At 45.2% G+C, this 115,623-nt stretch overlaps 1 protein-coding gene across 1 annotated transcript; it reads left to right on the top strand.

Annotated features, from left to right (window-relative positions):
* Positions 1 to 21,203: 21,203 nt before the first annotated feature.
* IGSF11 (immunoglobulin superfamily member 11) lies at positions 21,204 to 105,753 on the top strand. Its single transcript, XM_015876114.2, has 7 exons — positions 21,204 to 21,352; positions 97,533 to 97,696; positions 98,510 to 98,717; positions 99,522 to 99,677; positions 100,638 to 100,760; positions 100,983 to 101,133; positions 101,789 to 105,753. Exons 1-7 carry the CDS (start codon positions 21,274 to 21,276, stop codon positions 102,237 to 102,239), a joined length of 1,332 nt encoding a protein of 443 aa, XP_015731600.1. The 5' UTR covers positions 21,204 to 21,273; the 3' UTR covers positions 102,240 to 105,753.
* Positions 105,754 to 115,623: the final 9,870 nt, after the last annotated feature.

A 115,623-nucleotide genomic window follows, 5' to 3' on the forward strand; every position in this document is an offset into this window, starting at 1 on the left:
CAGCTGTTTGCTCACCAGCCAGGTGAATGTCAGCTCCACAGCTGCCGTCCCCCACCACTGGGACCCTGACTTAACAGCCGCTACAAAACAAACTCATCAGATATATTCCTCCATGCAGACAGCAATGCAAGCCGCAGGTTCCACTGGGTACAGCTGTATCTTTCTGGTCCTGGCACTGTCTTCACAGTTGGAAAGTGCTACCAAGCATCTGAATGTCTACAGGCTGGACAGCTGAGAGAGTACGAGAAGTCTAAGCCATGGAGATAAATACCAAACATTGACTCTGAGCTTTCATTGTAGTTCTTCATGCTAAAACTGAACCATGGTAACAGTTGATAGGAATAGCTTTGCTTTCCCAAACTGACTTTCTTATGCCAAGGTCTGTCCTCTTCTTGAAAATGTTGCTTCCCCAGTTGCTTAGCTTGAATCTGATGTACTTCCTGGCTGGGGAAGGAAGCACAGGAAGACTCTCAGGGTGGCATATCTCCTGAAGCACCTCTTTGTAGAGTTGCAAATACCAGTCCTCCACCTCGCTGCTTCTGTTTTTCTTCCTTGTCCCCAGTGAGTGTTATCACAGCTGATGTGCCATCTGTACAGAACAGACTGCTGGCTCTTTCCCTCACCCCACACCCTCTGCAGAGGCAAGGGGCTGGCAACTGGCTGCGACAGACATGCAAAAGGACAAGGTGAACGTCACAGGCAGCACCAAGAAAATCCAGCCAAAACCCTGTTCCATATGGGGAAAGTGTGCTTTCAGCTGTTTGTCCTTCAGGGAAAGCCGTCTCTGAAACTGCTGCTACCCTGGCTCTGATGCTAGGCAAACTCAGTCCCATCAGAGATGGTGAAAATGGGGGAAGCAGCAGGTAACAGCGTCACACTGGTACAAGGAATCTCGTGATGCTTTTACTCCCCATGATTATGCTCTTAATGGCCAAGCAGGGTGGAGTGTAATGAGCAAAGGTAGATGAGAAAAGGAAAACAGCTGAGACAAATAATGTTTAAATGTGATGGCTCATTAAACAAAAGCTCTCTGCTATGTTTCTTTCCTCCGTATAAACAAAAGGGACAATGGCCATAAGTGAGAGGCAACCCACTGACAATGGGAAGGATTTATAGAAGGGAATACACTTGATTTAGCAGATGCAGCACCAGTGAGCAGAGAGATACTTTGCATCAAGTAACTCAAATAAGGAGTTTTGCAATGCTTTTGTATGAGGCTGAGGGCTCTTTATTTATTTATTTTCATCTTAATCTTTGGGGCTTCCCGCTGTTTGAATATCAAGGAGCAGTCCTGTTTTTCCCACACATTTGAAGCCCTGCTGTCTCCAGGAGATGTTTGGGAATGCAGAAGTAAAGGCAGCATGGGCTGTGGATCTCACAGTAATGCATTTGTGATCCTGTCCTGGCTTACTTATGCCTGCTCATAGGGCTCTGAACCTGACCAGCTCCTGATGTGTCTTGTGAGCTGTAGACCTTAAGAGACTGAGAGGTTATCCTAAACAATCTCCTTCCAAAAGGCACAGGCTGCTTTACCAGTATCCATCCTGTACATCTTGTTCTCAAAGCATCAAAGCGACAAAGGCTTCGTACCTCTGTGCAGCTCTTCCAATGTTTCATTGACATTGCCCAGCTTGTCAGTGTATTGTCCTATAAAGCCAGGATAGGGAGGACAAACTGTTTCCTCCCTCTTTGTCGAAGCCTTTGTATTGATTTTGTAAGACTGCCTTTCAGCATTCCATTGACATGAAAGAAAAGGTCTCCGTGGTGTTCATCTGTCTTAGAAAGCAAATGGCTGCTCAGCATTTGAATAAATCACATCACTGAGGTGATCTACCTGAAAAAGAAGATGCCATATTGAAGTTTCTGTTTTGTTGTTTATGTGAATCCTACAGGCAGAAAATGCTCATCAGACAAAATTCCTGATCCCTGAGGAATTGCTACCAGTAAGTTCTTGAGCTGGGAAGCTGGCCCAGCAACCCAGCAGGAAAGGGAGGAAGGGCTCTGGACTTCTTTGCCAACTCAGAGTTTGTCAGAAATGAGAAAGAGCACATGGTTTCTTCTGATATTACGACATCTTAGGTGGCAACAGAAAAATATCTTGACTGCTCTTTTCTTTTTGACCATATTCTTCCGCCTGAGAACCCTAGTTTACTCAGAAATTATATTGCTCAGGACTAATTTACCCACTTGGCTGCTGTAGGAAGTATGTTGCCAGCTTTCTCCATAAGAATAAGTCTTAGGAGCAAACCCAGAAATATTAGATTTAAACAGTCTATTCTATGTCTGTTTCTAAGAAACTAAACAGATTCTAGAATTCCCACTGAAATGGGAGTGCACAGCAGCAGTGGTATAGGCCCTTTTGTCTCTTGTGTTGTGCACATGACTGTGCTGACATCGTAAACCACAGTAAAACAACCAACTCTGTTCTAATTGCTGCAACAGAAGGTCCTCTGTCTCCCAAACATCATTTGATCCAAGTGGGATTGAACTGACTTGAAAGCAGCTTTCATCAACACCCTCTCTGTTCCAAGTGAGGAGCTTGCACCACTGGAATTGCCTATTTGCAAAGCTCGTGGGAAGTCAGCAAGCAAAATACAGCATTTGTATGGAAAGGGTTTATTGGTTAAGAGGTGGCAACTCTGTGGACAGGAGAAATACTGCTGAGATGGTTAATTTGCAGCGGGGAGTTTAAACATCCAGTTCTCACTCCTGTAGTGAGTGCCCAGATGACGTGAACCAGAGAAATTAAAGTCTCTCTGATTATGATGTTACAAAGCAACCTGAGACTGCAAAACAATAACCTACATATTTGATATCCTTGGCTGTTTCTGCACACTCACTCTTGAGCTGCAAACCTCACCTTGGTGTGCACCCCGTCCATCAATAACAGCAAGCTCCTATAGAAAGAGGTTACCAAAATGTGATCTCTGTTTCTCTGGGAACATCAGCTGGGTATTTAAGAACAGCCCTTCCACTTCGTTTCACACCAGCAGAATGGATAAATTACCTGGAAAACAAGTCATGAGCTGGAATCTCTTCTGAATGATGTATTCACAAAATATTCAGTCCCGGAATGTTAGTATGTGCTAAGTATATGCAAATATGGACTTCTCTTAAATCTTGCACCCACCTTGCTTATCTTATGACACTTCACAGTTTTGCTGTGATGCATTTCCTAGATCCTCCTTAGTTCTTTCCAGATGGTCTATCTCCAGTTTCACATCTACAGATGACCATATTTTCTTCATGCAGCTGTTGAAAGCAACGACTGCTGTGACTGATCCAAAACGTCTCCCCATGGACAACTCCAGGGGGCTCCTGATGACAAACAGCATTTTGGTGCTCATTCACGTTCTGCTGACATTTAAACCCACCAAGAGTGACCAGAACAAATGGGACCTGACTGTCTTCATAAATTTCCTCGAGTGCCTTGTGGGAAGCAGAACGTGTTCTTGCCAACGACCTCTGAGACTGCAGTACAAAAATAACCCAGCACACTTAAAAAGCAACAAGAAGGGAAGGATGCATTTTATGTCAATTCAGTCAAAAAGTCCTCAGAATTAGTTGCCTGAAGTGTTTGGGAAAGCTGACAGAGTATAATAGTGCAGAGACTATTTTCTTGCTTCTCAGCAAACACAGCATTAATCGTCTGGGCTTAATATAGCCTTCCACATGCCAACTGGGTGCAAAATTATGGCTAGTATTAGAAAACCACTTACCATGTGGACAGGCTTAAAGCGCAATAAGCTGTGGGGTGTAGATGCAGATGGAGTGTGCCTAAGGATGTACTGTGACCTTGAGAATTGTATGCCATGTCTTGGGAGATATAGTGCCTCTTTATTATGGACCCTGACAGAGATGGAGTCCTTCATAAGTGGTGGGGCATGGAGGGACTTGGCTTTGGAGTCAGGCTTGAACTTTGGGATCTGAGTGTATCTAGAGATTTACTGGAATTTGTTTTATATGCCGTCATATCTGTATGATTAATGTATAAACCAATATACATCAGGATTATTCCACGGAAGGGAATCCACAGCTCTAGGTGTTTACAACAACATCACATATAGAAATAACACAGATCTGTAAGCATCCTTTATGCTTTTCTATACCCAGCCTCGTTTGGTTATTTGCCTTCTGCCAAATAGCTACATTAATTTTGATAGAAATGGAGCAGAAATATGGCTGAGTATCTCATCTGAAACTTTGTCTTAGCTTTTGAAGGATGCATATTACAAATAAGGTCAAAGCCTTTAACACCCTGTATCGTAACATCTGTACAACACATCTTAGAGGCTGTTATTCCAGTATTACTACCTAGAAATGTGCGCTCAGTCGTTCACTGCTTATGTAACACTCTTTTTTTCTGTACATGAATTACATCTCCATCTTGTTGTCTCTCCATAGATTTTTTTGAAAGTCATTAATGATCAATTTTGTCTAATGAGTTACAGGTTTTGCAGCATATTCCGTGTCATTCTTGCTGTAGTTGGTCTCCTTCGTTATGCAGAGATCTCTCTCTGTGTTCTCTGACGAGAGGATTAATTTGAAGAGCATGGTGATAAATATACTGTTGGTGAAGTCTTTTGGACAAATGTGAATCTTTGCTAAAATTAGAATACATTCAGCCTATCATTTCCATAGTTCTCCAGATACTGACATACAGTGACAAGCAGAAGACTGTGATTCACCGATCAGGATTTTCAATAGTCACCCACCACCAGTATTTAGGTGATAATGTCTGTACTGGATGTTATGACATGTCTATCCTTCCTACCTATATTGCAGGTTACTGAGCACAGGGACCCGCTGAGTGGACAGAGAGGAGCCAGTCCCCAGATAAGCAGGGCTGGAAATCTGGCCAGCAGCAATGGGCACAGCTGGGCCTTTGTGAGAGTCAGGACAGTCCTGGGTTACTGTATGTCTTAGTGTCCCTGTTCTCTGAAATACAAGGCTGTAGAAAACTGTGGCTTAGCTCAGCTCCTCAGGGAGGAGTGGAGCACTGCTGAGTGGCTCCTTTATCTTCTCTTATTCTATCTATCAGCACCTTCAGCTGCTGTTTTTCACCACTTCCTTCACCTTTATATCTATTGACTGGAATGATCTTATAGACCAATCAATTTTGCTAGATCTACCAATTGCTTTTTTTTTTTTTTTTTTTTTTTAAAGCAAACAACCTTCATATTTTGATGTTCCATTTGAGCTCTTTCCTTTCTGCAGTGATCTGGCTTTAAAAAAAAAACCACAAAAACGAGAAGCCGGAGTAATAATACACAGTGCAGCTGCACAATATGGATGCACTGTAAATACATATTTCTCCATATATATGAACATCTCCTCCTCTGTGCTTTCCTGTGGGACTTGTAGCTTGTAAGACTCCAGATGCCACAAGCCTGGAATAGAACTTCCTATATGGAGAACAGACTTTGACACTTAAACATTGCCCAGAATTCAGCATTGTTTTTTCTGCAGTGTGTCTTGGGCGTGCAAGCAAGTACAAATTCTCTTCTGTTTGATGCACTGGCAAAGAAGTCTCTTTGTTCTACCACAGACAGGCACTTACTTGCCAAAAGGATGTTGCTCATGTTTCAGCGTTAAGACCTTGCTGTGGCATGACATATCTGTCTTGAAAAGCTCAGAAATATTTGGCTTAAAAGCCAAGTGAGAGGAATGTATTTCCTCTGTTTTGAACCCACAGACAACATATGTAGTTGCACGTGTCTTAGATTTCTGTCTTGCTGTCTGTGCTTGGTGCTGGAGTGCTTCACTGGGGCTCCTTGAAGGAGCAAGCCATGGGCTGGGGTGGGTGCAAGATGCAGAGGAGAGACCAGAAACCCTGGGAGGAACAAGAAGAAAAGGAAAAGGTGGATGGTGTTGTGTGAGTTGTGCCTCTCCACAGGAGACAAGGGGAGCATCATGGTTCAGTGGATCTTGGAAAAGGAGATTAGCAGTGTTGAGCCAGGGCACCGATAATCTTGCAGAGTTTGTAGCTGTGGGAAGGAGGGGGGTTGTTTTTGAATGGTTGGATCTTGAAAACACCCAAATTTACACCCAAAAGCACTGAAGATCTTGTCAGGGCCAGGTGTACTCAGTCCATATTCAGCACAAACCTATTAGCATTTATCAGCAGCTTACTTGCATCACAGATGGAAACAAACTACACTATACTGCACTTGTAAGAGAGAAGCTAGAATATATTTATTGATGTAATATAATGTAGTGATTTAACAGTAACTTAAGATTTGAGATGGCTAGATACACTTGATTATTTACTGCTTAGAGGGTTGGATAAACACATAAGAGGCCCTCCCATTTAGTTATGAAGTTCAAAGTGGACCCCCTTGCTTTCTAAACTCCTTGAACCAAAGAGGTAAGGAGCCACTCTTAGTCCCAGACTTGGTCAGTGGTTTATGTCTAAGGGATTATATGTGCACAATCAATCTAAGATATAATCTTAGCAAGGCTAACAAAGCCTAAAACCAATCTAAGATATGTGATCTCAGTGAGGCTAACAAAGCCTAATACAAACAATTAGTCACTTACTGAGGATCTGTATCAGCAAGGTGTCTTGACATCAAGAAGTACAGGATCTCTGCACAGGTTTAATCTAGAGGGGTGCCCCTACTCAAGAGGAGATCTTGTCATGTCACTGCCATTTAGGAGAGCTGATAGGGTGCTCTTAGGCTCCTCAGTGTTTATGAGGTCAGATGTTTGCCTCAGTCATAAGTTGCTTTTTTTCTTTCTGCTCATGCTCAATTGGCCTTCAGCTGTTGAACAAGTAGTCATCAGTTCTTTTAGCCACCAGGTTTGAGGCAGATTTGTGGTGGTTAGCCCGTCTTAGCAAAAGTGTTGTCAATGCTGTTGCTTATTGTCCACTGTGTAAGGCCTTGTCTGCAAAGGCAAGTGAAAGGAGGGAGTTGAGGGAAGGAAAGTGGTAAGAGGGAGCAGGGGGGGCACACAGTCATACCTTGCAGTCCAGTGGAATCACAAATCAGATATGACCCAAACTGCCTGTGACTTAGACTACACCAGGCTACAGCTGCTAGTTCAAAGCATTTTAATGCAAGCACACACATTGCCCCTTGGTGCTTTTGTGCTAGGCTGCTTCTTGTGTATTGGATTAGTTTCTACCTGAACAGGTGAGATACAGAAATCTTTGGAGCTTGGGAGCCCTTCTACCTTTAGTGGAAGCCCTTGTCCTTCACTTCACTACCATTGGGTAGGGCACAGCAGACTACTGCTGCAAGCATGTAGTGTGCTGCATTGGCAATCAAACAGTTTTCGGTCTGGGGTTGATGCCAGTTGACTTCACCTCAAGCATCCACAGGTAAGCAGAGGTTGCTGTACTAATAGGAAAGACAGCTGCTCCAACATGCTGCTACTTGTTGGGATTTACCAGCCCTGTCAATCTGCCAGGGAAGCTGCGAACGTTTTGTTCCTCAGCCTGAACTGTATAAAATCATTCAGGTCATCAACCAGTTTGCTGCCTTAAGCTAATCTGTTTGGTTTTGTGCTGCTTTTTTTTCCCCATTACTTGAATTTGGGGAGTCATCTGTAAACTGCTCTCCTAGATGTCCATTGGATCCCAGTGTCCTTGCAGGAGGAGCAAGAGCAAGCTGAGGTTCATACCTGCTTTTCCGCTGTTGGGGCTGTCTGAGGGAAGACACCTTTCCATTGCTTGAAGCCATTCTCACTCACATCCCTGCCCCGGATTAATGAAAACAGAGCAATCTTCTTCCACCATGAGCTCTGCCATGCCTGTTAAAAGTGGCTTAGATCTGTTTTTTAATTTGTAATTTTCTTAGAAACTTAACTTAGGCCTTACCAATTTCAAATATTATAGAGTGACAGCAAAGGAGGGGAACCTTCTGCTTAATGTAACACCAGGACTGTTTTATGGTGGACAAGCTCCAAGCAAAATGACTGAAAACGTGCATATTCATGGCCATTAAAGTCATAATACAGTATGGATGGCCTCATAGCTTAAAACAGTGAATGCAGTAGTCGGAACTGCTGTAAATGAACATTCATGAGTAAAGAAAGACAAAGTTTATTTAAAAATGTACATTGACTCAGATTATTCACTTGGATGCAGCTTCTCCTTAGGTTGACTGAGACAGCAGTGGCTGGAGTGGGAAAAGGCAAAGTAAAAAGGTACAGAAGAAAAGCAATAGAAAGCATTCTTTCATGCTTCACCAAATGGATGCTGAACTACCAAACGCCTTCTCAGAGGGTGGGAAGATGTGATCTTTATGCGATGGAGCACCCTCTGGCAGAAACAGTGACAAGCAGGGTTGTCCCAGAGACCTTCCATGTTGGTTCAAAAGCGTGTGCCAAGGCTGTCGTATTGCAAAATCTTAAAGGAAGGATAAGGACCCCACCATTCACTGTGGGACTGCAAGGCTGTAGGATTGGAAGGACCTGGCTGGGTCAGGAGGAAAGACTTACTGGTGGTTGTCCTGCCCTCATACCTGTGCTTTAGAATAGACCTCTAGGAGTCAGCTATCATTAGTGTCTCAACAAATTACACTAAAATTTGGGAACCAGTTCCTCTGGGCACTTCAGTAAACTTGGACTCTATTAGACATCTTCCAGAAACTCCACTGAGTCTTTGCACATTTACTTCAGTGTTATTAATTTACAAGAGTTACTTCAATTAGGAGACTCTGTTAACTTGTAAAACTTTACTTATTTACACTGTTTCTTGGAGATGGATTTTCTCAAAGTGTGATGATGATGTGCTTAGGCATTGCAAATCCTCTTGCTGCTTTTGTCAACAGACAGGTTGAGAGCATTAATCAGAGAGATGCACACTTCCTGGCAGTGGCTTTACTTTGGACCCTCACTGCAGGGCACATAACTGCAAGGCACCAGCTTCCCCCCGAGTCTGAAGGAGCTCTGCTCATGGACATCAGCCTTTCATGGGGCTTAGAAACCCCAGTGGAAAGGCAGCAGCAAATCAGGGTGTTTCTCAGAAACTCTATAGGTAAGATGCAAAATTATGCTGTCTGAGCTTCAAAAGCAAAGTGCTCTCCCTAAACCGTTTGTTTCAGCTCAAGGCAATTTTCTTGCACCATCCACATCTCTAAAGCACGAAGCTTTAGCAGGGCAAGAAACAGGTTTGGGACTCAGTGTGCTCCAAATCACTTTCCAGCTGAATGAAAAATTATAGTTCAGATTAACCCTACCGTGAAAGGAAACACAAAGTGAGGTGGACTGGGAGTTTTGTGACCTCAGGGTTGACTGGATGATCTTGAAAAGTGTCCAAAATACTCCCTGCTTGCTTAGAAACCTCCAAGTGTTTTCAGCCTGAGCCAGTTATGCAGCTCTGTGTTATGTGAGTGGCAAATGTGGTAGGTAAATGTGGCTGATCTGGGAGTTGCTGGTATACCTCAGTGGTATGAGGAATTTGGCATGATTTCTGCCCTGCCCCAGCCAGATGTGGTGTTCATCCACGTGTCTGCTGCAGGTGAGATTTAAGAAAGAAAAGCTTCTCTTTTCCGCAAGCTACAGAGATTTTGCTCTGGGCACTTGGTGAACCCTCCTCTCCCAGACCAGCAGGCACTTTATGATGTATGGCTTGAATCTACCCAGCAGACTGGACAAGTTCTGCTTCCATGGTGGATTTAGTGAAGCAGTGCTGGGGAGCGTGAACCCACATGCTAGCTGGTTTGGGCAAGAAGAAAGCCACTGGTGATGAGAAATGAGCATAACATCCAGATGCCCAAGCAGACAGAGGGACACACAGTTTGGTATAGGTTGTGTAGAAATGAATTTTTACTCCTTTTGACCCGTGTACAGTGTTTGTCTGTCTGGCCACTCAGACTTCTTTATGTGTTATTCATAGCACTATTCATAGCACTATTCAATGTATCGACAGCTACCTTCCTTGAAAGCTGCAGGGAAGGGATAACTCACTACCTTTGTATGTGGCAAATGCCAATAATGAAATCGGATTCGACAGGCTTCCCTTTCCAGAGAACTCTGTGGATTCACAAATATGTTATTAGCATGTTAGCTTTTGCCACTTGGAAGGGGTTTCAAAGTCAACATAAAAGCACAGTTTTTCAGCCCTTCCCATAGCTGATTTTTCTATAGGTGTCTGTGCAAATTCCAATCCACGTGTTAATGTGCATGCAAGGATGTTGCTAGGGAACTCGTGAGGGCTAAATGAGGAAATGCTGTTAATAGAGGCAGGCGAAAGAGCCTCGAAAGTCTTCCTTTGCAGCTTTCCTGCTGGTTGCTGTTATATAAATAAAGGTGATTGTGGAACTGGGTTGGGTCATCTCTGGTATCAATGGGTCTTCGTGAATAGAAGCCAAAAAAGCCTTAGTTTGGTTCCTGTGGTAAGGCCCTGCTGTAGCTCCAGCCCAGGCAAGGTACTGGGCACCATCTGCTTTGGGAAGAGTTGGGCAAATGCTTTCTCTCTGGGTTAGTTTGTGGGGACTCTGTTCTGCCTCTTTTCACTGTGCATATTTGGCACTCAGCAGTGGGCAATTGCAGACCTTTCTGAGCCCCAGATTGGGGCAGCATTTTTCCATACTGAAAATACTGAGCAGTGTCTAGATCGAAAAAGGAGGTGACTTTCCGCCAGTGCCTTTGCATGTCTTAGTGTTCAATTCAGCTCTAATGTAATCTTGTGTGAGAGGTTTTTCTCCCTTCTTCTGTACTGTAGGAACTTTATAGAACCCAAAAGATGCAAAGCGAGTGCTTACATCATACATTTAGAAGAGGCCAAAAACTTTTGGCTCAGATTACATATACATACGTTTAATACATGATCTTCCCAAATGAAGTCTTCTTCTCTTCCCTTCCTAAAGGCACATGATTTCTGTAACAGGGATTGATCACATCGGGTTATGGAGTGCCGAGCTTGCCCTCTTTTGGAGGAACACGAAAATGTGTACATTATATATTTCCCAAGCATGTGGCTATGTGGCTCATCCTGAAGGAGCTTTGATAACTCTGTAGCCCATCACATGCAAACAAACATAGAAAAAACTGGAATATTTTAGTGAAGTTAAAATGTTTGTTGAAATAATTCTCCGCTCCCCTGCTCCCTAGTGTTCAGCTCCAAAGATTTTGTTTTGAATCTTAAAAAAGGCTTTGCGTGCCCAAAAGATACTCTGTTTTTTTCCATTTCTTAGCTGATCTAATAAAAAATCCCTTGCAAGCTTTGTCTCATCTACAGCCTAAAGCCTTCACAACTGCAACAATAGTACCACTGTGAACACAGTTGCCTCCATTTCAATGAATCCAACTGTGGAGAACTCAAAGGGAATTAGCTGTGCAACCATTTAAAAATGACTCAAATGCATTTCTATGCACAAAAATGTCATAGCATTAAAATCACGAGTCTTTTCAGGACGTGTCCCTTTAATGCAGCTGGGAATTGCCCTTCTGTAATAGCATGAACCTCTCATATCTAACCCTTCACAACCACCAGGCATTAAAGATGAGAGAGTTTTTGTTGTACAGGGTTTTTGTGCCTAGAAAAGCACCAGTAGCCCAAGGCTCAATCTGAATCTTGTCTGTCCTGAGTGGGGATGATTTGGGAAGAAATGCCTTTGAAACCAAGGAGTTATTTGTAACACTAGAATACATCTCAGTGAGGAGGGATTAATGGATAGATAGAGTAGAGCTGAGCTGGTGAAATATACATGATTAATTCAGTTTTGACAGGATTATATAATTTATAGCCTGGATAACACCTCCAATTAGGCATATCACATTCTTTATTTGTATGACTGTAAAGTAGAGGAATGCTACACGTGATTGTCAGCTCCAGCACGCTTGTTGCTGCACAATCAGGAATAAAGATCCAGTGTGACAGACAGTACCTGAAATGTACTGAGACTGCTTTGGAAAGCAGTGAAATATTGGACCTGTGAAACTTTTGCACAGAATGAATTCTTGATCAATTCCCTACATTCCCCTACTTTTGTCTTCACAGTTGTTCCCTCCCATCATGGAGGCCAGGTTTGGTCCCAAGGAATGAGTAAGAAGAGGAAGGCTTTTTAAGAGGCCTCATTGCAGTCATGGTCAAGGGGATAAGGAAAACCAGCTGGCTGGAGCTTCTGGCTCCTAAGAGGGCATTAACTACTCTTGCCATTTGTCCGTATCTAGAGGCCCAGTGAAGGCACTGAGGGAAAGCAGGCTTAAGCTAAATTTCAGTCCATTCACACTCAACAAAATTGTTAAATGGATTTCAGCCCAAACTCCTCATTGCTGTCACTGCGCTCAAGACCTCACTTGTTATACTGGCGGGATATGCAAGGCTGCTGTGGGAGCTCCACTGTGCACCTCATGTCACGCCTCGGGGCTCCTGTTCACTGCACAGTTTGTACTCTCCGTGTTAGTGATTTAGGAAGTATCGCTGCATAAATCATCATGCAGGGAAATAACTTCACATCTCTGCCAAGTGTCTGTTTTCCTGTAGTCTTCCCCAGTATTTCAGGCTGGAATGGTAATGAGCAGAGAAGACCGCAGTGCTAAATTTGTGTGGAAGTGAGATGCCAACTCCTTAAGAATTCATTTATTGGGCTGCAGGCCAAGGCATATTCTGGCCTTTGGTTGCATGTTACATGCTGCATTTACTTAATCCATTGCAGAAGGGTTGAAATTTTGTCTCTAACGTCATGAAAGCATAATTGCATAGCCCTCTAGTTTTAGTAGCAATACATAACAAGGAGTGGGGCGAACAACACTATCAAATAGTTGATAGTGTTATTTGTCTTGGGAGGATGAAGGTCTGCTCTGTGGCTCTGGAATCTTTCTGGGAGAGGTAAGATAAGGACTATGCACCTGTCTCTTCGCAACATCAAAGTCAGATTTATGATGTACTTCTGAAAAATCTGGTTTGCATCTGCTTGCTTTTGCCTTCCCAGAGAAAGCCAGCTGCCTTGTTCTCTATCAGGAGAAGGATTCATCCTTGGAGATGACACCGCCTTGAAACTGTTATAGAATATAGTATCCCTGGTAACTGAGGTTGATGAAGAAGAAATCTGTGGTGTGTTAAACCAGGAGTTGAGTGAGTGGGGGTGGATACTTCAGAAAAAGCATATGCCACACTGAGAAAACTTTAGTTGGTTAGCAAGCCCTGTGCCAGTATGAACTTGCTGTGATTCTCTATGGATTAAATCAGATTGAGATCAAGTACATTTGCATTGCTGTAGAGGTTTTGATTCTCTACCACATGCAAACAAGGAGAAGATGGGGGACTTGGGCTTCTTCAACCTGGAGGAGAGAAGGGTCAGGGGACCAAGCAGCCGTATGTCCTTGCATACGTGGAGGTCGTCAAGAAGGCAGAGATGGGCTCTTTATTGAAGATAATTAATGGCTGGAACAGGTTGCCTGGAGAAGTTGTGAAGTCTCTGTCTTTGGGGTTCTGAAGAACTGACTGGTCTAAGCCCTGGGCAGCCTAGTCTGAATTGAATGTTGACCCTGCTGAGATTGTTAATTTGCCAATTATTCTTTCTTCCCTTCAACTGAGTTGCCTTATAGCCAACACTCTTAATTCAAAGCTTTAAGAAAAAAATAAGCTTTTCAATCCCTTCTCTACTGGAGAAGCACTAGGACTAGAATATCTCCACAAAATGATGCAACCTGAATAAAAACACTTGCTCTAAAAATTCAGTTAAAAAAAACTTGAATATGATCTATGTAAAAGCTTAACTTTTAGACATATTTGTACACAGTGAATGGTACTGGGAGCGGTAACTAGGACTTTTCAGATTTTTTTTCATATTCATATTCCAATTGCACCCCAAGGGGCTACTGGTAATAAGACCCCCCCATAGATTGGTCCAGTGCATGCCTTTGAAGAACATACAGATGAAGAAAAAAGTGAATTTATTATTAAGGACTTAATTTAGCTAAATAGAGCTGAATCTATGCTACCAATCTAAAAACTCCAATTGGTTTCCAGAAAGCCTGATCCTCCATAGTTCTTCAGCTGTATATGATGGACTGCATGTTCCCCCAGAAGAACACACAGTCTCTGGCTGACCAGCACCCATCTGCTGTTATCTCCTGTCTTTTGAGAGCTCCCAATTTTCAGAAGGATAGCCTTGGTGGAGGTCACACTTTCCCTGCTCCTGATGCAGCATAGGGAAATGCAGGCATGGTGTGATAACTGAGACCTTGAAAGAAGGGACAGTGGATACAGCGTAGAGGAAAGCAGGAATGGTGTGATAAAATAGAGGGTGCAGGATAATGCTGGGCACCCCAGCTTGCTAGAAATTAGATGAAGAAATGTGGGACTCAGAGCTGGGCAAAAACAGTCCTAGGGTTATCAAAAATAAAATAGAACAAATTCCAACATGTATAAAACTCTCTATAAGCAGTAAATTTGGATGCAGTGTGGACTTATAGACTGAGGAAGAAGGAGTAAGGTATAAAAAATTGTATAAAAACATCTCCATATGGACCTTAGATGGAGGAGAAAGAACACATCAGCACCATCCTACTCCCTACAAAGAGAAAGAAAGGGTGTTTGACAGCAACAGTGTGTAAAATAATTCCAGATGAATTAGCACTCAGATTTTTTTTTTTGTATTTTTTTAGGTAATAATTTTCCTTCTTTGCTTTTTTTTTTTTTTTCCTGCAATAATGAGATCTGGGCAAATCATAATTCTTTGATTAGACTGTTAAGATTTCAATTATGCTGACAGTAAATTCTTGGATTTACATATGAGGTCCATTTCCATCGTGTCTATAATGAGATTTTGGATGCAATGACAGCAGTCAAACAGCTGAAAGATAGCTATGGGAAAACCAACAAAAACCAAACAAACAGAAAAGAAACAGTGATTGGAAGGGGTGATAACTTCCTTGGGCTCTGGTTGTGCCCTCCAGCATGAAACATGTTCCCTGTCCTTCGGAAATGTGGTACCCACAAGGCCAAGCTCCTTTTGGGATGATGCTTTTTGGGAAAACCAGCAAGTGGGAGGCACCAGAGACAGCCACCAGCTGCAAGTCAGATGGCACTTAGGGAAGTATGTGAGATGTAGCTCTCCTCTGAGGATGGAGGTGAGCAAACATTTAAATTACTGATTCTATTAGTGAACTCAGGGCTCTGAGTGCTCTGTCTGGGACCCAGTTAAGATCCTCAAAACTTCTGTGTGCTGTTCTTAATCTATGGATATGCTCAGTCTTTGCTCTGTTGCAGCCAAAGGCCCAAAACTGAGAAATTCTGTTGCCAGTGTGACCCATTCAGTCCCAGAGCATTTTGCTGAGATAAGCAAAAAGGCAAGTCGTGTAGTAGGTTTTGTACTGCTGAGCAAGGCACCTCGCTGAGACCACTGCTCTCATTTCTCATACTTTACCCGTTTTGTTGTCGAAAACATTCATTTCCATTCACCTTTAGGAGTTTCATTTGCATAATCATTTTTCTTGCAAGGCTTCAGAATTGGCTGATCTGGACTCTCCACTTTAAAATATCTTAACTGCGCTTTTCAATATGCACACAATGCGGTGAGATAGAACAAAACAATCTTGTTGTGTTACCATAGAGACGTGCAGGGTCCAAGAAGGGTTCCTGCTCAGAATCGGACTGTTAAAGGGACAAGAGGCTGTTAAAATTTGATGGAGGGTTTAATCCTTGACCAGGCACTGATATAAATCAGCTCAGTGTGGGTGAAATGAACTGGCAGTCCCTGTGGTTTGCCTTACAGACAGCACTCCTCGGTCCAGCTGGCCCAAAGGGGCTGTCGTCTTGGTAGTTACAGCAAAAAAAAGGAGATGGAGGAAGGGGGGGAAAGGTCCAGGAAATTCACTTGAAAATGTTAAATCACTTTTAGCTTTTCCTTCATTTCTCTCCTCCTTTTTATTTGAGCGCTAATTAAGAGATTTCCCTTTGCACTTAGACAACCAAACTTTGCTTTTTAAGCATACATTTTTTAAGCAATGCTAAATGAGCTGCTGGGCTGACAGCTCCGCTCTGGAGACCCAAGTCCTGCGTTCCCAGTTGCAGGCATAATAGTTGGACTGTAGCTGCATTCCTGCACTGACCTGTGGAAACCACGCATCGGGCTGAGAGGATGCTGCAGTCTATGAGCCTGACAAGTTTCCAGTGTTGATGCTGTAGGTGCCAACTATAATGATGGTTCTGTGCAATGGAGGGAGAAGAAAGTGCCTCTCTATGTACATAAAGGAGAGCAAAAATTGGTTGAGAGTAAATTCAGCAAGAAAACCTTCTGGCAGTTAACACTCTTTTTGCTTGGGACTCAATGTCTGGGCTCTCTATTTGAGCATGAGAAGGGTGCTCACAAGCTTTGCTAACCAGGCCCTAGTGCAATATGGAAAGGTGGTGCTCTGTCCTATGGTAGCTAACTGTAATGGGCTCTGGAATCACAGTCCCCAAACTGGCCTTTCAAAGAGCACTGATGAACTTATGTCATAATTCACCTTCTACCTTGTGAGGCTGTGGTGGGTGATTGGGAAAGGCAAACCTGCCTCGTGTTAGAACTGGAGCCAAAAGCTCCCCAAAAGCAGCCCTCAGTTCAGGCTCTTTGGAGACTCTGGCTCCAGGGTTGCCCTAAACTCTGTCATTAATGGAGCCACCTGCCCATGGCCTCATTACGCTGTGAAGATGATAAGGTCTTTAAGAGAAGGTGGTTCTGCTCTGTCTCTCTCTCCCTGAAACAAACCATTTCTGATGTAGGCTAATGGGAATCATGCACACCCTGAACTGCGCAGGGAGCCATGGAACACTGTGCCAAAGCAGTATGCTCAGCAGAGCTAAATTCGCCCACATCCAAGACGCTTTAACTCCTCAGGACAAATACCACACAGCCCGTGGCTACCGCTAAGCAACAGCAGGCTATGCTGTCAATAATAGCCTGGAAATTTGCATTCCTGTCAGCAGTGATTTACAGGGTGGTTCAAGAGTCCTTTCGGAACAGGTGAAAGGAAAGTCAGCTGGCATGGGGTCAAGACAGCTTCCTCACACCACAGCAGATGCCACTGTGAGGAGAGGTTTCATGAAACTGAAGCAGAGCACGGGCAGCTAGAGATGTTAGCCAGCAAGTTGTGTAGAAATGAAAGCTTACATTTTCATCTTACATTGCTTTATTCCTTACGTTGCTTCTAAAGAGGTTTGGTTTGTTCCCAAGTTGTTCCCTAGATTTTGGAGGGGTTGCCCTTGGAGTGTGGTTGGCTCCCTGTGTTGGGGGATCAAGGTACCTCAGGTACCTCTGGCTTTTCTAGATAACTTGTAAAAGTAACTTCTAATCCAGTATGTTACTGATAAAGCCACCATGAGCAGACCCAGGTTGGGTCATTAATTCACTGGCACAGACAGTTCAGCCCCTTTTTCTTCCCAGGGCTCTCTGTTAATTTTTTATCCCCATGCAAGGAAAAGCAAGTAAGAGACTGAAAGTATGTTTTGTATAGTTACTAACTGCCAACGACCATCAAGTAGTTAAGAACTGTAGGAAGCTGCAATATATTTTATTAGACCAGTGGATGCAATAAGGAAAAAAAAAAGCATGCTAAAGATGAGTTTTCAAGCATAGAAGCCCTTCTTCAGGTCAGTGTGCCCAGAAGCTCACTGCTGTTTTCCAGCTACATCAGCTGTTCTAGTAGAAGTTATTGCGTCTCTATAGAAGTTATTGAGCCTCACATTATCTTGAGACCATCACAGCTACGGCAACACTGTTACTTAACAAGATTCTCTAAGATCCACTTTGTATCACAGCCACAAGGATATGTCCACGTGAGTCCTAAACTTCAGTGTATTTATTTCTTCTCAGTTTTGCCATCTATTTATTTACTGTCACGGCTGTGTGTAATAAATTCTTTCAGCAGTTATGGAAGAAAAAAAAAAAAAGGAAGAGTGATTGATTTTCATTTTCTGAGCTTTATGGGGTATGCTACTTAGAAGACTTGTCATTACCACCATTTGCTGGCGTTTAGTGGAAGATTTAATTCACCTACTGTAATGATTTGGGGAAGTCTGTCGATGTACAATTTAGAAAGTTATTATGTAAATGGCAGCGTTATGAAATGCTTTTATGAGGGTGCAGCATCCACCGTTTGCTAACAGGGGTTGCAGTGTGTCTGACAAGAGGCAATGGGCAGTCATTAACCACAGCAAGAGCTGCACATCCAAGGAAGAGATTGAGTTGAAGTCTTGGGGACCAGTTTGTTCCAAACACATCTTTGTGGACTGAAAGGGGCAAGAGGGAGATGAAGAACTTTAAAATGTTGTGTTGAATGACATGCTTTGGCTCTGTAGATATGCAGGGTTCCTGGGAGGGAAGCAAGAAGGGAGGAGAGGATGATGTAGATTTTGTAGAGTTAAGTTTTTGTTTTAACTGGTTTTATATTATTATTATTGAAAAGGTATGGAGATGGAGATGGTTGATTGCGTATGTCTCTGAAGGTCTGTCACTTTTCTTTTTAGACAGGATTAAAACAGGTCAATCTGCAAACTCCATTTCCTCTGTCAAAAGGAGATAACCAATTCCACTCTCTGAAGTTATTAATGATCAACTGAGTAAATTTTATCCATCTCTTTATGTCTTGGAAGGACACTTCACTGAAGCTGATTTTGATCAATTTATAAGCAATGTCACCTTCAATAAATTCCTATCTGACAATAGATAATCCAATAACAAGCTGGGAGACAGCAAAGGTGATGTAAGAGTTGGCACCTAATAGTGCTCTTGAACCCAACTGCATCCCCATTGGAGTTTTTAGAGCTATGTTAGGAGGGAAAGAAAAAAAACCAGAAGCCTTATTTTCAAATTTGTTTCAGAACGTTTTTCTCCAAGACATGAGATTTGCATTACTTATCATAATTCTTTCAAAAGAAAAGGGAGTGGTTTCATTTGTCTCTCCATGTCCTTGCCCAGCCTAGCATGTAAAGCCCTGGCAAGCATCTTGGCCATCCAATGTAAGGATCCCGTGGTCTTGGGAGTGATGCAACACAGCTAAACCTTCTGGTGGTCACCAGTCAGCATCTGGTGCTTGGGATATTGCAAACATACCTCCTTTATCCACATCCACTATTCCATCAGTGTCATGGAGGAGATCTACTCTCATTGATGGGAGAACAGACCGATGGAGCAGCAAATACATCTGCTCATAGCTCTAGCATCCAACCAACTGAGTATGCTGCACTCGCTAAATAAATGTTTGGCATAAGTCTAATACTTTGGAGAAGGCTCAAGGGCAGCTCAAGTAGAAATTCAGAGTTCCAGGAACAATTTTGCATCACCCATGTCCTTTCTGTACTATCTGCAAGCTATTTTTGGAAGTGGCTGCAAGGTGGAGAGTGGGCCAGGGTGAGAGGACTGGCTGGTGCATCTGAAGACTGCTATTCCCTAGGGCAGCTCCATCCTTCTGCAGCAGATTGTTCTTTCAGTTGCTGCAAGAAGCGGCTAAAGTCACTTGCTGTGTCACTGTGTTATTCAGGTATGACTTAGTATCTGTTGCGGTGACCAGGTCCTGAAGGTGATTAAAATACTTCCTATTTCTACCAGCTTGAGTCAGAAGGGAGTCATTTGGGTCCTCTCTGTGACCACCAGGCTCTTGATTCACATTACGTTCACTGAACTCTTTAGGAAGCACATTAATTCAGCCACTGTACAGTGTACAGGGCAAACTGCTCTTTGCTGTTTACCTGCCAGCTGATGCACAGCAGGGTACAGGAACAGTCCAAGGCGAGCTGGGATGGCATTTGCCAAATGCTAAAATATATGCTTATTTCCATTAGATCAAGAGAGCTTCCGAGCCTTGGCAGATCAGAAAAGCAGTGCCGCACTCTGAGGGAGAATATGTGGCTTTTCTTCTTTTTGCTTGGTACATCCTTGCATCTCTTCATTCCTTGATGCTGTCTGATGGAGTAAAGATAGTGGCTCAATGCACTGTGTGACTTTTCTTGTGCACACAGTGCAGACTTTGGGGAAGGAGACTGTGTTTGAACAAGAAACCTTCATAGAATCCCACTGTAACTAGAAGTACAGCCATGGCCCTTCTTTCCTTCAGGCACTCAATGTGACACCCGCAAGGATGGGGGGCTCCTGTTGCCACACCTGACCAATAAGAACAATGTATTCCTCTACTCTTTTTCTGGGTTAAAAATTCAGAGGGCTATACGAAGTCAGAGCTCAACCTATTCCAGTTAGGTGGCAGTTAGTTTCCCTTCCCCTCCTTCCACAGCCACCAGCTGCTCTGTTCCCTGTTACTTGAAATCATTTCTGCTCTTCTACACTCCCCCTTCTTGGTCACGAAGTGGCTGTATAAAAGGTCATTATGGCTTTTAGGGCAGCTGGGAAGACAGAAACCTGAATAGGAGGGTCAGCTAGATACGAGGTTGTTGTCAGTGCCTCTAGCTGGAAAGAAGGTGTGGAGAAACTGCAGGAAGGAAACTTTGGATAGTGGAATGAAGCAGCCACGTCCTGCGCTGAATTGTTGTTGGGTTTTCCTGCTTGTTTTCTCAATGCAAAATGAATGTGGTGAGACTCAGGCAGGGAGCTGGGCAAGGTGAGCTCTTTGCCTTGATCCTTTTCCCCAGATGGTGCCTAGGATGCTGCTTTTGATTGTCTGGTTTTCCACTTGGCCTCAAGGACTGAAATTACTTAAGCTCGTGACCCCGCGTGACACAACTTCTTGGTGGTTCTTGTGTTGTGCAGTGTTACCGGGCCCAAATACAACAACTGCCTCATTCCTTTTGGAAATAGCGTGGGTTCGTTTTTAGGGTTTTTTGAACGCTCGTGTCCTCCAGACTCTTGCAGACTGGTGTCGATGTGTCCCATACCTTTAAACAACAAGCCGGCAGCACAGACCATCCCAAAGCATTCTCAATTCTCTGCCTCTCTCCATCCCCGCAAGCAGCTCCTGGTGCGGAGAAGCCCCGCTCTGCAGCGCTGATCCGGAGGAGCCTCCGGGCCGCCACCGAGCAGCGGCCAGATGGCCGCGGGGCCCCGCATCAACCTCCGGCCGGGCGGGGCGATCCGTAGGCAGAGCCGGGGGGCGGCGGGATGCCTGGCGGCGCGGCGCTGCTCGGCGCGGTGCGGGGGGTGAGAGCCGCAGCCCCGGCTGCGGGGGCGGCTCGGGGCCGCCAGGCTGCGCTCTCGGGCCGGCCGCGGCGCCTGGCGCTGTCCCCGGGCGGCCGGGGCTGGGGCACGGCGGAGCCCGGCCGCGAGCGGGCGGTCCCGGGACGGCGGCGGCGGCGGCTGCACCTGCGGCGGCGGGGGAAGGCAGGGCTCGACGCCCGCCGTGCCCGGAGGCGGGAGCCCGCGGCCCGCTGCTCCCCTCGGCCGGCCCGGCATGACGCTGCGGCGGCGCCCCGGAGGCGGCGGCGGGCGCTGGGTGCCGGCCGCCCTGGCCGCGCTCCTGGCCCTGCGAGGTGAGTGCGGGAGCGGCAGGGAACACGGCGGGGAGCGGCGGCAACTCGCGGGGAGCGCGGGGAGCGGAGAAAGGAGCGTCGTTGCCCCAGCCCGGGGACTCGGGGTCTCGGGGGCCGTCAGTGAAGTTTTGGTGGCGGTCCCGCCGGTGATGCTCGGGAATGCGGCGGCGGGGAGCGCTCTGCGGGCTGGCTGCTCCGCTCCTCTCGCTGCCTCTGCCGCACCGTGGCTTTTACTACCTTCATTTAGTACTAGTGGGGTTTTTTTACGGTACTGTGAAACTTGCTGTAAACTGTCTGGGCTTCACAGGCACTCGGCTGGCAGGGCCTAGCTTGGCAGCAAGCTCACCTGGGTGCCAAACTCCGATCCATCTCTCAGGCCCCGAGGCAGCAGGGAACTTTGCACGGAGATGCCACCGAGCTGCCTGGGGAACCGAGTGCTCAGGGCTCGATGCCTCCCCGGCATCTGCTTCTTCAGCTCTGAGTGCCTGGCTGTAGGGATGTGGGGAGATCCAGCCCTCCCCATCCAACTCAGACCTTCCGCAGTGAGGTGTGTCTGGGTCCTGAGTGAGGAGAGGGGACGAATGGCGTGTGAGCGATGTCCATCACATAGCTTGGTACATTGCTGAGTGCACCCAGAGGTGCTGCGGTAAGGGCATCAGGAGAACCTGCAAAGTGTGAAGCCTTCAGACTCATCTGTTAATGTCTTCTTCCAAGTAGTGCCAAACTTCAGAGCAGGCCTACACAGCTATGTCTTATGGAAGTCTACAAAGTCATTATCTTAAGGTCTACTCAGGTCTGGTCAGTTACTTCTGGGAGGTCAGCCTGGCAGTGAGCAGAGCACAGGTTGGCAAGGCCAGCTGGGTGCTGCTGGCAGCCTGTGCAGCCAGAACAGCAGGCAACCTGCTGCAAGGGGCCCCGGGTGAGGACAGGCAGGATCTCTTGCAAGAACACTGGGGACATCACAGCAAAGGCTGGGCAAAACTTCTGGCAGCCTGCGTTGAGTTGGAGCTGCCTGCTGGAGCTGCTGTGCCTGGCCCTGACAGCCCTGCGGGGAGCATCAATCAGGCTGTGTCCCTCTGGCCAGGTGCAGCAAGAAGTCAGTCTGGTGGTCAGAAAGGTGGGTTTCTCACAAGTGCCTCAGCCCTGAAAACACGCTGAGTCCCACTGTCTGAAACCAGTTAGGAGTTGTATGTCTTAACTGGAAACGTCACCTGCTGACTTCAGTGGATGAATTATGGAAGAAAAAAAGAGTTTATTAGCTTTTAATTAAACCAAACAATCAGGTTTCTTTCACACTTCATCCGCTCTCTTTCTTTTTTTGTACTTTCCTGGGTTTGAAAGCACATATTCACTTTCAGGACCTCAATATTGCATGTCTTTTTTCTTTATCTGCAGGCATGGCATAGATTGAACTGAAAAGTTACTGTGCCTCTGCAATGACAGGTATATAAGTGAGAAAGTGTTACTGTAGATGTTCTGCCTCTGCAGGAACATCCAGCAGTAACCAGATTCGAGGTTGAAACTGCAGGGGCGTTTGATTATAGCTTCAGAAAAAAAAAAAAAGAAGAAGATTGACTAAATATTTAATTTTCTCTTTTTGGCAGAGGGCATGTGGGGACAATGGCACTAGAAGGGACTAAGCAGAGAAACATACCTTTCATAAAATAGTTATTTATGCCAGTATGATGCTTTTTTCTTGCACTTGCTTTTGAGACTTGAAAATGACTTGAGCGAACCACCTGTGTCTCGAGATTGTTTTTAATTTCTCTCTACGGAAAAGTCTGCAGGAGATGGTGGTGGATGAAAATAACCGCGATACGCCGTCACTTCTGTGTTACACAACAGAAGTGTGGCTGTATTTTTGGGTTTGGATTTGAAAATAAAATCCTGACAGGCATAAGCAACAGACATAGACTGTGCAGGCTCGAAGAAAATTGGCAGAGATTCTTCTGAATAACATTTGTAGAAGATGAGTGTGTGTGTTTTTGCTCTATATACAGACTGGTTAGGAAGATCAATTTTCCTTTTTATTGAGGCTCTGTGTTGGTTTTGAGGATAGAGGAAGAAGCATATGACAGGATCATGTGCAAAGAGCTGCCCGAATCACAGGCGGAAGGCTTAGAAGTTAAAGTATCAGGAACTGTTAGAATGTATCAACGCAAGAAACACTTAACGCCAACAGGCGAAGAGTGGCTGCAGGGGAAGGTCCTCGGAGGTCCTTCAGCCATTCTCACACAGTCAGGCTTTGTAGTAAAATGTCAACCAAATATTATAACCCCATTTGCTTACGTTGTTTTGTAATTTGTAAAACAGCAATGATTCTTTTGAACTGAAGCAAATGACATTGGGCTTATTATATTCATCTTTAAGGCTCCTGGGGCAGGGGCAGTGTCTGTTTTCACTCTAAAACATAATAACTTTTGTGAAAATAAAACTTTTCAGGCTCCCCAGGGAAGTTTATGGATAGATAGGAGGGAACTCTCTTTAGGGCTTTGAAACCAACCCTGCTAGTGCGCATCGATCCCGCTCCATCACCAGAAATAGCCTCCTGCACGTTTTCTGATGTGTTAGAAATCACACATTGGGTACAGCTGAGCTGCAAAAACAACTTTTTATTTATACTGTGCATGGCGTTTGGGTCCTTGTGACACAGTATCGCAACAGGTGGGATGCCAGCATGTTATGGCCTGTTGCAGCTGGATCTTGCACGTTTGGGGAGCGAGTATATGAGCCTGGTAGCAATGCAGCAATGCAACAACAGCTCTGCAGCTTCTCACACAGGCTGTTTTTTCTGGTCTCCATGTGAAGTCTCCTTCCTATGCACTGGGTTTATCCCAGCTTAAGCCATGCATTCAAGTTCTGGCTTTGCAGCACCGTTTTATCAGCCCATATATTCTCCTCAGCCCTAAACCAGGTCCTCAGCCCCAGCAAGGGAGGACCATGGCTGTGCCTTTCTTTTCCATGCTGATGCATTTTTTGGAACAGATTGCCATTGGTGTCAAGCTGTGTGGTTTTGTGACATGTAGATAAATCATTTTGCTCACGACCTGACCTTGGTCCCCAGCGGCAGGCACAGATGCATTAACTACTTCTTGCATCTCTAATGCAGGCATCTTGCCCTTATCTTGGAAACTATTAGCTGGTATTTTTTGTTGCTTGTAGTGTTGTTTGGTTTTCTTTTCAATCTCTCTTTCTTCGGTATTGCCTAAAGTCCAATTTTCTTCTGTAAGATTCTATTCTCTGAGGGATCTTGAAGTGTCTCAAGAATGGCTATATTTAGCTGCTCACTGGTAATACGGGTATGGAAAGTATGGTATAAACAACTCATTAAGAAACTTAGAAATCTTTTTTCCTGCCTCTATGGGGCAGATAAATTTGTGTTATGCTACCAGCATCAGAGACAGACAAAGCAAGGCTCAGAGAGGCTTCATGACCTGCTGAAGGTCAAAGGATGCTGGTAGTCCCTTGGAGCCTGGTCCAAAGGGTAACCACAGGAGAATGCTTATATTCATGCAGCAGGATAAGCCGTACTGTAATGGCACTCTTCAGGGATGCTCACTACTACACTGTGGTGAGTCACCTATATTTAGCAGGATGCTACTATCATTGTGCTTTTTAAGTAAAGTGCTTTTAACACAGTTTATTTCAAGGGGAAATGCATGCTCTGAAAATCTGTTCTTTGTAGTTTTCTCCTTGTCGAGCATTAATGCTACTTTCCCTTTGTGAATGTTCAGAGAGAAATTCAGCTCCTGGTTGTTTAGCAGACAGTAGTGTAACAAAGACTATTCCCTTGTTAATACTACCTTGTGTTTGCACAGTCATTTATAAGCATTAACTAATTGAGAGACTCCAAACGTATTCTGTTAGTGCAGTCGATTTGATATATGGCTTGGAAAGGCTGAAATGTGCAGAGATGATGTTGCTTGTTTGCTGTCACGTAAGACATCTGCCCTGCTCTCCTTTAGAAAAGTCTCAGTTCTCCTGATCACAAACCACCCCACTTCTCTCCCACAAATGTTTTGCATCTTAAGCATTAGAGGGAGAGAACGCTTCTATTAATTATGCACAGCAATCTATTTTTTCCCCCTATTTGCTGTCAGCTCTTTGGTTCTGGAGGTCACTTGTGTCCATTCTGGCTTCCACCTTCACTTTTTTGTTTTTGCTGCTTGATCAGGGCTAAGGACAAATGATCTGCTTCATCAGGATTGAGGGGTTAGGCTTCATTTTGGGTAGATATAAGAATTAAATGCTTTGACATTTCCGAAAGGAAATTTCCAAGAGAAATCCCATTTGGGGTCAACCAGCATTGTGCTTCTCTGTGGAATTGTATTGTGATAACACTAAAAACAACAAAAACCAACCGTAATCAAAAGATATTTTGATGTGAAAAGTCAAACTTTTTCATCTCAAAAAGACCTTGAGGTGGATGCTTGCATATGTCTGGCAGTTCTTCCTAGTCCTCTTTTGAAACACAGGTTTGATTTTACAGAGCATCGTGAGTGCAATATGGTTTGGTTTAGTGGAAGCATCCGCAGTAAAAATTGAAGTTGTTCCTATTTTTCGTTTCATCAGCACATTTCTAAACAGTGGTGCCAAAACCCAACTTGCAGCTATTGGTGATATCTGTGCACAGTTCCCATCTATTTTTTACCTCCTTGGCACACACATGTGAAAAAACCACATGCATGTACATGACACTGCCGATATTCTTCCCTTATCCAGCACACTGCAGGATATGATTTGCACCTAAAACAAATCACAGTGTGAGTATGAGATAGTTTTGTATTTAGGAAACACAACCCCCTTGCTGATCAGGGCCAGCAGATCACACTCAGCCTCCTACGACTTGTGCATGCGCAGAGCCACAGCTCTCCTCCTGGCAGCACAGCAGCACTTGTGCCTCTGCATATCTGTGTGAAGTTACTTGCAAGACAGATTTCTGCAATAGAGAGATCTGATCATTTGTTTAGGGATAAAACCTTGTGCATTTTTTTTCCCCCTCTCGTATCACTACAAGTCAGCCCGGCTACAGAAACGTGAACCAGATTGCATTTCACAAGCATCAGCAGGAGAAAGCCGATGTATGAACTCCACCGGGTTACATCCTGGCTTTGGTCTTCTTCAAAATGCAGAAGGCAGGAATGTAATTTCAGAGGGTGAACATTTCCAGTCTGTGTGCATTTCTGCAGGCAGCTCACAGCAGCTCTGGGTCAGGTCACACCACCGGTCTACAGAGCCATGGCCAGCACTGGATGCTTCCAAGGGGATGCAGAGCCCCTACAACGAGCAGCTGGTGCCAGATGGGAATAAAACTCCTGTCTCCATTCCTCCTCCTCCTCCATGGGACCCCAGACCTGCCCCCTTGTGTGGAGCTGGGATAACCAGAGCTCAGCCCCCTGTCAGGCACAGGCTGTGGGTGGGCGATGGGGATCCAGCTCTTCCCCTGCCTGGCATCTATTGGCGGCCTCTGCCAGCAGTAAGTGGGTTGGGACGCACTCTCTGCATGCCTACTGGGGAGATTACTTCCTAATCCTCGTTAATTAGAAGTTGGCTAATGCTTGGGAGCTTGAGGGTGTAGTGCTGCTGTGAGCTTTTCTTTTCCTTTCTTTTTGTGTTTTGCTTTTCTTTTCCTCATTTCATTCTACCTGACATATCTGTGGGTACTCCCATAAGCCTTATAAATGGTCAGGCTTCTGTAATTTTTGCTAAGCTCTTGACTTTACTGATAACATGTGCTAATCATTCCCAGTGGTTAATTGTGGGCTGCGCTTGGCATAAGTAGGGGGAAAAAAAAGAAAAGAAAAGGAAAGGAAAATCTTATTTTATTCCTCATACCTGGCCACATTCCCTGCTCTTCAGTTGTATTGAACAGCTTCTTGTTATTCTCTCAATAAAATAAAATAAAATAAAATAAAATAAAATAAAATAAAATAAAATAAAATAAAATAAAATAAAATAAAATAAAACAAAAACAAGGATAGAAACATGAGTTTCACCTCTGTTAAACTGCCTCAGTTTTAACTGTCCTTGATCAGCAGGTGTTATGTGCTGGTGAATGAGGAAACCTTTCTATATCTCCTCTGTGTTTCCAGGTGTGCCACCACAACTAACAACAGCGATCCCAGCATTTTAATGCTTCCATCACACTTTTCTTCCCATCCCTTTTGATGGACGACTTGCTTTTTGACCACCGCTGTCTGCTGAACAGATGTTTTCACTGAGCTGTTCACAGTGATACCAAAGATACTTTGCTCAAGTGATTACAGTTGAATTAGAGCCCCTTGGTAGACGAGCAGTTCAGATTATTCTCCCAAGTTTGTATTACTGTCAGCTGGATAATGCTGAATTTCATCTCGCATCGTGCTGCCCACTTGCCTAGCTTTGTCAGATCCCTTGGAAGTCTCTCCCAATCTTCTTTCACTTCAGCCAACTCACCGTCTCTCTTCCAGATATTAAGGAGTAGATTAAACCCATCCTGCAGCCTGAAGGAGACATGGGGGTAATCCCTTGTAATCGGGGCCGGGGCAGGGGCAGGGGGAGAGCCTGGCACCAGGCAGTTGGGCGGCAGCTTTGGATGAATGGAGAGTTTATCACTTAGTCCTCTCCTTTTCTTCTCACAGTATCATTGGTTTGAGGGGTGCAAGTTCCTTTGTGCAGAGACTGAGCTGTTTGTGTCTCCTGTTGTGTGCTTTTAGGGTCTCTAGCCTCTAAGGGTCCTGGGATTGACTGTTCCTGATCCTAGCGATCTTCACAATCCTAGAATCATTAAGGTTGGAAAGACTGCTAAGATCAGTAAGTCCAAGCATCAAAACATTCAAGAATTCCAGATGTTGCAGAATTGTAGCCTGCTGTGACATTTGGCAAATTCCTGCATGTGTTGCTGATGTCACATTTTTGAGGTGTTTTTCTTTGACTTTATCATTTCTTTGCTTTCCCTCCACACTGTGAAGTAGATATCTGCTTCCTGATCAATGAATTCAGATCGCTGTGCTGTGGTTTGTTCTTTAGGTAACTTTTTCCCTCTTCAGCCATGGCCATACAGATGGATCTGTGCCCTACTCACCTTACTGTTTGATGCTGCTGCCCTTTTGCCCATGCTGGGTTTCCAGTCAACAACATTACTTTGTGATGAATTCTGCAGATTGAGATGTGTTGAACTTTCTAACTATTGGTTAGTATAGTTATTTTAGACTTTTCCTGCACTGTATTAAGTATTTGTTGTGTTGTGTTGTGTTGTGTTGTAGGGAATCTGAAGTGCCGGCCTGCTTACATAGCTGAGTGTGTGCTTGAGCACTGTTATGTGATGGAGTCTGATGTCTGAATGCCTCCACTAGTCGTGGAGCTGCTGGGCTGCACGCCTGCTTGGCTTTCAGGCCGTATGTTGGGAGCTGGGAGCCAAGAGAGTTTGGGAGGACCTTGGCTACTTGGCAGGGTGACAGCATAGCCCCAGTCTGCCTGCAGAACTGCTGCGTCCTTGCCTTGTCAAGGGCAGCCCTTCCTCCTGCCCCTTGGACAGCTGGTGTGCCCCAGGCCCTATCACAGGACTCATCAACAGCATCTCTTCCCATGCAGTGCTCTGTGTTAGCTTACTAACTTTTGCTATGCTTTCTTCATCCCTTTATCGACAAAATGAGAACAAACTGGGAGGAATTTTCCTACCCACCTTGGTCCCCAGCCCTCTAGCACCCCATCCCCAAGTCAGGGGCCACCACAGGTAAGAATGATATGCTTTGGAATCCCACTGACTCTCCTGTTAGCCTTCCGGGCAGCAGTCAGCAGTTTGTGGAACTAATTGCCAGGAGGTGCCAGTGAGGTGCTGAGTCAGAGCGAGGTGTGCTTGCCAAGTCACTGCAGCAGAAGGAGCCCGCTCGCCTGGCGTGGAGTGAAGCCAATGGACGGTGGGTTTCCTGGCTGCTTTTTGGGCCTCTTTCTCTCATTTCCTGAGGCTGTGATTCAGCAGCAGCAGTGCTATGCAAGCAAGGGAGAACCTGAGCACTGACGGAAGGAGAGCTCTTCTGTTTGCTTTTTTTTCCCCCCCTTTTCCTTGGTTTGGCTGTGAGTACTGGGGACCAGAGGATGTGGGCTCTATTCCTACCAGCCACCAAGTTTCTGCTGCTGTTTCCATGCTCTGTGCAGTGCTTTGTGTTAATGGAAAGACTAGCAAGCAAGTTGCTGTGCAGGGACAAGTGAACATGTGGCACCCTCAGATATATGAGGGTAACAGTACGGGATGCTGAAAGGACTGCAAAATAAAACGAGTGAGGGATGTTTTGTCTTGTTCACCTTGTGCTGCAACCTGTTTGTTGTTTGAGGTGTTGAAGGAAGATGTCAGATGTGCAGGAAGATGAGAGCATGTCCTATATACATCCAGCACCTGATGGAACGTACTCGTGAGAGCTTCGCCATTTGTGCTTGGCCTACATGAGCATTGCTAGCATTAGTGTTATACCAAGGCTGAATCTGTTCTTAAGGCTCTTGGCCTCTCCTTTGCTGTAGGCTGACTTGGGTTGTTGTCCATCTCCCTGTCTGCAGCACAGGATACCATTCTCCTGCCTCAGACAAAAGTCAGTAATTGTTTGCACAATGGTCTAAATATACGTCTGGTGAATGCTGCCTTTGTAGGAATGGTGTATTATTTTTGCTTTGAATAACTACTTTGTAGAAGGAGATGAAGAGCACAAGGAAGGAGGCCGGCATGTTTTTCCGAACCTTTCATAGTTGCATTGTTCTCCACCCACTCACATTTTTCCTGCTCAGTTTTGCATGACCTTCCTCTTCACTGATTTAAGCAGCCGCCATGCTGTTTAGGTCATCAAATCCTCAATGGGATAACTGAGGCCCAGAGACCTCACCCACCATCATGCAATGCTGCTGTGACCAGAACTGGTCTTCTGCCATTTTGAAGGTTATGTACATTGCACAAGGGAACCTTGGTGTCTATCTGGCCAATTCCAGCCCTTCCTTTATATCCACTCTCTGCTGTAATTTCACTATGGAAATGGAAAATAAATAAATAAATAAGGCTTTGGCTGTTACAGCTGGGACTTTCTGAAATACCTGTGGGAATTAAGCCCTCAATTCCCTTAGGTTCCTTTCAAAAAGTGTAGCTGATGTGGATTTATGTTGAACGTAAGCCAGAAGGGGAGGCATCCCCATGATTTATCATGTCAGCAGTGCCATAGATATACTGGTACTGGAGGTAGTGAATGCCATGGCAAAACACATTTCGCTTTTAAGGTCTATGGATCAGGAGCTGCAGCTGGAGTCTTCAAGAGGAGTCTGATGAAAGTGGAGGCCATGCTCTGGCCTCCCCTTCCCCTTTGTTGAAGGTCTCTTAAAATGGAAAATACCAGTGTGCTGTGTGGGGACTTGGTAAATGCCCCTGACATCCACTGGGTCTGGGGCTGAGCACTCTACAAATCAGTGCAGGATGATGAAGAAGATTTAGATTAGATATTATGAAGAAATTCTTAACTCAGGAGGTGGTGAGATGCTGGAACCAGCTGCCCAGAGAAGCTGTGGATACCCCATCCCCAGAGGTTTTCAAGGCTGGATGGAATCCTGGGCCGCCTGATCTAGTGTGTGGCAGCCATGCCCTCAGCAGGGGGCTGGAACTGGATGAGCTTTAAGGTCTCTTCCATCCCAAGACATTCTATGACTGTGTGAAGTAATGCAAGACCAACCTTGCTGGCATTTCATAGGAGTAAACATGAATGAATGAGGCATGGTGTTTAACTGCAGTTAACTGCCAACAGCAGTGACAGCGTTGGCTTTGGAGACAATCAGGAGGTTATTTTGACAAGTGTAGGAACCCTTTTTCACTCTCTTCCTCCATAACCAAATAACCACAGTTTGCATCAGTTTTCTGCAAACACAGAAACTCAGTGACAATCATCACCATCTTAATTAAAAGCAAACAAATATGGTATTAAAGAAAAAATAAGACAACTGCTGAGAGACCAAAGAAGCAGCAGAGTATGACTGTCACTTAGAACAAGTCGTGACAAAAACAAGATGAAAAAACTGTCTTTATCCTCAGTTGTAAGTGAGAAACCCTCCTGGGAGGGTTTCTTTTTATGGCTAAAAATAATTGCAGGCTGTATTTGATGCCTCTTTCTGGAATGCCTTGCTCTGTCTTGCAGTGCATGCTATGATGCCTTGTGGATTCATTGCTCCCTCCTCCGTTTGGCAGATAGGGAAGCTGAGGCAGAACCTGCAAAAGAGCATGATCTGTTCTCCTCTGTGAATTAACGTGAAATGGGCCCAGACTGTGGAAATCTCATTTAGCCAACTGTACAAGTTTTCCATTAATTTGGGTCTTGTTCTGAGGGCAGCTTGGATCTTTCTCTCATCTTTGGGAAAGTATTCAGCCTCGGTCAAGACCAAACCGCAGTCTAAAATCAGACCAGGTTTCCTTTGCCAGGCTTTTAAGGCAAAAACGTATTACACTCAAACTACATTACAGACAAAAGGCTGTCTTAATGCAATAATATAACTGGACAGTCAAAATGGAGCAGCACTGGGAGATGCATAAGTTAATGATGCCTTGTTACGTATCCTGTATCTTTTATGTCATGAATTTTATAGTCTGAGTGGTAGTTAGATTAGAGAGAGGTGAATAATTTATAGCCAATAATTTATTTAATGAATTCCTCTTCCATTTCTGTTTGCAAATTGTTTGTGAGCATCCTGTGGTTTCTTCCTCTTTTGCTTATTTGAAATTACTTACTGAATAGCTTCTGCAAGTGGTATTTGACACACCACATGCCTATGAGCAGGGCTTTTCCTCTTTTCTTTTGGGGGACAGCAGTGCTTCAGCTTCAGGTTAGGTTACTTGGCGCTGATCCACAGCAAAAGTTCATGCCATAGTGTTTCACCAACCTGACATCTTGGAAGTAATAGTTAGAATTAAGCTTTTTGCAAAAGGTATGAAGAATTAGTTATTACTTTTTAATGATTAGTCAGATTATCAGTGTGGATAATCAGGTTCAGACTTCACTTTTGCCAACATGTGCTAAAATTGCTTAAAATGGGTTACTTCCTTTTACATTCACGTCACCAGATTAGAATAGTTGCAGAAACGAACAGGAAGATAAAGGGTCCGCAGTCAGCAGAGTGCTGTGCATATGCTTGACTTCAGGCATATTTTTGAGTAGATGCGTAAGTGGTAGAATGGTAAATGATGAACTTCAGCATATATTTAAGTGGCTCTCTGAATTAAGGTCCAAAAATACAGACCCGAGCAAATTTATCTTTCATGAAAGTGACTGAGAGAAATAATTTTGTTGTGTTTTGTTTTGTTTCTTCAGCTGCAGTTATGGGGTAGTTGCATTTTTGGATAGTGGGAGGAGGTGAGAATATAAATATTTCTTCATCTCTCAAGATTTCTCAGATTTTACAGTCTTCTCCATGTGCCTTTATTCAATTATTATCTCTCTCTCCAAAAAATAATGGACAAATGTTAAATAATGCCTAAGAAGTGACCCTCACCACAGAAAGGAGAACGTTCACCAGGTCTGTGAGGAATAGCTATGAGTTCCATTAGCATTTTAAAAGGCTGTTGGATGAATAGAAATCAGGAAAGCTTTGCAGTTTTTTTTTTCTATGCATCTGTTGAAGGCTACACATTGTAGAAAAGCAGCTTCTGAAGGTATGTGACGTACCCTTCAGCTCCAGAACGCAGGTGTTGTTTTGTGAGAGGTACGCTTAAATGATTCATTTTGTGGATTTGCAAACTGGTGAGGCCTCATATCTCTCGTCTGTGCTTTCAGGTTGACCTGTGTGAGGTCTCTTATGTCTAAAGGAAGGTTGAGCATGGCCCAGTCTTTTCCCTCCTGGCAGCAAATATCTCACGTTATGGAAAGGAAGGTGGCTCAGGTCGGTGTGGTCTGGGAAGCTGAGAAGAGAAAAAGCCATCTCTGGGTGATGCGTGGGTGACGGCTGCAAAGGTCAGCAGTGACTTTGGGGTAGGGAAGGGCAACTGTTCCTGCTGACTTGCAAGAGCTAAAATGAGCTCTTTGGAGCAGGCTTCAAGGAGCATGATGTTGTTTCTTGTGCTTAGACAGTGGGCTTAATCAGAAATGCAACCAATCCATGCTCTGCCCAAACCCCAAATGTTCTATATCCCAAGGACAATCTTGCAAAAAGCGGCCATTAGTGTCCATCAACTCTTTATGTGCAAGAGAATTACAGGACGTATTTTAAAAGGATTCTTTCCAAAGGCAAGTTTTCAGACCTCTGGACATACTTATTGCCAGTTAGGCGATGACTTCAGTCCCACTCTTGCACCCACGGAGATCAACAGGACAGCTTCATCTTACTAGGGCTGGGACGATAAGGGAGCATTTGCAGAGCAGAAAGGAGGAGCACCAGCAGTGCGTGCTGCAAGAAGCACTGAGCAGCCTCTGGGCTGGCCTATTTCCCCATCCACATCCCTACTTACTAGTCTGTGCTCTTTGCTGCTTGTTATTATCTTGTGTGGTCCCAGCTCAAAATCTAGGGAGGACACTGCAAGGGAAAGCTGGAGATGCAATTCTGGGTTTTGTCCTGGCCTTCTTCTCTGATGCTTGTAGGGCTTTTAGCACATTCGTTGCATATGATTGCACCGTTGGTAACCCCAGTGATGCATGTATAAAATTAAAAAGCAATCACCTATACCAAATAAGATAAACAGCAGATGGTCCCAGAGGACTGCAACGTGTCCTTGCACTGTATGTGGATGCCTTTAGGAGCAAAGTTATTGGCACTGCACAAGGTGTACAGAGACAGAGACGCTATGTCATAGAAGGGCAGTCATATCTATGACAGGAAAAGCATCAGGAGATTGTTGGAGGCTGCTGGATACTTGTTATTTGGGAACCAGAGCCAGATCAGCTGAGGAAGGTAGGAGATCAAAGGTCACTTTCGAATTTAGGTTGGGCTCACTTGTGGAGAATCTTGGAATGAGAATGGCAAAAGAAGAAGCTTGGAAAGGAAACATGGCCACATCTTCATCCAGTGACTAGTGCCACTGACAGGGAGTTAGCATCTCACAGGAGTTTGGCTTAATGTGGGGAGATCTCCCAAAAGAAGGATGCGTAGAGGGGAGGCCGCCTTCCTAAAATGACCTTAATGGAGGACTGAGGTGTGTCTTACCTTGTCTTCTGCCTCTCTGTGTTGCAGCGTTATGAACAGGGCTTAATAGTAACAATAAAATTATGTCAGTAGTAATTATTGTTATTAACTCTTTTACACTGCCTTGAGAAGGGTCCTGGTTGTGTGGACTCATTCTGCAGTGACTCCAATGGGAGGGTGCACAGTTTCAGACTGAACTGGCCGTGGCCACGCATCGGGCTCTTTGTGTGTCTGTCACAGTCAGCCAGGACAAGTCGAAACAGGCAAAAGGAAAGAAAATAGACAAATTTCCGCATTCACAGCAGCTGGAGTGAACGTCAAACAGATGGGCTCTTCCACCCCGATTATCCTAACCACCTAAATATAGAAATACGGGCTTTTTTTTTTTTTTTCCCTCCTCTTTTTCTTCTCCTCTTTTCTTTCCTTTTTTTCTTTTTCTTTTTTTTTTTCCTTTTTTTATAAATAATTTTAAATTACCCGAGGGGGTGGTGTTAGCACATGCTAGGGCAGTGCTAATGAGTGCAAATAGAAGTCATCTGCTGACAGAGTCAGATCATGGCTTCTGCTCACGATTCTCTCCCCCCGCATCCTTGCCTGCTTGTGCTTTTACCAAGGGAAGCACATAGGCTGCCAGTGGCTGATGCTGTCCCCCTCTGTGGGGCTGGGGGACACTTCTCAGTGCATGAGCAGACTCTTATTTCAAATGCTGACTGTGGCTGTGCAAGCACTAAGAGCACCAAGGAAAATGGGTAGGGAATGCATGCCCTCGTCTCCTCCTGCACGCAGTTTGCTGAGTAGATGGGGCAGAAATTCTGCAAGGAGGACTTCACAGCTATTTTTCTGGAGGTCCCCAGTGTAAGAGAGACATGGACGCACAGGAAAATAATCAAAGGGAGTGCTATCGAGATGATGAAGGGATTGGAGCTCCTGTCCTGTGGGGACAGGCTGAGAGAGCTGGGAATGTTTAGCTTGGAGAAGAGGAGGCTCAGGGGGAGTCCCATCATCACTGCAGAGAGATCGAAGGGATAACTGTTAGCAGCTGGCTGTGCCTGGGCGCTGTTGTCCTTTTTGTCCTGCAGTATTTGACACAGCTAAAGCAGCAGGAAGGCAGTGTGCTGTGTTATTTTTGGGTATCTTTTTCTCTACTGAGGGCTTGAGTAAGGAAACATTACTAAGGGGATTTCAAGTAGGGAAATACAGTATCTCGACAATACTGTGCTTTCTATTCATCTTCCAGGTTACTCTTCTTTTGCTTTTTCTTGTCTTGTGACTGAATTTCATAACTGTTCTCAGGGTTTTATTCCCTGGCTGGCCATGGGAACAAGAGGAAGGGAAGAACAGCAGGAGGCACTATCCAGAGAACATAGCAGAGCAGTGTGGGATGAGCACGAGGCCCCGTTTCTCATTTCTGCCCTGTTGGTTCCTGAGCATTGTTCTCTTCACCTCTAGGAAGGGAATAACAGTGGCTTGCTCCTAAGGATGCTGTCAGGGAAAAACATTATGCTGATGCTATGTTATAACTGCCACAGCCATGGCCTAAGATATACAACAAGAATAAAGGTTTGTAACAAAACTGCCCTGACCTGGGGCCCAGCCAAGCAGAACTGCAATGTTTTTCCCTTGTCATTGTGTACAAGGATGTGTTGTGCTCTGTGGATGTATCTACACCAGCATCAGAGCAGATATACAAACAGGCCATGAATAAAACTTCAGAGACTCTGCAAAGGAATTCTTTATCTTATGGGCTGCTCTCCATGTGAGGATAGTGCACGGTTTCTCAATGCTTCCAGGGCTCATTTTGCTTGTGTGCTCATGCTCTCCTGCAGAAACCCAAACAGTTGTAACCTTAATCCCAGGATCTGGTGCCATGTGTAACCTTGGCTCCCACAGCATTTACATCTTCCTTGGAGGTCTCTCTTGTGAGGAAGGATTGGCAGCCGTTGTAGGAGGCTGCCTGGGGAAGGTGTGGGGTTTCCACTTCGGAAGCAGGCTTCCAAAGATGGGTTCAGCCAGCAGCTGGCAGGGTGGCAGGGCTGTAGGAAATCCTGCCTTGGGGCAGGAGGGTGGAGCTGATGAAATTCAGAAGGCTGCTGTGTGGAGAGGCATTACTTCTGGTGTTTCCAGGGTAAAGTGCATTCTCTTGTCACCTTGAGGTCACGTAGTGCAGTGTTGTCTAGTCCATGAAGCACCCAGATGCTATAAATACCGGGCAGCACAGCAGAAGACTTCAGTTGCCTTCCATGTATTTGCTTAGGACTCAGGATAAGCTCTCCCAGATACGGCAAACGAGGGATCCCAGCGTAAATACACCTAATTAGCTTTGAAGGAGACGAGCTCTGGCAGGCTTTAGTCATTCTGATTCATGCTAGAATGTATGGCACCTGGCTGGCACAGCATCGGGTCACTCAAGCATCCCTCTTCTATGCACTTGAGTGCTCCTGGTGAGCAGCTGAAGGGTGCGGGAGAACCAGGCTGGCTCTGCATGCTGCTGCTTGGCAGAGCTGTCTTGCTTCGGCTTGCAGCCATGGTGCATCTGAGCAGCCTCTCATAGCTCCTTAGCTTCCTTCATGCTGCATGGAGCCAGATCTGTGGTAACCCTGACGGAAACCACTGTCATATTTCTGCACCGTGGTTAATCTGCAAGCAGGATAACAGCATTTTTGGATTTTAAAGGAATAATAATAATGCAATCAAGGAGGCTGGTTGTGCTGCTTGTTTTTAAGGATGCCTGGTATTTTCAGTTATCTTTTCCTCATCTCTGTTTCATGCTCAGCAAACAGGATAAACTACCTCCCTGACTACAGGGAGGAAGGGACTTCAAATGAGACTGGATGGACAGTGGGGCTCAGTAGGGGGTGAGAGTCAAGGCTCTTTAGAGTTATCATAGACCTGCAGGAGGAATGCTGAGTTGGGCAGGGAATTGTGGAGATCAGAGCAGGCTGCCCAGGACCTTGAGAGGTTTGGAGGAGAGGGGTGAGTCTTGGACCAGTCAGCCAAACAGGCCAGTATTTCATCCCAGAGGTGCTAGAAAACCAAGGGAATTTGTTTATGAAGGGTGTGGGATGCTACAACACCGGGCACCCTAAACATGCCCAAAGGGACTCAGGAATTCTGTCTCCTGCCTGAGACTTGAAAACATGCCACTAATCTAAGCTGCAGTCACCCGATAAGTGTAAAGTCAGTAGAACAGTAGACTAAATATGTCCTCGGTGTCTGTGTGTCCTGGAGGTTGAGAGAAGCAGTAACAAAACAAAAGGATGTGATTTTTGCTTTTATTTTTAGTACACGTTCAGCTCTATTTTTGCAGTGCCAGGGGATGTGGCATCTGGCACTGCTGCTTTTCTGGCAGCATCTGGGCTGAATACCTGAGCTGTACTGATGCTTGGGTGATTCAACAGTTTGCCTTTAAATCTCTGTGGCGAAAGCTGAAAATCATAAGCAGGCATAAAAAAAGGAGATAATAGTTAATACATTATTGTTTTGTTAATTCATTTTTATATTAGTAACAACAAACAGCAATTTCTTTAAATCCTTAGGTTTTAAATCTCTGCAAAGTAGACTGCATCTTTCATCCATTTCCTGCAGATACATTATATTCCTGAAGTTTTGCCTGTCAGTTCATTGCAGAGTACTCACTATTCTGGTGGTCATTCGCTGCTTATTTGAGGCTTACTGGTGCTCCTATTAACAGAGTTTTGGTGCAGGGGCTGTCTAGCAAAACATACTATGGCACTTCTCCTGATTGCTATGGTATAAGCAGTTCATCATCATTGCTGGCAGCATGGCCAGAGTCTGTTCTCTACTTCAGGATGAAAAATGGGGAGAGAGCACTCTAGTGTAAAGAAAATGGCTTCAACTGATTTTGGAAATACGGGAAGATGTGTGGGTTCAAAAGGAATAAGTGTTAAATTCCTCAGGAGCAGCTCGTGATAGGCAGCAGCTGTTTATTACCTAAGTGGAGGGGTGTCTCTGAGTCTTCAGCAGCAAGACTGGCCAAAACCAGTGGGCAAGCTGATGCATGATGTGCTACCAGTACTTCTGATCTGTATCTGAGGAAAAGGAGCCATTGAGTGAAGCAAGGAAGCCGCTTTCTTTTGCAGTGATCAAAAGATTCTCTATGGGCATAAGCAGTCTTCTTCCCTGCTTTTGTTTTTATTCAGAGGAGTGGAAGCTAAAGACAAAATAGCTGGACGTGGTCTGCATTCTGCAGAACTTCTCTAACCCAGCCTTTTGCAAGGCCAGACAGTGTGACTCTTGCCAGTTCAATTAGGCCAAATGCACCACAGGTAGGTGCCTAATTCTGGACAACCATGTTCATACGGAGGGGTGTCGGGAAAGGCCCCCTCCTCTTTGAAGAGTGAAGCTGTTTTTTGGGATGCTGGCTAAAGCTTCCATATGTGGAAGATGTTTGGTCCTACTTACGAAGAGACCAGAAGACGAGGGGGGACCAGGATACCTTTCCTTATGCCCTCAAACATGTGGAAATGTTGGTGTGATTCACATAGAAATGACTCTCTGGGTTTCTGTCTCTGCCCTACAGTAATTTAACAGACTTTTGCATATAAGCTTTATTCAGGCTGTCCTTGCTTGCCTTGTTGCTCATAACTCTTCTTACAGACAGGTTCAGTTGTGTAAGTGGGTGGTGGCTGCTCACTGCATGGGCATTCCTGGGAGAAAGCAAGAAAAGCTTCTATTTAGTTTTCCCAGTCTGTTGCTCTCCAGTTATGTTGAGACCCAGCGCCCTATAATCAAGGTTATCAGTCTCAGCTAAGTGCAGATGCAAGCAATCTCTCTCAGGGGGAATTCAATTTTTTGCTTAAATCATTCACCAAGGGATTGTGACTCGAGAGTAAATCATCTTAAAATCAACTGTGAATGGAGAGTAAATAATTTTTTAAACCACATATTATAAAAGAATCACAAACAGTAAAAAGGCTAAAATGGGCATTGGGCATTGCTTGGAAAATAACTAAATCACTCTTTCATACAGAAATCAATAGCAACAGGAGAGCATCCTACCCTCCCTGCCCTCCAGTCTCAGGTATTTTAGTTGTGTGAGGGTCACTGCTGAAAGTATGAAGAGGGGTGGGTGCTGTGAGGAACCCCCAGACAGTGACTCTTAATTTCTGGGTACAATATATATATGGAGAAAGGCTTCGTAGCTCTGCAGAGCACATTAATCTTTCCCATCACTGAAGTATAGTTTTTTAATCAATTTATGCTCCACCTTTCAGTGAGCTCCAGGAACACACATTTCTGTTTTGTCTGTCAGTGATACTTTTTGCAGTATCTTATGGGTTAAAGAAAAGCCCTGCCTATCTACTGGGGGAGTTTGGAGTCTGCCAGGTTGCAGGACACATGAAGCCTTGCCTGTGTTTCTATATATCTTTATTTCCAGATATATTTCCCATTGGCTATGAGGTAGTCAAGAAAGAGAAACAAAGGGAAATGTTGGGAACAATTACTTTCTAAAGCAGAGGGTAAAGGTGGGCAGCACACACGCACATGCATTCAGTGGTTTCATTTCTGCCATTGATTCTTACTTTCTACTTTCAAATACCTTTCCAGCTGATGACACTGGCAATTCCTGGCAAGCCTAGTTTAAAAGCACAATGTAACGTAGCATTTCCTTTTTTTCTTGTGGTCTGTGATTTTGTACTGCAGTAATTGAACTTTTGAGTAACTCCTAGCAAATTACTCTGAAACTACCTCCGTGTTATCCCCTTACCAACACCAAAGGTGAATAAAACCTATTTTTTTTTGCTTCTGGCTGAGAAAGGAGTGTGCAAAATAAAGGTCATTCTTAGACTCTGTCTTTTCCCAGATTCCTTCACAGAGAAAGTATGTCAGAAAGAGTATCTGGTGTAGGCTCTTTTAAGAGGAATTTGAGCTCTTGCTTGAACCTGTGGAAATTTGGAGTTGTATTTTTCCTCTCTCATGTGTTCTTGACCTATACCCTGTGTGTGGTTTGATGGTCACTTCAAGATATGGAGACTGGGGGGAAACTGTGTCCATTTAGCAAAGACTGTTCCTGGATGAAGACTAGGATGAGGAGAGAGATCTGAACCTCAGTCACTGGGCTCCATGGGGCAGCTGCTGTCTCCCAGGCTGTTGGGTGAGTACCTAGAATTAATTTAGACTGATGGCACCACAGGATAGCACAAGCACAGCTGTGAAATTAAAGCCACAGGTCGGCTTGTAGAATTTGCAGTGATTGAAGTCATAATGTCTTCTCTTAATTAATTTAATTCAGGTTTAATTTATTGAGGGTTTGTCTTGATTTATTCCTTCGTTGTACTGCTTGCTCAGATGGCTTGTGTGAAGAGCCACTGTGCTTTCTCACAGCCTGGAAAGGTGTGTTGTCATCAGTAGCCCATGCTCAATCATTACATGGGATTACTCCCATCTTCTTTTGTTTTACCCCATCACCAGGGAAAACAAAACCAAAAACAAGTGAGAAGGAAGCGACAGATTCACAGTTTCTGATGTTGGAAGAAGAGAGAAAAGTTTCTTAGGACTTGAAAACACCATGTGTTGCATGGGGTTATTTGTATGGGCCTAACTCCTTGGGGTTGTTATTTCTTCATATGCATTGTGCACTCAGCTTGGCCTTGTTTGTGTTTGTGATGTGCTTTTGTGATGAGATCCATTGGTGTATTGTGCACTTCTTACAGGGCTGGGCTGCCAAGCAATGCTCTGTGTTACTGAATTTGTTTCTCATGGGGCACGTTGGCTAAGCAGTTACACCCAGTGCTTTACCTCATTAGGCTCTCTTTATCCCTCTGCAAAGAGGTCTCTCACGTGCTGTGTTCCAGGGTTGAGAGAAAGTGTCTGCTCATGAAGCACATGTGCTGAAGTGTGTCCTCTCCTCCTTCTCCTCTGTCCTCCTCTCCCCGATCCTTCCTCTTCTCTGAGGTCTCTTGTCACCCTTGTTGTGTGGGAGAAGGCCACACCACTCCTCCTTGCTGGGTGCAAGGCCTACATTTCCATTTCAATAGCCTTCTGCAGAGTCTTCCCAATATGAAGCCAGCAAACAAGGCGCCCACTGTTCACGGATGTGATGTTCAGCCAGCCCTGACAGCCTCAATGCCGCTTTGTCAGCTCCTCCACTGAAAACCGGGGCACTGGGGACTCGCAGGGGGCTGGGGCTATGCTGCTTTCAGGCAGGCTCCATGCCCTGGGCAACATGCCACTCATTTTAAGCAGCCCCAGCCTGTCTGTGCCTGGATCTTTGTGCTCCAATCCAGGCTACTGTAGCTTGCATCTGGTTTTTGAGCTGCGCGTCAGTGCCTTTCAGCATGCTCCGCTTGGCTACTGTGTGGTTTTCAGGCCGCCAAGTGTGTGGGGATGCTGCCCTGAGTCTGAGGGAGAAGCTGCTCTTATTTCCCTCTCCCCTTCATTATTTCCCAGATTCTCTGGGGTAAGCATGCAGTGTACCAAAGGTTCTTGCCTCCTGAGTTCACACTGATGCCTTGGGTCGGAGGCAGAGCTGTGCCACATCCCTGGCACTCTGTTTTTAGGTCTACGGGAAGTGTTAAGGGGCTTGGCGTGTGCTTTTGTTTTCCTCCAAATAGCTTCACAGTAGTGACATTTAAATAAATTCTGCAGAGCAGGCGCAGAAGGGGCAGCAGCAGAGCTGGCTTCTCTCTGCTACTTCAAGAAAGGCCAGCTGGAGCACAGGGATGGTGATGAGGCCAGGTAGGCCTCTGCCAAGGCTGGCAGCTGCTGAAGCTGCTGGAACCAGTTACAAAGTGTTAAATCCCCAGTTCACGGGGGACAAAACTGAGAAACCTTCCTCTTCTGTCACTGCAGGTAAATTACTGATAAGGAAGGGTAATGCTTGCTTCTGGTCACTTCTTACAGTTTGATCTAACTGTGCCTCTATTCCTCTTTCATGGTTTTTCCACTCAGTGCTTCCCATTTGTCCTCTCATGCTATATTCTTGCAGTCCTCTTTTAGCAGATGGAGACATTAATTCAGCTGAGATGAAACGTTCCACAGCAAGCCAATGGTGGAGAATGTGGAGAAGCCCACCTTGCCTTCACCTCTCTCCCCCCACCATCAGCAACAGAGCAGGTCTGGGTGGTGAGTGGGTGGCCCTGGGGCCTGCAGATAGCATGGGACTTCTTTAGGTTGGTGAAGGAGGCCTGGAGCAGATTGATAACTGCTCATCTGCTGATTACAGAAGCACTGGAGATCCAGTGTTTCCTGTTCTCCTGGCTCTGGGGATATTCCTGCCACCTGGATGGACACAGATAGATGGAGACTCTGAGCAAATTGGTTGCAGTACCTTGGAGAGATACCAAGTCACCTTCCCAGCTGGTGGCATAGCTGTGTGATGGTTCTTCCTCTGGCTGCCCCTACCAGAGCTGGGAATCACATAGCCCCCAGATTTCATTAACACATGTGTTACTGAAAGGCTTTCTTATGGGGATGGCATCTGTATCACTATTCTCTGGGGGAAAAAAAAAAAAAAAAAAAAAAAAAAGGAAGACGCTGTGGACTTATTTAGGATGGTGGCTTTATTATGATATTTTGGAAGAGATTGTTTGTCACATGAGCAGGCCAACATTAAAGTATGTGGAAAATTACACTCAGCTTCCCATATGAGTAAAGCCCTTCTTTCTCTCTGCAATGAGGAAGAAAAATGGAGTAGAAAACAAGCTGAGTAAAAAATGTTCATGAATCGGTGTTTGTAGCAGCATGGGTTGAAGAAGCTGGGCAGTCAGTGCTGTCTGAGGCTATAGAGGCTGGTGCACTGTTACGCTCAGCCCTTCAGGGGGGTTATGATAGCTGTGGGCACATTCAGGGAGCTCTGTAGGTGCTCAGAGCCCTGCAGGATCTGCCTCTATATTACCTATGTATGAATACTGTCGTCTTATGAAGCACAAGAGGCCCAGAGGAAAGCAGCTGAATCCCACTGGAATTCCTAGGCTCGTGATACTTTTCAGTATGAAAATTCTGGGTAAGCTTTAACACAGATTTTCCTTTGAAATGTTCATACCTCTATGTAGTGCATAAACCGCAGGAGGGAACCATCTTCCTATATAGTTGTGTTTAAACTCTACATTGCCCCTTACTGAGTCTATGCTGGTGAAACTCATTCAAGCTGGGCAGCTCCAGCTATACATAACTGGTAATACATGATTGAGTCAGTCTTTTATCTTTTTTAATAACAGAGGTTGCGGGGAATCCAGGGAAAGAAAAATACAGATGCTTCTGTTACCTTAACATTAATGTCTCAGATGAATAGGTTTCTAAATTGTGACATTTGGGAAATGTTATCTTGTCTTTATTGCTCTTGGAGAAGATTGTATTTTTGTCATGAATATTTCTTTGTGTGTGTGTTGCTTTTTTTAAAGTCCATTTTGCTGGGTGTTGGGTATGCAAAATGCTGAGATAATATTACTGTGAGAACCTTCAGCATTACATTACTAGATTAGGTGTGTTTAGCTGTGAGGCTGTGATGATAGTTCAGCTTGTCGCATTCCAGTTTTATTAACCAATCTGCACATGGTTATCACCTGGATGACTCATAATTAATGCAGAAGTCATCCTAAAAAAAAACCCAACAGGAGCTCTAAATATTGTATAAAAAACCCTCTAAATTCAGACATAAATATAGTCCTGGAAACATTTCCAAATATTCTCTGACAGCTGCAGTTTGCATTCTTAGGACCCTGAATTTGCACTTTTCTGGGAAGGGAGCATCCCTACATTGGCATTTCCAATTAATTCAGCAGGACACGTTCGCTAAGACAGGAAATGTTTCCCAAGAAGGACAGACTCTTCAGCTGCATAAGGATACTTGGACAAATGAACTCAAGTTATTTCTTTTTCTCCTCTTTATTTTTATTTTTATTTTTGTCACATTTGCATCTGACTTATTTCCCCCCCCCCCCGCTTTTGCTAGCAGTCTTATGGTTTCGGTGCCAGTGTGCCCCCTGTTTTAGATTCAGATACATTTATCTGAGCAGCTGAGGATGGAGGGGCAGGTTCCCACCGGCACAGCAGATGTATTTATATTTATGGCAGCATCTGCATGGGCTGGCTCCTGGCTCATGCTGCCTGCCTTGTGGGAGGGGGACCGGCACTTCCAAGCGTTCATCAGCAGAGAACATTATTCCAGCAGAAGCCACATCCATCCCCACGGCACCATCCTGTCTCTTTTGCAGAGGATGCTGTGGCAGCAGCCACTGCTGCAGCTTGGCAAGTCAAGGCTGCACAGATAATTTGCAGTGAGCCGCAGGGAAAATGCTTTCTTTCTGCGGGGGGTTAATTAGGCTGTGAATCGCAGCAGTGGAGAGGGCATACTTACTGTGCCATGTGGTGCGTGTCACTCAAGCTCAGTGTGAACAGGAAGGCACTGCAGGATGTGGGGCAGGGACTCAGCCACTCCAACTTAACTATCCCAGACTTGCAAAGGCTTGGTAAATACATTGCTTTTACTGTAGTGCTCTGCTTGAACCTGGTCTCAGGATGCACTGTCAGAACACAACAAGACTTCCGGAGACAGAAATACTCTGGCAGAGAGTCCTTTTGGGGGAGATGCCATTTGGGCAACCCAAGATCCTGTAAGTACATGTGTGGTGCGCATGCTGTCCTAGTGTCAGGATGCACTTTACCATTGCATAGGGGAAGGTGATATTGAAAGGTTGCTTTGATGCTGTAAGTGTGCATCACATTGTTCCCCAAGCCCATGTTGGACCACTGAGGATTTTGTCATCTGTGCATTCTACTGGCTCACGGACAGAGCAGCAGGGATGCTGCAGAGAAGGACATTGGCTGAATGGAATGTCAGGAAATATGTTCATGTTCTTTGCTTGGTTATCCTTCATGAGGATGGAGAATTGAATGATGAAGTAGGTAGCAAGTCCCCAAACAAAATGCCACCCTCCAAAACAGAGGTGTTTGGAAGGAGGGGAACATGCAGAAAGTTGCATCAGGCAGGAAAGGGATTGGGCTGGTTTTATTGATGTGTCTGTAGCCAGAGCAAGCAGCTGATAAGTGAGATCTCATACGCACATACATATGTATGTGCATTCACACGAATGTAGAGCTTTGTATTTCTAGATAGTAGCGTAGTAGCATGACCGTTATATGTGAAAGATCATATCAGTACTAATGGGGCATCACCCAGGAAGAGCTGTGCTTTCAGGGATTGCACGGGAGAAAATCATTGATATGTATTCTTGGAAGACTAAAAAGGTTGCAGAAACAGATCTGACCATGCTGTTTAGGCTTCTTCTTTGCATTTTTATTTATTAAAATGCTCTAGATGCAGAGGAGCTCTGCTTATTATTTATAAGTGTTGCTCCTGCCTTGAAATGGAGTCTGCAGGCACTTTGATAAATGTGGTGAAAGCTTGTCTGGTGTCACTGCCACTTCTCTAAAGTGCCTCCTGCATCCTCTGCTGAACTGCTGGTTCATCAGTTTGGACAGCAGCGTTCCTCAGTGAATTGCAGCAGAAGTCTGGTTGCATCATCCCGTGCTAATGGAAACAGAGCAGGAGGGAGCGGGCACCGAGTTTGTCCTGTGAGTGATGGGCAGAGCAGTGACAGAAGGAAGGAGAAAGCCCCACACATTGCTCCATCCTGGTGGGCAAAGCAAAAAGGAAGAAGGAAAGTTCAGCTTTAAAATAAGAAACAGAAATCTGAAAATAGGAATAAAAATATTGTCTCCTCCTTTGGGCTCAGGGAGACGCTCAGAGCTGATCTTGCTAAGGACAAGGTGCACCTGTGCTGAACCAATTGCCCATCAGGGCAATGGAAAGCTTGTCCTGTGCTGGCTGGTTGGCGAACTTAGATCATTTCACCTGAGTAAAAAGGTAGAGGAAGAGAGAGAGTGCTCTATGAATATATCAGCAAGTGAGCAGTGTGATGGGGTGAGGGCTTTTAAATACTAAGGGAAGGTGCTGGCAGAGGGATGGGCTCAATTGTAATAATCTAGTCTGGGAATTAAAGTGAAATTTCAAGCCATTAGGTCAGAGAAGTTAGGGGATAGGCTTCCAATCATAGTAACAGAAGTAAAACACCCATGCAGCCCTTAAGAGGAGTCTTGATCTGTCTGTGAAAGGGATTATATGAAGCGCCAGACTCCGTGTCCTACTAGATTCTGTCCCGTGCTGCTTTCTATGTCTCTTAATTCCATGTTAACCAAGCATGTTTTGTGCGTTTGAGATGTAACTACGTAAAACATCACAGACAAAGCTTCTAAGTGCTTTGCAACTTTGAACTTATGTCTTGAGTTTCCCTTTTCTGCCTAATGGCTCCTTTCAAGGTTTCCATTTCACCCAAATGCGCAGTAGCAGCATTTCACCCAGCGCCCAGTTTCCACCCTCATCTCACTTTTTTTGCAAGCTATTTCCACCAACAAACTGCACCTCAGCACTTTTGAGGACTGAAAGCTATTTACCAGCTAAGAGGGCAAGAGTACAACACTATTTTCAGTACCTCAGCCAATTGGATTTTGTCTGGCAATCCTATTTGATGGGTGTGGGGTCATGTCACCTGAAATAGTTTCTGCTCTTTGCCTTCATCTCTGGCTCTCATGCCTGTGCTGCAGCCAAATTATGGTGCCTGGGCTCTGACAACTGTCTGTTTATAATCAAAAGGGGTGTTTAGCCAAAGCCATGTGTTTTGAAAAGGATTTCAGGCTCTCAGGTTCTTCTTGGTTCTGTCAGTAAAGCATGCACTTGCAGGATCCATCTTTAGCTCCATTGTGTTAAGAGACACGGTCCGCTTCACCTCTGTAGCTTTGGAGCTCAGTGGCCCATTTCAGCCCAGTTTGAAAGGAGTTTCCAAAATACCGCATTTGCCAGGATTCATCAAAACGTACAACTCGAATGTGGTTTCAGTTCAATTATTAGGCAGAGGAAAGCCCAAGCAAGCAGGATGCAATGTGCCAGGCTTCATTGCTGCTTCCAGGAGATTCCTCAGTTATTTGAGGGGCGGGGTAAGAATGGATAGGGGAAAGTTTAAAATCTCTCTCCGAGTTGGTAAAAGACAACAAAGGAGAATGTCACTGTGTGTTGTAGTACCAGCTACAGGTCAGGTCACCGACTGCAGGCTAATCCCTGGGGCAGCCCAATGGCAATGAGAGATATTCTTTTCTTCTTTGGGGTGTAAGCTGAGATCCTGTCTCTGGCCCTAGTGTGGGTCCTTGCCAGCCCCTCTGTGCAGCAGTAGCAGCTGCTGCATGGGAAAAAAGGGCTTTTACTTCTATGCCGATATCCAACACTGCAAAATTAGGTTGGAATTTCTCTCTTCCTCCCAACCTCTGTGTTCTTGTGGGAAGGTGAGAGCTCTCCCAGCGATATTCAGCAGTAGCACATGATTTATTGTGATTTCTTTTTCCTGTCTTCTTGCTAAGTAAAACCTTCCTCTTGTTTCAGTATTGGCAACAGTAGGGGTATTGGATTTGGATCCAGCAAGAAGATGAGCAGCCAGTATAAATCCTGAGCAGGTTTTTGGAATAAGTAATACCCCCAATTCATCTCACTGTGTCATATGCACTAGGTGTCTTGGAAACCAGAGATGCAGCTAAAGGAAAACTGCACCAACTGGAGATGAAAGGATTTCCCAACTTGGGTGCTGGAATCCCAGGAGGGATTTCCTCTTGGGCTTTCTCAGTTCAGCTGGACATGATGCATAGCCTGACCCTTTCTTGCACGTGCTTTGATCTCACGTTTCAGGCTGCCTCTTGGTCAGCTGCAGGGTAAGGAAGGCAGACCCAGCTCTCCCACTTGAGTCTTTTTGTTCACCTCATTTAGTTCTTTATTGCAACAGCCCAGGAATAAAATAATAAATAAATCTATCGGTAATCTGGGTTTAGAAACAGACCTCCAGGGTGTTTGATTAAGCTCAGTGTGACAGAGGCAGCCTGCTCCTCCAAAGCAGGGGCTGTGTTGGGTTTGCGCACAGTGCACAGCTCCTGGCTGGCACTGGTACAGTGCACGGGTGTTGCGGTCGCATGCCACTGCCCGTGTCACTCTGATGTGCGTGACACCCGCCTGAAAACAAGGGGGAAAAACTGGCTTTTTGTTTCCCAGCTGAAATAGCTCTGGCAAGGCGCAGGCACCACCTCTGTGAATGGAAGCCTTGTGTGCAGCCTTGTGATAACCGGTGCCATTGTGCTCATCTCAGTGCTGCCGGTGGCTCTTCTGATAACTTCCATGCAGTAACAGATGACAGAGGTTCTCACTGGCTTCAATTAGTGCTCCTGGCAGTGATGACAAGCGGCCCATGGAAGTGTGAATCTACTTTATAGAGACTAAGAAGCCAAAACCAAATAACAACAAAAAAGCCTTCTAATCTGATCGTTACACTCAGGCCAAGGGATCAGCAAAATGATCAAGCGAGGAAGAGAAACAACTTCTGGCTACTAGATTCTGTGTCTCTATCCAGGCCGAGTGCTGCACCACAGTGAACATCAATCTTGTAACAAGCTTGGATAATACCCAGTGGTGAATTAACAGGGACCACTGATATCTAAGTGCTTTTCAGCTTCACGTTGCCAGGAATAAGTCTCAGTTCTGGGGGGCCAGCATCCCTCCTCAATCAGGGTTTAATTCCCTCCCATCTGCTGTCTGCACTGCCTGCCTATCCTCTCCCAAGTAGGGCACCATGTGGGTCTGGAGAGAAGCAGGGATGTACTGGGCTCTCTGTTGGCTGTGATATCCCTCAAGGGAGGAATGAGGGGGATCCTATCCCCACCCTAGACAACCACAGGAGGATGCTAATGGAGGAGATGTGTGTATTGGAGATTAGGTGGATCCAGCAGAAGGAGGTGACTTTGGAAGAACCTTCTGTGAGCTGAGATGCCTGCAAAAAGTAGTGCCTGAGATGCTGACCACATCCCTTTCCTTCACACAGCTGTGCCAGGCTGAGGTGGTGACTCCTTGCTCCAAAGGGGCTTGTGCTCAGAAGGAGACATTCTGGAGGATGCAAACAGGCATCCACATGCACAACCAGGCACTACCCCCATAGAAACATCCTGAGAGCCTCCACAGTATTTGTGCTGTGGGATAACACAGACAGAGCTGGTGCCATCAAGGACAAAAGCAGCCTCTTTCCCACCATTGCTGGGAATAATAGGAATAATTGCCTCATTATTCCCACAGCCTCCACAGCTCCCAGAGAAAGAGTAACTGGTGTGCAACAATGCCTCTGTTGTACACAATGCCTGCAGCACGTTCCACTGAAGCAGAAGATGGAGATACAATTCACCACTGTGGGTTTGGTCCACTGAACTTTGGGTGTTTTCTTGGTTGGTTGGTTGCTGTGGTTTTTTGAATGAGTGTGGTGGTGGTGCGTGGGCTCCGTACAGTTTATTTACTTATTATTTTCTTCATTTATATTTTTAAATTGAGGTCATGGGTACATGTTCAGTTTTCAGATGTCCGGAGATGTGCAGAAAGCCTGTGCCACCCCAGAACTGGATATGACCAACAGTGTCACAGGGCAGGCAGAAAGGGGAGCTCTGGCCATGCTGCTGCAAAATGAGAAGGTGCCACTTGTTCTTCCCTGCTCTGGACCTATCAGAATGCATGCTCATCTATAGGTCTCAAATATGGCTCAGGAAGGGGATGTCCTTGTCTAGCAGCAGGTGAGACTATGGGGTAGGAAAGGGAAGGGCTTTGCCAAGATCTGCGCAGCCTGGAGGGAGCCAAGTGTTGTGACTCATGTTTGTTCAGTTTACCTTGTTTTAGAGGTGTCTCAGAGAAAGAAAAATGTGCTGCCATTAGAAGCAGAGATGTTCCTTTTGTTACCTTTCTGCGCTCTCCACAGATCCATTGCTGGTTTGTGAAGCTTGCTGCAGTGCTACCGCTGATTGTGTTATTATCCAGGGGCACCTGAAATCTTTTGGAGTAGGGTTTATCTTTGTAGCTTAGTTATTCTCTGCTACTTCTTAACGTGAGAAATATCAGGAAACTGTCTCTCAGGCTTTGCTTGAGGGCTTCCAGAAAGCTGTACCATGAAGTCTGTCCATCTTTATCTGAAAACTGCATTTGCTTTCTGAAAATGCTCAGCATTTGTCAGGCAAATGGTTTAAGTAAGTGTTTACATAAACCAGAGAGTTGAATTTCCTGTGGTTCTTACAGTGTTCTGACTTAGCCCTCAGGTTTTCTCCTCGTGACATCTCTGTTTCATTAACTCACACACAGTGTCCTTGGCAAAAATTAGGAAGCTTAGACCTAATGTTTCTAGTTTGTCTTAATAATAATAATAATAATAAAGCAGTTAAGAAAACCAAACAACAACAAAACCCCACCAACGCATACATGAATACATTTTTACCTGAGCCCCAGACCGCTGCAAACTCATGAAATTGAAAACCCCTCCCTTGCAAGAGCAAAGCAAGCCCTGGGTGACACGTAACCTCGGGAAACACAGACTATAGCCAAGCAATAAGACTTCTCTGCCTTTGCGTTGCCATCTGTCTCCTCTAATGTGCTGTAATCCCTTGGATGTTGGATTAGAAATTATCACTGGGCAGGGCTGGACTGAAGCCAAAGTGGGGCTCCTCCTTCAAGTTGCTGGGAAGAGGAAGGCTTTGCTGCAACCTGCTTCCTTTTTGCTCCTCTGCAAGATGCCGCAGCATCCCAGCATTGGGCATCCTGCTGTCTTGGAGCTGGATTTCTTCTTGTGGCTTGGCATCTTCCACCCCTGCCTAATGAGGTGTAGAGGGGAAGGTACTTATGGGTTGGCAGGACCGGTGAGCACAGCCACTTGTTTCTCCTCTGGCCTCTGCTCCCCAGAAAGGATGCTGGATGCTGGTATGCACATGGAAGAAGATCTGGGTCTACCATTGCTTGTTATTAGACTGACTCCCTGGATGTACATGAAAAATTGATCCTTCCTATGCCTTTTTGTAAAACCAAATATTTTGAGGAAGGAGACAAATTGCTTCCTTCCCACATACCATCTGTTTCCAGCATCCATGTTGTCACTGCAACATGCTTACTGTTAGAATCTTTCTCCTATTCCAGCACTGATGGTAGTACTAGTTCTGGCAGAGGGAATGCTGGTGTTTGACAGTGCCATCCTGAAGATAACTTAGGGATGTATAGGCATTATTTTAAGAAGTGTTTCATTTACATTAAATTCTGAACCAGAGAATGAGGGGTCTTTGCCACTGTGCATTTGCTTCTCTGTGTTAGTGGCAATAGTTGTCATTCAGTGTCATCCATTGCCACCTCCTGGAAGAACTTGCACTACAGAAAAGGGACAGAGAGGATAAAAGGAAAGAAGGAGGACATTTATGGCCTTGAAGGCAGGTGACGTGAGCTATGACTGCATCATGTGCTGCAGGTAGAAGCAAACTTCCTTGACCTTCCCTTTGAGCCAGTGGATGGAGGCCAGCTGTGAGACTGCTTCAGTGCAGCACTTAGTGTGAGCTAGTTCATTGTGCATCTCAGCACACTAACCGCAGCTATGCAGCCTTATCAGTTTAAAGCTTCGGGGCTTGCTTCTACTTGCACTGCACAAGGTGAATATATCCATGGCTTTGACGATACCATCTTATTCTAACCCCTTATTTTCCCAGAGTGAGCCTCACCTACAGCATGTTTAAGGGGAGGCTGCTCATCCTGTCCCTTAAATAAATAAAATGGCTCTAAGGTGCAACATCTGGTCCCATCTCCTCCAGATATCATTCATTAATGTATGGTTGCACGTCAGTCTCAGCATAGAGACTCAGTAGTTACGTTGTGGTTTGATCCCGTGTTGGGTTCACAGTGAGATCTTGAATGTCACAAGGCAGCATTGCAACATGACCATTAATTTTGAAAGGTGCCCTTAAAATAAGATTGATGGCTGGTCTGCTGAGTACCAGGGTTTGGGAAATCGCTTGGTACAGATGAAGGATTAAGCCAGGATGGGGCAGCTTTGGCCTAAGAAATGATGCCTTAAATGGGTAGTTTGGAGAATCCATATCATTTTATGACATATCTGCATTCCACAACTTCTTTGGGCAGCCTGTTCCAGTGACTCACCACCCTCATAGTAAAGAATGTCTCCTTAATGTCCCATCTAAATCTGCTCTGTTCAAATCTTTTAAAGTTTTCCATCTCTGGAGGCTATCAAGTCTAGGTTGGATGGGGCTGTGGGCAGCCTGATCTAGTGGGTGGCAGCCCTGCCCATGACAAGGGGTTGGAACTAAGTGGGTTTTAAGGTGTCTTCCAACCCAAGCCATTCTATGATTCTATCTGTTATGGATATGGCATTGATCTTTATTGTTTAACCAGCCCATTTTGGCCAGCCTGCAAGACCCATTTTTAAGCGTCTCCCATTCCCTACCCCTCTCTGTTCTCAGTGTCAGTGATCACTTGAATCAGAAAATAGTAAAAGCGGAGTCTGCTGGCTCTGTGCTTGCTTTTCTGGATTGCTTTGTCATCTATAGGTGCAAAGAAAAGCTGTTTGCAGAGAAAGGAGTGCGATGGGGATGCCCAGTGTTAGGGTCCTGCCTGATCCTACATGGGGTGAATGGGAGCTGCTTCTCTGTCCCTCTTTTCCCTGCCGTGAGCTGACCATCTGCTCACCTTAATGGGCTGGAGATTAGCCCGGGGGTTAAGTTATCAACATAATTAACCTAGATTTCTCCTCAGTGGCTGAGGCAATTTTGCTTTACCTACTATTCAGGTGGTATGGTGGAATTCAGACTGCTCTCTAGGAACAAGAGAAACCAAAACAAGTGGAAGGGAAGACTTTCAAAGTTCAAAATTAGCCTGAAGGCCCCAAGGCACAGAGATGTGAGATGATTAAACTTGTGCAGGGTCACATATGTTCTTAGCTATGAGAAAGGTATTGCAGAGAATTCAAATACATTATTAATACTGCCTGATCCTTATGCGGAGGGCTTTTCAGCTCTGTGTCTCAAACCAGGCAAGAATCATTAGCTCAGTTTTACAGAAACTTGTTCTTGGAAACTAACATACTGAAAATATATGATGTTCTTGCATGTTTGCCCAAGGAAGACTAAGACAGGTGATATTTGCCTGCAGGATATTTCCCAGCCTGGGTTCTGGGCACAAGGCATGGAGCTGTGGGAGCAGGTCTGACCCAGCCCTGTGGCACTTCCCGTGCCAAAGGATGTGCTTCATGGAGCTGAAGGATGTCTGGCATGCTCTCAGGCTTCAGAGCTGGTACACAAACAATCGCTGTAATTACCATCCCAAAAGCTTTTAATCCCCTGGTTAAATAAAACGAACAAATGATAGTAGGAGCAGGAATCTGCAGGCAGCTTGAGGATGGCAGTGTCATGAGCAGTGAGACGTGCAGGCAAACAAACACATGAATGAAACCAACACGCGCTTCCTGCCACAGACACCTAATCTTGCTAATGATAAAATTAGCCCACAGCTTTGATCAGATCCCACCCAAAACCCCCCGTGCTCAACTCCAGCCTCGCTGTCACAGCGGCAGGCAAGTCAGAAGGAGTTCAAAGAGTAACAGTGATGAGGGTGCTGGAGGGGAGCTGTGGTACGAGGAAAGATTAAAGCGGCTAAGTGTGTTTATCATGGGTAATTGATGATTAAAAGGGGAAACGTAGCTGTCTTGCTGTAATTTGAAGGGTGTGAACTTCAGAAAGAGAGCTGCTCGGGAGGGTAGCAGTAGGTGTTTAACTGGGAGTGATGTGATAAAGCTCAGGGAGAGAAATGTAGGTGGAATACCAATAAAAGCTTCTAATGGATGTGACTTCTAGTCAAGCTTGTGCGTGACCACTGTAAGAGTGTCACTGTTTGTGGGGCTTATGTACAGGCAGGAAAATGTTGGAGTAGAGACCCTCACAGAAGCAAATCATAGAAACATAGAATGTCCTGAGTTGGAGGGGACCTATAAGGATCACTCAGTCCAGCTCTATGTGCCACCAAAGAAAATCCACACACTATAGCTCTGAAAGCAGTGTCCAAACACTCCTTGACCTCTGGCAGCTTGGGGGGTGCCCACTGCCCTTTGGTGAAGAACCTTTCCCTGTTATCCTATCTGAACCACCCCTAACCACCCTCCCTGATGCCTGCATATTTGCCAGAGGACTTGCAAAGTTGTTTGTTTCTGACAGAAAACATTGCCTAGAATAGGTTCCTACTGCAAGAATCTCACCTCCATTAATCTCCAGAACATAATGCATTTAACAAGCTCACAACCGCTTGTGGAAATCTATCTATAATGCACAGAAATTCCTCACCTCATACCTCGTATTTTCTCCTGCTCCTTTTTTCCTGATCCAGATGAACCTACTGTTGGTTTGTGCAGCAGGTGTCCTGAGGCCATGGACAAAGCAGCAATATGTTGAGCACTGTCCCGGCTCCTACCTGGGGCGGTTGCTTCCCCATCCCCATCATCCTAACACAGAGTGACTCCACTGCGGTGTCCCTGTGGTAACCTGTCTGATGTAAACTGGAGACCTTTAGGGCTGAAGGTCTGCCTCTAGTGCTGGATTTTAGCTGGCCCAATTTAATTCTCTGCTGTGGGACTGTTTGCAAATGTTGTTGCAGGTTTTATTTCTGAAGCAGGCTGCGCTGTAATTAAGAGGCCTCAAAATGAATTCAGCCTAGCACTAACAAGATGTATAATAAAGTGAGCTTCTAACAGGGCTGATAGGAGAGCTGCACTGGCCTGGGATGTTTCAGCATTGACACAGACATTTTACCTGACAGAATAATAGCAAGTTTCTTTGAACTGTTTCATTCTCCTTCTCTGTAAGGGGCTGACAGCTGCTGGCACCTCAGAAATTACCATTGAAGGACTGTGTCATATCTTTCCAGGGAGGTAACAGCACCAATAAAGCCTTAGAAGCTTTTGTCCTCAAAAATTACTTGGCACTTCTGGGGAGGAAATCCAAGAACCAGTGACTACATATAATAGTGCAATCTATTGTAGTATTGATCCTTCTTCCCATGGGCAGGACACACTTGACTTACTGCAGCCAATTGCAGAAAGCAGGAAATCAGGGTCTGTACAAAAATGCTGACTCAGGTATCCAATTTTTGAGATCTGGTAGCCTGAGGAAATGAAAGGATCTTTCTCTCAAGTAGAGCTGCACATGATGCTTGGTGACTTGCAACAAGCCTAAGGGGCTGAGGAGGCTCCACCTCTGCACAGAGAGAAGCTTCTGGTGCAATCTGATTTTGTATAGCTTCAGGACATGCAATTAAGCTGCAAGTCCTTGCTCCAGCAGTGCTCCATGAAACTCAATCAATAGGCCTGGGTAAAACTAAAGCGGGTCTCATTACTGTCTCTTTCCTCCCCTGTCTGGCAAGGTCTAGTGTAAAGCATCTTGTTCATCAGCCATGGTCACAACATTTCCATGAGACAGCCAGATGGCTGCCTAGAGGGCAAAGGATCTTAGCATCCCTACAAAGTTATAAAATGCTTGATGGAATTGATGGTCTTTAAGGTCTATTTTAATCTAAGCCATTCTGTGGTTATATGATCACAGAATGATCCCAAACCTACAAGACCTTACAGAACAGTGGCAAGAAGTGGCTTGCTGGCAGGCTGTGGTGGTGGGCAGAAGGGTTGTGTTGTGGGGTGGTTCTGTTGCATGAGAGTTGTGTCATGGTGTGATTGTGTGTGTGGCAGTCCATCTCTCAGGACTTCCAATGGGCTTGACAGCCGTGCAAACAGTACAAGTGGATTTATCCGAGAGGAAGTGACAGTGAGGAAATGGAAATGTCTGAAAACATACCATCAAGTGAAGCCCAGTCATAATATGTCCCCAGGCCAGATCAGAATTACTTCAGTGCAATGATACATTGTTTTGTGCTTTTTTTCCCCCTTCTGTTTTGCTCTCAGGGGAGTGCTGCTGCAGGTCTTGATTGGTATGGCTGGATATGTGGAATGTCATGTGGCCTGGTTGAAAGAGATGCTGGCCAAGGAAATATTAGCCTGCACAGAACAGCGAGCTTGAATGTGCATTTTCAGGATGAGAATGCTTTGGCGCTTTGTAGTAGGCATGTTTTAGAGTTCTCTTCATTTTCTAAAGAAACTCCAGCTCTCTGGGGCTGGTATTCCACAAAGCCTGCTTTGGGAGAAGCGTTTTTCCCTAGGTTAGATGAAATGTTTTGGGGGCTTCTTTTTGTAGGGTATAGGACTGACTTTGGTCTTTCACCTCAAGACAACTGTACTGTCCAAGAGGCAGGACCGTGATTAAATCTCAGCTCCCTTCTCACTACAGCTTGTTGGTTATTCATTTCTGGCTCTGTACAAGCTACTCAGTGGTTACTGAGCCATGGTAGCACATAGGTGTAAAGAAAAGCGCATAGTAGTGAGCTAGGAGACCAGCATGTACATTTGATAGATGTAGTGACTGAAAGCCTCCTGAACTGTATGTGATGAAGCTCCCTGACCCTGATTCTCCTCCTTGATCAAGTAGCACTGCATTCTGCCCATCCCATGTGCATATCTGCCTCAATGCCTTACTCCTCACCTGACCCTCCCTTCATGTTGTGTCTGGGAACCAATTTTTGCGTACGGTGGGGCTGTGACCACCAAACTTGTTTCATTATTTTGTTTTATTTTCCTTTTCCTTTGCATCGTGATCAACATAAACCTCGGAGACTGAAAGGTGATTATGATTGTTTTATCATTTCATGAGCTTCAGCTTTGTCTTTGCTATGTACTAATAGAGAAAATGTTGTCATCCAAACCCAGGCAGCCTTCAGCTGGAGTTAAATTACAGCACCACTGAAGAGCAACAGATTTGGGAGAGAAAATAATAACAGGTGGGCAGATTATTAAAATACAATGCAGACAGTACCTGGAGGGTAAATATAATCAGCTTGAAGATGGCAATGAAATCTAGGGATTGTTCTGAAAGCGGAGAAGGCTGGTATACATGTGTCTTCACAGTGAGGACCCCTGGTTACACAGCTGGAGAGCCAATACCTTCATTTTAGTAGCTTGTTTTCCACCGTGCAGGCAGGCCTGTTTGTACCTGACAACTCACAGGCAGCCTGTATGCATCTTATCATTCGGTGCTTTGCAGCAGGCTTACTGTGTCATCCCAAAAACCAGAAGCATCTAGCTGCAAATGGAACTGATTTGAGAGGCATTGCAGAGAGCAGCAAAAAGCTAGTCATGGGTCAAGCAATGTCAATGATGCCCAGCCCTGCCCTCAGAGGAACAGTCTCATGGTTCTCCTTTGGGTACAGGTGACATTGGTATCCTTGTTCTGCTCATACATGCTTTCTTCTCAAGCTGGTGCACAGGCTCCATCTCCCTCTGCCAGCCTCCTCTGCCCCATACATCATGCAAGCTTTCTGCTCTGTCTGTCCTGCATTCTTTTGGATTTGTTCAACCATATGTTTACTTCAGAGGTCTGTCTGGGGAAGACATATCCACGCCAATAAAACTGATAAACAGCCAGAGAGCAAGATACAGTTTTAGTAACTGGCATAACAGTGTATTTGCTGACCTGGCACCGGGAGGGGAAAGGGAAAGGCCAGAGAATTAATTATGGTGCTGAAGCAGTGTTGCAGAGAGCCTGGCTTGCCTTGAAAGTGGTTCAGTTCTTTGGCTTGAAATAGATGTCCAACTGTTGTACACCTGAGGAGATAACAAATGCATGAAGCCGAGAGTCAGGGCTGAGTGAGGCACAGGGCTGTGGCTGGTATAAACTGGTGTGAGACCTCCTCACCAAAAGGAAGGAGTTTGAACACAATTTGAATGCAAGTGTTCTGCTTACGGATCACCTTATCTGTGATGTATAAGTGATGACTTGGCCAAATAAAGTCTGCTGCAAGAAATGGACTTGACCTTTTAAGCATACAGCAGTGATTTGCAGTGATAGTGAACACTGAGCTTTCTAAATGAATGTGTTGGCAGGAAATGAAAGCAGAGTGCACCTGATTAGAAATCTATGTCCAAGAAAATAAGGTTAAAAAAAAAAAAGGTAAACAAGCATCAGAGAAGATAAACATGTTTTCACAACAGAAGTTGTAGCTGGCCAGAGTATGGGCAAAGATCCTGTACGACACAGAAGCAGCCATTCTGAGTGCTGTGTATAGCACTAAATTGCAGAGGAATACGAAAATAAAATATGGTTATGACTATACAGCTTGAGGACAAAGCTATTATGATAATGCAGAGCCATCAGCTACTGTATGATGAGAAAATGCAAAAGTCTTTCTGTCATTTGGTAAAGTCCAGTCCTTACATAGTAATGGGACCTCATGCGCAGTACGTATAGCAAGGCTGCATCCTCAGCAATATTTTAAAGTTAGGTTTATAGCAATATAATGTATGATTAGAAATGAAATCAAATGCACCCAGGTTTCCAAATTCCTAACTTTTTAAGCAAGTATCCTGAATGACAACCATTTCAAACCATTTCTGGGACTTGTCAATGTCTCCTCCAAGAGTCTCCCCAAAGCCTGACTTGCTGATTTGGTTCCTCAGTGGAATGAGTGCAAGATATTGAGCAAATATTGGTTTGCTGTTACTCCACCCAGTCAGACCCATGGAGGTTGGGGGATTAAGGTAGGAAACGTCATCGCCTGTGCTGGAATTCAGTTGTGACACTGTGTTTGTCTCATGAAAAAAATGGCCACGCTACCACTAATGGCTAGCAATGGTCTTAGTCCTTAGCTTTGAAAGCCTGGGTCTCCTGTGGAAGGGTGTGCAATCTCATCTTGTCTCAGTAGAGGTAACAATCTGACTTATTTTTTCCAACAGATCTTATTGCTTTGTTGTAGGCTTTTGCCTGCCCAAGCTCAGGCCGATCAGAGCCAGCAAGAATTCTGGCTTTTAGTAAAGGGCGGCTGCACATTCCTTGTGTTTCTATAGATGATTGCTTCTGACATCCTTTTTGGTGTCTCTCTGTTTGGGGAAGGCTGAAGGAAGATACAGAGCCAAAGAAAAGAAGACAAAGAAGAGGTTAGAGTGAAGAAACTGAATAAGCTTGGATGTGGGATTATTCTTCCAGTTGTCATGTAAGAGGTTTGGGGCAAAAAGGAGAGGATTTCAGTCTCAGCAGCTGGCTGTCTCCCAGTGAGATGCCCATTCAGGAACATGTGATTCTCTAACATGGTCTGATTTTAAGCCTTCCATCCACGGGGACCTGCTTTGTGCCTCAGTAAGTGCCCTGGACACAGAGTAGGTTGAAGCCTTTCACTGCTGTGCCAGCAACGCACCGTGGGCCCAGGAGGAAGATGAGCTAACAGTTCTAGTTCATGCGGCTGTCTTACTTTACTACCTGTGTAGATCCATAGGCAGGGTTGCCTGAGGAAAGATGAAAATTTAATGGGGACATTTTCACCCTGCCTGGCTCACATGCCATTTTAATCCTGCTGCCAACATGATGGGTGTTTCTGCCTTAGAAGAAGTGCCTGAGTGAAATCCAAATTGTTTGACAAGGAGCAAAAACCTCCACTGATGGGGCCTGGGGCAAGAAATCAGTTTGTAAACACTGCATCGTGAGGAAGGTCTGTGCACAGATCTTGTTTCTGAGATGGGTCACACCGAGATCTGAGCAGCTCTGAAGTGTGGGCTGCCTTCAGCAGACAGCTGTCAGTGCTGCACATGGGGGACAATGGAGTGGCAGTGAGGAACAGGTATAATGTAGTTGGGAAGTCTGTATTGTTCCAGGTGCTTAGCACTTGGTCTATACCACTAGCTATCAGGGATCTCTAGCTAAAGCTGTGGGGTGAATAGGCAGGGAGAGTACCCCAAGGCTGGGCATGAGGGAGAACCCTGTATAACCCTCCAGCAGTCCTTGCTTCATCAAACTCGTTCTTTGTAAGCCGGGCGAAAGGACTCATCCTCTTTCCAGAGAGATCAAGCCTGAAATGTAAAAATAGTCCGATTTGAACCGGAGCTTAAACCTAAAGTGATTACATGACTTCTATTAAAGCAAAAAAAAAAAGCCACCAACCAAACAACAAACAAACCACACAACCCTGTTTTCCTCCCGCTATTACATAAGTCATAAATCAGATGAATGGGCAGCCCTTTCAGCAATCACCAGAGCAAGGCACCTGTGCAGCTTGCATCAAGCAGGATTTCACTGCAAAAATCCTTGTGTGAATCAGTACTTGCCAAAGTCCTGCTGTGGAAATTTGCCTTAATACAGAGAGTGAAGCTCTCATCATCATCCCTAATGATGGTTTTCCTAAGTCAAAGCAGTTGAGAGATGGCTGCATGGGGGGGACTGTGCTCTGGGGGATTGCTCACGTGCCTTTGTCCTCATTGCAGGTCATCAGTCAGCATCTCAGCTGCAACTTACTGCCGAGTCTTCTGCACATTTTGGGAGCCACTGAGGATGAGGAACGTGATCTTTCAGCTTTTTGATACATGGCTTGAGAGCTTTGAATTTTCCTTAGACTGAAATCCTGCTGGAAAGCTTCTTTGCATGAGGCCTTCATGCAGCAGCAAATCAGAGTGCAAAGCTTCAAAATCAGCATCCTCCTGGCCAGTCCAGGAGCGCAGTGGGTCCCTGACTTTAGCACATTTTGTGACAGACTAAGAGAGGCAGCAACAAATTACTGAGGAGTTTGCTCTTCCCCTCCTTATCTCCTCTCAGATCATCTATCCCCCCCCTTTCTTCCCCCTCCCACTGAACAATTACCTTATCCAAGTCCCCTCTCTTGCAATACAGAGCCATCCTCATAGCCCTAGCTGCTGCCAAGCTCACTGAATTTCAGCAATATTAACTAATACCAGCTTCTTTTAGTTGTTTTCCTTTCGGGTGTACCTCAAAACCTGCACCAGATGCTCAAGGATGCAGTGAGGGGATCCTGAGGGGCAAGCAGGCTTGCTTATTCAGAGAGGGGAGGTCTAAACCCAAAAACATAACTGTTGCCAAAGTTAACTCTGTAATCACTAGCAATAATATCCCGCAAACGCATGAATACCCCAACACTTAACGTACTGCTAAACTGTGGAGAACCCTGTTGTCTCACACTCAGCTGCTACAGCCTACTTTTCAGAGGCACTTTGAAAAGTCATTACACAGAGGGAGCTGAATTACAGTGGGTTCTATGTAAAAGCAGCATATATAGATCCTGCAGGCCTGAGCATGTGACTTGTGTTGCATTCAATTTGCTAAAATCTTGCATACAAGTGACAGGGCCACTGGCTTCTGCAGCACAACAGTGTGTGGATGGTACTTCTAAACCCTAAGTCTCCAGATCCTAAGACTTGAAGCAGTCCCTCAGTCTCAAAGATTTAAGCTTTAAAGCAGGCTGGGGAGGGGAAGAGAAGCTGCCTGGTAAAATGGAGACATAATCCTGCTTCCAGTGAAGTTGTCTGTGGAAAGGAGAGTACTTGTCCAAATCAGTGTTGTCCCAGCAAGTCAAGAGATTCACTCTAGGCACTAAAATTTCTTGTTCTCAAGGTATTTAATGAATTCTGCATTATCGATCCTGATCTCTGTAGCTATTGGTTTCTCTAGACAGCTTGATTGCTCCAGCAGTCTTGTATTGATTGCATTTATTGCCACATTAGCAAAGATTTTCTTTTTCTTGAGCAGCCCTTCCCACAGATATACCTTATTTTACAGAACCACGTCTCAGAGATGCACTGAACAGGTGACACTTTGGTTGTGCTGCTTCAGGTTTCAGCAGACTTTTTTTTTTTCTCACTGCATCTGCGTGCTTCTCCCATTACCCCGTGTTTCTTGATAACTCTATTACACATTTGAAAGTGCTTTCTGTTATATTAGATCTGCACTAGTCACTGAATAGTGGAGCAGCTCCAGTGCTCTGCTGAGTCTGGTACGCTGAACACGTTATGGATAGAATTACCTCCTTATAACTTTATAGCTCTTTATTGCTTTTGTTGTTGTCTTGGTGTTTTCTTTATGTGCCTTGCATACTGTGCTACCATCCTGACTGCTCTGTGTGCCTTGCCAGCCACAATGGCTGCACTGTATAGTGAGAAATGTATGGAGCAGACATTTTGTATGAAGGTCCATGTATTTTTATCTCCCCTTGGCTGCTGAATTCCATGTCTTTATTTGGCTTGACGTCTTTGCCCCTCTGCAAGGGTCCTCTACTTGTACCTGGCTATATCCAGCCCTTTGGCATGCATGCCAAGATTCTTGTGAGGCTGGTGGCCACCCCCTCCTTTTCCACCTGTTATCAAGATTTGGGGACAGGGTGGGGAGGGCTCTGGCAGCAGTTGTGCCTGCAGAGTTTATCCCTGCAGTCTTGAGTGTCTCCTGTGTTACTGACCCGCAGCCCCTGCCTGGTTGGGTAGGGTTACTGAAGACACATTGGGATGAGAACGGGGGGTGGGGTGGTGAGAATATCTATTCTGAGGGACCGTGTTTGGTTTCTGCTCCAAGCCCACAGCATGCCAGAGACACTTGGATATCACTGTGGGGGCAGGAGCTGCAAGATGGGAGACCAAAACTTGCCAAGGGACCTGTGTTCAGAACGCTTCATAAGCTCCTGATTAACTCAGTTTGCAAGTAGAGATAAGAGCCTTTATGACCTCATGGACTCATGTGATGGCACCCAGCTTTCTATGTTCTCCTCAGCCAGTACCACCGAGGTCCTTCTTATGTCTCTTGTAATCTTTGGAAAAAACCCTTGTTTTTCTCTTATTTTTATCAACAATATAGACAGTAGGATTGAGTGCATCCTCAGCACATTTGCTGATGACACCAAGCTGTGTGATGTAGCTGGTGCAACAGAAGGAAGGGATGCTATCCAGAGGGACCTGAACAAACTTGAAAAGTGGGGCCATGTGAACCTAATGAGATTCAACAAGGCCAAGTACAAGGTGTTGCACTTGGGTCGAGGCAATCCCAGATATGAATATGGTATGGGAGATGAACACTGAGAGAAAAGGACCTGGGGGTCCTGATAGAAAAAAAGCTTGACATGAGTTAATAGCGTGTGCTTGCAGCCCAGAATGCCAATGGTGAGGGGTGATGAGCAAGGCAAGGGATGGGGTATTCCCCCTCTGCTCTGCCCTTGTTAGGCTCCATCTGGAGTACTGTCCTGGTATCCCCAGCACAAGAAAGATGCAGAACTGTTGGAGCAGGTCCAGAGGAGGGTCACAAAGATGATCAAAGGGCTGGAGCATCTCTCCTGTGAAGAAAGGTTGAGGAAGATAGGCTTGTTTAGCTTGAAGAAGGTTGCAGGGAGACCTTATTTCTGCCTTCCAGTATTTGAAGGAGGCCTATAAATAAATGGACCAACTTTTTACAAGGTCTGATAGTGACAGGACAAGGGGGAATAGTTTTGAACTAAAAGAGATAGATTTAGATTAGATGTTATGAAGATTTTTTTTTTACTCAGAGGGTCATGAAGCCCTGAAACAGGCTGCCCAGAGAAGCTGTGGTTGCCCTATCCCTGGAGGTGTTCAAGGCCAGGCTGGATGGGGCCATGGGCAGCCTGGTCTGGTGAGTGACAGCCTTGCCCATGGCAGTGGAGTTGGAACTGGTCGACCTTTAAGGCTCTTTTCAACCTAAGCCTTTCTATGATAATACAGTTCTTCTCTCCTTTGCTTTGACCTGGTGAGAAGGTGCCTGCCAAGTATGTAGTTTTGGGATCTGTGTGTGGTGATGGACTGTCTGGAAGGAGAACCAGGCAGTTCTCTGGTGAGCAGCTTGTCACATCACCGATTTACTCATCTCTTCAATGTCACAAAACTTAGAGGAACCTAAATCCCGGAGGTTTCTTTGTTAAATTTTCTTCACCAGCACATTCAAAAGCTGTTTGGGTGACAAACTACTGATGTACACCCACATAAACTCAAAATGTGCTCACAATAAATGACATAAGTGTTGTATACACAGACAGTAATCATATCTTTCCGGCATAAAAGCAAGTCAACCTCTCTAATTTCATTACCAATCAAGTTTGGTCATTCTGCCTTCTTCATAATCTGTGAAAAAAAATCTCTTGATCTTTTCTGAGTTTCACTATGTGGATATTTAGCGAGTAATTTTGCTTGGAGTTCTGGGTCCAGGCAATGCAATGGCCTGGAGAAGACCCCAGGCATCGTGCCTGTGTGTGTCTTGTCCCAACGGTCCAGCCAAAGCCTATTTCCCAGGCATGTACCTCCAAGTCCATGGCACAGTATCTATGCCTGTCTGTCTTAGTTCCCCGCTTGGCTTGGCATGTGAAATTCCTGTTTATGAGGGATGTAGGGGAAACAGGAAAACATAGCACTATTTCATGAATAAAAGGGTATTTACAAAACAACAGCGTTTGTTACAGCTGCTTGCAGACTTCATACCAGACAGCAATGCCAGCATTCCTGAGAATCAGCAGGCAGAAAGAGTATTCACAGGCACAGCCAGCTAATGAATGTCTTCACTGATGGTAATTCTTATGGACAAGCATTCAGGTAAAATATTATTTAGGGTATGAAATCAGTGGTCCTTTGTACGAATTCCAGAGTTACTAGGGAAGGAAAGGGAAGTAATTTCCTACCTTTCATTGTGTGATGCTTAATAAAGCACAGAGGAGACATATTCTCTCAGTTGGATCATTTTTGCATATATTGCTGCAATAACCCAGACCAGCCTGCTGTCTTGCAGCTATTGCTGATTGTGTTGCTTCAGCTGATAGATTCTGCTTTTCTTGTAGTTTTTCCTGCAATCTACCCAAGTTTCATATTATTTGCCTCCAGATTTGCACCAATGACTCTACGCTTTTACCTTCAGTAGAGCTCTTTTTCTTTAGGATGTTCCTCTGGTGTCCCCCCTGTTCTCTCAGACTTCTGTCCTTAGTTTTAAAACCTTCAGTCCTTCCTTCATACTTTTCCTGGTTTTCGCTTCCCCCTCCATCTCTGCACCCAAACGTAATTTATCACAGCCTCAACCACCTGCTGGGCCATAGACACCTCTCTTTACAGTTCTGTGCTACAGCTTACACTAACTTCTTGTGCCCCATTTCAGATGGTTTAGGACTGTCTTTTACTCTTAACATTACCAAAAACAATGGCTCCCTTGGGTCTCCCAGTAGTACAACTTCATATGTAAAATTCATCACCCAGCTAGGGCACGTTCCTGATGTCCAATCCTAGCAACTTCCTTGCTCTTAGTGCACAGGTTTTTAAAACAATGTGATTGAGAAAGATACTGTAGTCACTTAGCAACCAGAACTGGCTTTTGAAAGCAAAAATCTTGGGTTTGTTTTGTAATTTTGCTTTCTAGAACCTTAAAATTAACATTTGTATGCTCAGGATGTTGATGAAGTGTTTATAGGGATGGAGAGCAAAGATGCTCTGTTTGTTGGCGTGCACTTACACACAAGTGCTCTCCCCAACTAGTGATGGGACAGTGTATTTTCTCATCCTCTTCTTTTGCACATGATTTCCCCTTAAGGTCAGTGGGAACTTTGATGCTCAAAAAGCTGAAAGATCTGTTCCTGTGCTGACATATCCGCAGCTGTGTGAAGTTCCACTGCCCGTTAGTCCCCAGCCAGAGCTTCCAGCCTCATCCCTGGCAAATTCTGCAATGCAGCTTCGAGTGATCAATGCAAAACTCTTTGGCATGTGAAAACCGAAAGCGTGGGGCCAGCAGAAAATAAATTGAATTGCAAAAGAAAAGAGCGCAGGCAATTCTCCTGATTGCATGATTCAGCTTTGCATTTATTTAATTAAAACCCGGCATTTTCTAATTAAAAAGCAGCTCCTACAGAATTTCCTGCTGGGAAAGATCTGGGGGGCAACGAGCAGTACTCCTGGAAGCAACCACAGCGGGGTCCCTGGGCCAGGGGGTATCCCTTTGCTATCTGAAAGGGCCCTGCTTGAGGTCCTTCTGCCCGCAGCTCCAGCCCTAAGGGGGTACGGGCTGTTGGCGAGGCAGCGCACTGCCCTCTAATGCTGTTTGCTGGTAGTGGAGTGGCGGTGGTGGGGGGCTGCCAGAAGGTGCCCCGACCCCCCTTCCTTTGGGGCCCTGCTGTGTCCTGGGGGGGTGCTTTTTGGGGCCAGGGCAGTGATAGAGGATGGGTATCCCGACCTCATGCCTTTAGTATATTGTAGGAGTGCTTTATGTAGGACTTCTGTGATGGCTGCTGTACACAGGTGACTGGTGCTTCAGCTTTTGGAGGCAAAGCTCTCCTAAAGTGTGCTGTGCTTCTGGCTAGAAATGCTACCCAGGTGTTTCTTTTTAGCTGAGACCTCGCTTAGGTGAGAGGCAGAGTCACGCTGCCCTTTGCCAGCACTACCCTTTTGCCTTTCCCTGTGCTTTGGAGAGACGCGTCTGAGCCACATGCTGCAGCTGTGTCAGAGCTGCCCAGAATCCAGATGCCAGTGGGGATCCTCTGCTCAAACCTTCATCTGAGGAGAGGAGTGAGAGTTGCTCGTTCTGCATCCTGGAAATGAGTGCCTGGAGGTGGATCAACCTTTGTTTTCTCAGTGTGGCCATGGTTCTGGTAGGCAGCTGTGGAATGAAGTGCATAGGGCATCTCTTGCATAGGGCAACCTCTCTGTGCCCAATTACAGAGGCTGGTGTGGGGTGGAAAGCTGCCCGATAATGGAGTTCACTGTTTTCCTGACCTGAGGGTAGTTGAGTAGGAAGCTTGGCTGGGAATGGCTTATCATAAGACTGTCATCAGTTGGTTTAAGTCAATACCAATTACAAGGTTATTAATTAAAAAAAAAAAAAGTGACTGGTGTGAATAATGATTGTAACCCTTTATTTCCCAAGTAGTTGCACTGCATTCAGCCAGCATAGGCTAGAGCTGCCTGCATACACCGATGGGCAGAGGCTGTGCTCCCTTTCAAGTGCCTTTTAAGTGTATTAACAACATCTTTTGAAGCGTTAGGGCTATTTTTTCTCCAGACTTGGCATTCTCCTGCCTCCAGGAATATTCTCTGACTTGAGACTCCCGATTCATTCATCTTCTGCCGTCTGAGAAAACATTAAAAGCCTCTTAAATGCAGCCCATCATGAAAGGGTGGGTGTTCAGTCAGGCATAGAAATCTGTCTGATGTCATCTCTCGTTCCCAAGAAAGTTTTCTGGTGCTCTGCTAAATGTTCCCATGCTTTTATCTGTGGGAAAAAGATACTGGAGTAGTCACCCTCCATTGCTGGCACCGAGATAAGAGCTTTGGTGCTAACATTAGCACATGAGAATTGTCTCTAGTGTCAGTCACCTGACTGGATGGTTGCTGTGTCCCTGAGGACAGTGCTTAGAGCTGGCTGGACTGTAGTGGGGGAAGCTTTTACTTAGACAGTTTCTATGTTAGAGCCACACAACAGATGGGAAACTAGAGTGACCTGGTGAATCCATTTTCATTCCCACTGAAGGGTACAAAGAGGTGGTGTAAAGATACGTGGACACATGTAGCATCACTTTCATTTGGAGGTGCCTTATTTCTATTCTGCACCCCTCAGAAGCAATGAGCTGCCTACCTGCAGGTTATGGTTCAGCAGCCAAATATCACCATCCAGCTCCATCATGACAGTACTCCAGCCTGCCTCTGCAGCCTGCTTCCCTATACCTCTAAGATAAACTGGGTAGCCCTGGTGCGCCATTCAGCCCAGGAAAAGCGCAATCCCTACCTCACTGGTACACAACTTGCTGTGTTCGGGGGCATGAATCCTCCCTGGGGATGCACGTAAGCCCAGCTCCATCACTGCTGGGCAAGACAGATGTGGATACACATGCATCAGTGACGCAGGCAAACTGGATTTGGCCAGCTGCCGGGGCTTTGACTGCTCATTCTGGGGGAGGGAGGGAGGGCAAAAGAGGGGAAAACCTGCCTTCTCCCTGCTGCTGGTGTGGAGGAGTTGGGACAGGGCTGCTGCTTTGCCAGGAGATCTGTCTCTTGTTGGTGGCAGAGACATAAGAATGCAGGGCCAGTGCCTGGGAGCTCTTTGTCCTTTCACTGCATCCATCAGATCTGTGCACATCGTGTGTGGGAGCACGCGTGTGTGTGTCGCTTTGTTTCTCCACCCTGTGTTTTTTAGTAATAATCCCCTCCAAGGTTACAGAGATATCATTTGTCAGGGAAGCCGACAGAGCTCTTTCTTACTATGGGATTACATAAGAGAACACAGGCTTTATTACCATTTTAGGACGTATTAGCATTGTGGATTATTTCCATAGAGACTGAGCGCAGAGGCAGCCTTCACTTCAGGTTCCCTCATCCTTCCTCCCCCACACCTCTTACTGTTTGAAAACAAGAAGGAAGCATCCTGGGGAAATGGTTTTAAGTTAAAAGAGGGAAGATTTAGGTTGGACGTTAGGGGGAAGTTCTTCACTAGGAGAGTGGTTAGGCCCTGGAACAGGCTGCCCAGCGAGGTTGTGGATGCCCCGTCCTTGGAGGTGTTCAAGGCCAGGTTGGACGGGGCCCTGGGCAACCTGATCTAGTAAAGGTGTATGTTTGGTGGCCCTGCCAGGCAGGGGGGTTGGAACTACATGATCCTTGAGGTCCCTTCCAACCCGGGTCATTCTGTGAGTCTGTGATTCTGTGATCCTGTGAAGCCTGGTCCATGATCAGTGGTGTATGTGGAGGCGTAGCACAAGTGCCAAGAGCACATCACAAGCCTGCAGGTGGAAGAAGGGATTCCTAATAGATGATGCAGAATGGCAGAAAAGCAGATGAGCCTTCTTTATTCCTGCCCATCACGTGCCATTTGTGAGAGCAGGGAGAGCCATTGCCTTGGCCATTCATTACCTGGGAAAGCCACTATGTTGGCTGTTCAATGCTTTTAGGATCACATGATGAACAAGGTCAAGGCTCTGTCTCTCCATTTAACAGTCTATGGAAAGGGTGACTTGATCATACTGTGGTGTCCTGCTGGCCGGGGTGACTCATGAGTGCATGATTTACTCACAGCATCTTTCCTGTGACAAAGGACAACTCTGAAATGGCTTTCTTCTGCTGGCTGTTCATCTTGGTGCCAGTAATGTAGGGAAGGATTGTGGAGCATCACTGTAAATAAGTGAAATTGCACATTCCTCACTCGGAAAAGCATCTTGTTGGACATATAGGTCCTGCATTTATGACATGGGCTGTAACTGAGTTGTAGTGGAATCTTCTCTGTGAATGGACTATGAGGGAATATTTTAGGTTTTCCCCCTTTCCATCAAAGCTTGCAGAGAGCAGAGGTGCTCTTATGGCATTTTGCAGGGAGCAGCATGGGAAATTTCTGAGGCTGATCCCCATTCTCCCATCAGGGTCTGGGCTCCAATCAGTGCTGTCAGCTGGGAGGGAATTCTTTTGTTTCACCTTTTGCCCATCTTTTCAGGGCTCATAAGTCATCTAATTAGTGTTTCTTCTCCTGACGCAGCTCATATGTTACCTATAACATGCAAATTGTGCTAGATCTGGAGCAACTCCCTGCTTAGGGAACACCTGCAATGTTTTTCTCTGCCATCATATGTCACAGCTATCCCTGAGGGCCAGTCTTACAAGAGAGCAATCAGACAGCTAACTGCATCCAAGAAAGAGCCTGCTGCTCTGCTCCTTGAGCGCTTCTGTTTGGGAGCAGGTGTGCTCCAAGAGCAAAACCAGCCTCTGCAAAAGAGATGTTTCCTACAAGAAGAGCAAGAGCTGGCCAAAAAGTCACTGAGGATCAGTCATGCATGAGTAACACATTTCAGAAATACATGTGCGATGGAAAGGGCTTATGCAGTTCTGTAATGGCTATGGGGCAGAATTCTGCTGGGTGCTTGTGCACCTGGGAAGCCACAAAGCAAGCAGCTCTAAGAAATGAAGCTTCAGATAGTCTGTTGCTTAGGAAATGTTCTATTCCTCTTTGAAAGAATAAGTTTAGCCAGGACACTGAGGATGTAGTAGTCCTGTTGTGGCCATGACAATTGCATTACTTTTGTGATTTACCGGCTCAGTGTGTGATCACTGATAGCATATTTACCTGGGATGTTAAACTGAAAGCCTTGGAGCTTTACCTGTAGGCTGGCTGTGTCTCAGTTTTGGCTTCTTTGCTGCTGTGTGAAAAAATCAGATATATTCATTACCCATGAAGGAAATAGACTCTCTGCTGCTCTAGACAAGTGGGTACAAGAGGGATAAAAGATAAACCATAGCACAACAGTGAGGCTCTCATCTTTGTGACCTGCCAGGATTTGTCGTCTTTGTGTTTTTTCCCATGCCATCCTCGCAATTCCTTGTTCCGAAAAAGGCTCCAAAGTCTTCAGAGCCTCTGAGAAATGCAAGTTGCTGGTTAATGTTTTGTAGCTATATAGGTAATAGAAGATTTGCTTACATGTGTGAATGTTTAGACCTGCTCCATAGGGCTCACAGTGAACATCTTTCTTCCTGGTAACTACACTAGCATCCCTCCTCTACAATACCTTGGTTAGGTTTGGAATAAATATGGGTGGATAGCAGTCAGACTGATGGCTGGAAATCTGCAAGCAGTGAGACTGGCTGTATTTCTCATGTTAACACACACGTGTTCTTCTAGGAGCCTCGGGGAAGGGCACACATTGTACACTAGGCTGTCTGTGGCAATGGTTAGTATCTGTTAATTATAGCCACTGTGTGAGCAATGCAATGGAGAAGAAGGACCTTCATTTTGCCACATCAATTCCAGCAGTGTTCTCACCTCAGACCTGCTCACTCATATGGCACAAATCCATTTTCCTTGATACTTAGCTTTTCTGCGTATTGCATCTGCAAAAATACAGGGAGATAATCAGGCACCATTTCACTTTCCTGTGGATCTTGACCCACCATGTGCTGGTTTCTGACTGCAGACTTTAGAGCATCTGCACCTACTGGCAGATTATCAGCTCATTATCAGAGAACTGTATCTGTGCTTGGTGCCCCAAGTAGGCAGTGTAACTGCTCCTCCAAGTGACTTCTACGGTTACAAGTATTGGCTGGAGCACAGAAAGGAGGATCCAGAGCCTTCAGCCTTAGAAAATCATCCTTATCAGAGAGCTCTCCTCTCTTGCCTGCCAAACTGATGTCAACATATCCACCCATGGAATCTAGTTTGTCCTGCAGCAAGAAGAAAAATACCTTTTGACTTATAAATTGAGCACATTTAATGGGGAACAGCACAGGAGGAGTCATTATTAATAATTATTTGCATAACAATAGTTTTTCTTCCACAGATCTCACAAAGCTGGGCAAACACGAATTAATTCAACCTTAAACTACCCACATGGGAGGACGCAAAGTATCATTATCCACATGAGCAGTTTCTTTGCATGATTTTACTAATTATAGTATAGCACTTAGGTGTTGTCACATGTGCTGTATAAGGCGGTAAATAGCATTTTACAGGAAGGAAAAAAAGACTCTTTCTTATCTCTTCAGACTCTCTCCAGCACTTGCACTGTACTGACAATGAAGCTGGGGAGACCTCATTGCGGCCTTCCAGTACCTGAAGGGACCTTACAAGCAGGAGAGGGACTGTCTTTTTGCAGAGTCTGATAGTGATACGACACAGAGAGGTTGTGGGTGCCCCATCCCTGGAGGCATTCAAGGCCAGGTTGGATGGGGCCCTGGGCAGCCTGATTTGGTAGCTGGCAACCCTGCCTATGGCAGGAGGTTTGAAACTAGATGATCTTTAAGGTCTCCAACCTACGCCATTCTATGATTCTATGACTTCAACAATGGAGAGCATTATTACAGCTGGTGGAGGAAGCGTGCTATTGATGGGCAGCACAACCAGAGCTATCCATAGGAGAAATGCCTTGCCTAAATCCTCTGAAAAATGGCCTGCTGAAGAACTGCATCAAGGTAAAAATTCAAGTTGTTCACTCTCCACTAGTTCATAGAATCATGGAATCGCAGAAATATTAAGGTTGGAAAATACCTCTTGAGATCATGAAGTCCAAATATCAATCCGTCCCACCATCCCCACTAGACCATGTCCCTCAGTGCCACAATTACATGTTTCTTGAACACCTCCAGGAATGGTGATTTCGCCACAGGCAGCCTGTGCCAGTGTCTGACCATTCTTGAGTGAGAATTTTTTCCTAATATCTAACCTGAACCTCCCCTGGTACAACTTGAGTCCATTTCCTCTCATCCTGTTGCTGTTACCTGCAAGAAGAAGCCAACCCCCACCTGACTACAACCCTCACAAGCCTTCTCTTCTCCAGACTAAACAACCCCAATTCCCTCAGCTTCTCTATTCATAGCAGTTTTCACCTTTCTCTGTTGTGTACAGGAATCTCATTTCTGATTCTAGCACAACAGCATAACACAACCTTTCCAAAAAATCAGGATCTCAAGTATAAATCTGCTAAGAGAGACCGCAATTGCTTGGTCTTTAAGCTCTATTTAGGAAAGCTCATGCATCAGGTCACCTCTGAGGACCCCACATCCAGGCATCTTGAGCAAGGCCTTTGCAATCCTTTTCCCCTTCTAAGCCCATGGAAACAAGCTGGCTCCAGGTCTTAGTGAGGACAGCCCAGCAACCGGGCAAGGCGGTGTCTGAAATAAATATAGTTTTAGAGGAGAGTTCATTTCCCCTGAATTAATGCAGCCTGACATGGAGTGCAGGAGCATGTGCCATCTGGTCAGATCTGCCTTGGTTTTGTGAACAAGGGGGAGGGTAACCGATACTTTCATGAACTGCGGTTGCTGTACAGGCGAAAACAGGAATCCCCTGGGTACCAAAAATGCAAGATGCTAATCTGAAATTAAAATGGGTAAATGCACACAGGCCCAGTAAGGTCGAGAAGGTCGAAACCTTACTCTCTAAGGAAACGAACCTTTTTGTCTTGAGAAGCCCTGGGCACAACCATGTAGTAGTCCATCAGTTTAATGGGAGGCAGTGGGGTAGCATGCTGCTCCTTTATTTCTGAGCCAAGCTTCTTCTCTGTACGTGTAGAGTGTAATGTAATTTTCATCTTTCATCCCATAACTTATTTATGTCCTCTGCAGAGAGTTCACTCCTACATTACATTTCCATGCCCCCTACCCCACCTTGGGTCCTGTGGTGCCATTTCCTTCTGATATAAACGGGCCTGGAGGGTTTCCCTCTCCCTCTGCTAGTGAGCATGCAGTTATTTCCACTCTCTCATACAGTCCTGCCGAGCACGTAATGAAATGGCCAAATTCCGGCAGTTCTCTTTGGGAGGGAGCTGGAAACCATTCAGTAGGATGTCATGATGTGAGCTGTAATAGTGGGGAACCTGGAGGAGATCCTTATCCATCTCCTTGTGCTGCAGAGTTTGGTGGTGGCTTTGGGACAGGACAGGATCTGAATTTAGAAGTAGTGGCTGGGTAACACAGAGGCCTTTGCATGACAGAGAAAGAAAGAGTTTGTCATGTCTTCCAAACAAAATTGCTTCCAGGATGAGTGCCCTGTGGATATCCAGCCCTTGTCCAATCATACAAAATAGCAACGAGGGTTCTGAAACTTCTGTGCAGGTCAGTCGAGGCATATCCTGAACTTTGTCTGCTGCCATTAGGTATTCCCTTCCCATAGTGGGTGGGCAGTGGTCACTCACATCAAGCTGGCATTCATCACTTGGCGTAAGGGTGTGCAGTGATTCACAGGGGTGTGAGGACTCCAGGACTCTAAAACTGGGAGGCACATGTTCTGCACAGTCATTTCAATATGCATCTTTTCTGGCCAAGGAGGGTAGTCAGGAAGAGGATGTTTCCTTATGGGTTGGTTTCTTTTTTCTTAATGCAAAGCAAGAACAGTTCCTTAATATGTTTCTCTTGTTCTTGGATTTAGTCAATCTTGCCCTGCTTTTTAGGGGAAGGCACATTACAATGCTTGAGTGAAAGATGCCATAAGGAAGGAGGAAGATTTATCTGGGCTCCAAAACCCAGATAAAGGGTAAAGGTTTGGGTTTAATTCATGAGTTTAATTCATGGTAGGGAGATTCTGGCTCAGAAATTTCCATCATTTTTACGAGCACTGAGCTCTGATCATCTGTGCAAGGGGCCCATTTCTGCAAAGATCTGCATATACTCCCCTCTGCTCCCACCTCTTAGCCTTTTCTATGGGAAAGGAAATAATATACCTCAAAACAGGGAACTATAAATACCTCTTTTGCCTTTTTTTTTTCTTCTTTCCTTTACATTTTCATCTCTGTACCAGCATGCCCAATAAAATCATGCAAAGGTCTTTTATTTATGTTTGGCTAGGAGCTGACCAGATGCCCCGGCCTGTGAAATAATCACCATCTGTTGATTGTAATTGCAAGGCAAAAGCCAAAAGCCTGGAAGGTTTTTTCACTGATGTATTCAAAGAACTGCAGCTTGACTTTTCTGAATAAAAACTGAAGCTCTTGCTTTTGGTCAGTTTTTTTTTCATTATTATTATTTTCTTTTTTTAATACCTCCCCATGTGCTGAATGCCTATGAATAGCTCGGCTACCCATTCTCTCCTTATCAGGAGCAGTTTGGCTTGGCACTTCCTTGTTCTCTGTCTGAGAAGGTGGCCCTGAGGCTGAGCCGAGGCACGTGGCCTCCTGCCTCTGCAGCTCAGCATCTCGGTCAGGAATACGTTTGACCAAGGTCCTGCAACACCACGAGTTTCTTCCCTCCCTCTTTTTCTCTCTGACATCTTGTCGTTCTCCTGTCAGTCAAAGATATCTCCAAGGGAGAAGCACAATGGTGAATACTGCAGGTGCTGTGATGATCAATAATTCATTTAATCATAAATTAATAAATGATGATACTGCTTGGGGAGAAGGGGAAGGAAAGAAAGAACATTAATGAAGTCATTTCCAGATCAATTCCACAAGCGTGTGACTGAAGAAAGTCAGGCCTGAATTTGATAACAGCCAAGATCTGGAGGGCTGCAAATCCTCAACATTCACACAGCCTTGACCAAAATGCCTATGGCTGGGGCAGGTGAGCTGCAGAGGAGTCTTTATTGCTGGATAGAAGCATTGCAGGGCTGAAGTGCTTCTGTCAGGTTCTGAGAGGAAAGCAGGTCTCCTGACCTGTTGGCACAACAGCTGAGCTTGCTTCTTCTGGGGTGCAGCTGAATATGGCAGCCACTGGGTGACCTGGGAATGCTGCTGCATCTGGCCCTGCCCAAAATGCATAGTGAGTAATGCACATCCATCCCATCTGCTGGGGACTGTGGCATATGAAGGCAGGGCAAGCCAGGATTTAGCCATCAGAAAATGAGGAGAGAGTATCATAAGGATATTAAGTGTATTAACCTCCAGGAGACACCTCTCAGGCTGGCTGTGCCTATTTATTTCCATAAGTAGACAAAGATACAGAATGCCCATAATGCAGCCATCCTTTCTCCAGACTAATGGATGGTCAAATTTGTCAAATGAGTTGCTACCAAGCAGCAGTGCTTTCCAGTCCTTATTTCTCCAGTGAGCTCTGGCCTTCCTTGCACATATAGCAACCTTTCAGAACAGCTTAGATGAAGGAGATTAGATTTGTTTCTGAAAATATGTAGGACACCAAGCATGTCTTTCCATGGTTTTCATGCTCTGTGGGACTATCTGGAGTTCATTTTCCTCACTGTCTAGGAGATGAGGTCAGGTCTGTTTGTGCAGCATGGCACTTAGAAGAATTTGGAAGCTGTGCCCCTCTCACAGCTCTGCATAAAGTCGGCATCTGGAAGCATGACCTCCCTAGGGACATGAGGTCTTTATTATGGATTTGTATGTCACTGTATTAATAATGGTAATGAGTAGTGGTTTTAGAGCCTTAGTGTCTCTTATGTAACCATATATGTTGCCAAGAGGCAGGAGGTGAGCCAGAGCTTCTGGAACACCCAACAGGGCTCTTTGCATCAGCGAGGATTGAATTGTGCCAGCACCCATATAATGGGAAAAGCCTCTGTATTACCTGACAGGAAAGGAAAAGTCCCTGCAACCAAGAACACTGCTGGGGTTTGGGAGCTGAAATCTCAGGAGATGAAGGACTGGGAGTGATGAAAAGAGTCTCCTAAGTGCTCTCTCCTGGTGCACCCACAGTATCCATTTTCTGTGGCCCTTCTTTCCTTCTTCTAATTTGCGCTGGTGTAAAAGCAGAACCAGGTCAACTTATTTCCTCATAGAAGGCCTATTCTTTTTCTTTTCATTTCCTGTTTAATGTCATAACTCGTAGTTAACTACCTCCTCCCACTCTGCAATATTCACATGCATCAAGTATATTATATAGCTTACTTCCTTGGGGTTGTTCCTTACTCAGCTGTACACTTTTAACCCTTTTTGGCCTTTAGCATAAATTCCTCTGGGTCTGATTTTCAGTCACTTCTGATTTCTTTTTTCCTAGTTTGCTGCTCTTTTATTGCTGATGAGGAAAAACTGATGGGATGAACAAAATTGAAACCGTGGGCAAGTTACAACGAAATGGTGCTTGCAATAATGGGATGCCCCTCTGTTCACCACCCCAAACTGCAAAAACCTGTTTTGCTAATACACCACATCAAGATTTTTTATTTGCTATATTTTCTGTCCTCTAATCTCAGTACAAAATAGCTTCCATGCTTTCTCCCTCCTGCTGAGTATCCATCTTTTAGATCATTGCTCTCCAGGGACATTGCCCACATTTTTCTGTTTCATTTGTGTCTAGATTCAGTCAAGTCCAACCCATACTACTTTCTGCTTTAAGTCTCAGACCATTGCCCACACATGCTTAATTTTAGGGAGCTCTGTGTTCAAGAGACTGTTTCTTCTGTTACATTTGCAGTTTCTCTGTAGGGCATCAACTGCCAATGTAATGGACATTTAGTGTCGGCTCCCTGGGACCCTGGTTTAATAAGACCAACACGGATGCTGCCCCTTTGCCGCATCATTTGTCACCACTTAGTCCAACTGAGCACATTTTGTTTTGATACCTCTGTCCAGTGGGCTCTTGGATCTGGTCAGATGGATGCCACGAGGCTTCCATGTATGTATTGTTTATGATTTAATTCATTAGATTCTTAATGACTCTTCATATTTGGTTCTTTATTTCACTAGGGATAGACATCAAGTTGGAATCAAACATTGCCAGCTCTATTCTTTATTGAAAATCCTTGCATTTTGGTTGGTTTTGTGGAATCTCCCCAGCTCAATGGAAATCGTCAGATTTGTCACCAGGATAATATGTTTGTCAATGGCTTGCCGTAACAAATTAGGCTCTTGATTCTGCATACATTTGTGCATGTGCCTACATCTATAGACTGCTTAACATTCGACCCTGCAATCATTCTGCAAAAGTGAAAAGTGTTCAAAAAAAAATCTCTGTCATTTCTGGATTAAGTTCCAGGATGTATTGTTCTTCAAATTCTTCTTGTTTCTTCTACCTGCTTTCCTCCCCCACCCTTTCCTAGTCACAGCTTCCCTTCTCATTCTTCTGGCTAAGGATAGTTTTTAAAAGGCTTCTCAGCCATTTCTGAACCATTAATTTCATCCTCATCCTCATTTATTAATGAACCTACTTTCTTTCTGGTGCTTCTTTTCCTCTGGATGAATTTGTAAATCCCTTCTTATTCCCTTCAGTGCCTCAGGCAACATAAATTCATTTGCTTTTTTCCCCTTGCCCTTATCTTTTCCAACAGCCTTAAGTGACTCTGTATATTCTTCTTCAGTCACAATCTCCCCTTCCATTTTCAGCATGGAACTTTTCTTATAATTTTCTTAATGAAGAGGCATCAGCAGGAAAGCACTGTGCTGTACAGTGTTGTAAGACCTGAAGCGTTTCATTTAAAAGTTGCATGTGGTAGAGCCTTCTCAGAAAGAATTTATATTAGAAAGAGTCTCTGTGTGGCAAAGCCAGCATCTTAGTTCTAGCATGTCTCTGATTTCATTTTCAAAGCTCTCATTGTGACTTGAGCAGGACAAGATGGGCAGCTGAGCTAATGGTAAATCCTGTTCTTTACTGTGTCGGATGCCCATTATTAGAGCAGCTCTCCTTCCCTCATAGGAGATAAAGAAAAAACTCTAATCTTGTGTGTTGTTCTTCTCAGCCAAAGAAGGTGGAGAGGTCTGTGAGTGCTACAACCACTTGTTGCTCATATGAGGGCACAGTGCCAGGAGGAAACCTGGACTAACAAAACAAGAAGTTGAAATAGAACTGAGGGGATAGGAGGGCTCTCTAGCCTCCTAGGCTAAGACATGTTGGTGAAGCTGCTGTTCTTGAAAGCTACAGGAGCTTGGTAGAAGTGTCCCATGACCACCATGGCTGATGCTAGCAGAGATGTCAGACCTGCCCATGAGAAGCAGAGCTGGAGACTGGCCAGCAGAAGAGTTGCTTCACAGGGTCCAGAAGCATAAACTTGGAGGCTAAATTTGGAGGCTCAGTAGAGAAGACCTATTCAGTCATGGCTGATCTTGTGACCTAGAAAGATGCCTAGATCTTGTGACCTACAAAGATGTGACCTAGAAAGTGGCTCTGCCACTGATCTGCCCTGTGATCCCAGAGAATTCTCTTCTGTTCAGTTCCCACATCCATAAAATGGGGGCAGTGATGTAGGGTTGTGAGAATTTTCCAGCTAGTGACTGTGAAAGGCTCTGTCAACTTGGGTTGAAAAAGCAATGTCTTGTAGGGAGTCAGTGTGAAGGTGTTGGTAAGGCAGAGCAGAAGAAGGCAGGCTGTGCTTGCTAGTTTGCATCACCTCATTTGGAGATGTTCTCACTCACCTTTTCCCTCTCTCTTCCCCATATGTGTGTCATGGAAAGTAGCTACGATTAAGCAAAGCATAAAATCACAAGTTTCCCCACACCTATGGGGCCAGAATATCTCCATCCATCACCTTTTCATCATCCCACATCACCCACATCCGTCCACGCTTCCTGAAGATGGACGAGTCAAGAGTTGTGCAAGGAGAAAGCATTAACTGTGCTTAAAAATAACGAGGTTACCATGGGTCTCAGAAGACACACACCTCCCCGCTTTCTCCCCAGAGTGTTGCACTATATGCGGGCAGGGGGCCTGCCAGAGCTCTAGTCAATATGCTGCATGTTTGCTCGGAGGAAATGCCTTTTTGTTTACACGGGAGAGAGAGAAGCTTAGAGAAGAAACCTGGCACAGAGCAGTTGGGATTCGGTTAATCTGCTTAGAAATACATTAATCGGAGGATCAGATGTTGTCAACAATACTCTTTCTCCCTCACCCTTCTCTCTTGCAGTACCATGCTCATCACTGTTCCCATTGGGTCTTATTCTTCACCCTCCTCCACACATCCCTCTTCTCTCCTGCTGTGAAAGTCAGGGAGTAATGAAGCACAAGGAGATTACAGCAAAAGTAACAAACAAAATATAAATCCTAGATCTAAATGAAAATTAAAAATGGATCTTCTGCTGTTTATTTGCATCCCTAAAAATAACCTTCTGCCTAAGCTTAACTGAATGTAGCCAGGATTTCCCTGGAAAACTTGGAAAAATCCTAAAAGATGGTCTAGTAGTGGAAATAGTGGCTGCCTGTTTCCCTCCGAGACTTCATCCATCTCCCCCAAATACAACAGGAGACTGCAGGACAAGCTGTGGCCCCACCCTGAGATGCAGCATTATCATGGCATTAACATAGTGACTGAGGAAAAGACAGCTCCAAGCCACCAGCCTTTATTGCCTTCAGCAGGAGCTGTGGTACTTGGCTTCTGGTTAACATCTCTTGCCTAAAGATGGAGAACTGTAGTTGCCAGCAGTCACAATTTTGTGGATGCTCTGATTAGAAATGGAACCGGTTTCTGCTCCTCTTTTTAATGCAGTTTGAATAATAATACACGTAAGGACATTACCTGTATGGAGAGAAAGTTCTGAGAGGAGGGTTTGCTACTACTGGCATATTCCTCAACACCTTGCTGCTTTCAGAGAATCACAGAATCACAGAACTGCAGGGGCTGGAAGGGACCTCAAGAGATCACCAACTCCAACCCCCTGCTAAAGCAGGTACCCTGCGTGCACAGGTAGTTGTTCAAACAGGTCTTGAATATGTCCATAGAAGGAGACTCCACAACCTCTCTGGTTAACCTGTTCCAGTATTCCATCACCCTTAACATAAAGAAGTTCTTCCACATGTTTGTGTGGAACTTCCTATGTTCAAGTTTTAGTCCATCGCTCCTTGTCCTATTGCTATGCACCACTGAGAAGAGCCTGACTCATCCATTTGCCTCCCACCTCACTTCACCTTCACCTCACTTATGTATAAACATTGATAAGATCCCCCTTCAGTCTTCCTTTCCCTATGCGGAACAGACCCAGGTTACTCAGTCTTTCCTCATAGGTGAGATACTCCAGGCCCTTCATCATCTTTGTGTCCCTCTGCTGGACTCCTTCTAGGAGATCTCTGTGTTTTTGAACTGAGGAGCCCAGAACTGGGCACAGCATTCTAAATGTGGCCTCACCGGTGCAGAGTAGAGGGAGAATCACCCCTCTTTGACCTGCTGGCCATGCCCTTTTTGATATAACCCAGAATTTTCCTGCCAGGGTTTTCGTATCTGGCCTCTGGTGAATTTACAAGGAAACACAGGTATCATCTTGTGCCTGCATGGAGTGGAGGCTGAGGTCAGGTTTGCTGTTTTCTGAGCACCGTTGTTGTAGAATAACTGTTGTCACAGGAGTATTTGTTCTACATGTTCTGTTTTCTTCTAACATTGTTTTCCTATATTAATTTTTCAAGAAAAGCACCAAAACAAAAAGCATTGCAGTGAACAAGATATCAGTACCAACTGGGGGATAAAGGAGACGGACAACTACTGCTTTGTATTCATAATGTTTACTTTGCATATGTGCTGTTTGATATTCCTGGGCTTTGTCCTCAGATGTGCAGTGTCCTCTTTCATTCTCATTACAAAGGTATAATCATAGGCAATGCAGGATGTTCAGTGTGGCTTACTTAATTTCAGATGAAACCTTTAACTTCAGGAACATCCGACCTTTGAGCCATTGTTTTAACAGCATTACAGTTGCATTCATTTTGGAGATTTTGCAATCCCGTATTAATCCAAATTCCATTGAAGTCAATACACAGACACCCATTGTCTTAAGCTGGGGTTGGTTCAGGTCATTACTCTTTAGCTGAGAAAAGGATAGGGACAAAGGAGGGGATGCAGCTTCAGAGCTCAGCTTCTTTTTGTTCTTTCGAGGGTGAAGTAAAGACCAGCTAGGAGAGAAATTGGGATGGGTAGAAACGTGTTGTTGTTGGGGTGCAGGCAGCATGAAGGAACTGCAGGAGTGATTGCCTCAAACAGGAATTAAGGAGCAATCTGGCCAGGGTATACATCTTCTCTTCCACAGTAAAATGTGCCCTTGTGCCTGCTTCCCCCCCTTGTGACACAGACAGTCATGGAAGTCTCGATGCAATAACTTCAGAAGACCTTGGCTTAGGCATTGGTCCCACAACCAGCAAGTGGACATAAGACTTCCCAGAAGGTTCTGTCCATACGTTGTGCCAAGAAGACAGAAATGCTGAGTTAGCAAGGTCACAAATACCTGCATCTTGGCTGTCTCCCAGCAGATGGGAGGTAGAGAGCCAATAAACCTCGTGGAGACAAGTGCCTTTGATGGCAGCTCTGTGTGTTAACTGCTCTATTGCTCCTGGACTGGAGCTAGGGTTCTGCTACCTACTGGACTAGTTCACAGAGCTGAATCTGTGCATTGGGTTGTAAGGAGGATCAGGGGAATTACAGGCATGTCAGCCTGACCTTGGTGCCAGGGAAGGTTATAGAACATATTGTGGTGGAAAACTGGAGGATCAGGCCCAGCCAGCATGGGTTCATGAAAGGCAGGTCCTTCTTGACCAACCTGATTTCCTTTTATGATCGAGTGACCTACCTGTTGGATAAGGGAAAGGCTGTTAATGTGGTCTGTCTAAGCTTCAGCAAAGCTTTTGACACTGTTTCCCACGGCATTCTTCTGGAGAAGCTGGCAGCCTGTGATTTGGACAGGTACTTTCTTTAGCTGGGTAAAGAACTGGCTGAACACCAGGCCCAGAGAGTGGTGGTGAACAGAGTTAAATCCAACTGGTGACCAGGCACTAGTGGTGCTCCCCAGGGGTTCAGTACTGTGGTCTGTCCTGTTTAAGATCTTTATTGATGACCTGTGGAAATAGTGTTGCTAGCAGGAGAAGGGAAATTATCATCTCTATGTACTCAGCACTGGTGAGGCTGCACTTTGAGTACTGTGTTCAGTTTTGGGTCTCTCACTACAAGACATTCAGGCCCTAGAGAGTTTTCAAAAAAGGGCTCAGACCCCTCAGAGCTGGTGAGGGGTCTGGAGCACAGGCCTTATGAGGAACAGCTGAAGGAGATGGGATTGTTTAGTCTGTGGAAGAAGCAGCTCTAGGGTGACCTTGTCATTCTCTACAACTACCTATAGGAAGGCTGTGATGAGGTGTAGGTTGGCATCTTCTCCCATGTTACTAGCAGCAGAACTAGAGGGAATGGCCTCAAATTATGCCAGGGGAGATTCAGGTTGGATGTTAGGAAATAATAATTCTCCAAGAGAGTGGTCAGGCATTGGAATGGGCTGCCCAGGGAGGTGGTGGAGTCACTGTTCTTGGAGGTGTTGGAGAAACATTTAGATATTGTACTGAGGGGCATGTTTTAGTGGCCAGTATTGGTGATAGACTGGATGATCTTAAAGGTCTTTTAGAACTTTGGTGGTTCTATGATTCTGTTCTATTTAAGGGGTTTGTTTGCCTGAGTAGAGGAGGGCGTGATGGCATTGCTGCATCCACTCTGTTCATGGTCAGTAAAAAGCAGAGAGAGGACACAAGAGCATAGATTTCAGTGTGAGCTGCTATAAGAAAGTACACAGTGTCCTTTCCAGCATGGTGTCCCTGCTGTTTTTAACCATGCTTGTTAGATTAAACCTGGTAGAGGCACATGTTCTCAGCTTGGGCAGAGTTTTACTTGTACCGAGGACAAATACACATAGACTTGGGGCTGGCCTGTATCTCCAGTATGTCACATAGATCCAGTCTGAGCTTTCCCTTCAGCTGTATGTGTTGATGAAAAATTGCTTTTTTAAATCAAAGACTGTTTTTCACTGAAGTGTCCCTTGCATTCTTTTCTTCATTTCCTTCTTCCTGTAGAAAGCGGTCAGAGTAGAAGAAATAAATGGGAAAGAAGGTTTTTAATTTCTTCTGACATTGGTTTTGATTTTGCCATAAGAAAAAAAGAGTAGGAAACAAATGGAGAGAAGACAAGGAAGGAAATGAAAGGAAACCCTTTCGGTTGCTTTTTTATTTAAGTTCAGTCTAGAAAACTATCAATTGCTTTTCTGCTTTTTTTTCCTCTTCATCTCTCTGTTTCTTGTATTCCTTTCTCATACTTTACTTCCTCCAAGGCCACTGCTCTTCCAAGAACAGAAAAAGCCAGAAGTGCTGATATTTGCATGGGGGGTAGGAAGGAGCCTTGCAGGGAGGCATTGCCTCAGGTGGAAGCACTCCCCTGAGCAGTGTTTCTTAGAACTCTGCTGCTGTTATAGTTAGAAAGCCAGTCTGTGATCCAGCAGTGAGTTTTATTGCTAATAATGACGATCGATGGGCTAAAGAGAAATATTTTTCTCGTACAGTTTAATAGCATTTTACTGTTCCTCTGCTTCTTTTCCTTGGATATGTCTGTTTCATTCTGTACCTTCCTCCCTCCACAATGATGGCTTTCTTTTTCTGCAGGAAAGTGTGTTTTATGGGTTCTCACTTAATCATGCCTGATCCAGTATTGTTACTGGGGTCCTTCTCCTTTTATACCTTTTTTTTTCTGATACAGATGAGTATGGCATCTGTAGATGTCATACAGAGAGGGCTGTACTTTTTGGAGGTATCCAGCAAGCCAGACATTACCTCTGTCCCTGTCTCCCTCCCTCTTAATCCAAACAGTTCTTGCTTAGATGCTAGCGTCATCATTTTTAATGACACATGTTGATACCTGAAGCTTTCAGTATGTTCATTAATTAAGGCTCCTGGGGTGTATTCCCTGCTGGCCACTCTGAGTGCATACACACACACTGCAGAGAGGTTCACCTGGTGCTGGAGCATACGCTGTTCTTCCTGTTGGTGTCTGCCTTTAACACTTGGCCATTCCTCAAAGTCTCACCCCCCCATTCAAAAGGGAAGGGGGCCTGGGATGCCTTGGAGGGGCAAAGAGACACAATCGGGTTTGACACGATTTGCACTGCAAATTAAGTGCTGAGTGCTAACATTTGACACTCTACCTCGGTGGAGGTTTTGGGTAGCCCCTCGCAGAGAAACCTGTCAGAAACCCAAGCATCCAGAAAAAGGGGGGAAAAAACACCCTGCCACCTCTTGTTTTTCGCTTCTCAAAGGATGCAAAACACCAAATGGGTGCTCTGTGGCCTTGTCAGCTCCAGCAAGCACACCTACTCCATTGCCTGAAGGAGGAAGGTGCTCTCATGGCGGAGAGCTTCCCTGCTTCCCCTCCCTCCCCACAACCTTTATTTGCTGTCCAAAGCTGGAGGTACGTCCAACACTGCACATTCCCATGAACGGAGATGCATACAATGCCCTTCAGCTTGAGGATGCTATTTTTCCCCCTCACAGGGTCTTTTCATAGCCCTGACCAGACGTACTGTCAGCAGGCACAACCTCTCCTCTTCAGACCACCTCTTCTTGTATCTTGCTGGCACTATCAGCACTGCAGAGGAAATCTGTGCAATGTGTCACTAAGAGGGCTGCAGGAAAGAGGGTAAGTGAGAAGATGAACAAGAATCTTCTCTCACCACTAGGCACCCATCCTCTTAGGCAAGAGCTGTGTACCAAACCCATTAATTACTTTCAGCCAGGGATGTTCATGCCAAAAGACTAATGGAATCTTGTTTTCATTTGTTAGACTTCCTCTACCTGAAAAGGGCTTTATTTTCTTTGTCCGTCCTCTAAGCTTATGCATTATTGCTGCATGTGCTGTCTGAAAGGATGCCGTCTCCCAGCCTAGCAGAAGTGCTTCCTTTGCTGCTGTATCTCCTGCTTCCTAGAGTATGGAAAAGATTTTAACATATTGTGACACGAGTGCGGAAATACATATTAGTAGATCCTCCAATAATGACATCTGGGCAGGAAATTGGAAAAAGCTTTGCTAAATGTGATCTCTGGATGGGCAGCACCCTGTGCCAGCCTCCACAGAGCACAGTCTCACAACACCACTTTGTCTGTAGAGCTGAATTCTTTACCTGTGGTATGTGCTTACAGGGGACATAAATAACTTCCCTGCAACAGCCTCAAAATACAATACCTTCTGAGCTTTTGTGTTTTTAGGATTTATCCTTTATAATGCTAATCTTTTGCAAACTCTTGGTTCCTCATGCTTGGAGATCACCCCCTCTCTTGCTAGATTTTTACTTTAGCTATTCCATGCTCTCCTTAGAAAGGGACAAAACACCTGTGGGCTCTTGCACCCATACTACAGAACAGTGGGCATCCCTTCCATCCATCTCTATGGGTCAGCAGTCAGGCCTTCCTGATTCAACTCCACAAGTCTCCCTCTGGTCAGGATGGGGGTTAGGGAAAGGTTCTTCACCAGTGGGCAGTGGGGTCCTGGGAGAACCTTCTCCCCCACCTACTGACATAGTCTCCATGCTTATGTGTGTGTTACAGCAGTCCCTCATGCGGTCATGTCTTTGAGCAGGGGAGAGCTGGTGTGAGCGCTCACAGAAGGCAAGGAAAGCAGGTCGGGCAAACACTGTTGAAGCAAATTCAGGCTTATTATTCAAACAGATGTTCATGAATATATTTTGCCATATTTGCAGAGTCTTAATTGTAATCTGACCTGATGGGCACATGAGTTAAAAAGTAGAAGACTGAATTTATAGAGGGAGAGATGAGCTGAGAGGTGACCTACTGATCTGGGCTTTCTTTACTTTCCACTCTTGGCAAACACAGCAGGGTTTTGCTGCTTCTTTTCCCTCCCGAGTTACTCTTCTGTTTTTAACCCACACATCTCCTGTAAGGATCTGTGAAAACTTTACCTGGCAAGACACCTCCTGTGAAGTTTTGGTGTCACCAGATGAGTAACACAACAACTTCCTTGCCTGATGAACAACAAAGAATCCGGGAAGAAGCCCAAGCCTATTTTTATTATTTTCCTCCAGAAACTATTAATTAATGTTTCTTAAGAAGATAATTTTATCCCTGCAGACTCTAGTGATGTTTCTAGCATCTGAGCAACCTGATCTATCTGTAGATGTCCCTGTTCAATACAGGGGAGTTGGACAAGATGACCTTTAATGGTCCATTCCAACTCACATGATTCTTTGATTCTTTGCAGCAAGATGGCACACTGCAGTTTGGGAATGATTCTTCTTCCCATTATGAAAACGAGTTTGATGAATCTTTTGGAAAAGATGGAGAAACATCATTGAGTTGTGGCAGCCTGGGCTGTGTCTTGCATAGATGCTTCCTTTCTTTGAGGTGTTACTGTCTGTGCACTCCACATCACTTGGCTAAAATTAGGGGTGTTTGCATGCACCAGCAAACTGAGCACCACTGTGTGCTGGAATGGGGAAGTATTGTTTTGAAGAACCCCGCTTGCTCCCATCAGGATGGGGTCCATCAGGACTGCAGGGTGAGTGACAGCACATTGAAATGGGACTCTGAGGCCACCAGCATGAACTTTTTCAAGATCCTTGGAATCCCAACAAGGCTTCTCTGGGCCAGAAGGATAAATGAGGAAAACAGTGAGTACCTGCTCTGGCTTACAGAGAAGGGAAAGAATTTGGAGAGACTTTGTTATGTGGAGTACCACTGATCTGAGCTTTTAATAATGCAATGGACTTGTAAGTGTTCCAAACGATGAGATTTGTGAATGAATTTTTAATCCGGGGGTTTAACATTAAAGATTAAAGTGTGTGTTTTGAATTTCAAAAAGAGAATTTACCCTCAAAAGGCTAAAAAAGGCTAAGACTTGCTTCAGTGGCTTCTTATGGTTTTATTTCTTTTTCTTTTTTTTTTTTTTTCCCCCTTGGGTATACATGAAAGCAAAAAAAAGCAAAGAAAAGGGAAAACACAGCATCCGAACTGAGCCTGGGGAATCTTCAACTCGTTGTTAAGCCAGTGTCCAATTGGGCTCTTTCATATTAATGTTGCTTTGTGTGCTCTTAGACCTGGCAGGAGTGACAACATCTGTGTGAAAAACTGAGCCAGCTGTGCAGAAGAAAATCTTCCTTAGTTCAGAGCAGTTGTGTGCTTTGCTGCTTGGGCGTAAGCAACTTCTTGCATCTGTTGTGGAGGGAAAATGTGCAAAGTGTTTTCCTGAGACTCTAACTCTAAAAGACAAGAGAAGCCCATAGCAGCTCCTGTAAAAGAGAATTTAGGACATTGGGGAAGGGAAGAAGAGAGGGGAGGCATTAAATAAGACAGCACTGTGGGGTTTGGTCACCCAGGGTTAACACTGAGGACCTGGCATCAGAAAAGAAGGTGGTAAGGAGAGAGACACGTTGTCTCGTATGGTAACAGCAATGGCTGTATTAACTGAAAACCCCTTCAAGCATGTTATGACAGTGCTTTGTGTCTTTTGAAAACACCCTTAAGAATTTTGGGAGCATTTGAGAGCCTGGCCTGGAGTACTGTGGAGCAGAGCCCCTTGCAGAAAGCATTTACCCCTACCATCGTGTGGGTCTGCAGCAGAGTTGAACACAGTGAACCTTCCTGGCTGTTTTTTTCCCTCTCTGATAAGAAATGTGTGTGTTAATTTGAAATCAATACTAATACTTGGCACAGTGGCAGAGAGTGTGATTAATAGGCAGAGCAAGGCCCATGAATCAGGTGACAAAGCCCTGTTCGTGTCTCGCCATTGACCTGAAGCGTGGTGCTGAGGTGAGTTATAGCCTTTCTCCACCTCGGTTTTCCTCACTGCAAAATGGAGGCTTTCCGCATTGCCCCACTGCCTTACCTGCTGCCGTATGTTAGAACAACCAGTGAGACTTTCTACAGTTGTAAGCTGATGGACAGATTTTCTTTAATATGGCTATGCACGTTTTAATGTATTGGACCTGTTTCCACCAGGAAACAATGTGGGAGGGGGTTGTCCAAACAACTGGGAAAGGGGGAGTTCATATAGAAGGCCAGAAATGCATGCAACAAAGCTTTGGGTTTGGGGGCAAAACCTGGCACGTCAACAACTTCAGCACCAGACTTCACAAGAAAAACAACTAAAGCTCCTGGTGTTCCCATGTGAAGAGTGGGCTGGAGGTGTGTGGGGAAAACCAGTGTATCCTCTCCATTTCATCTCATAGTGTAGTGATAGTGCAGACTTTTTAGTGGATGGAACAAAAGCCAGGGGAAATTTCCATTGTCGAAAGACTGTTCTCATGGAAGGGCGTAGTGTAGTAGTTACTGTAGCGTTACTGAATAAAATAATACAAAGTCAGAATTTATATCATATCTAAATACGTGGCAAAAGTTTAAATGGAGTGTTTCCACCTTATTGAATTGAAGTGTGCCAATATTGCCGTAATTAAATGAGAAAGTCGAAGCAATTCATTTTGTCTTCACTCGCTGAAAATGTCATCAAAGTTGATATTCTTACATCCTATTTTGATTTTAATGAAAACTCTTTTCCCAGTGGAAAATTGTCCTTTTACAACCTCTTTCAGACTCATAATCCGATGCATTCAATTACTGACCTGGCATTTGCCAGATCAGAAGACATCTTTTTTTTTTTTTTTCCTTTTCAATTTAAATGAAATGCTTTTTATTTATTTTATTTTATTTTATTATTTTATTTTATTTTATCATTTTATTTTATTTTATTTTATTTTATTTTATTTTATTTTATTTTATTTTATTTTATTTTATTTTATTATTTTATTTTATTTTATTTTATTTTATTTTTTCCTGTTTGTTCATAATAATTTTATATCCAGAGTAGCTTGGGATTAATGAAGTATAAAATACGGAGGTCTAATATCGCCGAACATCCTCGAGGATACCATGTTCAATCTTGACTGCTTTTGGAAACTGAAAATGATGCTTTCCTGCCTTTATGAGGCCTGTTTTCAGCATCAGGTACGAGGCAGAGCAGTTGCACTGTGGCACGCTCTCACTTTAAAGGCTCTCCTCTCTCTCCTACCAGCCGGCCGCAGGAGTTTTGTTATCAAAATGGATGCAAATGCGATTAGACCCTTAAGCCCTGATTTGGCAAGATACTTAAACATGTGCTTGGTTTTTAAACATTAAGTTTATTTCCAGTGAGTTAACTGCCTTTAGAGCAATGGCTGGGATGGATCAAACCAGCCCAGGCGGAGCTGCCCCAGCCACATGTGGGCAGCAATATGGGTGAACAAGGATTCGTAGTTGGGCATGGAGCAGCTGCACCCTGCCCTCCTGCTGTTCCCCACCACACAAAGTGCGATTATACAGCTTGCCCACCCATCTATCCTGCCTTCCCCTGTGCCACCTCCGTGTGCTGGGCTTTAGTCTTATTAATTATGGTCTGTATCCATCCTACTCAATATGCTATTGAACATATTTAAACCTTAAGTTGATTTCCCTTATTAAGCAGTTCATCACTATGTTGTGCCTTTCTTTTTCATTTTCTTTTTTTTTGGGGGGGTCCTTTTTTTTAACCACAAGAGGAGGAAGAAATTTATTCTTTTGACCATAAATCATTTACAAAGCTGCTGGGCCGTTAATGTATTTTTTATGGCTCGGCAAACAGAAAATAGGAGCGAGTGCCTTAGTGCTTTTCCGACCTGTTTTAATTTTGGCTTCCCAGCCCTGACTCTGTTCCCCTGTCTTGAGAGCAGATCCATTTCCCTTGCAGAGGCACTGGTGGATACCTTCTCCCAAAGGAGGCACTTTGCTGTGTCAGCAATGTCACGTGCTGTTGCCAGCACTTGGCACCAATCCGCAGCGCGTCACATCTCTGCTGACTGGGCTGTGCTGGGAGAATATTAGCAGGGAAAAGGGATGGGGAGGGGACTCAAGGCTATTTTTGCTTTTAGATCCAGGGGAGAGCTCTAATTAGACTCTCGCTCAGGGATAAACAAGTTATGTACGTCTCTCATCTCATCCCATGCAGCCTCACCCTGCACTTTGCATGCTGTGGGCTCAGCCAGCCTCAGGTGTGGTGTAGATACCCATGGGGATGTTTTGGAGGGGCGTTCAGCACAGTGACTGGCTGTTGCAGCTTCTCAAACGTTAAAGACAGGCTCCTATAAGGTTTTGCAACCTGCTTTACGAGAATGAAGCCAATTTAAGCTGCTCTCAGTCACCTCTGTGCCTTCTCTCCTTTTTAGGAAACATAGATGCAAGTATTTGCTGTAAAAGGTCCATTTTTCTTTCTGATGCACTGTGGCAAAGCAGCAAGATGATGAAGACAAGGGATGTGGAAGGTTTATGTTGGCATCTGAACTAGGTGAATGAGATGATCTGCAGCTCAAAGCTATTGTTGCTGGCTCCCTGCAAATTCAAGCAGAGCCTCCCAGCTTAGATGTGTTTGAGTGGACTCTTGACAAGTTTTTGTTCCCAAGTCTCTTCTGCTAAAGGCTGAAGGCAGACAGTCCATTGAGTAACTGGCCATGGTCACTGAAATTGCTCCCATCCCTTAGACATCCGTTACCATTGAATAATGCCTCCACTGTAGCAGTCAGCAGAACAGGACAGTGCATCTGCAACACAGCTTTTCCCTTTCACAGCAAAGCAAGCTGTCCTGTCCTTCCACCTTCCTCAGCAGATTATGCTAATTAATGCCTGGCTGCGAGATGGAGGCACGGCTTCCTTTCTGCTTTCGCTGCTTTTTGGACAATAACCTTGTTCTGAGGGGCAAGGCAAACAGTGGAGGATGATGATATCCTGAGTTAATGCAACAGGATTTGCTGTCAGAGAACTAGGGGTGAAGATAGAGGGACCAGGAATGGTGAAGCACGTTTCTGTGCCCAGCTGGAACTTCACTTTCCTCCCTGCCTGTGTCTGTGGTTTGGAAAATGTCTCTCTAGGCATCTCTGGATGACTTCAGGAGGGAAAGAAATGCCTCGCTCCCTGTTGCAAGGATACAACAACCATGTTTTTACCTCTGCTGTGCTGCTTAACTGTGGCTTTCAGCCATCTGTAAGCAGATTGCAGGCTCCTGGTTTGCCCACCTGAGTCCTGTGGGGGTGAGTCGATGAGTCATAGATGCCTCCAGTGCTGGGTATAGCTGGCAGTGGGCTAATCTGGCACCAAATAGTTCCACAGAGCAAGCTGAATTAAACTTTCCCACCCCTCCCCTTTTGCAAGTCAAGGGGGAAATGAATGAGCACTTGAGTGAGTTCCTGATCCCTTCTGGGTCCCCTCTGGTCTTGCTCATCTGCTAAGGCAAAAAATTCCCCAACCTCAGTAGTGCAGCTGCTCCTTGAGTCCTCAGCAAATGCTGTGGATTCAAGGACTGCCAGCTCAGATCACAGCAGTCTCTGTTTCCAGCCAATGCCGCATGCATCGGAGGGAACTGTTAAACCTTCCGTAATGTACCTAATTGTGCAACACTATACCACGGAGAGGGGATTAACATATGCCCCAGAGCACAACGATTGATTAGTTTTATCCTAGCTAATGTCATTGTAGATGCTATTTTTGTTCCTATCAATGTCCCTTCCTATTTTTATAATCTTCCAATAATATGGTGCAGGGGTTTTGTTGCTGCTGTTGTTTTTTTTTTTTAAGGCTAACTTGCATGCATCTGCATCCTTGTCAGCAGAGATGCAGGGCAGCCATCCCAGTTAGCAGGAGTTGCAGAATTGGTTCTCCCAGCAGCTCCAGGTGGGCTGGATGCAGGCACAGAAGTAAAGGCAGTACTGGAAGCACAGCAGGAGCCCAGAACTGGAATGGATCATTTGGGTCATTGGGATCCCACTATATCCCTGTTAGCTGTCTGTTCTAGCGCTATGCTCTTTTCACAGTTCAACAACCTCTGCCAGATTTCAGGTTCTAGGATCTGCTGGAAGAGCACCTGAAGAGCACCATTCACTTACACAAGGACCTTAATGTAATGCAATCCCTATGACATGGAGAGCGCAGATGCTTTTGATTTCCTTGGTAGGTTTGCGTGCTCAGCAGTTCAGCATATCCATCTAAGGTCTAAATCTGGGCAAACAGGGATCTCAGACTAACAGCAGTCCTCTGAAGATACGTGGAGCTGAGCAACAGGGATTCTGTGGCACAAATGAGGAAGGAATCAAATTCCTCAGTGATTTTCATCTGCATGTTATGAGAGTCTCTTTTTTTCCCCATTAAAGCTAACCCGGCTCCTCTGACAAAGACATGGGAGCAAAGTGACACTGTTCTTTAAGTATGCATTGCGGAAGGCTTTCCTGCCCTTTTTGGTCTTGTCCAACTTTCATCTTCGCTTTATGGCTGCAGGTTGGGGAGGTCAGGGGCAGGGAGATGTGCTCCATGCTATATCAATCAGACAGCTGTTTGAAATCCTCCTCCCAGCTGGCCTGCAGAGAAAGACTTATTTCTCAAAGAGAGATGGCAGAGGTGGTAGAGATTGCTGTTTGCAAGGCTAACAGCTGAGACCAGAGCAGGGTGGGTCAGCAGCACATCTCACTGTCATCTTTTTGCCTGCCGCAGATGAGATTATAAATGATAAGGGAGAGGGGTCAGTGTAATCAGCACAGATTTACAGGTAGCCAGTGTCCCTGATCAGCTGGTGGAATGCTCAGTGAGAAACACTACAGGGCTCAAGTTCAAGACCTTGACACTGTGATTTCTCCCTGGGTTAGTACCCGCTTGCCCGTATATTCTGCGAGCTGAGCAACAAAACTAAGATTCCTCTTTCTTGAGTAAATTGGATCTGTTTACCTGGGAAGCTCTGTGCCAGAGAGATGGTGAGATACCACCAATTGTGTCTGATGGTTTTTCTAGTGATAAAGGAGCTTAGAGGTGTACTTGGCTTTTGACTTGCATTTAACACTGTATAAACCTAAGAGGAAATGTTGGTCCCAGTGTAGGTTTAACACGTGTTGCAGGACTTTTGCTCTAAAACCATGCTAGATGGAATAGTTTTTGTTCCAGGCTGTCCTGTAGAGCCAGCAAAGCTAAGGAGGGAAAGAGATGGAATTTATTTTGCATCATGTGCTGTTGGTTTACTATCCACCATGAGCCAGAAAGAACCAGCAGGAGCCTTGGTTTGGGATATTCCCTCTGTCCACATAAAGGGAATGAGCTTAAAGTCAATAGATTCTTAGTCTGGTGGCTGAAAAGACTCTGGACTCATCATAAAATGCCCACCTTCTTTTCTTTGTATTATCTATGAAGTTCCACACTAGTACTGGGGTGCCCTTTTCCAGCCCTGGGGAGTCCTATGGAGCTGAAACAACGTTTCCATCTTTGGAAGGACCACCATTTCCTTTCCAGAGATTTCTTCCGGTCAATGCAATTGCTTCCTCACAAGATAGAAGAGATCCTCAGAAGTCAAAATGTCTCTTTTATTTCTTTGCTGTCCCACAATATTATCAGTACTTGCAACTGTGGGTTAAATGGCTGCTGCACAAGAAGGTCCTATGATAGAAGCGCTCCCTGCAGCACTTTGTTACTGTCCCTCCAACAGCGAGTCACACCTTCCTGGGCTGGGGCTTTTGCTTCTGCTCAGCATGTTGAGTCATCGATGTTCTTTGAGGTGGGAGTCATTCCTTCAGCACAGCAGGAGGCTTTGGTCCCAAACTCAAAGATGTGAGGTAGGCCAAAGGCACAATGACTCGTGTCTTACTTTCATCTCAGGAAAAAGACTGCTCTGCAGTTTTTCCTTCTGTTTCCTGCAGTTGCCAGATTGAACATAGTGTTCCTACTCCGCTCTTCCAACTTTTGAGCGACCTCATCTTTGCCTCTCAAACGAGGGACCCAAAATGTCATACTGCCATAGGCATCTTTCCCATCACACAACAGGACTGCTAATTGCACGGGGATAGGGAGTGCCATTCCTGGCTTTTGCATGCGAGCTGATAGCTTGAAGCTTTATTCTCCTTCTCCCCCCCAGCCACATGCATTTCAGCACATCTTCCCTGGAGGTTTGGAGATGTTGAGTGCATGAAGGTGAGACATTTCTTCATCTCTTTCACACCTCTTTTTCCCTTCTGGCCATTTGCTTTCTTGGCTTGCCAGCCCTGCGGAGTAAACCTGTCTCTTGTCCTTTGTGTATGCAAAGTCATCCCAGCCCAGCCTCCCACATCTCTGGGTTTCATGAGGTTACTGCTAGCAGGTTACAAATACTGCTGACTTGCCAACAGTTCTTGGGGGTAGGTACAAAGCAAACAGAGTTCTCTAGCAGGCAAGGAAGCATCTTGACTTTCACTGTATGAATGACCTTCCAAATGAACCACCATTTTTCTGTAGTCTTAAATTAAAGCAGGAAAAAGCCCTCTCTCTACACCATACTCCAACCGTACACCAACCCATCCACAGGTACCCAGTTATCATGGTCTTCACTCTATCTGGTATGTGCTGAAGCAGGCTTGCAGCTGTTCTATGGGAGGTAGCAAATGGGGAGCATCTGTCTTCTCACACATTTCCTTAGGGAAGGACACACTGGTTGTGTCTGGGCCCTACACTCTTGTGTCATGCTGTATGAATTGCCTACATGAGCTCCTTCATGGATACTGAGGAGTTGTGCTACTTGGGAAAACAATGTGACCCCATCAAAAATGAAATCAGAGTTATCCGTTGCCAGAATAATTACTTGATCCTAGGAAAAATGAAGAAACTCTAAGAGCCTCTGCAGCCAAAACATCGTTCTTCTGGCTGACTGCCTGATAGATGGGGGACACAAAGATGGAGCATCTGTTTGAATTAATGATGGGAGCTCAGATACCCAGGGGAATTTAAGCCTTCATTCCTTAGGCTACACTGAGGAACCTTTGTCCTAATACTTACACCAAACTTGGAATCTCTTCCTCCCTCTCTCCCTTGCCTCCTTCCTTATGTATTAGTGCAAAACCACAGTTTCGCAACTCATAATTCTGCAGTGTTTAAATATGTAATGTTTGGTTCACTTTTCATCCTAGGTGTGTTCCTGGGCATAGTGGCTGATGTGTATGTGCCTTTATGTGCAGCCACCTGTGTTTTGGGCCATGAGTATTGGTGCGGAAGGACGCTGTCACGCAGATCCGTGCATAGATGGACAAGTGCACGAGTAACCACATTACATTTTCTAGTAGTCTGAGCTGTAAAGAAAGACGCTGTAGCCCCTGAAGAGGATTTGATCTTTGCTCTTTTAGCTGTCTTCCTGGGAGAGGAGCTGTGCTGCAGTAATGCCCCTCCGGTGCTGTGTTAACGCACCAGCCTACCTCCCTGTTTATGCTGGTGGAAGAAGACATTGCCTGCATTTGGTCTCCTGCTTCCCCTGTCGCCTTGGTTAAGCGTACTTGTCAGAAGCGGTTGTGTATGTTTTCCCCAGCTGTAGCCCTGCAGGTGCCACTTAGCTTAACAAAATGAGTCCTTGTCTTTAAGTGCTGTGTGCCTTGTGTGCATCCTGGGCCAAAGAGCAGCTGACAGGCAAAAGGCAAGTCTACAGTGCTGGCTCGCCCAATGCTTTAATAAGGCAGAGACAGGAGAGTGTGATGTGTTGCAGGAGCGCACATCTTGCATGCCCAGCCTCAAAGCCATTCCTTGGAAGGAGAAATGGACAGAAACCTCAGCTGTTTCTTACTGCCCTTTCACTCCAAGGCAATCAGATTGAAAGGGTTGCTGTAGTGCTTTGACAGGGTGAGAAAATTATGGTGACTGAAGGTTGCTACAAAGCGAGAGTGGAGCCCTGGAAGAGTAAAGGGTTCATAAGCAGATTTGGATATTCTCAAATGTATTGAGAATTGTTTTGGCAGTGAATAAATTATGCATGCTCTATTTTAGTATTTTCATTATTCTGTTTGCAATCAACTAATCACAAATATTTGGAACGCTGGGAGAGTGGTTAGGTATGAAAATCACATCATCTTGGTGATTGAGTGATTGATGAAACTAAGCCTGCAGTGCAAATTGTAAAATCAAGCTTCTCCAGAATATTCGCCATTAGTGAATACTCACACTGAAGTATTGCTTTCCCTGACTTACAAGAATTGGAATATGTGAGTATTTCTTGGAGGAGAATAAGTTATGGGGCTGAAGAACACATTTTGCTATGCCAAATCAGATGAGAAGTTGAGGGCAGACCTTCATAAAATCTACACTGAAGGTGACAGAAGAGCTTTCGGCTCCATGTTAGAGTCTTTAATCCAATTAAATGTCCAAATTAGTGTGTCTCTCTGCCATGGATGATGGCAGGAATGGATGAGTAGTCATGCCAAGATAACCTTCGGTGTCAGGCTTGTAGAAAAGAAGATCTCTTGTCAAACTCATATTCATTAAGACTCCTGGTCTTTGGGCTACTGCAACTGCCTGGCCAACCATTGTAGGGAACTCAAGAGCCCCAAACCATTTCCACACAACTGGCTACAGAAGCAACTGGAAGGCAGATGCTTTGTAATAAAGGTCATGTTTATTACTGGTGGCCCTTCAAATTATTTACTTCCGCTTGCTGCTGACAGCCCTTCATAGGAGATTGATGGATTAAACTTTCACCAGCTGTTCTGCATCCAGGCACATCATTCTGTCAGATTTTAGGACTCAAGCTAAACCGTTTCACTGAGATTTTCCAAAGTTCTCCATGTTTTTAAACGTGTTCCAAGCTTGTGAGAAAAATCAGTCTTTCTTTTTTCCTGACAAGTAAGGAACTTGTGAATCAGTTTAAAGTGGAGTTTTGTTTGGCTCTGTTTTAAAACATTTCTGAGCCTCCCAGAACTACCTGCAACATTGGAGAAAGCAGTCAGGGAGGAAGGAAATTGTATAGGAGTTGGATGAGGCTACTGACAGTATGGAAGATCCTTGTGTATTGCAGCTCCCAAGCAGTCAGTCCAAGCTGAGGAACTCATCATAGGCTGCTCAAGTGCTACTGACTCTGGATTTATAGAGCCTGAAGCTCGGTGCATCCAGGTTCTGAGGTCCCCACCGCTCCATTAGGCAGGCTGGGAAGAATCCCAGTAGATGTGTCTGAGAGACCTCTCAGCTTTTTCTCAGCCTGTTCAGTTTCTTTCCCAGTCTCCAAAACAAAGTCTGATGTTCTCAGAGGTTCTGAAATGAGAATGCTTTTACTTAAAATCAACTCCTAGCTCCAGCTGCCTCTGGAAGATGTCTGCATTTGGGGGAGGAAAATAACTCTCTAGCTCACAGTAATTGGTAAGGCTATGTAACAACAGAATGCTGCTGTCATAACCTGCATATACATAGGGCCAACTGAAATGTTTGAACTGGGATTCCTTCTCCTGAAATGCTTGAACTGGGTCTTCTTCTCTTTCCAGGCATGGTGTGTCCTCTGGAGGTGTCCGTCAGTTCAGGGAGTATCCAAGTTGCCCGAGGCCAGACAGCAGTATTGCCCTGCACCTTCACCACTAATGCTGCTCTCACTAACCTTAATGTCATATGGATGGTCACTCCTCTTTCTAACGCCAACCAGCCTGAACAGGTAGGTCTTTTCTCACCGGAGTATACATTTTCTTGGGGCTTTCCTTTTCTTCACCCTTTCAACACTGATCTATGTGTAGCCTGCCTCTTAGTTTTGCAAGGCCATTCTTATGAATACTCGCAAATGAGAGTCTGCCATAGTGGGCACTAGAATCATAACCTGAGAGCTGTTGGCCTGAATTCTATCCATGTATGTAGAGGCCAGAAGAAATCCATTCTGATTGTCAATCAATCTGTAGATTCCACTTCTACTAGAAGTATTTCCACTCCGAAGTGGATCTATCTTGGGTCACACCACCTCTGTAACATTTGTTGTTCAGCTGTGTGATTCAGTATCCTGCACCGAAGAGAATTTCTTGGGTTGACAGAAGGTGTACAGCCTCAATGGTTGTATTGCCCAGTATTCAGTATCAAATCACGGCAGGACATTACTTGTTGACACCCAAAATTTCAGGTGAATTGTTTTTTGAAGTACTTATGGACCTGCAGAGAGTCCATACCTCTCTACACTGGGTGTCTAGATGGGTAGTGATTGTTACATGAATTGAGCTGCTTTTACAAATATAGCTATGACAGAAGACTTGGATATTTGGTCTGTTCCCTTTGTGAGCATTTTTAATGTAGTAATCTCCTTTGTAGAAAATACTTCTCCTAGGATCAGTCTTTCTGGGGCAACTGTTGTATATTGATGTTTGGTTATTCAGAGAGCCTTTAAGAAGTAATCCTTTTATCTTTTGAAGCCCATATTTGCTGCCCTTCTCCCTCCTTGCTCAGTCCATTCAGAGTATTGCTTGAACCTTCCTTTCTTTTCCAGGTTATTCTCTACCAAGGAGGTCAGATCTTTGGTGGTGCACCCCAGTTCTATGGGCGAGTGGGGTTTGCTGTGACAATGCCAACCACCAGTGCCTCCATCTTCATCAACAACACCCAGCTATCGGACACTGGCACGTACCAGTGTTTGGTCAACAATCTTCCTGATCGAGGCAGCAGGAATATTGGAGTCATCGGACTCACCGTCTTGGGTGTGTTTATTGGGATTGTGGGGGAAGAGGGAGGAACTGGGGTATGGGAATCCTCTGTATGATGGTGCTCAGAGCAGAAAAATATGGTGGTGTGTACATTGGGTCCCATGGACATATTGTGATGAGGGACGGGGTTGGTTGTGGGTATTGTGGGAGTTTATAGGCACACAGTCCTCATATGCAGATGTTGTATCGGAGAGTTTTAAAATATGGTGGAGAGAAAGCCTTGTGGCAAGTTCATGATGTGGAGCTGCAAAGAAGCATGAATAAAGGGTGGGTGCATTAATGAGATCTAAGGGGTTAAAACAGGCTTGCACAAAGCAACAGGAGAAAAGAATGGACTTTCAGAAATTTGCTTCCTTCTCATAAAAGCAAGTAATATTGGATGCTACCTAGAGTGTTAAATAGCACAGAGTGTGTGCAATTATAAGGCAGTGAAAACAAAACCAAATCACAGGAAATTCATTTTGCAGCCCTCTTAGTTATTGCCACTCTTGATGTCCCAAGAGTTGAAGTCTTCACCTGTTTGTCTCTAGAGATTTGTTTAAGACAAGTGGGTCCTGGGAAACCAGCTGTCCATTACCTTGATGGGCTTTTCAGTCAGGAATCTTTGTGTATTGTCATCCCTCAAATCTCAATGGGTTCTTGTCTGCTACCTCCTTTCTGGGCTTTGTCTGCTTCTCATTCCCATTCAGCTCATGCCATGCTTTTTGATTTCCCCTGCAGTGCATCCAAGAAAGAGCCCGTACTCTACTGTTTGATATTTTTCCTGATCTGCTGTCACTTTCCCCTCTTCTCTCGTAGTTCCTCCTTCTGCCCCGCTTTGCAGAATCCAAGGGTCCTTGGAAGTGGGCAGCGATATCACACTGACCTGCAGCTCAGAAGAAGGCATCCCCCGGCCAACATACCTCTGGGAGAAACTGGACAATGTTCCCAAGTTGCCCCCGACTGCCACACAAGGTGCTTGTTCTGTTGATTATCCTCTTATTTCCCAGGCGGCAGCCTGGTCTTTCCTTTATATGAGCTGCCAGAGATGACATGGCTCTCTGAGTGTCTGCCATCACTTGCATGATCACTTGTTTGGAATGAAGATTCCTGGAGTGCTTGGAGGCTGTGCTGGACTAGGTACTCACCAGCAACCAGTTAAAGTTTCATCTTACTTTGGTATGGAACCAGTGTTCCCAGTTGAGGAACAAGGATCTTTATGAATGGGAGCGAGAGAATATGGTTGCCAGACATTTGCATGTCTGGAGATTTCAGCTGCCACCTCACCTGCACAAGGCTCATAGATTGGAAGATATAAGGAAGGCAGAATCATTCCACGAAAATCCTTTTCACACTGAGTATGTTGTGAGTGTAGCTATCTTTCACATGCATGTAAAAGCAAGGCTCTGATCCGATTGAATATTGCCCAGCCAGTAAAGTATTATCCGTGAGGTTTCTTAGCCTACCTGTCCTGACCAAATGGAGACAACAGTACTTTTGTCTTGCTGTATTTTCAAAATGCACAAGAATTTTAGTATTAGGTAATTCAGGAATAAGGAAAATTGGAAGAGCGAGGAGTTGGAGAACTCAGGGATGGGAAAGCAGGGTGCTGCAGGGTAGAGCTCAGTATAACAGGTAGATCTGGGTATAGGCAATTACACGTCTCTTCTTTCCTCCTTTCTCTCGCATAGTAATATGAGCCCCAAGCTTTCATTTGCAGAAATTCATCTGTAAGAAGAAAAAGAAACATCTAGTGTAAGCTCCTTAAGACCTAATCTTGTGTGTGTGCACAGTGCTTCCATCTCAGGGTTACTTCCTAATTTATTTATCTCTTAAGAGTCTCACACATCAATTCTCTATTTGCTGGATTTGCCTTTTCATGGTTTTCCTTAAGCCCGGGGGAGGGATTTAAATCCTTCTTTTCTCTCTAACTAGACCAAGTCCAGGGCACTGTCACTCTCCGAAATATCAGCACTGTGTCCTCAGGTCTTTACCAATGCGTGGCTTCAAATGCCATTGGAACCAGCACTTGCCTTCTGGACCTGCAAGTCATTGCACGTAAGTATTTTGCCAAGAGAGACTTGGTCAACTGCTTCTGTCTTCTGACAGTAACACGTGTAACCGTGTTTGCTGTGAACCAACTTGTGCTTCTCTATCAGAATATCATTGTACTCTGGAATGGGGATATTGCCTTTCTCTGCTTCTAAGCTTCAAATGCTCACAGGTGGCCACAGCCCAGCCCTGATTTCTTCTTCATTCTCTGTTCCCTCCTCCCCACAGCCCACCCCTGGAGCATCGGCCTGATTGCTGGAGCAGTGGCCACAGGTGCTGTCGTGCTTATTGTCTGCGTTGTGTTGGTGGCCATAGCACTGTTTTACTGGAAAAATAAACACAAAGAAGAAGAAGAAGAGGAGATTCCCAATGAGATAAGGTAGGGGTCAGCGAAATCTGGTGGCTGGAAACCCCTATTCAGCCAGCAAAAGCAGCAGCCAGCAGGAGGGCAAGCATGCTTTTCATAATACCTAGGTTTGTTCCCTGGGGTAGGGAAAGGCCTCTGTATTTGTCCAAAAAATAGCAGAAGCAAATGAATAATAGCAACTACAGATTTTTCTTTCCAAATTGCCTTTATTGGGAGCTTCAACTTGGTATTATTACCTATGTAGGAGAGTGACTGTACACGTGGTGGGGATCTGGACCCACAATATCAGATATTAATAACTAAAAAGCTCTATAGGTAAAGCTGTGATGTTCTCTGGTGTTACAAATGCAATGTTTCCCTCTGGTAGTTTCCTGAAGCTTCGATTAATTGGCTGTACAGACATAGCTGTACTGACTGGCTGTGACAGCCACTGTTTTGGCCTGTTACAAACCTGAGTATGCTTTGCTTCCCTCAGTGGTAGGCACATGAAGCAGTGAATGTGTACAGATGTGGGTCCCATAAAAAGGGATGAGTGAACAGGCCAAGGAGTGATGCCAGTTCATGCTGGTGCCTTGACCTTTTATTTGACGGTATTGCCTCCTGTGGGGGAGGATTTGTCAAAGCAAAGCAGCATCCTTCCTGTGCCCTCACGCTCTCTCTTTCCCAGAGAGGATGACCTGCCACCCAAATGCTCCTCCACCACCAAGACATTCCACGCTGATGCATCCTCATCGGAGAACGACACCCTCACTTCCTCCAACACCTACAACAGCCGCTATTGGAATGATCCCAAGGCCAATCATGCCACAGACTCCTTCACCCGCTTTAACAACAGTAACGACGCCCGCCAGCCACCCTTCTCCCGCTCAGGGAGTACAAGCGCTCGTCCTGTCTATGCCAATGGCGGCCACCCCTCCCCGGCTGCCCCTAAGACGCTGGTGGTGACAGCCAGCACAGCACCATCCCCACAGGAGGTGGCCCGGAGCAATGGCTCAGTTAGCAGGAAGCCTCGGCTTCCGCACACCCGCTCCTATGCTGTCAGCCAGGCCACGCTGGAGCGGATTGGGGCAGTTCCTGTCATGGTGCCCGCCCAGAGCCGGGCTGGCTCACTTGTGTAGGGGCACAGTGGCAGCTGAGAGCTGAGCAAGGGCCTCGTGTACCAGAGGAGCGAAGACATGGCTGAGAGACCCTACTCCTTCCTGAAAGGCAGTGAGGCAGAGGTTGACCTCCCAAGACCACTGCCAATCACTGGGACAGCTTCAGCCATGCTGCAATGCCCCCCAGCTGTCGGGGCTCCACCATGGACACCACAGATGTGCCAAGGCCACAGGGCATTGGGTGCCCTCCCTGCCTGCTGGGCCCTGGCTGGGACCCCCTCCCAGCCTAGCCTCAGGGCTTTCGCTTTTGTTTCCAGTTTGTTTTGTTGGGGGTCATTTCTGTTCATTTGGGTCTTTCAGGGAGGTTTTGGGAAGATATATATATATATATTTTTCTGTTGTTGTTGCTGTTTTATTTCTAAGAGGAAAACGACCAGTGTGCAGCAGGGAAGGCCAAAAGGGGAGGGGTGCCAGACAAGGTATACCTTGTCATGGAGGCTGTGACCCCCTCTTTGCCTGCCCAGCCCTGCTGTTGGATGAAAAAGATTGTTGGGATGGGGACAGCCATGAAGAGGCCGAGCTGGAGGGGCAAGTTGGCAGCACAGCTACCAGCCAAACTGGGGGTAAGGCTGGACAAGGACGTGGGCCAGGGAGTGTTTCTCTTTATTTATTTTTTTGCTGTTCTTCCCCTCAACTCTGACACAAACACACACACACACACACACACTCATGCACGCACAGGTATTCCTCAGGCTGGGTGTTTTTCAGCTGCTGTCAGAGCTCTGTTCATGGCTGTGGAGAGTGCTGCTGTCTCAGCCTCTGTCCCTGAGCAGCTCTGTGCAAAGCAAAGCTGGTACAGGCCCTGTGGCTTTTATTTGGTGTTGCTGGAGTTATCCTGGAGGCAGAGTCCTGAGCAGAGCCTGCTGCACCTGGGCTGCTCTTATGTGGGGTGAGGGGCTTTGGACCTCACAGCTCTGGTGTTTGCATGGTGGGCTTTCCTTATTGGGCTGCCTAGAGGGCTTCCCTGCACAGCAGGGCACGTGTTTGCTTGCGGCTCTCACACAGAGACACCATAGTTTTTGTTCCCCTTCTCCCACACATGTGAACTTCCCGGATGCTGAGTTTGGCAGGGTTTATTTCCAAAACCTTTTCCTTAGAAAGAGTGAAAGCAGGGACTCAGTGGAAGATGTAACTCTGTGGAAGCCCATGTGCTGTCGCTCTGCCTCCCCTACTTCCCGCACTGGTACTTATGGCACCTGCTGATGGCTCTGCCATCTCCTTACAGCCAGGGGGTGACTGTGGCTGGCACCTGTCCTTTTACTTCTTCTATTGCAACTAAATAGCCTTAATCAAAGCCAAGAGTTGAAATCACTCAAGGGACCTGATGCCGTTGGAGGGATGGATTAAGGGCTTGGATTTTTCCTCCTGAAAGAGCCCTGGCTCAGCAGAGCCATGCCTGGATGGGTATCCCCAAAGTCCTGTGTAACACCAAGCCTTGCATTTGTAAAGGCAGTGGTTACCTCCAAAAGTACCGGAGACCTCCCAGATCTGATCTGCTCTTGGAAAAAGCAATGTGAGTGTTCACAGGTACATTTCTGTAGCTCTCACACTGAAAAAAGGGTCACTTTAAGCCAAGAGACTTCCTCATCCCCTTTTCCTTATCCCGGCACGGCTTTACTTTCCTTAGCAGTGCACAAACCTTGGGCAGGGCCTTCTGCCTGAGCTGTACCTTTCAAATGCAAGCACATGCTCTGAGAAGGAGGGGGGAGAGTTGAAAGTTGGGTTCTCACACAAACACACTTGCTTTTGGGGAGGTTGTGTGCTCCTGGGCAGCAGTAGGCTTGAAGCTTGGCTGAGATTTTGTGCCTTCTTTGCTTAAAATAAAGAAAAAAGAAAAAGAAAAAAAGAAAAAAAAAAAGAAAAAAAAAGAGAGAAAAAGAAAAAAAAACAACCAACAAATCCCAGCCTCCCTTCCTTCCCTGTCCTACACAACTCCATCCAAGAATGAGTGCAGACCACTGTGGTGGCACAGACAGGGAGTTGCTGTGTGTGTACACACGTTCCAGAGGAGCAGTCCTCTTCCCTACCTCTCTTTGCTGCTGCATAGTAGGACTGATTAGGGAAAGAAGGGTTGCTTTTGAAACCCTAATGTGGGAAGGGAAGAAAAAGCATTCAAAGAAAAGCCCGTACACGTTCTCTCTGCTTTGGAAACAATCCCTGTGTGACTTTTACAGGAACACTGCCCTCAGCAGGCCCTCTCCTCTAGTAGGAAAGCTCTTCTTGTTCCTACCTTCCATCAGACTGTTCGCTCCTCTTTCTTTGTTCTTTCTAATTGTATAAAATTCAATAAAACTTTATTCATATAAAAAAAGGACTTTTTACTGCTTGCTGCTGCTTCCCCTTTCCCCCCTGTTCCATAGCTACAATGAATTTGACTGTTGGTACTCATCCTCAATATGACCGTCAGTAAGCAGTGACCGTGCAACCATGAACTTGGGACAGCCAGTTTGGTAGTGCACCCTGCTATTATAGCCCTGTTTTGCTCATTCATAATAACAACACCTTGCCCTTGAAGGTACAATTTCCCAGGCTTGCAAGATCTCTGCTTCCCTAGACAAAGATGAGTTCTGTTTTTTGCCATTTAGGAAATGGGGATCCTTTGCGCTGCTTTGAGTGATATGGGAAAATGTTTTTGTCACATTTCGCTTTCCAGTCTGAGACAAGGCATGTTCAACCCTGATGCAAAAGTCTATGGCGGTCACCAGGAAGGCCCTCTCTGACTTTCGTGGGCTTCTGAATAGATTTGATGGGGGAAACTATCAGGAGGTTAACTGATGTTCTGAGCACCATGGGTAGAGCATTATGCTTCCAGGGCATAAGGGGACTGGGAAGCACATACCTCTTGGTATCAACAGCTGCTAGCAGAAAGTTATGAGGCCATTCTGATGTTTTGCTATTTTTTCTTCTAGGCATTTTTTTTTCTTTCTCATTTTCCTTTCTTCTCTAAACTCCTCCAGATAGTCTGAGAATGATTATTTAAACCAGAAAACTGCAGATCCACCAGTGGTGTTAATTCAGCCCTGCTGCCCTGCTGCACACATATCTTGCTCTCATTCCATGGTATTTTTCAACACCTAATTTAAAATACTCCTTTGAATGTATTTTCAGCTGCCGGCTTTACAGTAGATGAAATGACTGCATTGCCATTATGGGAAAGTTGCTGTAGGTATCTTAATGTTTGCATTTTTCATCTTTTGATTGTGCAACCTTGATGTGACATTAATAGTGCCTTTGCATTTGATTCCCATGATAGTCCTGTCAGTATTCTGCTCTCCTATCCATTCCTTGCCACTGGCTTGCCCTTCACATCATTTTTTTTTTTTTCCTGTGCATCTCCGTCTATTGATCTATAGCAGAATTTCCCAAGATACAAGACAGTTTACTATGTTTGTTCAGCACCTACTGTGCTGGTGTTTGAGCTGTAAGTTGTACCAAATGAGGCATTGCTGTAATACAAATTCCTAGCTAAAAATAATACCAGTTAGAGGTCTTGATAGTGAGCGGCTATCATTAAAAAAACAAGCAGAGGCTCAAGCTGTTACAGTTGTAAGTGGAAGTCCCTACTGAAATGCTTGAGTTTTCCAGCAGCCTTCAACCACAATTGTGTGGTGGGAATTGCCCCACATTGTGAATGTCACCAACGTTACTTTATGATGTTACCCATCATGCCCAGATGCACACACTTCAGCAAACCCTTGCTAAAACTCAGACAACTTGTCTTGAACATTTCCAAGGCAGAGAGCAAGGAAAACTGGGAGAACAGGTACCTTGCACCTGTTGACCTCAGAGCAAACTCAAGAGAGAGGTAATACATGACAAGAGCTTTGGGCTTGGAGTGGGGAATACTGTTCTTTGGGCAGCAGAAACTCAGTAGACTTTTGATTTCCCAAATCCAACATGTTTTCTTTGATGAATTTCTCTGACAGCAACTGCTAATAAAGCACTTTTCATTTCCCTTTGGTAGAGGCTCCCTGGCTTTAGAGAGCACTGCTTATATGCAGAAATGGGACCAGGCTCCTACTAAGCCTCCTAATGCCTTTTCTGCTAGTTGTTTTTTCTTTTTCTTTTTTTCCCCCCTTCCTCCTGTTTCCTCATGTTTGAATGAGAAATTGAGTTGGCAGGAAGTTTAATTTATCCGTGTTAAAAACACACACACAGAACCCCCCACCAAAATCCCGAAACAAATAGCAGCAAAGAAGAGAGGAGATTAAGACGCAGCTTGCATGGATGTCTGGCAAGCAATTCTTTAGCAGTGGATGTGGCCTGGATCAGCTCCTGGATTTGGACGTACTAAAATATGTTTGTAAAGGGGATGATGACTTGCCTCCTGTTGATATACTTACATGGGAGAACTGATGTGGTGCACACAGAGAAACACTGGCTGAAGGGCTTGATACAGCAAAACACAGAGGCTCTGCTCTTTTGCTCACCTGTACTTAAATCCCACCTTGGTAGAGGGGTTTCTTGTGCATTCTGGGACAAATGTGCCCAAAACCAAATAGTGCCTTTTGTGATCCAAACTACAGAAATGGGTGAACACATAGACCTCCACCTGGGAGAGACCTGGGGGTCCCTCTTGGCTGTGCTTTCCCAGTGGCTGCAGAACAGAACACAGCCTTTTCCTGCTGTCTGCGAACACAGCCTCTGTCTTCATGATTTTACTTGCTTGTCTTCGTTGTTTGTGGGTGAATCCTCCACACACCAAATGAGGATGAATGCAGGCATGACCATAAAGCGTGTGAACACCACATACCTGAGCTCAGCCCTCTTCGTCTAAAACATGCATCCCAGTCATGTCCCAGGCTAACCTGTTGCACATCTCCCAAATAACGATGGATTTTGCTGCCCTTCCTGGCCCTCCACGAGGTGCTGACTGGTCTAGGGAAAGCTGGTTCCTTCTGAGAAAGTAAACAGGGAGGTCTGGGATTATTGCCCGAAGAGCCTTGTCCAAACACGAGGCATTTACTCACTCTCCAGATTCGGGTCACAAAGCTCGCCTTTTTCGGTGGCTCTGCGATGACATCCTCTGGAGGGATGAAGAACTACAGCTACTCCTATTGCCCACTTGTTACAGCTCGGTTGCACCAGCGTTGACCTTACTAGCTGGTAGGTTTCTTTTCCTTGTGGTCCTGCAGAAAAAACAGTGCTCTGTGCCTCTGTGCCTGAAGCGTGAGTGCCTTTTCTCTTTCTTTTCTTTTCACCAACAAGTGTTATTTAGCATCTGCTCACTGTACTGCACTGTCTGTCATGCAGTGGTGGTGGGGCTTGAGCACTGTGCCAGCCTCTCAGAAGCAACTGGTTTACCCACAGCCTGCCTGTAGCTTCCCAGCTATAAGCTTCTTGCTATAATGTGCTATGAATCAAAGGCACAGGGAATGGGCCAGTATGTGTGTGCGGCTGGGGAACAGATGTGTCACAAATAGTGTAAGAACTCCTGTGCCTTTATGACATGTTCTGTGGACTCACAGCTGACTTGAATACATCCTTCTGCACTGCTGGTGAGGTTGAGAGTGGCTGCCTGGCTGATATTTTTCTAGCTTTTCCACACTAGAGCGATGCTTCAGAGCCTAAGACAGCATGCAATGGAAGAGCAACTGCAAACTAAGTCTTCTTTGTCTGCCAACCACCCCTGGGGATCCTCAGTGACCTTGTGAAACCAGCTTTCAGGTCCATGCTCAGCAATGTTCTCGGATTAGTTGCAACATTGATAGTTTGGGTTTGGATCTGTTAGCAATGTATGTGCTCAGAAAAACCTGGTGAGGTTTTTCTTCAGAAGACAAGATGGTTATATGCTAACCTCCAAAGTCTGATTTTCTTTTCAGTGATGCATGGATTGAAAATAGCAAATAAAACTCCAACAGCTTTCGGATATGGCCAAGCTACCAAAACATTTCATGTTACACAGGGCCATCTCCAGATGCTGGTTATGGACTTCTGGAACGTCAGAAATCACAGCCTCATTCCACATCCGCTCGTTCATGAAATGAACCCAGTGACAGTTCTAAGACAAGCTGCTCAACAAACGCCGTTCATCTTCGAGATGCAGTTTACAATTAGTTTTTTTTTGTGTCATGCCCTTATTTCTGTTCTTGTCGGTCAAGTCAAGAGCATACAACCCAAGGGGCTCCTCTGGTATATTTTCAACTGGACTTTACTATAAACATTGTGCTCCCATCTGTTCCCAGCACACACCAGATATACAGTAGGTCTAACCTTTCTTTCAGCTGTTGTGAAGCTCCTCAGCCACTGGCTGGGAAGGAGCTGCAGTGCCTGACAGCTCTGTCATATTTCTAAGCAGGGAGTTCAAGGTTTGCATTGAAATGGATCACATCAGTCTCTGGTAATGTTAAATTATTCTTGCTGGCCCCAAGAGATATGTAGATTGGGGTGGTAGATTTCTGTTTTGGTTTGTTCTATTTTACAAAGGTTTTTGGAAGTTTATCAGTGGCTGCCTTTTGGATGTAATATCTGTGCACCTTTGCGTCATATTTTAGCCATCGTAAATTTCTGACTTAGCATTAGGTTTGTGTTACTCTGAGCTGCTGCAAAGCACAGACCATGATGTGGCTTAGAGAACTAATGAGAAACTTCTGTTTCTTCGTGTCCCTCTGAGAGAGAAAAGTTGATTGAATTAACTTGGGGCAACACCTAACGCGTGTGTTTGGGGTTTAGAAGAGTATAGTTCAATTCAGTTGAAATGGATGGAGAGTGAAATTCACATGCAGCAAGGGTAATCACTCACAGTAGCACCCCAGTGTACCGAACACTGGTTTGTAGGCCAGCTGGTGTTAAAACCATTAAGCATCTTCATTTAGTGAAGTCTTTGGCCAAGTTATATTCACCATCCAGTCACATCTTAACCACTAGAGAGTTAACTTCAAATTCCTTTTTGAGCTTAAGTGCAAATGTTCTTTAAATAATTCTTTACTTTGTAGGTATGTGATTTATATCTGTTAAGGAAAGGAAATTACTCAAGAGGATAAGAAAAAAGCACATTAAATGAAGATAAATACACTGGGTGCTTATGATCCAGCAAATGTGCTGCAGAGGTACAAGACAGAGCTGGGCTTCACTTTCAGATTGCCATTGACTTGCTGCATGACCTGAGATGAGTCAGGGATACAAACATCCTGGGATCCACAGCTGGGTGCTTGGAGTGCATGTCAAGGACAGACCAGTTGGTGAGCATAGGAGTCTAAGAATGGAAACGTTACCTTGGTCTCTGAAACTTCTGTTTCCCACACAGAAAACTGGTATGATCATAAGGAATAGACTTGAGATGGGCTCCAAAACATGACTAGGCATGGAGATAGAAAGGAATGCTTCCAGTCCTGTTTCTGACAATAAGTAAGGTGTGAGTGAAGCAAGTGCCAACTAGCCACTAGCCAACTAGCTCCTCCTGGTTGCAGGAAGGAAAGGATGGCTTTCCAGGTAGGAAAGACATCAAGGGTTGGTTTTATTCAGCATCAAGCAAACTCAGACTCTGGGGCTGATTTCTAAGCCAAGGAGAGATGTGTATTACTTTCATGGGCAGAGTCATGGTTGGTGTACATGTGGCTAGGAGCCTTCTCACTCCCAGACATGGCTGAAGGTTCCCACTTAACCCCAGAGCTATCCTCAGGCCTGGGTGAAAAGACAAACCTTATTACTAATTGGAAAAAAGAAGGAAGTGGGGGATTTCATGCTTTTGGTACTCCTGGTGGGAAACAGAGAGCCTTGGTTGCCATGTCGCTGGTCCAGGGCAGGTCCTTTCCTCCCCCATGGCCTACATATGTGGCTGTGAATGGCAGACAACCCCTGGGTTTTTGGAACAGGATGTGGGATTTTAACCTTAGCCCTGCTGACTGAAGGTGCATCGCTGCTCTGTGAACTGGCACGAGAGCCACCGTTTCCTGTAAGCTGGTGTCAGGCCTTGTCCACGCTGTGCTTTGCTGTGGTAGCTTTCTTTGCAGACATCTTGTGGAAACACAAGATCTGTCACCTGGGCCACTCCTGACAGGACAACTATAGCATTAACAGCTCAGAGTCAGCAGCATCTTCCTCTGAGTGTCCCTCCTCATAGGCCTCATCCCCAAGGTGGCTGTCCTTTCAAGACAAGTCCCACAGAGTCCTTCTCCCTCAGCCTCCTGCTCCCGGGCCTGGGCCTATTTCTTTTCCTCACGCCCCAGCCTCTCAGGTCCTCCAGTCCCTCAGAGCACCCTACCAGCTCTTTACATGCAGTTATCTTGTCTCACTCTCTGACTTTCTCCTCTGTGGTTTCTTCTTGTCCTCCCTGTGGGCTTTCACTCATCCTTTCTCCCTTTTCTGCCCCATCCCAGTCACCTCTGGCTCTTTCAGTTTTCCCAGCTTTGTGGTGAGGCCCTGGTGTGAGGCTCTTAGGGCATCCAGCTTTACTAGCAGGCCGTGGAAGTGGAATATCCAACAGCTTCACCTGCACCTAGGAACTCAATTCTGCCTTCTCTTAAGAGAACAACCGTGTGTTACCTGTTGCTTCATAAATCAATGGTTCTGACCCCATATAATAGGTGGCAGTTTGTGCATTTGCCCTGCTTCTAAGGTGCAAAGCTTCTGTGTTAATGCTGAGAGATGTGCAAAGCAACCCCTGATATCTCAAATTGTGAATGTACATGCACCTTCACCCACCCCTCCCCTACAGAGATGTAAATGAAGAACAGATCTGAAGAGGAGTAAGGAAAGGAGTAATGAAAGTAGCCAGCCCATCTATAGCCAAGCAAGCATAGCAGGGAGCTCAGATAGGCTGTGGAGATAAGTAAGTTGTATGTCTGCAAAGGGGATTGTTCCTAGATTCAGAGTGTGAGGTGTACTGGCAGGAGCCAGTGTCAGAGAGAAGCTGGTTGTGGTGTTATTCCAGTGTGTCTTTGGTTCTGCAAACGTAGCAGCTTCAGCGACCAGCACATCTCTGTATTGCAGGGCATTGAAACAAGAGCTTGATGTTCAGCTGCCAGATGGAGCCAGCAGTGGCTTTGGTTTGGAAAACAACAACAACAACTTATTTGGACAGAAAATAAATCTCAGTGACAGGGAATAAATAGAAAGCATAGAGTCGTCATTTTTAATAGACTGCTTTTTTTCCTAACCGTGACTGCATGTAAAACAGCCAGGGCCGTCGGGGGGCAGCAGCAGCAAGCGCTTGGAAAACTGCGCTCTCAGAAAGCTTCCAGCATCCTCCTCCTGACTGACAGAGTGCTGCACCTCATCTTCGGGACCCGGCATCTTTCCAAATCCCAGTCGCAGAGGGCTGCGTGGCAGTGACACTTTAACATGCAGCATATGCATCTCATTTCCCTATTCACTGGGCTATTTGTAAACCTAATTTAAGCTAAGTCTCTCCCTACTCTTACAGTTTTACATCGCTCTGAAGGAGAGTGAGGGAGGGGAAAATGAAATGAGTTGCTAGCAATGCACCTCTTTTTCTCTTCCTTCCATTCTAGTGGTGTAGCCTGGTAATGGTTTCTTTGCAGCATGGGAAGGACCTGGCACTTTTCATTCATACAACCTTGTGTTCAACCTTCATGTCTTCTGGGGCCAGTATTCAGAGAGGAAAACTCCTATGGGTTGTGTGGGAATGGAGGGAGGAGGGTGAGTGGCAAATGTTGTTTTGGCTGGAATCCATTACCCTCCTGCTCTCTCATGAAGAAGGGACTGGCTGCTTGCATGTAGTTTTGTTCTAATCTTGCTTAAAAATGGAAGCAGTGGCCCACACCACTCTCAAGGTGTCCCAACAAGTAAAAAAAAAAAACAAAAAACCCAAATGCCCTGAAATTCAATTAAATTCTATGGATAGAAAAGCAAATTACTTTACCTCCATAAATTCCTACTGAAGTAGTTTTAAGCAGCTCCGGGATTTTCCCTCTCATTCCTCCCTGCTGAGATGCAGCTCTGCTGTTCCCCATTGAACAGCTGCTGCTACTGCACACCAAAGGAGGATTTCATTTCTGTCCTATGTGAAGCAAAGCTCATTTTTTCTCCTTGCTGCTTTTTTGTTTGTTTGTTATCGTGATAAACGTGGGAGGAACTTTTAAAGATAGCAAAAGGCCACAGTGGTTATTCCAAGGACTTTAGAGTCTACTCTCCTGAAGAAGACTGACAGAGAGACAAACGAGCAGATACATCATATGTTCCTTTGTAGCTTCCTATGTGTTTCAGCACGTGCATTTGGAGGAGCAGAGGAACACTTGGAGACTTCTGAGATAAGATCCTGGAGAGCCAATTCTTGTGAAGAGAGAGATTTGGTGAACAGAAGGAACCACACACGCAACCTTGGCTGTAGGACCCATTGGAAGTTTGAGAGTTAGAAGCTCAGGAGGCTTCAGCAAAGCTGCTGTGTGAAGGGCTGAGGGAAGACACAGCTGCAAAGATGAGGGTGAAAGATAAGCTGTCTGTGTAAGGGTGAAATGCTTTGAATAACGTACAGAGGGCAGAGACCTGGGGAAGAAAGGGTCTGGAGATGTTTTGAGTCGGTGCTGGAGGGGCAGCACTGTTTCGAATAGATGGAAGCTCAACAGATTTCATGGGCAGAGTTTGAGGTAAATAGGTCCAAAGATGGTTCTGTTGTCATGTGTACGTTGTGCAGGTTCTATGACTGTGATTTTCTCATACAAGGGCTGCAGATGCCTTTCAAATGGCACTCTGGAGATATATATATAACACTGTTACTCACTTTGTACCGTACCTCCATCAAAACTGTCAAGAAAATAAAGTCGGTATAAAGTCCATATGAAATTCCTCTGAAATATTTTCACAGCCAATGTGTGCTCTTTGTAGGAATGAGTAGAAATGTTTTTCATCACAAAATGAAAAGCTTTCAGGTTTGGCAGTTGTTTACTGACTTCGGGTAATTGTTTTTCCTTTCTCCTCCTTCCTCCTTCTCCCTTCTACTTTGTTTAGTTTCTTGTGGCTTTAAGTTTCTCAAAATGAAGTCAATGTTTTCTTCGACTGGGGAAATTTACCATTCTCTCCCAGTGATTCTATCTGAAATCTCAACTGGGAAGGCCATTATACTTTACTTCCATGTCATGAGGTGGCTACATGGAGCAACTACAACCTCAGAAATAAGAAAATAAGCCCCTGTGATGTTACACAAGCCAGTGAAATCTGATCCTAAAAGGGCACACCAGTAGTGCTGAAAGCCACACATAGCCCCTGTCGTTGCTTACCTGAGATTTCCTGGATGTCACTGACCCTGCTTTCTGCTGATGGGGAAGCTGGGATGGGCAAGGATCAGCAGGCACAGCTCAATGGCTGTTCAGAGCCTCCGTGTGAGTAGCAGCAGGATTTGGCAGTGCTGGCAGCACCAGGGACTGCAACACAGCGATCTGATGCGAGGAACATCTGCTGGAGACAGATAACAGGACGAGAGAAGCCTGCAGGCTTGTTCAACGGTAACTCAAACTTCAAACTAGTGTTTACGATGAATTATGTTCTACAATATCTACTTTCTTCTCTAGAGAGGGGAGGGATGCTTACAAACACCCTAGAAGCATCCTGGATGGATGAACCCTCAGGGAAACAGGTTAACAAGAGGGAACTAGGTCTGAGTATTCCTCAGAACTCACCCATGCCGCTTATTGTTGAGAATGGTGAGTAAGAAGGAGGCATCCATCTTTCTTCATTGTAGCAGAACAGATATCTTTGTGCTACCCCAAGAGATGTTGCACTACAGCTGTGGCCGTCTTCTCGTTTATTCAGCGGTCAAGTGTTAGTGAGAGCATTGACTTAGAGTATTTCTATCCAACCTTAATACAGAATAATTCATACAGTGGGTTGCTTTCTTCCCTTTCTAGCTCATTGTGCTGGTTTGGACAGCTAACCTTTCCAGTTGGACTGGAGAGGCTGATTCCTATCAGGAATGAGAAAACAGGGAGAAATTCAGTGTGAATGTCAGTCCATATTTGAAAGTGAATTTTCATTCAGAACAGAGACACGTCCACATGACTGCTGCAGCTAAACCAACCAAGCATTGAATTGAGGCTATTCATAACAAACTGCCCACAAATGGCCTGCAGGGTGAAAACTATCTGCAGAAGAAATTCGTGGGCAATTTTGACTAATGAATGAATTTGGGAATTCAGCTTTCATTTTGCAGACAGTTCACAAACAGAAGGGAACAAAAAAAATCATAAGAAATTTATTGAATAAATGATTTATAGTGAAATATTTGTTCAGCCCTAATCTCTGTAACATATACAGTTTATGGTTTTAGAAAGCACTTTAGGATTAGCTGTGGGAGCTATATGTCAACAAATAGCCTGTGGAAAAAAAACATTCCTTTATAAACAGCTACATGGAGAAGTGTTAATGTCGCCTGTCGCACAGGGAGCCTAGCAAAGGGCTTGTGCTTGGGAAAGGACTGTTGGATTCCAGCTGTGCTCTCGGGGCTCTCGAGAGCAAAAGCGAAGCCTTGAAACTTTTGTTGGATAAGCCCTCCTTGCTGACTGCAGGAACAGAGAGGGTGAATATTAAGGCTTATGCATGGGAAGGTTTGGCAGCTGTTTGAGAGAGTCATTTCACCTCTGCAATGATGCTCGCTAAAAGACTGAGCTGTGATCGATTTTTACCAAGGCTGTAAAAAAACATAACTCAAACCTTGTTATATAACAAGGGTATTTATATATTCGAGGCGCTAAATGTTCATCTGCCTGGAAGTGCCTCGCAGCTAGGCACAGCATGCCTTTATGAAGAATTCTGTAGCGCTTTACATCGTGCTAATACTAACAAGTCCTTCTGGGAAAGCCTAACTACACCTTGAGTGAATACACTTTCAAGTCCAGGTGGAGGTGTTTTTAATCATCCCCTTTTTGACAGTCATCTAGATGCTGTCCAACACTATGTTGTCCCATACTAGGACCAGCTTGTCCCTTCTATGGGTGCCCTTTGCTATTGAATCATAGAATTATTTAGGCTGGATAGGGCCTAAAAAGCAACTCATTATCCTTCTGTGGATGCACTCAATCCCTTCCCTCATCAACATCACTGATAAAAATACTAAACAGAACTCAACCCAATACTAAGCATTAGGGAGCACCTGGCATCCAACCAGGTATAGCTCCATTCACAACAATCCCTTGGGCCTGACCATCCAGCCAGTTTTTGCCCAGTGAATGGTAACATTTGCAGCCAATTTCTCCAGGAAATATATACTCATCTACCCAAATGCTTATCAGCAGCCTGAAGTGCCTGCTTTTCTATGCTGAAGTAGCATAGAGTAGGCCCAGCTTAATGCTTCTACTCTGATGTAGGCAACTGAATGTTCTCAGTACCACTCCATTGCAGCAGCAGAAACTGGCTTAGCTTTGTCATAACTGGAAGTGGATCTGCCTTCTGG

This window comes from Coturnix japonica, chromosome 1 (genome assembly GCF_001577835.2).
Source record: "Coturnix japonica isolate 7356 chromosome 1, Coturnix japonica 2.1, whole genome shotgun sequence".
Lineage (NCBI taxonomy): Eukaryota > Metazoa > Chordata > Aves > Galliformes > Phasianidae > Coturnix > Coturnix japonica.

Bases quoted from the DNA above. Each gene is read 5' to 3' on its own strand.
- IGSF11 (XM_015876114.2), top strand. From the start codon at position 21,274: ATGACGCTGCGGCGGCGCCCCGGAGGCGGCGGCGGGCGCTGGGTGCCG. The intron at 97,697-98,509 runs GTAGGTCTTTTC...TTTCTTTTCCAG, and splicing joins ACGCCAACCAGCCTGAACAG to GTTATTCTCTACCAAGGAGG. The intron at 98,718-99,521 runs GTGTGTTTATTG...CTTCTCTCGTAG, and splicing joins CATCGGACTCACCGTCTTGG to TTCCTCCTTCTGCCCCGCTT.